General features: G+C 39.6%; 2 protein-coding genes and 1 pseudogene across 3 annotated transcripts; 2 read left to right on the forward strand and 1 right to left on the reverse strand.

Moving 5' to 3' along the window:
- Positions 1-4376: 4376 nt before the first annotated feature.
- On the forward strand, positions 4377-13210 carry LOC108696188 (annotated as a pseudogene).
- A 13865-nt stretch (positions 13211-27075) lies between these two features.
- LOC108696187 (interferon-induced protein with tetratricopeptide repeats 5) lies at positions 27076-32430 on the forward strand. Its single transcript, XM_041568749.1, has 2 exons — positions 27076-27206; positions 30659-32430. The coding sequence occupies exons 1-2, from the start codon at positions 27202-27204 to the stop codon at positions 32088-32090; spliced, it is 1437 nt and encodes a 478-aa protein (XP_041424683.1). The 5' UTR covers positions 27076-27201; the 3' UTR covers positions 32091-32430.
- A 2671-nt stretch (positions 32431-35101) lies between these two features.
- slc16a12.L (solute carrier family 16 member 12 L homeolog) lies at positions 35102-83390 on the reverse strand. Of its 2 annotated transcripts, none has more exons than XM_041568750.1 (7): positions 83227-83382; positions 52775-53051; positions 49847-49950; positions 49487-49630; positions 43425-44010; positions 38547-38806; positions 35102-35838 (listed from the first exon to the last, which is right to left on the reverse strand). In XM_041568750.1, the coding sequence occupies exons 2-7, from the start codon at positions 52882-52884 to the stop codon at positions 35621-35623; spliced, it is 1422 nt and encodes a 473-aa protein (XP_041424684.1). In that variant the 5' UTR covers positions 52885-53051; positions 83227-83382; the 3' UTR covers positions 35102-35620. The 2 variants fall into 2 exon arrangements, with proteins under 2 accessions (XP_041424684.1, XP_041424685.1); XM_041568751.1 differs by lacking the exon at positions 35102-35838 and adding an exon at positions 42662-42764 and having other exon boundaries at positions 38548-38806; positions 83227-83390.
- Positions 83391-115102: the final 31712 nt, after the last annotated feature.

The following is a 115102-nucleotide window of genomic DNA, read 5'->3' on the forward strand; positions in this document are numbered from 1 at the left end:
AAAAAATAAAAATGAAAAATAAATTATTTTGAATTTTTTGGACGTATTTTTTTACTCACTATCATGTTGAATTTTATTTTTTGGACTATAGAGTGGGGTTGGGACATCCACAGGGACATGACATATGCACTCATTTTATGCCAATGCCGATTTTATAAGGGATTGTTTAATTCAAAGGGTTCGTTTTTCACTCTGTTATGTTTGCACAATATATTTTTGTTTAGTTGTCATTTAAACAGCAACACTTTTTAAAGAAAAAAAAAGAAAAAAATTCATAAGGAAAAGAAAGAGAAAAAATAATCCAGATAATTATCCCAAAACAAACCAAAAGAGGTTTGTTCATACATATATATATATATATATATATATATATATATATATATATATATATATATATATATATATATATAATATCAAAACAGGGGGGTTGTGGGAGCACTCTAAAGGCTTTAAAGTATATATATATAAGTATAATAAATGCTATTGCATATGTACCCAAAACAGGGGTTATTTTGTTACAAAATTATGATCATAAAATTGATAAGCCACCATACCACGTCAAGGTAAACCCCGAATGGCGGTCCCTAACTTGTTTTATATTTTATGTGCATTTTAGCATTACCTGTAAACAATGTCCGTTGAACGCTGTTTTTTCACTGAGGGCTAAATCCTCCCCAGCCAGCAATCAGGCTTTTAAAGGAGAGATATTCCCAAAACAAACGCCCAATTTTAAAAGCATAGGATCACCACTAGTTTAAAGGGGGGTATGGGGTGCTACAACCACTGAAGCTATGCCACAGCTCCTGGCTAAATATACAATATCAAAACAGGGGGGTTGTGGGAGCACTCTAAAGGCTTTAAAGTATATATATATAAGTATAATAAATGCTATTGCATATGTACCCAAAACAGGGGTTATTTTGTTACAAAATTATGATCATAAAATTGATAAGCCACCATACCACGTCAAGGTAAACCCCGAATGGCGGTCCCTAACTTGTTTTATATTTTATGTGCATTTTAGCATTACCTGTAAACAATGTCCGTTGAACGCTGTTTTTTCACTGAGGGCTAAATCCTCCCCAGCCAGCAATCAGGCTTTTAAAGGAGAGATATTCCCAAAACAAACGCCCAATTTTAAAAGCATAGGATCACCACTAGTTTAAAGGGGGGTATGGGGTGCTACAACCACTGAAGCTATGCCACAGCTCCTGGCTAAATATACAATATCAAAACAGGGGGGTTGTGGGAGCACTCTAAAGGCTTTAAAGTATATATATATAAGTATAATAAATGCTATTGCATATGTACCCAAAACAGGGGTTATTTTGTTACAAAATTATGATCATAAAATTGATAAGCCACCATACCACGTCAAGGTAAACCCCGAATGGCGGTCCCTAACTTGTTTTATATTTTATGTGCATTTTAGCATTACCTGTAAACAATGTCCGTTGAACGCTGTTTTTTCACTGAGGGCTCCCACAACCCCCCTGTTTTGATATTGTATATTTAGCCAGGAGCTGTGGCATAGCTTCAGTGGTTGTAGCACCCCATACCCCCCCCCTTTAAACTAGTGGTGATCCTATGCTTTTAAAATTGGGCGTTTGTTTTGGGAATATCTCTCCTTTAAAAGCCTGATTGCTGGCTGGGGAGGATTTAGCCCTTAGTGAAAAAACAGCGTTCAACGGACATTGATTACAGGTAATGCTTAAATGCACATAAAATATAAAACAAGTTAGGGACCGCCATTCGGGGTTTACCTTGACGTGGTATGGTGGCTTATCAATTTTATGATCATAACTTTGTAACAAAATAACCCCTGTTTTGGGTACATATGCAATAGCATTTATTATACTTATATATATATATACTTTAAAGCCTTTAGAGTGCTCCCACAACCCCCCTGTTTTGATATTGTATATTTAGCCAGGAGCTGTGGCATAGCTTCAGTGGTTGTAGCACCCCATACCCCCCCCTTTAAACTAGTGGTGATCCTATGCTTTTAAAATTGGGCGTTTGTTTTGGGAATATCTCTCCTTTAAAAGCCTGATTGCTGGCTGGGGAGGATTTAGCCCTTAGTGAAAAAACAGCGTTCAATGGACATTGATTACAGGTAATGCTTAAATGCACATAAAATATAAAACAAGTTAGGGACCGCCATTCGGGGTTTACCTTGACGTGGTATGGTGGCTTATCAATTTTATGATCATAACTTTGTAACAAAATAACCCCTGTTTTGGGTACATATGCAATAGCATTTATTATACTTATATATATATATATACTTTAAAGCCTTTAGAGTGCTCCCACAACCCCCCTGTTTTGATATTGTATATTTAGCCAGGAGCTGTGGCATAGCTTCAGTGGTTGTAGCACCCCATACCCCCCCCCTTTAAACTAGTGGTGATCCTATGCTTTTAAAATTGGGCGTTTGTTTTGGGAATATCTCTCCTTTAAAAGCCTGATTGCTGGCTGGGGAGGATTTAGCCCTTAGTGAAAAAACAGCGTTCAATGGACATTGATTACAGGTAATGCTTAAATGCACATAAAATATAAAACAAGTTAGGGACCGCCATTCGGGGTTTACCTTGACGTGGTATGGTGGCTTATCAATTTTATGATCATAACTTTGTAACAAAATAACCCCTGTTTTGGGTACATATGCAATAGCATTTATTATACTTATATATATATATATATACTTTAAAGCCTTTAGAGTGCTCCCACAACCCCCCTGTTTTGATATTGTATATTTAGCCAGGAGCTGTGGCATAGCTTCAGTGGTTGTAGCACCCCATACCCCCCCCCTTTAAACTAGTGGTGATCCTATGCTTTTAAAATTGGGCGTTTGTTTTGGGAATATCTCTCCTTTAAAAGCCTGATTGCTGGCTGGGGAGGATTTAGCCCTTAGTGAAAAAACAGCGTTCAATGGACATTGATTACAGGTAATGCTTAAATGCACATAAAATATAAAACAAGTTAGGGACCGCCATTCGGGGTTTACCTTGACGTGGTATGGTGGCTTATCAATTTTATGATCATAACTTTGTAACAAAATAACCCCTGTTTTGGGTACATATGCAATAGCATTTATTATACTTATATATATATATACTTTAAAGCCTTTAGAGTGCTCCCACAACCCCCCTGTTTTGATATTGTATATTTAGCCAGGAGCTGTGGCATAGCTTCAGTGGTTGTAGCACCCCATACCCCCCCCTTTAAACTAGTGGTGATCCTATGCTTTTAAAATTGGGCGTTTGTTTTGGGAATATCTCTCCTTTAAAAGCCTGATTGCTGGCTGGGGAGGATTTAGCCCTTAGTGAAAAAACAGCGTTCAATGGACATTGATTACAGGTAATGCTTAAATGCACATAAAATATAAAACAAGTTAGGGACCGCCATTCGGGGTTTACCTTGACGTGGTATGGTGGCTTATCAATTTTATGATCATAACTTTGTAACAAAATAACCCCTGTTTTGGGTACATATGCAATAGCATTTATTATACTTATATATATATATACTTTAAAGCCTTTAGAGTGCTCCCACAACCCCCCTGTTTTGATATTGTATATTTAGCCAGGAGCTGTGGCATAGCTTCAGTGGTTGTAGCACCCCATACCCCCCCCCTTTAAACTAGTGGTGATCCTATGCTTTTAAAATTGGGCGTTTGTTTTGGGAATATCTCTCCTTTAAAAGCCTGATTGCTGGCTGGGGAGGATTTAGCCCTTAGTGAAAAAACAGCGTTCAATGGACATTGATTACAGGTAATGCTTAAATGCACATAAAATATAAAACAAGTTAGGGACCGCCATTCGGGGTTTACCTTGACGTGGTATGGTGGCTTATCAATTTTATGATCATAACTTTGTAACAAAATAACCCCTGTTTTGGGTACATATGCAATAGCATTTATTATACTTATATATATATATATACTTTAAAGCCTTTAGAGTGCTCCCACAACCCCCTGTTTTGATATTGTATATATATATATATATATATATCCAAAAGTAAGTGCCAGTAGTTAATTACATATATACTGTATATACTGTATCCAGTAAAGCCTGTGGGAAAATTTAAAGACATTGGGCCTCATTTATCAACAATGGGCAAATTTGCCCATAGGCAGTAACCTATAGTGAGTGGCCTTTCCCTTTTGGACATTCCTATAGGAGAAGACCTTCCTGTAGTTTGGAGCTTTCTGCATAAGGGGTTTCATGATAACATTAGTGATGGGCGAATTTGTCCCGTCTCGCCACGAATTTCGCAAATTTCCCATGAAATTCGCGAAACTGGCGAAGAAATTTGCAAAACTGCGATTTTGACGCCTGGCCCGGCCTGCACATCACTAGCTAGGATGTCCTCTCTATAAACAACAGCAGCAGTCAGTCACTATTCATTGCAAGAGACTCAGAAGCACAAGCAAACTGGTTTCTTAACAAGCAACACAAGACAAACAATGAGGTAAATATAGTCATAGTTTTGCAGTTTTAAATTTTTTAGGTGAAGCTTTCTGAGTGATATGAATTAAAGTAATTAAGTATTTCCCAGGGATTATTTTCAAACTGAAGTCAAATTATCTGAGCACTGGGAATCTAATTATCTACCTTGCAGGGACCAAAGTAACTTCAGTTTCCCTCTTTACCCCGTTTAGCGTTTAGTTTGTATGCTGTCCCTTTAAGCACATAATTAAACAGTACCTTGTACTTGATGGGAACTAAGCTGCACAAATCCATATTAGTGTAAAAATATTCTTATTGGGTTTATTTCATGTTTAGATTTTTTAGCAAAGTTAAGATATGGAGATCCAAATTATGGAAACCCCCCTTATCAGGAAAATCCCAGGTTCCAAGCATTTAATGTGACAGTATTTTCAGGCACCTTGTTGTATGTGGGTTTGGACTAACAGGGCTTGAAAAGAAAGTGAATCACAAATACGGTATGTGCAAGGCATTCTGGGAAACTGCAACTACATGTGACAGGGAGGAATGCAGATCCAGCATTGCATTGCACCTGCTTTGGTGGTTCCGTGCAGCCACTATTGGAAAGTGTGGGCTCCATTAACTTATCCATTCATTTATGGTGGAACACATCTAAAGGCCACAGAAGGGGAATGAATATTAACACACAAAATATAGTTACATAGTTACATAGTTAAATTGGGTTGAAAAAAAACAAAGTCCATCAAGTCCAACCCCTCCAAATGAAAACCCAGCATCCATACACACACCCCTCCATACTTTTAATTAAATTCTACATACCCATACCTATACTAACTATAGAGCTTAGTATCACAATAGCCTTTGATATTATGTCTGTCCAAAGTGGAATGTTTTGGGGGTCCCCAGCGGAATGGTTTGTGAGGGGTTTTTGAGGTGGGGGCCTTAGTATTATGTAGGCATTTAGTTTTAAATATGTTGTTAAACCCTATTATTCTCCATAATAAATTTAGACCCATTATAGTGCATAGATAAACCGGAGCAGAGTTGGCACTCACACGATAAAAGGGTTTGAATCTGCCTGGGTGCAGTGTCCATAATTAGTATCTATTTCACACAAGTAAGGTCCGCCCTCTCAGTTCTTAGAAAAAATAAAACTGTTTATTCACATGGATGACTAACGTTTTTTGAGAGTGCGGACCTTACTTGTGTGAAATAGATACTAATTATGGACTCTGCACCCAGGCAGATTCAAGTACATGGTTTGGTGGGAAAATTACCCATTTGGATTTGACGTATAAAATAAAAATACGTCCAAAAAATAAAAATGAAAAATAAATTATTTTGAATTTTTTGGACGTATTTTTTTACTCACTATCTTGTTGAATTTTATTTTTTGGACTACAGAGGGGGTTGGGACATCCACAGGGACATGACATATGCACTCATTTTATGCCAATGCCCATTTTATAAGGGATTGTTTAGTTCAAAGGGTTCGTTTTTCACTCTGTTATGTTTGCACAATATATTTTTGTTTAGTTGTCATTTAAACAGCAACACTTTTTACTATGAAGGTAGTGGTCGCAGTATTGTTAAAATTTTAATTAGTGCCACAATATTGATTTATATGCATGCCCCTGTATAGACGTTCATGCCTAAATATACGTATGGTATTTTCACCCAGTGCATAGCCCAGGCATTAACTCCCTAACTTGCGGACACCCACGTTAAGAGAGGAATAAAAATGTACTCGTTTTATAGAGGGGTGCATCTGACTTGAACTGATGGCTTTTCCACTTAAGTATAGTCTTAATGAATATAATTGTAAGTGAGGGAATTCCATGATAGACCTGTAATCTTATCTCAAAATGTGGATACTTTTGTAACACTTTGCAAACAGTAAACAGTGATAACGAGTAGCACTTTGTTACAAAGTATGGTGATTTTAACCATTTTAACTGTTAACAAAGTAGGGGATGTGTAATATAAATGTTTGTGATTGATAGATCTAGTATTGATAGAGTATATGGCTGTAAAGTGTATGTTAACTCTTACAGCATTTTGATGATGCTGTTGATATGTCAAATCCAAGTGGTTAATTTCCCACCAAACCATGTGCTTGGTGTTTGCAGCCATAAGGTTAAAGGGATACTGTCATGGGAAAAAAATTTTTTTTCAAAATGAATCAGTTAATAGTGCTGCTCCAGCAGAATTCTGCACTGAAATCCACTGAAAAACAGATTTTTTTATATTCAATTTTGAAATCTGACATGGGGCTAGACATATTGTCAATTTCCCAGCTGCCCCTGGTCATGTGACTTGTGCCTGCACTTTAGGAGAGAAATGCTTTCTGGCAGCCTGCTGTTTTTCCTTCTCAATGTAACTGAATGTGTCTCAGTGGGACATGGGTTTTTACTATTGAGTGTTGTTCTTAGATCTACCAGGCAGCTGTTATCTTGTGTTAGGGAACTGCTATCTGGTTACCTTCCCATTGTTCTTTTGTTTGGCTGCTGGGGGGGGAAAAGGGAGGGGGTGATATCACTCCAATTTGCAGTACAGCAGTGTCTTGCCCCATGTCAGATTTCAAAATTGAATATAAAAAAATCTGTTTGCTCTTTTGAGAAATGGATTTCAGTGCAGAATTCTGCTGGAGCAGCACTATTAACGGATTCATTTTGGAATTTTTTTTTTCCCCATGACAGTATCCCTTTAAGCATTTCCATTATGTTTGTTTGTACTTTGAGAAAGGCCTCGGAGGAGGCCCGAAACGTTAGTCATCCATGTGAATAAACATTTTTATTTTTTCTAAGACCTGAGAGTGCGGACCTTACTTGTGTGATATATATATATATATATATATATATATATATATATATATATATATATATATATATATATATATATATATATATATATATATATATATATATATATATATATATATATATATATATATATATATATATATATATATATATATATATACTGAGAAGAGCAGCACGCCAGTGCTCCGGCATCTGTGCTCATGCTGGTGGCGGTTGCTAGGACTGCGCAGTCACTCTGCAGATGGGCACTCGAACAGCGCGGCCTAGGGGCGCCCAAGATCGAAATCCGGCCCTGGGTAGAGAAGGTATGTTTGTGCATATAACTAGAATTCTCACTCTCGCATCCCTGTTTAAGGGAAAAATAGATTACATATAGGTATGGGACCTGTTATCCAGAATGCTAAAGACCTGGGGTTATTTGGTCCTTAGCAACCAGATTGTCGGCATTGCAAACTGGAGAGCTGCTGAATAAAAAGCCAAATAACTCAAAAACCTTCAATAATAAAAAAAATTAAAACCAAACGCAAATTATCTCAGTATATCACTCTCTACATCATACTAACAGTTATATCAAAGTGGAACAACCCCTTTAAATAAACACAATAGGATTGTCTTGCCTCCAATATGGATTCATTATTTCTTAATTAGGAATAAGTACAAGGTACTGTTTTATTATAAAGAAAAAATAATTCATTTTTTAAAATGTGAATTATTTAATGAAAAAAAGTGAATTATTTTAAAATAATGGAGATATTCTGAGCTTTATGGATAATGGATCCTTTACCCGTACTTTAGAAACAAAGGATTTTTTTCCTAGAGCTACAATGAATTCTTCAAGCACCATATTGGAAAATATTACCTAGGGGTAAATTTATCAAGGATTGAATTTCGAAGTTGAAAATACTTCAAAATTCGACCATCGAATTTAATTACTTCGACCATTGAATATCGAAGTCGAAGTTTTTTTTCATAGAATTTGGCCATTTGCGGTCGAAGAAGAATCGTTCGATCAAACGATAAAATCCTTTGAACCAAACGATTCCAAGGATTTCAGCGACCGATCGAATGATTTTTCTTCGACTTCCAAAAACTTAGAAAACTGCTGTAGAAGGTCCCCATAGGCTAACATAGCACTTTGGCAGGTTTAATTTGGCAAAGTATTGAAGTCAAAGTTTTTTTAAAGAGACAGCACTTCGATTATCGAATGGTCGAATATTCAAACTATTTTTACTTCGAATCGAAGTCGAAGTCATAGTATCCTATTCGATGGTCGAAGTATCCAAAAAATTACTTAGATTACGTCTGATCTACCAACTATTGAAGTTTATTATATAATTATTTACTATACATACAGGTTATTTTGTTGGGGGTCTCTGTCACTCATTTACTTGGTTTGATTTTAACATATGGTTTTCAATGTTTTACTATTTTGCATGTATTTTACCTTTTGGACAATAGATGGTGTTGATGCTCATTGTATAAAAAGAACATCTCGCTGCCATCTCGTTTAACCTATGATTAAGGGGTGTTCCCGAAACACGTTAGGCATCTGTTGCACAGCAGCCACCTGGCTTTTTTTAATGACTTAATAAACATTTGTTTTTATTTTATGAGATGGTGTGCCATTTAATTTGTTAGTTTTGAATTTTTGCAGCCTGAGGAGCTCTACATGGTTTTTAGCACACCAAACTCTATGTAGTCTCTCTGGGACAATTAACAAAGGAAACCTGGGTGAGTCTGCGTTCAGCTGTTGCTAACTATACACGGTTATACCACCACCCACCTTTGTTGGTTATTGTAACGAATCTTACTGTAATAAACATTATCTGAAAAGTAGATTTCAAGACTAGCAGAAAAAGTAACAATCGAGTAAAAAAACTGACCTCGACTGGCCCATCCCACATGCTAACTGACCTTATTAAAGAGTGTGAGATACAACTGTTATTTGCAACTAAAATAATTGTATTCTCCCAAAAAACACAAAATAACTAAAAAAACAAAAAAATAAAAGTAACTTTGTATCTTTTGCTGGTGTCTGTGCAGGATATCAAAGAGAAATGTAATATTAATAATAATTACATACCTCCCAATTTTCCCCTGAAAATGGGACACTTGGGAGGTATGCAATCCGCCACTGTGTACAACTATGCAAAAAAGACGATGGTCATTATGATGAGGTTCCCTAGTTTTAGTCCAAATTTCTGTTGGACTAATATCCCATTAAAAATAATGCTTCAGTTTGCCCTAACAGCAACAAACTTTGTAAATAAGTGTGGGGTGCTACACCTGCATTGGTGACAGGGGTACATATACACAACCATGTTTATAAATAATTTATGTACCTGCATTGTCAGGTTTTTGAATTCGGTTTTGATTTTGGGTTTCCCTTCACATGAAGACATTAATGTTAACTTAGTTTCATTTCTGCCTTCTTCCCTCCCAGAACTACATCATAGGATCTCCTCTTTATAAGGATCGGTAGCAGCAGTCACTTGCAAGAGATTCAGTAATACAAGCAGAGCAGCTTCTCTACAAACAGGAATAACACGAACAATGAGGCAAATATAGTTATAGTTATGCAGGTTCTACTGCTTTATTAGCAATCAGGGTATGTTCATAAATGTCATTTACCGTGTAATGCTCTGTCTTTTTTATTAGGGCTATAACTTCCCAATCCCCTGCTCTACCATACACTCACTTCTTTATTATTTATTTTTTACTTTTTATTGGAAAATTATAATGAAGCCATCTGGCTTATTTTCCTTAAAGGGATTCTGTCACAAGAAAACATACATTTTTATAAAATCCTGCATTGCATTTTTCAAAAGAGCAAACAATTTTTTATTTTTTTATTTTGGAATTTGACTTTGTGCTAGCCATGTTCTTGGTTTCCCAGGTGCCCTCAGCCATATGACTTGTGCTCTGATAAACTTTATAAACTTATTACAGCTGCACTGCAGGTTGGAGTGATATCACTGCCCATAACCTCCCCCCCTGCAGCTTATCAACAGAACAATGGGAAGGTAATCAGATAACAGCTCCCTGGCACCTGCATTGATAAAAATGCTCCCATCTAGTGGTAGATATTAGTGATGGGCGAATTTGCGCCGTTTCGCTTTGCCGAAAAATTCGCGAAATTCGCGAAACTGCGAAAAATTCGCGAAACGGCGCCGCCGTCTCGTTTTTTACGCCGGCGCCCGTTTTTGACAAGTTAGGCACCCTCAAGTGATTGTACATACTTACCTCACACCCTAGGCTGGAGCTCCTATCGGGTGTGAGGTAAGTATAAACAATCACTTTGGGGTGCCTAACTTTTGGCACCCCAAATTAAATGCCTTTCCTTCTCCTTTAAAAAAACCCATGAACAAAATACTTTATTAAATGATACCGACATGTTGTAAGCTTTTACTAAAAACATGTTTGTGTCACTTTAAAAAGCAAATAGTTTAACGGTAGAAATAACTGTTTAATTTAATATCCTTTTTTAATATGTCTTTAGTAGTGGGAGGATAGTACTGCCACAGATTTGTTCGGGAGAGGGGGTTGTGGTGGCCCAATTATATTTTTACACCTGAGCCCACCAGAACCTTAAAGCAACCCTGAGGGTAATTTGGGTTTGGTCTAAAATCCCCCAATTCTCATTGGTAGGTTTGATGTGGTGAGCTCTAATTCTGCAGGGGACCCCATGTGCTACCCGCCAGAGAGAGGCCCTTTTTCAATAAATATACTAAAATATCGCAAATACCAACTGTGTGCTTTATATTGTATTTACAGTGAGTCACAGGCTACACTGAAATCTCGCTTGGAAGAGCTCAAGTGTCACTTTACATGGGGGCTACAGGAAAAGGATGCTGATATTGAAGAACTGGAAGAAAGACTTAACAATCAACTGGAATATTTGAACGTGGATTCTAAAGGGAGGGTATATAACCTGCTGGCCTATGTAAAACATTTGAAAAATAATAATACAGAGGCTATTGTGAATCTCCAAAAAGCAGAGGCTATTCTTTGGGATTCTAAAGTAGTGGAGACTGACATGAAATATCTGATGACCTTCTCCAACTATGCATGGGTCTATTACTACCTTAATGATAGTGAAAGCTCCAAGCTCTATGTTGAGAAGATGAATACTATTTATATGCAATCAAAAGGGCTTGAAGATCTTGTGCAATCTGATACCTACGGAGAACAAGGATGGGCTCTGGTGAACTTCTGTGGCCAATACTATGAAAAAGCAAAAGACTGTTTTGAAGAGGCTCTGAAAGCGAATCCGGATGATCCTGAATGGAATACTGGACTGGCAACTGTAGTTTATCGGCTGGAGGAATTCCGAGGCAGAAACTGGCCATCTTTCAAAAGTTTTTCATTCCAGCTACTGGAAAGGGCAGTTAAGCTGAATCCAAAGGAATCTGTGATTAAGGCACTTTTTGCTTTGAAACTGCAGGAGTTAAAGAAACAAGAAGAGGCAATGAAGTATATTAAAGGAGAAGGAAAGGTAAATTTCATACACTACCTCCCTCTATAGTACTCGCATTGTTGTCCTTAATCGCTATATTTTCTCCTCAGCAATGCGCATACAAAAGCAGAAAATGATGGTTGATCTTCTGCTCTGCTGTAGAACTGTAGAACGCAGCGGCCATCTTGCTAAAGGATTTGAGACAGCAATGCGCATGCGTGAAAAAACTTCCCCTGAGCGCGTCACAAGACGTAGCAGCGCTCATTAGCAATAGCAGCACGAGCGCATCATCTGGGGAGAAAGGCTGCTCCTCTGACATGCGCATTAAACTATAATTGATCCCAACGCGCCTCAAGGCTGCCTCGGGCAGCAGGGAGGAAGCTGCTTTGAAAATTAGTGACGTCACCCGAGTCCACTGCTAGATTCTCTGCAGAGCGCTGTTCCTTCTTCGAGACACCACGGAGAAAGCATTAATTAAGCTTTGTAAGTTATGAATGCACCAGTCTTATTATAGAAAGCTACTTAAGTTTAACCTTTCCTTCTCCTTTAAGGATGCCCTAGAACTGACACCAGATCTTCCCTATGTGCTTCGCTATGTTGCCAAATTTTACAGACGAGCAGGAATGTTTGAGGAAGCTATTGCAGTCCTGAAGAAGGCTGTAAGCATAACTCCTACCTCTGGTTTTCTCCATCATCAGCTGGGACTGTGCTACAGACAAATGCTTAAACAAAGGAACAGAACAGGAAGGGGTGATAAAAGTGGTCAAGACACACAAAAAATAAAAGATCTAATGGAAAACTCAATATTTCACTTTGAAATGGTGCTAGAAGTGAAAAAGGCATTTCTACATGCGCATTTTGATTTAGCAGATATGTACGTCAGATCAAATCAATCTAAAAAAGCAGAGGAAACCTATAAAAAGGTCACAGAGCTAACAACCATTTCTGAATATGAGAAACAACAAGCCCACTTAGAGTATGGAACATTTCTGGAAAACTGCAAGAAATCTGAAGATGAATCTGTAGATCAGTACAAGGAAGGGCTGCGGATTTAAAAGAATGAATACAGACAACAGTGTGAGACGTCTCTGAGAAGGATAGCCAATCAGAGGTTAAAGAGAAACCCCAGTGATGCTTCAGGGCTTGCTTTGCTTCTGTTTATCAGTAAGGCAAACCAGGACTATGATCCATCCAATGAAGAATACTGAGCGTTCTCTTTGATCTGAAGTTAAAGTGAAGAAAATAATTTAAAATCACTGGCATTGTTACACATACTGTTCTAAATTCTGCAGTTGTACATATAGCATTATGATTTTAATAATTCACTTATGTCCTTTATAGTACTTTATAGGAGCCATTTGCTTTCTTGATTACTTATACTAGACTAGGAAATGTAATTACATGTTTCGAACCCCTTATCCAGAATTCTTGGGACCCAAGAATTTCCAAATGAGGTTTTTTTCTGTAATTTAGATCACCATGCCTCAAGTCTACTAAATAACATTTAAAAATGAAATAAACCCAACAGGATTCCTTTGGTATTAATGTGGATTCATGCAGCTTAGTTGGGATCAGGTACAAGGTTCTGTTTTATTATTACAGAGAAAAGGGAAATCATTTTTAAGAATTTGAATTATTTGCTGGATTTTATGGGAGACAGCCTTCCCATAATTTTAAACTTCCCGGATATTGGGTTTCTAAGTGAGAAAGTAATGCTTACATGATCAGAATTATTTTGCAAAGTGCCAGAATGCACAGAGATTTGGACAGACCCCTGAGAAACTGGTTAGGGCTCTTATAACCTGTATTATTGTTAATTGCTAGATTAATTTGTTTAATATCTGGGGATAATAAAGGTGGTTATGGTAAACAGGCAGTCCAGCCTCCAATAACAGTCCTGTACATTGTTATATAATTAAAGTGACCTGTCCTCCTACTTGTACAGAGAGGGCAGAAAGTCAGTAATATATTTGCACATAGAGATATTACACAGACATAGCAGCACTCCAATATAGATTAATATAACAATTATGTTTTAAAAAAAGGATTATATACATGTATGAACCTGTTTACATTTGTTTGATCAGATACACTGTGTTGGTGCAGTGTTTATTTATTAAATTGTCCTAATGAAGATGATATTTGTAAACTGAGCGAGAAGCAGAATTGTTGAAATCTGTCATTTCATTTCTGTGAAATTCTTCATTTGTGTTTAATAAATGATGTATACAAACATTTCCGACAAGACAGTCATTTTTAAACAACGCAAAAATCTACAGGCTGTTGATTATATTAGGGACATACTAGGGTTGCCACCTTTGTGCGGTTCAAGATCTGGCAGGGGGCAGGGCCATGACGTCACAGATGTCAGTGATGTTCTGGGCGGGGTGTGTACGGCACACAGCGGGGTTATGACATGGTGATCAGTGATTGGCTATTTTCCATGTCAATCAGGAGAGATCCTGCCTGATTTTCATTTTTCGGAAAGCCAGGCAGACTGTCTTGACCCGGGCAGTACTACTAAAAACCGAGCTGGCGGGGTCAAATCCAGACAGGTGACAACCCTACGACATACATTCATATCAGGTTACCGCAATTTGCCCTTGTATGTCTGATAAGGGAGTAGAGAAGAGAATGGTAATAGGGAGTTTTGAGAAAGGTCCACACAAATAGACTAAGCGCATAAAAAGGATTTTTCTGTGAATTTTCTCAGTGTTTACTTCAGTAAATCATGACCACAATGCAATACAAGTCATTCTCTCTGAATTTGTTTGCATGAATGGAGGTACTTCTGATGCGCAGCTTCAGTAATGGAATAAACCTGGGTATAAGTTGCTTTAGGCAGCTTAATTGTAGGGCTCCTTTAGGTCCATGTTCCCTCACACTGTTCATTAAAGGAGGCTCAACCAAGGCACTGTATGTACATTGTAAGAAGCATCAATTCATTCAAGAATCTTTCTTTAATTAGATGCATGTCTCACTATGCAACAACATTTTAGAATTGGGAGCACACCCTATGTATACAAGTTGCTTTACTTTCTAGTGGTGCAACTTCCTGGCATTGACATATTGCCATGTCACTCAATATAGTTCATGTAGATAAAGGGGAGCCCAGAACACACCAAGATTAACTGCTGTGTTGGCTTTATAGTACCATACCAAATGGAAACATTCCAATAGGCATGTCTCACGATGGCCACTCCCACCGGTAGTTTCTATAGATAATCAGTCCAAGTAGATGGGTAAAGAAACCAATCAGCGCAGGTGTACTGCTGCAAGGTGCTTTTATTGAATACACGACATGTTTCGAGCTTAAAAGCTCTTTATCAAGTGTGAAAAAATGCTCTGTGGTATACAATTAAATACAATTATAAAACTCCACCCCACACATACATTGGACAAACCAGCTACTGCTGGGAGGGTTTTACAGCCTAGCCAGTCGACAAAACTCCAGTCCATGTTCTCGTTAACACATCAACTTCCATATCAAAGTGTAATTGAATCCAACCACATTATACACCAAGGTGAATTGTGCACGGGTGTTTTCCCTTTAAAATCAAGTAACAAAAGTTAAAAACAGTTAAAAAAATTGAACACATGAACCTCAGCACTACCATAAAATGGTCTGCTCAAGAGTTAATTGCCCGAAACTACGTAACTAATTACTTTCCCTAAAGAGAGACTTTTAGTATCAAAATTGCTACATATGTTTCAAACCTACTGCTACAGTAATCTATAACAAAGTGTCTTGCTGCCAAAGCATCTTACCTAACTGTAGAATTCAGTTCATATTCAGGTAGCACTATCTGTCAAAAAAAGAAGATTTATTAAATTCACCCTACTATAGAAAACAGGCTATACTCCATTTGTCATTCAGACCTAACGGATCCAGCGCACACAGTTTCTTTATCCATATTGCTTCCCTTTGTAAAAGTAATTTCTTGATGTCTCCCCCCCTCCGTGGTCTCTGAATCACATCTAACACCAACCACTTCAGTTGTGACATACTATGTCTATTTTGATTAAAATGTCGAGACACAGGGGTGTCAGTGTATGTATTTGCCTTAAAGTTTTTAATATTCCCTCTATGTTCTTTTATTCTTTCTTTAATTGCTCTGCATGTCTGCCCAACATAGACTTTGCCACATGGGCATTTCAGCATGTACACTATTAAAGCCTTTAGTTGGATGTTGTACTACTCCCCCTTTAATAATCGAATGGCAACAGATGCAATTTAAACAAGGGAAAGTACCTATATTTGGAGAGCTCTTAAAAATCCTATCCATCCTTTTTACCTCCTTTGGTTCTGTGGGGCATAATATGTCTTTTAAAGTAGACCCTCTTTTGTAACTAAACAGTGGTGGTTCCGAACATTTTTTACCCAAATTTTTGTCATTCAGAAGTATTGGCCAAAACCTGTTGATAATACGTTCAATTGCCCTACTTTGTTTGGCATACTTACTTACAAAGGGGATCCTTGGCTGGGTACTTATCCCTTTTTCCTGTGGCCTCTGTGTAAGTAAAACCTCCCTAGATACTTTACTCACTTCATTAGCTGTATCTACCAGGGATTTTTCTTTATATCCTTTGGCTTTAAATCTGTCCACTAGGGTCCCTGCTGCCTCCCAATAACTTTCCTCACTTGAAGCAATCCTTCTAGCCCTTTGAAATTGACCTTTCGGAATCCCAGTGATACATCTTGGGTAATGAAAGCTGGTAGCTTTTAATAGATTATTTTTATCCGTAGGTTTCCTATACAGATCTGTAGTCAATGCACCATCCCCTATCCCTATTTTTACATCAAGAAAATTTATGCTGGTATTAGAGGTCTCTGTCGTAAACTTAATGGTTGGGTGTCCAATATTAGCCTCGGCTATCATTTCGTGGAAGAGGGAAACATCTCCTTTCCATATCACTAATATATCGTCCACATACCTTAAATACAGTTCGATATTAGCACTGTATTTATGTTTAAAAAACAAAGCTTTTTCCAGCATGTGGACGTATAAATTAGCGAAAGAAGGTGCCACCGCAGCACCCATTGACGTACCCTGGCTTCAAGTGAGGAAAGTTATTGGGAGGCAGCAGGGACCCTAGTGGACAGATTTAAAGCCAAAGGATATAAAGAAAAATCCCTGGTAGATACAGCTAATGAAGTGAGTAAAGTATCTAGGGAGGTTTTACTTACACAGAGGCCACAGGAAAAAGGGATAAGTACCCAGCCAAGGATCCCCTTTGTAAGTAAGTATGCCAAACAAAGTAGGGCAATTGATCGTATTATCAACAGGTTTTGGCCAATACTTCTGAATGACAAAAATTTGGGTAAAAAATGTTCGGAACCACCACTGTTTAGTTACAAAAGAGGGTCTACTTTAAAAGACATATTATGCCCCGCAGAACCAAAGGAGGTAAAAAGGATGGATAGGATTTTTAAGAGCTCTCCAAATATAGGTACTTTCCCTTGTTTAAATTGCATCTGTTGCCATTCGATTATTAAAGGGGGAGTAGTACAACATCCAACTAAAGGCTTTAATATTAAGTTACAACATTTTGCCACGTGTAACACAGAATGTGTAGTGTACATGCTGAAATGCCCATGTGGCAAAGTCTATGTTGGGCAGACATGCAGAGCAATTAAAGAAAGAATAAAAGAACATAGAGGGAATATTAAAAACTTTAAGGCAAATACATACACTGACACCCCTGTGTCTCGACATTTTAATCAAAATAGACATAGTATGTCACAACTGAAGTGGTTGGTGTTAGATGTGATTCAGAGACCACGGAGGGGGGAGACATCAAGAAATTACTTTTACAAAGGGAAGCAATATGGATAAAGAAACTGTGTGCGCTGGATCCGTTAGGTCTGAATGACAAATGGAGTATAGCCTGTTTTCTATAGTAGGGTGAATTTAATAAATCTTCTTTTTTTGACAGATAGTGCTACCTGAATATGAACTGAATTCTACAGTTAGGTAAGATGCTTTGGCAGCAAGACACTTTGTTATAGATTACTGTAGCAGTAGGTTTGAAACATATGTAGCAATTTTGATACTAAAAGTCTCTCTTTAGGGAAAGTAATTAGTTACGTAGTTTCGGGCAATTAACTCTTGAGCAGACCATTTTATGGTAGTGCTGAGGTTCATGTGTTCAATTTTTTTAACTGTTTTTAACTTTTGTTACTTGATTTTAAAGGGAAAACACCCGTGCACAATTCACCTTGGTGTATAATGTGGTTGGATTCAATTACACTTTGATATGGAAGTTGATGTGTTAACGAGAACATGGACTGGAGTTTTGTCGACTGGCTAGGCTGTAAAACCCTCCCAGCAGTAGCTGGTTTGTCCAATGTATGTGTGGGGTGGAGTTTTATAATTGTATTTAATTGTATACCACAGAGCATTTTTTCACACTTGATAAAGAGCTTTTAAGCTCGAAACATGTCGTGTATTCAATAAAAGCACCTTGCAGCAGTACACCTGCGCTGATTGGTTTCTTTACCCATCTACTTGGACTGATTGAATACGTTGTTTTGGATGGAAACAAGGGTTTGGAGACCAGAAATATACAACAAGGGTAAATATACCAGTTTATGTGACTTGAGTTTCTATAGATAGACAGTACCATGCCAGGATCAAAAAAGCCTTTATTGAAGCAAAAAGGGCTGTGATCTTAGCTTCCTCCCACTTGACCTGGGTATCGTCAAGTCTTGGACCCTCTTCCCAAAGACACCTCCCCTTTACTATTAGATAAACAACTGGACACTTCTTTAATGGATTGAAAAGGCCCCAGCCACTTTTATTTACACACAAGTTAACAATCACATATATTTAACATTTCAAACGTTAACATTATAACCAATGTTCAGCGGGATCCCCACCGCTAGCCGCTGAAGGCTGCTCCTATGGAGATCCCCTTGCTACTGGACATATCCACATCCTGAAGTTTGGCCCCTTGTTTTGACCTTCCCCTCTTAACCGTGGCCAATGACCACACCCCCTAGCCTCAGACCTATCAATCTTCTGCCACGGGCGTCCAGGATGAAGCCTCATCCTGGCGCGCCCCCCCCTCGCATGCGCAGGGCCCTTCCAATACCATCCGCTAGACCAAGGTTGAAAATGTCTGCTCCCACCAATGACAAATGCATCCCATCTCTACAATAGTAACCCGGCATACGGGATTCCAAAGCCTTATACCGTACCACTATTCCTCCAGAGTGCCTTATGAAAGCACTGAGCAGCTTGTTCAGCTTCTGTATACTTCACTCCATTGCCTCTCGGTCCCGTGCCCACCTCCAAACAAATCGACCTACCATCTCCGACCAGACTATCACCACCCCTTGAAAAAATGACCTAAGCTTATCCACATCTTGCTTCATTGCCCTCACCAAGTCTCTTTGAGACATGTCATTCCCCCCAGCATGAAGCACCAAGACGTCAGGATGTCCCTCTGCTGCTGACAAGCTAAATACCTTGTCCATCACTCAGGGCCACAACAAGCCACCAAATCCAAACCACCTGATGTTCACTTGGTCTTCCGGAAAGCCCAGTTTAATTACTCCTCTCCGAACTGCGGCTCTCTCCGCGGCCCTGCGGATGTACGAGTGCCCCAACAGCCATACCACTTTCTTGTGACCTTTTAAAGAAACAAACAACAGACCAACAACCAATATAACATGGCATAAACAGCTCCCCAACCCTCCGTATACAACTTGTACTCCCATTTTCCCTTTTTAAACCAAAGCAGGGTGTATGTAGCTCCTAAACCGCCTGGACTCCCAAAGTCCTATTTTTTTTATTGTCTCCTCCCCCAGGCCGGCCCTGGCCACCTCCGTAGCCGCCCCAATGCGGAATGAGTGTGTCCCATATTCTTCCGGAACCTTGCCCAACTTCACTAGGGCCTGCCTGAAAACTGTAAGAAACTGATACCTGGAAACGGTACACCGTCCTCATGCATCAGCAATGGCCCGTCCCTCTCTGGGCGCACCTTCAAGTAACCCTGAAGGCATCCCTGTGGGCAAATTGTCCCCCTCGTCCAACTCACCCAGCACAATTTGTTTGCCCTTGGCCCACTTGTCCGTTTTGGGCCGGCTTAGCCAAATCCGTACACCATGCTCCTCCACGGATATATCCCCAATGGCCAACCCCCCCCCGGCTTAGACCTACTTGGGCTCACCAGTTCACCTATTCTGAAAGCCCCGAAAAAGGCCAGTGTAAAGGCTGCTTGGAACATTGGAACAAACGTATCTCATATGGAGACTTACCGATTCCCTCTACCCTTTCCTGTATACCACCCAAAATTTCCACCGATACCGGCCTCCTGGCATCCTGCACCCTCGTCCCCTTTTTTTTTTACCCCTTTCAGTACCTGTCTCACCTCGAAAACTTTGGTGTAACCCTCCCAACCCCCGCAATTTGAACAGAAACGCAAAGGCCACCAATCCCCTCTCGAAACTCACCACCAACGTACTGTACCCATTTGCACTTTCCAAAAAACCCACCAGAGCAATGCCTCTCTTCTGTCCTTCGGTGAAAACGTCCCACCTGACCAGTCCGCTAAGCGGTCCCACTCCTCCCAACCTCTTTGGTAAGCCACCCATATGGCCTCTGACACCGATGTCCTCACCAGCCCACCAAGTCTCTTGTCCCAATTTGCCACAGACCAGCGAGCATGGGGGTCCCGACCCGATCCGCTCCCGGTGCCACCTGCCAAAAACGCTCCCACGGGAAGCGGGACAGTGCGTCAGCAATGACATTCAATTTCCTTGGACATGTATTGCCCTGAAACCCAAATTGATCTGCAGACAGCGTAGCACCAAGGCTCTCAATAATCTCACCACCTCCGGGGAGGTAGCAGACTGCCGATTGATTGCCGGGCTCCGAAGCCTCCTCCACCCCACGCATCCATGAACAGCTGTATATCCTCGCCTGAAACTTCCATCCCTTGTAAAAATACCTTGCCATTAAAATCTCGCAAAAACCGTGACCATACCTCCAAGTCCCCTTTGACCTCCTTGGGAACCCTGATGTGTTGATGTTGTTCCTTCACCCCTGACATGGCCAACCCGAGCCGACGGCAAAATATTCTCCCCATTGAAATCACCCGACAGGCAAAGTTGAGTTTACCCAAGAGTGATTATAACTCCTTCAACGTAGCTTTCTGCCGCCCCCTGAGCTGGTCAACTACCTGAGACAAATCCATTAATTTGTCCTCTGCTAGCCACGTCAATCCTGCCTCCGAATCTATTTCCAAGCCCCGAGTTGTTGGGCCAACCGTCTTGTCCAGGGCCAGCGGGACCCCGAAATCCCCCGCCACTTCTGCTCAGCATTTCCAGCATAAACGAGCAAAGTTCCGGGCTGATGTCATTGTCACTGATCCACCTTTTGGAAACGATAGGTTATGTATCAGCCGTAACTTTCCCGATTCCTTCTTGGGGACGACCCCAAATTCTCAAGCTGGGTAAAGGTGGTTCCAAAAAGGGGCCTGCCATCCGCCCGAGTTCCACCTCCGTGGCCAGCTTTTGACGGACTACCACGAGATTATGTTTTACTGATTTCAAACTGGCGTGTACCTCCCCTCCCTCCCGTGGCTTGAAGGAAACCTTCAAGGAAAACCCCTTCAGGAAACCTTCCTTTAAAAATTCTGCGTCTTTCCGCCTACCGTACGACCCTAACCAAGGAAGCATCGCGCTTAGCAGCACTGGCATCCTCCCCTTTTGCAGCATCTGTTCCCTTTGACCCCCCTTTTTCTTTCTTAAAACATCTGTTGTAGGGGTGGTTGGCACCGCATCTGGAGCATTCATGCTTAAATTTGCACAAGCTGCCCCATTTGCACTGCCCCTCGTTATACAGCCAGCAGAAACCCAGTTTGTGGTCCGCCGATGATGATCCTGACTGGTCCCCGCCGGCGGGCCGTGGAAAGGCGAAAACCTTCTGCTCTAACATCAGCTTCATCCACAGTGTCATATCTAGATGGTCCCATCTCATCCCTGGGTTTGCCGCTAAACGCTGCCTGAATTGCTCATCGTAGCGCCACCATGCCAAACCCAAATATATGCGTAAAGCCTCCCATATCCAGTTTAGATAGCAGAATAGAGCTGAACACTTTTCTGGCTGCTTTTCTCCGATGACCACTGCTAGTATGCAAAAGGCTCTGAGCCAATTACCAAAAGTTTTAGGAATTTTCTTTTGGCCCTTTCTTCCTCCTTTTTCTTCCCTTCCTTTTTCTGGTCCTCTTTTACCTCCACTACCTCCTCTAAGGGGAGCAGGGAAAATATTTCCACAAACTCCCCTTTCCATATTTTCTCTCTACTTTCATGCTTTAAATGCACCCCCAATGGGCCTGCGAAAGACACATAAGCGTTCTGCCTTGCGGACTCCGCCACTCCTCACATGATGGCCTCCTTTTCCTTCTCCCTGGCGGTCTCGGACCCTCCATTTGCCTCCCCCGTGCTTGTTCCCGGGACCTCTGCTGTGGCCGTCGCTCCGCAGGCCACCGGTTGCCCTACTGTCCAGACCTGGCCTCACCTCGGTTCCGTTCCCAGACTCTTCCTATCCCTTCTTGCTCCCCTCGCTTGTCCTCCCAACTGGCTAGGAAACTTTTCAGACCTTCCAAGAGGGTCCCCCCAGCCTTTTCCCCCATACCTGTTCCTGGCCATCCTTGGGCCGTGGGGGTTGCGAATGCCGGGACACCTCGGGGTACTGTCACCTCTGCTGCGCCGGCTGCCGCCTCCTGCACCAGTGAACTCTCCATCCTGTTGTCCCTCTGCTCAGTCCTCACTCCCTGGCCCTCTGTCCGTGTGTATTAGGGCTCCTCTCCGAATCCCAAGCCTGTGTGGAGAAGTACAGCGGTACAGATCTCCACTTTGTTCCATTCCTGCTCGCTGACGATCCCTGTGCCTGTTGTCTCCCCACCTCTGGGCTGCGCTGTCTCCCTGCCGACGGGCTCCGCCGACTTCTCCTGACGTTAGGAGATTCAGGGCTCAAACGCTCCGGTGTCCTTGTCCTCTGCGCGGGTCTCCTCACTGCCGTTTCACCCGACAGTGCTCTCCCTGCGTCGCCTCCGCCACCCGACAGCAGCTCCTGTTGCTCCTTCCTGAACCGCTCTGCGTCCTGCCCGGTGAGGGCCGCCCAAATGCCTTCCATCACCGCCTGCGCTGCCATTCTGTTCCTCCGCTCCTGATCATTGTACCTGCTCCTCAGTCAGTTCTTTTAAAATGGCGCTGACTCCTTTCCCGCTTCTGCCTTTTGCCTTCTCTGTTTTCCCGCCACCTCCATAAAACTACAGCCCCCACAATCCTTTGCGCTGCACTTCTGGGTTTCTCTTCCTCATCCGGTCATGGCCCTATCCCTCCAGCCTCTTAGACTTAAACTTAGACTTAGTAGGCAGAGCTGTAACCCCCCCCCCCGTCACTCTTAAGCATTCCCCACAATTTCTGCCAATTTTCCACGATTTCTGATCATTTGCAGGTAGAAATCCCATGTGCGCAAGTGCAGTGACATCGATGCATGATATCGATTGTTTGCAACAGTGCGCAGTGTATCTAATACGAATTTGCAATCACAAACAGTTTTTTGTGACAAAATATTTAACGAAACTCCAGAGCAGGTGTTAAAGGTTCACAACACGCAATTAATATTCTCAATGCAACAAAGGCCAAACTAAGAATATTACATTGTGACATGCACATTTTTTTTTGCAAAGTTTTGCACTTTGCAAATTTTATTACATATCCCCTTTGTTCTTTATTTTGTGCAGTCAAAACTAGCAAGATGAACTAGACAGGCAAGGTAGGTAACTGTAGAGGTAATGAATGTATACAGAACAGGCAGTTTGAGTAAGACAGGAACTGCTGGTTCATAACAGGCAATAAAGGCAAAGTCCAAGGCAAGGTGCCAAAAGGATAAATTAGAAACCATTTTCAAATGCAGGCACAAGTGAGGGCTGGCAGAGTACACAATACAAGAACAGGAAAACAGGCCAAATTCAAGCAACACGAATCCAGTTTGAATGGTGTTCAGGAACAGGGAAACAAGAATCTATGATAAGCCAGCAACATCGGACTGGGGGGCCCGAAGCCCACCAGGGCTGCTGCCTCGGGGACCCTCGCCCCTGCCGCAAAGCCCCCCCTGCCCCTTGTCCTGGCCGCAACCCCCTTCAGCACACCTACCTTCTATTTCTTGCAGGAGAGCAGAGGGCCAAGGAGGGAGGTCGGAACCTGCAGTAGCTACTTCTCACAGGGAACAGGTTTGTCCCGTCAGGGCCCACTATTTTTCTTCCCAGTCGGACCCTGTAAGCCAGTCATTGGTATAGGGCACAAACGCCAAATCGTCATGCCAAAGGCATTGCTAACACACCCTAATTAGTGGCAGTATTGGTGTACCATCAGCCCTGCACATTCAGCACAGCAAATGGCAACCCTCTTCCCAGAGGAGCCACTGACAAGCTGTGTGATATGTACTCAATCTGGCTGAGGAGCTGACCATCAATCAGAAAAGCTCAGGGGAGTAACTACAGGGGAGCAGTAGTGTGACCGGATAGGGTCTGCCAGAGACATTGCACACACTACAAAAAAATTCAAGGTGAGTCAGGGGAAGACTTGGGAGACTGGGGGAGGGCAGGTGCAGTTTTTGCACCCAGGCCCATGGTCTCCTTTTTACCCATTGATGGGACACATAGCCAGTCCATGGGATGCAGGGCCAGCCAGAAGCCCCTCTCAAAGGGATGCAGGACCAGACAGATACCCTATTTCCATGGGACGCAGGACGAAACAGAAGACCCATTCCTGAGGGCTCAGGACAAGGCAGAGAGGCGAGCAATGGAACAAGCTGAGAAGTCAGCACAGACACAGCACAGTACAGTTACAGGTTACATATCTCCCAACTGTCCCAATTTTTACAGGACAGTCCCAATTTTGACAGCTCAGCCTACAGTCCTGGATTTCTCTTTGGTCTCCTGCACTGAACAGTCAAAAAAAGATACATAAGTCTCTGAAACTAAATTAGATAAGAGCCTTTTGGCAAATAGCCTAGAATACAGTTGTAACTATTTCAGATGAGCAGGTCTCTTGGGAGAAATGAGACTTGCAACTTAAAGGTCAATTCACCTCCATTAGCAAAACTGTAATAACACATGGAACATTGCCCTAAAACCCCCAGAAATGTGTCCAAACTTTCCATAACCTGCCACATTTGGTCAAATGAGGGCGACATTTAGGGAGTGTGACCACAAATGGGCATGGTCAACATTTTTTTAAATTTTTCAAATGTTGGGAGGCATGAGGTTGGTGGGTGGCGCATTCATTTCCTACTTATTTTTTGCAATAGAAGCTTTGCTGATTTTCAAGAGCCTCCTTAATTTGAATATACAAACTTGTTGCATTGGTTAAATGCCAAAGGTTTGTGCCAAAGGCAGTGCTGACATCCTCCACTGTTTGCCAGTGTTGGAGATTATTTAACCCTTCTGTGTCCACACTAGTGCCAGTCTCCAGTCATAGAGATAGTGATGATTTCTAGCCTGTGTTAACTCACACAGGTCTCCCAATCTGTGATGGATGATAATATCTGTCTCTTTAAAGGAGAAGGAAACCCTTTCGGAGCAAAACCCCTCCCCCCCGTAGGCCCCACTCCCTCCTCCCCCACGACTTTCATCCCCCCCCGGGCAAATGGCCCTAACTTGTTAGTCACCCCTCCATGCAGGTCCTCTCTTGCCGATCGCTCTTCTTCCTGTATTTGGTGGCGCATGCGCAGTAGGAGGCATTTGCCGGTTGGATCTGTGGCACATGCGCCGAAAGTCATGAAGTTTCCAAAAAAAGAAATCGGAAACTTTGTGAAATTGAGGCGCATACACAGTAGATCCAAGCAAATGCCTCCTACTGTGCATGCGCCACCAAATACAGGAAGAAGAGCGATCGAAAGAAGATGGCGCCCGTGAACTCGGCAAGAGAGGACCTGCATGGAGGGGTGATTTGTTAGGGGCATTTGCCCTGGGGGGGGGGTAGGCCGGGGAGGAGGGGGGGGCCTACAGGGGGAGGGGTTTTGCGCTGAAAGGGTTTCCTTCTCCTTTAATGCAATTAGAAAATAGATCCTCAGATTTGCCCTTACGCCGCCAATCATTTGAAGCAACTGTTGGGATCTGTTATCCAGAATGCTTGGGTTTTCCGGATAGCAGATATTTCCATGATTTGGATATATTAGTTTGGATCAAGTACAAGGTACTGTTTTATTATTACAGAGAAAAAGGAAATCATTTAAAAAAAAATTGGATTATTTGGATAAAATGGAGAGATGACAAGTGATGGGCGAATTTATTTGCCAGGCGCAAATTCACTGTGGATTTACGCGATTCGCCGCCAGCTAATAAATTTGTGAAACTGCCATGAAAATTTGCCGCCCTCCGTTTTTTTAGACACCGACGCATTTTCACCATTTCTCACGAATTTCGCTGGAAATTTGCAAATTTTCCGGCAAAGCGAAACACCCCAAATTCGCCCATCACTAGAGATGCCCTTTCTGTAATTTAGTCAACTGCAAGAGGTCCTCTGCACTCAACCCATTATCAATATATTTAAGACAGCGACATTTTGTGCATACTGCTACTGAAAAATGCCTTACCCTTTAAACAAAACAGGGATTGTTTGTCCATATATTGCAATATATATAAGCTGGCCAACTACGTCAAAGTCATCCCATATCTGGCCAGTCCTACGCTTAATTTTCATCTGATTCATTAAGAATTCAATTGCTTAATTATACATTTTACAAAGGGACTAAGTTTTACCTGCAACTTACTTGCTGCTTTCAAAGTAAACCTCCATACTTGGCTGCCCTTTTATTAGACACCAGTGGGATCACCTGACTATAGCTTAATGAATCAGATGAAAATTAAGCGTAGGACTGGCCAGATATGGGATGACTTTGACGTAGTTGGCCAGCTTAAATATATTGCAATATATGGACAAACAATCCCTGTGTTGTTTAAAGGGTAAGGCATTTTTTAGTAGCAGTATGCACAAAATGTCGCTGTCTGAAATATATTGATAATGGGTTGAGTGCAGAGGACCTCTTGTAGTTGACTATATGTATTTTGTGGTCACACCCTCATTGCACCCCCGCCTAGTGGTTTTAAAAAATAGTGGTGAGCACAACTTTCCCTTGTGTCTTTCTGTAATTTAGAGCATTCTGCATAAGGGGTTTCAGGATAACAGATCCCATACATGTATAGGCTCAGCATATAAGAACGAATCTATGTCCCTGTATTCTCAGCTTTTCCTTTGGTTTCAGTTTACTTGAATTGCAGCTGCTGGTGTCTGCTGATTTAGTTTCGATTCTGTCTTGTTCCCTCCCTGAGCCACTATGCTAGAATCTCCTCTCTATAAACAACAGCAGCATCAGCAGCAGTCAGTCACTATTCATTGCAAGAGACTCAGAAGCACAAGCAAACTGGTTTCTTAACAAGCAACACAAGACAAACAATGAGGTAAATATAGTCATAGTTACGCAGTTTTAACTCTTTTTAGGTGAAGCTTTCTGAGTGATATGAATTACAGTTATTTAGGATTTCCCAGGGATTATTTTCAAACTGAAGTCAAATTATCTGAGCACTGGGAATCTAATTATCTGCCTTGCAGGGACCAAAGTAACTTCAGTTTCCCTCTTTGCCCTATTTAGTGTTCATTTTTATGCTGTCCCTTTAAGCACATAATACAACAGTACCTTGTACTTGATGGGAACTAAGCTGCACAAATCCACATTGGTGGCAAAATATTCTTATTTCATGTTTACATTTTTTAGCAGAATTAAATGGAGATCCAAATAATGGAAAACCCCCTTATCAGGTAAATCCCAGGTCCCAAACATTTAATGTGACTTTATTCTTTCCAATTGGACACAGCAAGCAGAATAACTGTAAATCAAACTCATTCGATTTATCGTAGGGAACATTTTGTCCCATGAGCTGAGGCTGTTGCAAAAGCCAAATGATTCTTAGATGATACATTTTGACCCTACAGTCCTTCGTTGTAGTTCAACAATGACTGATGAGAGATAAATATCCCTCTCTTAGTTAGTTCTACGCTATTGCATACAATAGACACATTCAACTCAAGAATGAATTCAAACGAGTACACGATTCAAGTGTTTTACCATCGACAGTATTTCCAGGCATTTTGTTGTAATGTGGGTTTGGACTAACTGGGCTTGAAAAGAATATGACTCACAGATATGTGCTGGGGAATTGATTCTGAAGTGCAGAGAATAGCAATAGACAGACCGATGCTGTTTTTAATAGAAATGACATGTACAAGCAACTTCACGGTGACTGAGAAATTGTAATCAATGTATATTGGAAAGTCGTTTATAATTACAGTTGCTTTCATGGTTTGATATTTTATTTATGGATTTATATCCAATTGATGTTATTTTTTTAAGTTAACAATTGTGCATGTAACGATCAGTGTATCTGCTCAGCAATATGTATTGCTTAGTAAGCGTTCAGTAGGAAACGGCGCCAATATACAATATGATATGTAGTTTCAGTAAGAGCCAATAATAGGCTTAAGCTGGCCATGGACGCAAAGATCTCATCGTACGAATCAAGGATTCGTACGATTTTCAGCACGTGTGTGAAGAGTCCCGACATTTTTCATCCGGCAGAGATCGGTCATTTGGTCGATCAGACAGGTTAGAAAATTTCTGTCGGCTGCCGATAATCTCTCTGCGTGTACAGGTATGGGATCTGTTATCCAGAATGCTCGGGACCTGGGGTTTTCCGGATAACGGATCTTTCCGTAATTTGGGTCTTCATGCCTTAAGTCTACTAGAAATTAATTTAAACATTAAATGAACCCAATAGGCTGGTTTTGCTTCCAATAAGGATTAATTATATCTTAGTTGGGATCAAGTACAAGCTACTGTTTTATTATTACAGAGAAAAATGAGTCTATGGGAGACAGCCATTCCGTAATTCGGAGCTTTCTGGATATCGGGTTTCCGGATAAGGGATCCTATACCTGTATTGCCAATCAAACGATTTTCAGTGGGAGACTGTCACTAGCTTTGTCTATCGTACGATTGCTGTCAGGGGCAGAACATCGGCTGATCTGTTCTTTTACTACTTTATTTGGTCGGAATGGTAAGACTCTGATCTGAATGGTTAGTGGCAGGTCGGGAGATGGGAAAGTCCAATCGTTCATTCAAAATTCGTACGGTCGGATCTTTGCGTCTCTGGCCAGCTTTAGATGTACATACACACATAACTGCAAATAAGAACTGGCTTTTACCATAGTAAACACAGTGAACCCTTGCGAGAGAATTACGTGTGTCAAGTGCTCTGTGAAGCATACAACCAGTGGAAGGATCAGAGCACAGGAGCTGTATGGGGCACATGTATGTTGTAAATCTCATCCTCTCAGTTTTGTATTCGTATCCACTGACACACAATGAGCCGATTTGTATGTATTATGCTTCCCAAGTTTGTCCACTTTATTTTAAAAGACAACAGCAGCTACTGATAAAAATAAATGTTAATATGATGGTGAACACATACAGTTGTTGTTGGTGTTCTTATGGTGTTAACAGATAACAACATTATGTTCTACAGAGATTATCCGCTGTTTACACTGTGCCTTTTCTCCTTTGAATGGCTGCCCCCATTGCTACACAGCAGCTTATTTATATAAACAATAGTAGTGGTTCTACAGCAAATTCAGCAGTTTTACCAGTGCAGGGCAACACTGTATTATATTTTCATTACTTTAAAGGAGAACAATACCCTAAAAATAAACAGCTAAAAATGCAATATTTTATGTAATGAACTTATTACACTAGCCAAAAGTTTCAGCTTGTCAATAGCAGCAATGATCCAGGACTTCAAACTCATCACAGGGAGTCACCATCTTGGAAAGTGTCAGTGGGCTCTGAGCAGCTGTTGAGAAGCTAAGCTTAGGGGTCGTTGCAAATTATCAAGCAGAAAATGAGGGTTGTCTATAATTTAAACTGATGCTAAAGGGCTGATTATTAGATTTGGATGCTGGTTGCACTGTTTTCTGTGCTGACCTCTAGTCAGTAGAGTACTGTATATTGTGAGTGGGTCCCTAAGCTCAGTAATTGACAGCAGCACAGATCATGTGCAGTGAATCAGCAGAAAAGAAGATGGGGAGCTACTGGGGCATTTTTGGAGGCACAGATCTTTACTGCTAAAGGGCCGTGGTTACCTTGGGCTGGTACAGAAGGCCAAAACATAATGTGCAACCTACTCCTTTACTTAAGCTGTTAATTTTATTTTTTGATGTTACTATTACTTTAAGACAACACCTAGGGTTGCCACTGTCTGGTTTTCACCCGAGAGCACATATTTTGGAATTCCTAATTTGGAAATCCAGCAGGACTTTTAATTAAATGGCACAGCAGCCAATCACAGATCACCATGCAGCAACCACCCCATGAAGGCAGCGACCCACCCCTGAGACATCACCCACCTCCCATTGTCATTGGGCCCATCCCCTGCCCAGACTCCCAAGCTGCAAAAGGTGGCAACCCTAGCCAGTAAAGTAAAAGCCTGTGTGGCAGGTTACTAGGGGTTGTAGAAAGCCTCCCCTGGTAACTTTAAGAGGCCAAATAAAGTTTTTCAAACTGGGAATTTATCTGTTCTAGTTGCTCTAACAAGGTGGCCCCATCCTTATAGCTGCATGCCATAAGCATGTGGCAAGAACAGGGTCTTGCATCCCCATCCAATCATGGTTTGCATGCTAAATAATGTGCAAGTTAGGGGTGTGCTAGGGGGCAGCCATGTTCTGCCAACCTCCCACCCCTCCTGAATGCAGTGCTTCTAAACACAGAGATGCCCTTTGTTTGTGTTTTCTTGCCCCTTGAACCATTTATGTTTAATGAGTATCTCAAATACTTACTGTGTGCTTTATATTGTATTTACAGTGAGTCACAGGCTACACTGAAATCTCAATTGGAAGAGCTGAAGTGCCACTTTACATGGGGGCTACAGGAAAAGTATGCTGATATTAAAGAAGTGGAAGAAAGACTTAATATTCAACTGAAATATTTAAACAAGGATCTTAAAGTGAGGGTATATAACCTGCTGGCCTATGTAAACCACTTGAATAAAGATTATAAAGAGGCTATTGTTAATCTCCAAAAAGCAGAGGCTATTCTTCAGGAATCTAAAGTATTGGAGACCGACATAAAATATCTGCTGACCTTCTCCAACTATGCGTGGGTCTATTACTATCTTAATGACACTGAAAGGTCCAAGCTCTTCATTGACAAGATAAATGCCATTTATACACAATCAAAAGGGCTCGAAGATCTTGTGCAATCTGAGACCAATGGAGAACAAGGATGGGCTCTGCTGAAATTTTGTAGCCAATACTATGAGAAAGCAAAAGACTGTTTTGAAGAGGCTCTTAAAGCAAATCCAGATGATCCTGAATGGAATAGTGGACTGGCAACTGTAGTTTGTCGGTTGGAGGAATTCCGAGGTAGAGACGGTTCCGATTTCAAAAGTTTGTCACTCCAAGTATTGCAACGAGCAGTTAAGCTGAATCCAAAGGACTCTGTAATTAAGGCACTTTTGGCTTTGAAACTACAGCAGTTAAAGAGACAACAAGAGGCAATGAAGTATATTAAGGATGCCCTAGAATTAACACCAGAACTTCCATATTTGCTTCGCTATGTTGCCAAATTTTACAGACGAGCAGGGATGTTTGAGGAAGCTATTGGAGTCCTGAAGAAGGCTGTAAGCTTAACTCCTACTTCTGGTTTTCTCCATCATCAGCTGGGACTGTGCTACAGACAAATGCTTATGCAAAAGAACAGAAGAGGTAATGGCAGAAGTCCAGATATGCAAAACATAAAGGATCTAATGGAAAAGGCCATATTTCACTTTGAAAAGGCGGTAGAAGAGAAAAAGTCATTTCTACATGCACATTTTGATTTAGCAGATATGTACGTCAGATCAAATCAACATAAAAAAGCAGAAGAAACCTATAAAAAGGCCACAGAGCTAACAACCACTCCTGAATGCGAGAAACAACAAGCCCATTTACATTATGGGGAATTTCTGGAAAAATGGAAGAAATCTGAAGACGAAGCTGTAGAACAGTACAAGAAAGGGCTGCGGATTCCTGTTCGGAATAAACACAGGGAAGAGTGTGAGGCGTCTCTGAGAAGCATAGCCAGACAGAGATTAGCGAGAAACCCCAGGGATGCTTCAGGGCTTGCTTTGCTGGGGTTCATCAGTAAGGAAAACCAGGATAAATCAAATGCAATGAAATTGTATGAAAAAGCTTTAAGCAATGATCCATCCAATGATGAATATCTGAGTGCTCTCTTTGATCTGAAGATGATGTGAAGAAGATTATTTGAAGATACCTGCAGTGCTACATGGACATATAACCATGAACTCATTTAGTTTTGGTCTGTACTTTACATATTAGCAGTTAGCTCAACATTTGCGCAGTTTACATATAAATAAACATAAATAACATGCAGAGTTGGGCCAAATAGTATGTGTGGCTATGACTGTACTACTGTACTATTTGTCCATCTGTCCAATTGCCCCTCACAGCACCCACACTGCCGACTGCTTCTCACTCCTCTGCCTGCTCTCCGCTCTCATATAAAAAAAAGTGCTTAATGATGTCATTTCAGTCACATGACTCACTTGAAGTTGTGTATTATAATAAATAACGCACCCCTGGATGTAAAATATGAAGATATTATACGGTTGTGGGACTCCTTGGTGACTTATAATATCCTTATATTTTACATTAGGGCAGTGATCCCAAACCAGTTGCAACATATTGCTCACCAACCCATTGGATGTTGCTTCCAGTGGCCTCAAAGCAGGTGCTTAATTTTAAGTTGCTGGCTTGGAGGCAAGTTTTGGTTGCATAAAAAACAGTTGTATTGCCAAATAGAGCTTTCTGTAGGCTGCCGGTCCACATAGGGGCTTCAAAATAGTCAATCACAGCCCTTTGTTGGCATTCTCAGGAACTATTTTCATGCTTATGTTGCTCCCCAGCCCTTCTTACATTTGAATGTGACTCATGGGTGAAAAAGGTTGGGGATCCCTGCATTAGGGGGTACATTATTCACTACATATATTTGTACAGAGCTGTAAAGTCACGTCTTTAAGAGTTTGGATTCGATTCCGCTAAGCAGTTAATGGTTTGGCTGAATCTGAATTCTTCAAAAAATTAGGGTTAGGCTGATTGGACCAATTCCTGAACCAAATCCTGTCTCCAGTGATCCTTATTTGGGTTTAATACTGTATACAATATATCCAGTCATTTCTGAAGAGGCCGTAAAACAACATTCTGCCTCAATGACATCCCCAACACTGCAGCACTCTCCCAGCAGTTCTATAAATATTATAATGCACTCCCTTATCTGCTCAGTAATAAGTAAAATAAATCAGTAAAAACCCCACTATTTTCTGTTTACTTAAGGTAAATATATCTTGTTATAGTTATGTTAACTCACTTCATAGTTAGTTCTGGAATGTTATATGATATATCACACTGTACTGGGAAATTACCTTATTAGTAGATGATGTTTGTGGAGGGAGAGCGGCTCCTGGGAAATCACTATTCCACCAATTAATTAATCCATATTGTATAATGACCACCGAAACTTTACTATGATGTGATTGTTAACTACGTTGTGTAACTCAAGCCTGTATAAATATCTTGTTGTAACCTCGGGAGCCTATCTCTTGTCAGCTCAATAAAGAACCTTATCAACTGGTGCTTAAAGTTCCTTAGGAATCAATTACAGATATAGGACCTGTTATCCAGAATGCTTGGGACCTGGGGATTTTCGGATAATGCATCATTCCGGATCTTTATAACTTAAGTCTACTAGAAAATAATGTAAACATTAAATAAACCTAATAGGCTGGTTTTGATTCCAATAAGGATTAATTATATCTTAGTTTGGCTCAAGAACAAGGTAAAGTTATTTTATTAGAGAAAAAGAAAATCATTTTTAAAAATGTGGATTATTTGGATAAAATGGAGACTATGGTAGATGGCCTTTCCATAATTCAGATCTTTCTGGATAACAGGTTTCCGTATAACGATCCTATTCCTCTCTGACTGAACCGTAGGTTTGACACCTTTTGTGAAAAATGTTACTGGCCGGTGGGGGGAGGGAACAATAGGGGGTGTTCTGTGATGCAAAAGGGGGAGGAACCACATATTGTGCCGCAAAAGGGGACGGAGCAACACACGCAATGGCAAGAAGGCTGAAAAAAAAGGTAAGTTCAGAGCGAATTGAGGGCGGGCCAAGGGCTTTTTTTAAGGGTAATACAAATTACCGGTAAATCTGTTATACCGGCCCCAGCAGGTGTTTTACCGGCTAGGCTGGTAAAATACTGTCCCGGTGGCAACCCTACTGAACCGTAACCTGTTCCTGGATCCCATTGCATGAACAAAAGGGTTGGACATTTTCTGAGTGGGATATCTAGGTAGGGGACCCAGCCTAAGATGGGATAGGCATGGATATCTTTGAATCTATAACACTGAACAGTGCAGGGCTCTATATAATAATATCACAAATAAGATTCCATATTTATAACACTGTTTCATATAAATAAAGCTTTTTCAAAAACAAAATATTTAAATAGTAGTATGTGCAACTGGATAATTCCAACTAAAAAAACTTGCAGTTTTAAGCAATAAAGTCTGCCCTTGGCTCATATTGGGCACTGTGCTCACACCACAACCATGGGCACACATCAGTCAGTGAATGGACAGACTCTTCTTCCTGTTACAGATAGAACCTGCATCCTTTCCTGTCACATGATCAGAGAGTAACACACACAACATTCCCAAATGGTGACTAAAGGTAAAAGACGTAAAAAGGTAATTTACTGATGTGTATGTGTATATGCCAACTTGGTAAAATTCTTAAATAAGTCCCTTATTATGATATAAATTACCTGTTGGTTAAAGGAGAACTAAAATCTAACTAAAGAAGTAGCTAGAAATGTTGGACATTATGTTTTGAGCTTCTGTACAAGCCCAAGGCAACCACAGCCCTTTAGCAGTAAAGATCTAGTGATTTTGAAAGAGAGAATTTTAATAAATATTCTAGGCAAAAGAAGACCCCATGGAGGCTAGTGCTAAGAAGGGTTGCCATATGGACTTGTGGAGCCCCATACACTTGCCTGGTCACAACCCTAACTGCCTAAGCCACACCCAATGTGCCCAAACCACACCCATTTGCAGTAAACTCCACCCCTTACATGGTTCTGTGGCAGTCCAGGCCCATGTGGTGCCTTTCACTGGTGATTTGATGGGAAGCTACAAAACAAAGAAGTATTAGGATGAGAAATAAAAGGACCATACATTGTGTAGCTTCATTGTTATCAATTTAATGGTTTTCTGATTGACATCCACTGACCCACCCCAAATCCATTCAAGTAAATGGCAATGCGTTCCAGTCCGGAATCAGGAAGACTCGATTAACCGATCACACACAGTGTCTTCTCCTCGCAATAATGTGCATTTAGCTTGATATTTAAGAAAAAATGTCCCAGATATGAAGCTGCACAGCTGCTTCTGGGTACTAGTTATACTAGTAAGGCACAAGGTATTCTCCTTGGTTGAGATTATCATTACAAAACCCTTTACTCATGTCCATCCATTGCATTATAACGAGCAGTCTCTGTGCAGTCGGTGTGCAACTCAAGCTTAATCCATTTTGGCAATTCCTCCGCAATGCCCACTTTGTGCAATTGTATGAAACCTTCCTTGATTAATATTGTCTTTTCCCAGTTATAAACGGTACCCACGGTAGATTCCTGCTGGTTTGTGATTGCATGAGAAAGTTGCTTAACAACGGCATATTTTGTTTGTTCTTGGCACAATTCATTACCTACACCTCTTTTTGGTTTATTGTGTTGACACAGGACACATCTCCATTAGTCCAGATTTCTTGCTTTATATCAGAAGTGGCCACAGCTACAGGCTGGGGTTTCTTCTTTATCCTTCTTATCATTTTAGCCAGACCCAAGAGAACAGCGCAGAATATCATGGAGAATCCACTAAGGAGGAATGCTGCTGTGTAGTCACCGGTCGTGTCCACCAGCCAACCTGAACAAGGAAAAAAATATCTTATATCAGCTTGACATTAAGTAATATTTTCCAAATATGGTGCTTGAAGAATTCATTGTAGCTCTTGGAAAAAACTCCTGGAAAACATCCTTTGTTTCTACAGTACAGGTATAGGGTCCATTATCCTGTTACCCAGAAAGCTCTGAATGAAACATTATCATGAAATAATTCAAATTTTTAAAAATGATTTAATTTACTTATTAACTAAGATATATATTAACTAAGATATAATTAATCCATATTGGAGGCAAAACAATCCTATTGTGTTTATTTAAATTATCCCTTTATCCGGAAAACCCCAGGTTTCAAGCAGTCTGGATAACAGGTACCATACCTGTATATTATGTACACGTATTTTCCCTTAAACAGATACATGAGTGTGAGAATCCTAGTTATATGCACAAACATACCTTCTCTGTCTTTCTCTCTCTTTAAATATATATGGTCGTGGATATATATATATATATATATATATATATATATATATATATGTATATATATATATATGTATACATATATATATATATATATAGTGAATAAAGTACCCCTTTTGTAAATCATAAGGATATTATAAATTACAGAGGAGTCTCGTGACCATATAAAAATACGTCAAGTTTTTAAAGGGAGTGCTGGTCTGAAGATAATTGATGTATACAAAATTACAGAGACAGAGAAATTCTGTTTGTGCATATAACTAGGATTCTCACACTATTATACTCACACTACTATTATGGCAGTATCCCTTTAAACATGTATTGTGTGTGTGTGTTGTTATTCGTTCCCCTTTGGTGGCCTTTAGATGTGTTCCACCGCAAATGAATGGATAAATTAAAGGGATCCTGTCATCGGAAAACATGTTTTTTTTTTTCAAAGCGCACCAGTTAATAGTGCTACTCCAGCAGAATTCTGCACTGAAATCCATTTCTCAAAACAGCAAACAGATTTTTTTATATTCAATTTTGAAATCTGACATGAGGCTAGACATTTTGTCAATTTCCCAGCTGCCCCTGGTCATGTGACTTGTGCCTGCACTTTAGGAGAGAAATGCTTTCTGGCAGGCTGCTGTTTTTCCTTCTCAATGTAACTGAATGTGTCTCAGTGAGACATGGGTTTTTACTATTGAGTGCTGTTCTTAGATCTTCTAGGCAGCTGTTATCTTGTGTTATGCTGGCCATAGATGCAAAGATCTGATCGCACGAATCACGGATTCATACGATTTTCGGAACGTGTATGGAGAGTCCCGACATTTTTCGTCCGGCGGCAATCGGTCGTTTGGTCGATCGGACAGGTTAGAAAATTTCTGTCGGCTGCCGATAATATCTCTGCGTGTATTGCCGATCGTACGATTTTCAGTGGGAGACTGTCACTAGCTTTGTCAGACATAGATATCGTATGATTGCTGTCAGGGGCAGAACATTGCTGATCTGTTCTTTTACTAATCGGACTGGTAAGACTTTGATCTGAATGGTTAGTGGCGGGTCGGGAGATGGGAAAGTCTGCATTTATGGCCAGCTTTAGGGAGCTGCTATCTGGTTACCTTCCCATTGTTCTTTTGTTTGGCTGCTGGGGGGGTGATATCACTCCAACTTGCAGTACAGCAGTAAAGAGTGATTGAAGTTTATCAGAGCACAAGTCACATGACTTGGGGCAGCTGGGAAATTGACAATATGTCTAGACCCATGTCAGATTTCAAAATTTAATATAAAAAAAATCTGTTTGCTCTTTTGAGAAATGGATTTCAGTGCAGAATTCTGCTGGAGCAGCACTATTAACTGATTCATTTTGAATTTTTTTTTTTTCCCAAGACAGTATCCCTTTAATGGAGCCTAAGCTTTCCAATAGTGGCTGCACAAAACCACCAAAGCAGGTGCAATGCAATGCTGGATCTCATGAGAAAATGTTTACCTTTGACGGATGACTTCAAGGAAACAAGGATAGGAGAATAGAAACATTCTATTATTAACTTTAATGCTAATGAAGACAAGACTCACATCTGTAGGGAAACAGTCTATAGAAAATAGGCTTGATGCTGCTAATTAGAGGTGGTCAGTACTGGATGAGGCTTTCCACCCCCTAGACGCTGCTGCACTGTGAGGCAAGATAGACCATAAAACTTCAAGCAATACAGGACTTACAGTAGGAGAGCCCACTACTTGCATTGTATATACTCAGTTTACTTTGCAGTTAACATTAATTCTCTATTTTTAGTAGGGATGCACCGAATCCACTATTTTGGATTCGGCCGAATCCTTTGTGAAAGATTTGGCCGAATACCGAACCGAACCCTAATTTGCATATGCATATGCAAATTAGGGGTGGGAAGGGGAAATTTTTATATTACTTCCTTGTTTTGTGACAAAAATTCACGCAATTTCCCTCCCCACCCCTAATTTGCATATTTGCAAATTAGGATTCAGATTCGGTTCGGCCGGTAAGAAGGATTCGGCCAAATCCGAATCCTGCTGAAAAAGCTAGAATCCTGGCCAAATGCCGAACTGAATCCTGGATTTGGTGCATCCCTCATTTTTTTGGTTTCTGAAATTGTAGCAGTTTTAGGTGGCTAATACCAGGCTTTTATTTTAGTGACAAGCTTGTTTGTGATATTGCCTACACAGTTAACAATTTATTTGCATCTATTATCTTATGCCAAGCTCAGCCGGCTACTAAGTGTGCATTAGAAAACCTACCTGCAATGGGCGGGCTCACCAAATATGGCACTGCGTGCAGGAAGAACACCACTCCCAGGGCGGAGGACAAATTGGAAGTTCCTACGACGTCTCCAGTAATGACAGGAATGAGAGCCACATAGGCCCCATCAAAGTATCCAAACATGACAGAGAAAGGCACCAGCAACTGGAAGCGTGTCAGGAAAGGAAGAAACAGGCAGCAGAGGCCATCCAGGCCCACGGCTATGAGGTAGCAGCAGTATCGATGCTTCTTTAGGAACCTGCGAAACATAAAGGAGGTCCTGGTGAATATTTTAGGTCATTGACAGTGTCAGACTGGGACACCAGGGGCCCACCAAGAAAATTTAGACCAGGGGCCCACACTCAGTACTATTATTCTTCCTCTCCTCACTCAACCTCTATTGTCCTAGTCTCTTTAGTTATTCATACTATAACCTATTATTCTATCTATTTAGCCTCTTTGTTCTCATAGAAATAGGGAATGGCCATGAAATGTTTAGCAGTATCCCGGAGGGCCAGTCCGACACTGGTCATTGATCAATAATTCCGATGCAATATGATCAAGTAGAGCCCATAAAATGCATTATATACTAAGTGTTTGTATATAATTAACCCTGATCTGTTGGATACTGCACTCCTACCATCTCCCTTGTGGTGGAATAAATAAATGAATATAACAACTACAGGGGGAACGTAAGAGAAAATAATAGTATTATTTAGTGGGTGCCCACTATTAGACTAAAATTGTAGGGTGGAAGTGGCATTGTGGGTAAAGACCATTGCATTTACATTAAGGGGGTTATTTATTAAACCTCAAATTTTTCTGAAAGGGATTTTTGTGGCAAAACTAGAGATGCACCGAATTCACTATTTTGGATTCGACCAACCCCCGAATTCTTTGTAAAAGATTCAGACGAATACCGAACCAAAGCCTAATTTGCATATGCAAATTAGGATTAGGTTCGGTATTCGTCTGATGCAAATTAGGGGTGGGAAGGTGGAAACATTTTTTACTTCCTTGATTTGTGACAAAAAGTCACGCAAATTCCCTCCATGTCCCTAATATGCTAATTAGGATTTGGATTCAGTTCGGCCAGCCAGAAGGATTCGGCCGAATCCGAATCATGCTGAAAAGGCCAAATCCTGAAAAAAAAATGTAGCACTTCAGGAAAATGGGATTTGGGTTTTCACTCTATTGTATTATTTTTCCGCAATCCGATTAATTTGGGTTATTTTATTAATAAATAAGGTCAAATCGAGCATGGGAGTTTGGTTGTGTTTTTTTTTTCAATAAAATATGAAATAAATCCGGATTTCAATAAATAAACCCCTGAAAGTTTTGCTTCCTTAACTGTGTCCGCTGGATGGACACAAGGATAATCTATGAATGTTCCACTAGAGGGCAATGTATCTTTACAAATTGCTATCAAACACTGTAGCAGTTCTCCTACAGTGTAACAAATAGAACGCTACTAATTCCTCTTAAAAATTAAACTCCAATTCTTCCAAACGTACAAAGATTATTTATTCAATTAAAACAAAAGAAAGGAAAAGAACCTTGTTTTTAGTTTGATGTTTTTTGAGGGTAAGGCTACACTGGGCGTTTTGGAGAGATTTGGTCGCCTGGCCACTAATCGCCTCGTCTTTGCGGCGACCAATCTCCCCAAATGCCTTCCCTCATTCTGCGCCGGCAAAAATGAATCTTTGCGTGTGATTAGCCCCGGCGTTTTTTTTTCATTTTAGCCAGCGCAGAGTGAGGGAAGGCGTTTGGGGAGATTGGTCGCCGCAAAGACGAGGCGATTAGTCGCCAGGCAACCAAATCTCCCCAAAACGCCCAGTGTGGCCTTAACCTGACAGGTCGCCACACCCGCTTGCAAACTCTCACTGGTAATTCTACGAAATCTTCCAAAGACCCGCTTGTCACCTCTACTTATTGCTTTGTCACTTCTCAGTAATTCTATGATTTCCTAGCTTTAAGACTCAATTTTAATAATTGAGTCTTAAAGAGTTTGCAAGCGGGTGTGGCGAACTGTTAAAAAACATCAAACTAAAAACAAGGTTCTGTTCCTCTCTTCCTTTCTTTTGTTGCAGTTCTCCTGCTGGATTGTGCTACATTGTTTCAAGAGTCAGAACCAGCAGTGCAGAGAAAAAGACAAATACTGCTGGCAAGTGCAATTAAATTGGACCTGTCACCCAGACACAAAAAAACTGTATAATAAAAGTCCTTTTCATATTAAACATTAAATCTAATTTCTATTTTTTATTAAGGCATTCATAGCTGTTGTAAGCTCATTTAAAAATCTCAGCTGTCAATCAAATATTGTCTGCCACTTTTTTGGGTGACGGGTCCCCTTTAAATGTATAAATAACTTTAAAACCACTGTTTTTTAAATTAATGTTATTGGAAAGTTAACGTTACATTTCATCGAAAGGAAATGTCCGGCAAAAAAATAGCTTTTTTGCATAATGCTAAACAAAATTCTAATTAACTTTCCTATATACAATAATTAAACAGATTCAGTGGTTTTAAATGTATTGTAAATGTATTTGCTATTGACGGCAGTGTCTGTCTGTCCCTTTCTGTTCTCTAAAACACTGTAGCACTACTACCGAGATTTCTGTTAAATTGAATAGAAACGCTGATGATGTAAACATATTTAAACTCAAGTAGCACAAGTGAGATCCCAAGTACTTGATTGCTACAGTATGTACATCTTGCAGATTATTACTACTATATGTTACAGTGAAAATAGTTCAGGGGTTAATATCAAGGGTTAATAAACCCTCGAATTCGACCCTTGAATTTAAATCCTTTGAATTCGAATATTGAATTCAAAGGATTTAGCGCAAATCCTACGATCGATCGGACGATAAAATCCTTTGAATCGAACGATTTTAAGCAATTGATCGAACGATTTTTCTTCGATCAAAAAAAGCTTAGAAAAGTGATGGGGAAGGTCCCCATAGGCTAACATTGTACCTCAGTAGGTTTAAACTACCGAAGTATGTAGTCGAAGTTTTTTTTAAAGAGACAGTACTTTGACTATCGAATGGTCGAACGATTTTTACTTCGAATCGAAGTCGAATGTCGTAGTAGGATATTCGATGGTCGAAGTACCCAAAAAAATACTTTGAAATTCAAAGTTTTTTTCATTCGAATCCTTCACTCGAGTAAATGTGCCCCCTACTGTGTACTGTGACAGTTTTATACTCTCTTTGCATTCCCTATTAGTAAATGACCCCCGTGCCACTGCCCAAAAGCAAATATTGTTTACAAGAAAGATTAGGTAAACAGGAACAGAATTACTGTATTTTTTTTTTAATTTTAGTTCCCAAAAAGCAGCAATGCAAAAGGGGATCAGTAGATGGCGCTATTTAGCCTATGTGCTGGGAATAATCTATATTTAGTTGATTCTATTTCAGTGTAGGGGTTGCCCAAATTATCGTTCAGCAGAAACATCCTGTTGCATAATTTATGTTCTAGAGGCCAAAGTGTTGTTTTTTGTATCATCTTTCAAATACCGTACATTTTGTCATTGAAAACACACATGAAAGGTGCACGCATGGGGAATTATGGCATGCTTATTTATATCTCCGTAGCTAGGGAAATCTTATTAGAAGTAAGGTAAATAATTCTAGTGTGACTACTGACACATTCTCTGTATTGTCTAAAGTGATGTTGCCTGATATCTCACATACTGACTGGGCATTTCCCCAAGCTGGCTATATGATTGAGTATATATCTCCTGGAGAAAGAGTACTGTTATGAGTACCCCAAATCACACACATCAAAAAATCCAACCTGCTTTCTTAACAGAAAAGATAATACAGGTATAGGATCAGTTATCTGGCAACCCATTATCCAGAAAGCTTTGAATTACAGGAACGCTGTTTCCCCTAGACTCCATTTTATCCAAATAATTCAAATTTTAAAATTATCCCCTTTTTTCTCAGTAGTAATAAAACAGTACCTTGTACCTGATAAAAACTAAGGTATAATGAATCCTTATTGGAGGCAAAACCAGCCTATTTAGTTTAGTTTAAGGAGAAGGAAAGTCCTGTTATACTTGGGGTGCCAAAAGTTAGACACCCCCAAGTGAATCGCATTTACTTACCTGAAACCCTAGTGCTCCTATCAGGAGTAATCTGCACCGCCCGGAGTTATTCCAGCGAGCACCACAGAGCAATCGTCTTTCTTCATCTCCTTTCTTCTCGCGTCTGCCCCGGGAAATTTGAAGATCTGATAAACTTCAATCACTCTTTACTGCTGTACTGCAAGTTGGAGTGATATCACCCCCTCCCTTCCCCCCCCCCAGCAGCCAAACAAAAGAACAATGGGAAGGTAACCAGATAGCAGCTCCCTAACACAAGATAACAGCTGCCTGGTAGATCTAAGAACAACACTCAATAGTAAAAACCCATGTCCCACTGAGACACATTCAGTTACATTGATATGGAAAAACAGCAGCCTGCCAGAAAGCATTTCTCTCCTAAAGTGCAGGCACAAGTCACATGACCAGGGGCAGCTGGGAAATTGACAAAATGTCTAGCCCCATGTCAGATTTCAAAATTGAATATAAAAAAATCTGTTTACTCTTTTGAGAAATAGATTTCAGTGCAGCACTATTAACTGATTCATTTTGAAAAAAAATGTTTTTCCCATGACAGTATCCCTTTAATATATCAAACCACAGAACTATCTTTCCGTAGGGATGTGACAGGGAGGAATGCTCCTACAGACTTATCACTGATTCCTCTTGAAGGACTTACGTTTCATGAATTTTCAATGAAGCAAATGGGTCAGATTTGCCCATCACTACTCGTAAGGACACACATAGAGAAGGTGCTTTATATTCCTCACTGCTCTTAAAACCTTACCTTCTATCAGTGACCCATCCAAAGGTGATGTTACCAACAATGTCTATGATTCCAAGAATGGACATCAGGAAGGCAGCCTCTTGGTGGCTAACTCCCATACTTAGAGCATAAGGCACAAGGTAGACGAAGGGAGGACTACATCCATAGGCCAGAAAAAGGAAAGACACTGCGAGAATGACGAACTTTGGTTTTAGTAAGAAACTGTATTCCTTTGTGGTGCAGTAGCAAAGTCTCTTATGAGAACAGTCCTGGCACAGAGGGGAGCATGAGGAATCCAGTTGAGTGCTCGTATTTGCCTCATTCTCCATCTGCTCTCCTTTGAGTGGATAACGTAAAGAGTCCTCCTTAAGGGTAATTGGCCGCATCAAAGCACCGCAAACGCAGAGGTTGGAAACAAATCCTCCAAGGATAAGTAAAGCCCCTCGCCAGGAAAACTGTTCAATGAGCAGCTGAACCACAGGGGCTAAAAAAAAGGTGCCAATGCCACTCCCAGACATTGCAATCCCATACGCTAAAGCTTTCCGTTTCTCAAAGTATTTGCCCACCATTGCAATGGCAGGGCTGTAACAAAGTGCAAATCCAAGGCCTAAAGAAATGAGAGAGAAAAAGTGATGATTTGAGTATGTACAGTGCATATAAATTAAACGGTGCTAGAACTGTGACATTATATCTTTAATTAGGGCACAACACAGACCATTTGTTAAAGGAACAGTAAAACCAAAAAAATTAAAGTGTTTGCAAGTAAAGAAAACATCATGTACTGTTGCCCTGCACTGGTAAAACTGGTGTGTTTGCTTCAGAAACACTACTATAGTTCATATAAACAAGCTGCTGTGTAGCAATGGCAGAAATTGAAAAAAGGTTATATGGCACAGGATAAATAGTAGATAACAGATAACACCATTATGTTCTACAGAGTTTATCTGCTATCTGCTGTGTAACCTGAGCCTTTTCCCCTTTGAATGGCTGCTCCCATTGCTACACAGCAGCTTATTTATATAAACATTAGTAGTGTTCCTGAAGCAAACACAGCAGTTTTACCAGTGCAGGGCAACAATGCATTATATTTTCATTACTTTAAAAATTTTTTTGATGTTACTGTTCCTTTAAAGCCATAGCTGACCGTCTATAAAAATCTGTATTATATTGCTATAAATAGGACATTCTTTATTCCTACTCATTGGAATTTAACTGATTTGCATCCAGCATTCATAAAATATTTATTTTATATAATTGTACAGGTGTTCTGTATTACGGCCATGATCCTTGTCCACAAGGGGATGCAACTGCCAACAATTATCAGAACTTCCCCAGGGTTGCACATTGAGTATCTTTAGCTAATACTTTCTAAATCAAGTCTACGCTGCAGGTAGGAATCTTCTTGTACTTGGACACAAGAGCAATAGTATTACACATGTCTAACTGTCTCTGATGAATGGACCAGCAGGGGATATATAATGTGACCTGAGAAGGTTCTTTATACCTCCTTATAAAAGATATGTTATAAGAGATATATTGGTTCCCAAATGGGTTGGCCACCCTAACCAGTGACAGGGAGCAATCAACCTGAAGGCTTTATAGTGAGATTTGGAATGAAAAACTATTTTCTCTCTAGATACACCTGAAGGCCAAGCCTGAATGTCAATTATTGAGAAATTTGCCATGGTATCTAGTAGAATTAAGTCAAAGGCAACTGGACATTTAGGGGCAGATTTATTAAGGGTCAAATTTCAAATACATGGGAGTTTTTTTAAAACTCCCATAAACTCCCATGAACTTGAAGTACAACCAATCGAAAATTATTAAAAAACAACAAATTTTATAAACTAAATTGAATGCAATCAACCCGAATACTCTAATCACATTCGAATGCGATTTTTAAAAACTCGATTCGAGTTTTATCTCAGAAAAAAACTCGAATGTCAGGAAGGCAGCAAACAATTCCAAATTGATCCCAGGACGTCTCCCTTGACTAAAACAGCAATTCGCAGGTTTTAGGTGGCGAATAGTCGAATACGATTTTTTAAAGGGCCAGAGAGTATGATAAAGCTCAAAAAATTAAATTAAAACTTTTTAAAAAACCTCTAATCCCTAGTCGCATTTCACAGTTTTGGCCATAAAAAACCTTGAAAATTTGAATTCGAACTTTCACTTCGACCCTTGATAAATCTGCCCATTAGAGTTTTTCTTGAAAACGTTTCACCACTCATCCGAGTGTCTTCTTCAGTTCAGTTGAAGTGGTAGGAAATTCCCCAGCATTTAAACTCTTTTCTAAACATTATTTAGGTCAGCAAGTTTCAGGATAGTTTAATGGAGCGCCCCTTAGTAAGTGAAGGATAGGAATAACTATAGAGCTAACGTTAGCTAAGACCCAAGTTGGAGAGGTGTGGATCCACCAGTATAGGGCCACCGTGACAGGTCAGAGCTAGCAAGGGCCGTAGCAACTGTTATTGGCTGGACTTTGTGTGTGTCAAATTGAGTTGGACAGGGGAAAAAGAGAACCTCTGAGGCTGTGTGAGTAATTGTGGAGTGTGGAGAAGCTATAAAGAACTAGGAATAAAAGTGTTCCTGAGCTCAATTATAAGAACTGTGTGGACCTTCCATGTATTCATGGAAGTCATGGAAGATACTTCTTATACGCACATGAACTCTGAGATCTGAGTTTATGTGATACCTTAATTGGATGGATACCTTAATTGGAGATGGATAATTCTAGCTTCTGACCTCTTCTTCTGAGAAGTTGCAAGCTTATCTCATAATAAGGGTATCCCATAAACTCTATACTGTTTCCTGTTGGTTAAATGGAACACATCTTCACCCATTCAGATCCCAACGCCCCTTCTACAACCTACAACCTACAACCCATGAAGATACACTTTGTTATGTTTATGTGTTGCCAAACATACCTTGCCACGCCTGCTCTGTGACTGCTCTACAGGTTCAGACAGATGTATTGTGTAAATTCTATACTCTTGATACTAGCATCAGTTCAAAGCATTTTTTTTAACCCATGATAATTTCCAGTTTTGGCCTAAAAACAACATTTTTCGGCTGACGTTTTAACGCTAGCTCTGTGTGCACCGGAACATCGATGAAAAGACAAACTGGAGACACTGAACCACTGAGTAAACATTAACTTCTTTGTTGATGCAGGTGCCTGCGATGCACATTTTTACTTTGTAAATGTTTGGCCAGCTTCCATGCAAAAACAATGTAACGCCAGATTATTAATACTATCCTCTAGGAGACCAAACACTAATCCTTAAATAGCAAGGCTGCACTAAATGAATAATGCTTGTTATTATACCCCTATCCATTTAGTTTGTGCAAATAATGGTCCTTATGCCAATTTAGAAAGCCCGTCAAATATAAAAAGCAATGAAGTTTGGTAGTGGAAACAATTGGCCAAAGAGTCATTATAGGGCTTGGAGAAAACAACAGGCAATCTCAATATTTAAGTATAAGGCATATGTAGTTTGACCTAAAAGCAAATAAGCCATAACTGTGTAAGTACTGAGATGTGCCCAAGTGGATAATTTGTCATTGTTGCCAGTGATTTATATACACTTCTTTCCTGACTGCTTCCAACCTTCTAAAACTATAGCAACTGGGTAGGTCTTTGAAACTGTACCTGTGCACATCAATATACTGAATATACTGAATATACAAAAGATTTATTATGCACTGAAAGCACAAATAAACTGGAAAGTACATCAAAAATAAAGAATTAAGGTGTTCCACCTGTCAAGAGTCATGATGATGGAAAGATCCCAAAGGTTATAATCTCAACAAGAGCCACGAAAAAATACTCAGTGGAAAAGCCAGAACACACCGGGCCTTGTGTTTCATTTGACATTATTTCCCACAATGCAGCTTTTTTTTCTAGCTGCAGCAGGTAACAGTTGCAGCCAAATAATGGGGAGCAAAATTTTGCTTCAGTTTATTAAATCAGCTTTGCGCAATATGTTGGTGCTCTAAAAATACATGATAATAATAAGAATAATAATTATAAATGGAGCACAATTGTACACAAGTTGTACAGGTATGGGACCTGTTATCCAGAATACTCGGGACCTTGGGTTTTTGTATAACAGATTTTCCCGTAATTTGGATATTCATACCTTATATCTACTAGAAAATAATTTAAGCATTAAAAGACTGGTAGCAACAAATTTTTTCAATACTCCATTACCCCCGAAATAGCTATAATGATAGGTATGGCTTACTTCCCCTTAGCTGTTTTCAAATCTTCTTTAACTGCACATAATGTTACAAGCACAACAATTGCTCCCTATAGAGCAATTATCCCCAACCAGTAGGTCGTGATAGGCATCACCAACCCCTTGGATTTTGCTCCCAGTGACCTCAAAGCAGGTGCTTATTATTGAATTCCAGGCTTGGAGGCAAGTTTTGGTTGTATAGAAACCAGACGAACTGCCAAACCATGTCTCCAGTAGGCTGCCAGTCCATATAGGGGCTACCTAATTGCCAAAGCCCTTATTTGGCATCCCCAGGAACTTTCATAATAACTATGTTGCTCCCTAAATTTTTTTTTACTTTTAAATGTGGCTCACAGGTAAAAAAAGATTGAGGAGCCCTGCTATAGAGGATACTCTTGTGCCCCTGCAACCAGTGTTGGACTAGACCACCGGGATACCAGGAAAACTCCCAGTGGGCCCAGGTGTCAGTGGGTCCTCATGCTGCTAAACATTTAGCCTATTTCTTGGCCATTCCCTATTTCTATGAGAACAAAGAGGTCAAATAGATGGAATAATAGATTATAGTATGTAAAGAAAAGAGACTAGGAGAATAGAGGTTGAGTGAGGAGAGGAAGAATAATAGTGGGCCCCTAGTCTAAGGTTTTTGGGTGGGCCTCTGATCTAAGGTTTTTTGGTGGGCCCCTAGTGTCCCAGTCCAACACTGCCTGCAACTTTCACCTTGGCTTAATCTTTGTTAATAGGTGTAACAGGCACACTGATGTTAGGTGCAACCACTTTATGGAGTTTTGGTTTACACAAACCTATTAATATTAAATGAAAAACACTGTATTCCATTTTCTAGAATAAATCTCTTCCCCATGTGACTTGTTTACTGGAGCTCCATGGTTCTCCAAAAGTACCATGGAGGAAATATGACAGAATCTCCCCTTTAAAGGGATCCTGTCATCGGAAAACATGTTTGTTTCAAAACGCATCAGTTAATAGTGCTACTCCAGCAGACTTCTGCACTGAAATCCATTTCTCAAAAGAGCAAACAGATTTTTTTATATTCAATTTTGAAATCTGACATGGGGCTAGACATTTTGTCAATTTCCCAGCTGCCCCTGGTCATGTGACTTGTGCCTGCACTTTAGAAGAGAAATGCTTTCTGGCAGGCTGCTGTTTTTCCTTCTCAATGTGACTAAAGGAGTCTCAGTGGGACATGGGTTTTTACAATTGAGTGCCTGTTTTCTACCAGGCAGCTGTTATCTTGTGTTAGGAAGCTGCTATCTGGTTACCTTCCCATTGTTCTTTTGTTTGGCTGCTGGGGGGAAAAGGGAGGGGGTGATATCACTCCAACTTGCAGTACAGCAGTAAAGAGTGATTGAAGTTTATCAGAGCACAAGTCGCATGACTTGGGGCAGCTGGGAAATCGACAATATGTCAAAAAAAATCTGTTTGCTCTTTTGAGAAATGGATTTCAGTGCAGAATTCTGCTGGAGCAGCACTATTAACTAATTCATTTTGATTTTTTTTTTCCCATGACAGTATCCCTTTAACAGAAAATATACTTGTGCAGGGTAGTTACATACTTAAAAATTTCTAAGGCACAGGGGGAACATTATGCATAGGTTTGCCTCACTTGACATACCCTAATCAGTTATCCTCTGCATAATGCTTCCTCACACAATCCTTCCTCAACTTTCTTTACCCAAACCTTAAATGCCTAAAGTGAGTCCGGACACTTGTTTCACCAGGTACAACCTATGGAAATCCCTGAAAGTAATGCACAAAATGGTCATGGGATATTTCAACTACAGTGCATAACTGTCTGGGACAGAAATGAGATTGAATGCAAATTACCTGTGAGCACACCTAGAGTGAGGTAGAGATACTCCAGGCTTGTGGCAAAAGAACTCAGAACTAGTCCAGTGGATGCGAGCACTCCTCCGAGTATGATGCCAACTTGACAGGAGAAATGATTACTCACGTAGCTTCCAATAGGAGCTGCAAAAAAATAAATATAGTATCTCTGACACGCATAATGAAACATCAGAAACCTTTTAATATATTTTGCTGAAATGTATAAAAGTACAGGTGTTGGCTGCCCTTTATCTTAATTCTGAATTGTGCTAATAGAGGTTATATACATTTTCCCTGCAAAGATAAATTATTTTAAAGTATAACTCTGTGGTTGGGCTTTTCGCTAAGAGGAACACTTACCACATAGCATAGTGGAGCAGTCGACAATGGAATGTATCCAAGCAGTCCTTGCATAGTCTTGAGCAAAGTATGACTGGAACTCTACAAAGAATATAGATATGCACCTAGAAAGACAATAAATCTGTTGTTTAGATGCTTATTCCATCATATTAAAGTGAATGTGATGTATACAAATGAATGAAAGCACAGTAACTCTTGCACTCCCTATTATTCAGAACTATCTGAAAATACTGTACACTGTTCCACTTTTGTGATACAAAATATCAAAAGGCGCTTGAGGTGATGCCTTTAATTGCTAACTGAATAGGAAAATGTCGCAGGTTTTAAGATGTTCCTCAGGGACTGACGTAATTCTGTGTTCCGAGAACATGAAGCACGTTGTTTTTCAGTTAACCATTACATGCACCGCAGTTTATTTCTGCTCCTTTTACTATTATTTGTGCAAGAGGAACAGTCAGTCTCTAACCAAAACAAAAAAAAGAAACATTATTTTACTTATGATATTCAGTATACCTTTGTGTAAACTAGATATCAACAATATGCTATAAAAATAAAGGATAATAAAATTAATTAACCCCCGATCAGCACTGCCTCCCCTTTCAAAATCAGTGGAATACTACTTTGGGACCTTCCCCCGTAGAAGCAAGTTGAGCTGTTGAGAATGAGAACAATAACAGGGTCAGCCTGCCTGGTCCAATATAGGGTCGCCAGTTTTATCAGTTGTTTAACATGGACAAAATGGTGATGTCAATGACTTTGGGGCAGGCACAAAAATTTTGATGTGGGGTTAAGGAAGGCAAAAAAATAAAATCCCATTTTTACTTTCTTTAATGAAAAAGAAACCTCTCTCCAATATACTTTAATTAAAAAATGTGTACCGTTTTTATAAGAAACCTGACTGTATGCAGTGAAATTCTCCCTTCATTTACTGATGTGGATAGGAATTGTCAGACGGTCCCTAACTGCTGAGCAGGGAAACAATCATACTTATGAACAGCAGGGGGAGCCCCCGCCTTACTTCCCAGCCATGCAGAACTCAAGCAGCTTTGTTTATGACAATCCCTAAGCAGCCCAGACCACAATGAGCATGTGCACAGTCTTAGTCTTGCAAAGATGTTTAACAAAGTTACAAGATGACAGCCCCCTGTGGCCAACTTTGAAAGCATAAATCATTTGTTTGATTAGGCTTGTGGTGCATTAAGTTCATGCTTATATTTAGTATACAAAATACAGAATTTCTAGGCTTATTATATTTTAGACTTTCCCTGTGCTTTAAGATATTGAGCTGTAACAAAGGATCAGTGGGGGGGGGGACAGGGGTTATGAATGAGTGGATTTCTGCGCAGTTGACAAAATGTTGAACTTGGGAGTCGCCTGAAAAACGAAGCTGTCCAGTTTATACAGGTGGCAACACTAGTCCCATTACATGACCACCTGCTGCTGGAGTGGAGCCTTGAAGTGTGCAGTGCTGGGAATAGTAACCTCAAGCAGTGCTCATGGTTTGACTGGCCAGCAACAGGCTACAGGTTTAATTCCCTGGTTGGTCCAAATGACTTTAGTCTGACACTGAGCAAGAGTAATCTGGAAATTTGGGGTAAATAGACCAATATATGTGCTAGAAACACACAGGTTCTCACCTGTGTTCCACCTACCACACATGTAGCAGTAGCAAGCACAGCTGTAATGCATATACAGAAGGTCCACTACTCTTTGCACTCTTTGTGAACTTTGCACCCTGTCCATGAATGATAGATGAGGCCTATAATAAATAAAACTTACGCAGCTGGTGCAGTAAAAATGTATGAAGGTTAGACTTTTACTCGGTTTATTAAACATTTATTCCTTCCTTCGCCATGTTTTTCCTATTTTCAATTGTTTCTGAGAGCTGAAATCGGCAAAGTTCCCACAATTTTTTTTCTTTTTCTTAGGATCACTTAACAGAAAACCCTGCATATAAAACCTGTGTTTTTTTTTAAGTGATCAGAGAATGTTATTGGCTAGCTAACACTGACCCAATGTCTACCGGGGATCGTTGTTCATGCTGCAAAAAGATACACTTTACATGTTACATATGTAATACTATTACAGGTATGGGATCAGTTATTCGGAAACCTGTTATCTAGAAAGCTCCAAATTACTGAAAGGCCTTCTCCCATAGACTCAATTTTATCCAAATAATCCAAATTAATTAAAAAATGATTTCCTTTTTTTTACTTTAATAAAACTGTACCTTGTACTTGATCCAACCTAAGATATAATTAATCCTTATTGGAAGCAAAATCAGCCTATTTGGTTTATTTAGGGGGTTATTTATCAAAGTCCGAATCGATCTCAATATTTTCTGCTACATAATCCGATCAAATCCGCTCGGGTTTTTTTACACGTATTTATTATTACATTTTCTTTGTGGGAAAACAAAAACAGATTTTCACGTTCTTTTCGTATTTTTCACCCAAAAACTCTGATTTTCAGCTTTTTGCCTGAGAACTTCGGGGTATTGCACGAAACCCAGCACATATCAAAAAATCATTGGGACTTCTACCATTTACTTAAATGCAACCTCTACAAGTCTGAGATGCCAGATTTTCAGATTCGGACTTCTCCATCCTCAGGGTTTAATAAATTCCGAAAAATGTTTAGTAAATAAAGCCCTTAATGTTTAAATGATTTTTTTTGTAGACTTAAGGTATGGAGATACAAATTACAGAAAGATCTGTTATCTGAAAAACCCAAGGTCCCGAGCATTCTGGATAACAGGTCCCATACCTGTACACTGTACGTTCTCTGTGTACATAGCCTAATGGATATAGACACATGGATCAATTGATAGATAAATAGAAGACAACAGATAGATAATAGACAGATAGATGATACATGATAGATAACATTACAGATAGATAATAGATGATACATAGTTAGATTATATACCTGGTAACTGCACGAGTACAAACAGTAACAAAAAAGCAGCCAATCACAATCATCCATCCCCAGCCTCCATCGGGTGGCAATTTGTGCAAACTTCGCTTCTCTTGTGTCATTCTTGGTTTTGGAAGCCTTTTTTCTACACCGAAGATGCCACCTCAAATGGGTACACGACTTGGAAGTGCTTTGCTCATATGTGATCACTTCCAAATGCAACAAGATATCCGGCGACATGCGGAATGTTCCACAATTGTTAGCTTATTTTAGAGATTTGTGTCATCATCTGAAAAAGAGAAATGAAATGTTTATCATATAATCATATAGTTAAATGTAGGCCCCGCTTCCGGAGGCATGTTGGTGCTGAGATGCAGAGCGCAGTGGGGCTGGATTGCTGTTAACTGTGGGGGGCTTAAAGGAGAGCTAAAGCCTAACTAAAGAAGTAGATTAGAAATGTTGTACATTTGGGGGCAGATTCACTAACTTCGAGTGAAGGATTCGAATGAAAAAAACTTCGAATTTCGAAGTATTTTTTGGGTACTTCGACCATCGAATTGGTTAAATTCGTTCGAATTCGATCGAAATCGAACGATTCGAAGTAAAAATCGTTCGACTATTCGACCATTCGATAGTCGAAGTACTTTCCCTTTAAAAAAAACTTCGACCCCCTACTTCGGCAGATAAAACCTACCGAAGTCAATGTTAGCCTATGGGGAAGGTCCCCATAGGCTTGCTAAACTTTTTTGGATCGAAGGATATTCATTCGATCGTTTGATTAAAATCCTTCGAATCGTTCGATTAGAAGGATTTAATCGTTCGATCGAACGAAAAATCCTTCGATCGTTCGATCGAACGTTTAGCGCTAAATCCTTCGACTTCGATATTCGAAGTCGAAGGATTTCAATTCGAGGGTCGAATTTCGAAGTATTTTTAACTTCGAAATTCGACCCTTAGTGAATCTGCCCCTATGTTTTGGCCTTCTGTACCAGCCCAACGCAAACACAGCCCTTTAGCAGTAAAGATCTGTGTCTCCAAAAATTCGCCAGTAGCCCCCCATCTTCTTTTCTGCTGACATGCTCTGTGCTGCTGTCACTTACTGAGCTTAGGGAATATACAGTACACATAGAATAAAAATGTCACACTATAAGGCTGCTTAGTAATTAATACAGATAATTACTACATAACAGCACAGAAACCAGTGCAATTAGCACCAGAATTTAATAATCAGCCCTGTAGCATCAGCTTATATTACAGGCCAACCTAATCTTCTGATTGATAATTTACGACAACCCAAGGGCGTAACTATAGAGGAAGCAGACCCTGCGGTTGCAGGGGGGCCCAGGAGTGTAGGGGGCCCAGTGAGACCCTAATTAATTAGCAATTTTAATATATCTTGGTAAAATAGGCCAACTTATAAATATTTTGGGGCCCTAAATTGAATCTGCTATGGGGCACAGTAACAACTAGTTACGCCACTGCGACAACCCCTAATCTTAGCTTCTCAACAGCTGCTCAGAGCCCACGGAGCATGTGAGTGTCGCAGGCACTTACCAAGATGGTGACCCCCTGTGACAAGTTTGATGTTCTGGATCATTTCTGCTGTTGTGAAGCTGAAACTTTAGGCAGGTGCAATAAGTGCAATATATACAATATGGCATTTTTAGCCATATTTATTTCAGCATCATATGTTTAATAAAATGGTACAATATGTATGCATCAAAACCCATGACAAAGTGATAAAAACCTTGGCCAAAAGTGCAGATAACAAAGTCCTTGGAAAGAAATGCACATAGAGCGAAATACTGCGTGAGGAGAAATAAAAAGGGAAAAGTGCTGAGTGTTTGGGAATTTGCTTCCACACACTCGCATGTTACAGACTTTGATCACTCACACGTATAAACACAGAAAAACAACTCTCACTTTTGTCTCTTCATCAAATAACTCAGCAGTCTGTCAGGTTCTACCGGCTAACATGCAAACATTTGACGCTTTCTGTTATGGAACATTTTTTAATAAAATGGCACCGTTTTTGATAAAGTAAACCCTCAGAAAATGTTTCTCTTAATGCTGATGTCACCTTCACAGCTGTCAGCATGTGAAAATAATTCCCATACTGTGTCTCATAAGACTTAGGGTAGGACTACACGGGCGGTTTTTGTGCTATCCGACGTCCAGCGCAAAAACGCAGGCGCCAAGTCGGATGCAACGAAAGTAAGGTAAGATATACAGATGTCGGAGCGTTGATCCGACGCAACACGACTGTCGGATGCAGACGCAGCGCACAGCGTCTGCATCCGACAGTCGTGTTGAGTCAGATCAACGATGTGACACCATCATTTGTATATCTTACCTTACTTTCGTCACATCCGACTTGATGCCTGCATTTTTGCGCAGCGCTCCGGATCGCATACACAATGCCCGTGTAGTCCTACCCTTACTCTGACTGTACATGACAGGCAAGAATATCACACAATTAAGGTGATGGTTTGTGTGGCGCTAAAGATAAGCCCCTGAAAAGTCCTTTGCACAATAATGAAATTGAATTTTACCAGAGGAAGTTTACTTCCATTCCAGTAAAAATTATTTTAGGGTAGCAACAAAGCACCCTGTGTGCCATCACTCTTAAAGGAATTGTTCAATGTAAAAATAAAAACTAGGTAAATAGATAGACTGTGCAAAATAAAAAATGTTTCTAATATAGTTAGTTAGACAATGTTATTACATTTGAATTGTTGACACACTCACAAAATTGCACTTGAACATCTGCACTGTGCTGGTAAATGAGCCCTATGAATGTGATCATCAGCATAAAGAGGTTACTAGATGACAAAAGAGTTGACGAGTTTGCTCTGTCTTTGTACCCTAACTGAGATTTCAGGTGGTGATTAACCCAAGAAAGGGTGCTTTTAGTTGTTACAGCCTAAGCAGGAGAGTGTTGCACAGTGTATACCAAGGGAGAATAGTGTCAGGTTCTGTGAGAGACTGGGACCTTCTCTTCCAGACACGTTGACTACATTTTTGCCTCATACCTGTCTGTACTTAGCTTTTATAATTGTCTGATCTGTGAAGTGGAGTGGGCTCTCTGTTAGTGAATTTGTTTTAGTGTTTATAATTAAAGGAATAGTTCAGTGTGAAAATAAAAACTGGGTAAATAGATAGGCTGTGCAAAATAAAAAATGTTTCTAATATAGTTAGTTAGACAAAAATGTAATGTATAAAGGCTGGCGTGACTGGATGTAACACTACTTCCTGCTTTGCAGCTCTTTTGGATTACACTGATTGGTTACCAGGCAGTAACCAATCAGTGACTTGGGGGCACATGGGTCATAACTGTTGCATTTGAATCTGAGCTGAATGCTGAGGATCAATTGCAAACTCACTGAACAGTTATGTCCCATGTGGCCCCCCTTAAAGTCGCTGACTAACTCAGAGTTAGAGAGCTGAAAAGCAGGAAGTTGGGTTCTGTTCTGTTATACATCTGCTCACTCCAGCCTTTATACATTACATTTTTTATTTTGAACAGCCTATCTATTTATCCAGTTTTTATTTTTACACTGAACTGTTCCTTCAGTGTTTTCTAAAAGAACTAAAGATAAAAGGGCTAATTTAGGTCCACAAGTGCAGTGAGCAAAATACAATTTATTTAAAACAATGCAAGGTTTTCAGCTCCATTGTGGTCACAAGGCAATTCACTTGACGTAATTATACTGCACCTACTGCAACTGCACCAGATTCTTCTAAATAACTGCAACTGCACATGCATTTCAATACAAATTGGATGTATCTAGGATCAATTCCAGGGTTTGTCGTGCAAGTGATGTCATTAGGCAGAAATGTGCTGCACCTATTGGCTCTATCCTTGAAGGGAATCCTGGAGCTGCATCCTGCTTAGGAGGAGGTGTAGATCCAGGGTTCCCCATGCATCAATAGGGGCAGCAGTGCCTGATTCAGAATGGAAGGCAGGACTGACTGAGCAGTGCAGAGTGCTACTATATGGAGTATACACGTACACTTCTAACAGAATCAAAGATGGAGAGCTCCTGTGCATAACTATGAAGGCCTGGATCATTACTGTTATATAGATGCTGAACCATTAGGCTTCTGCAGTACAGTTTTTTAAGGTTTTATTCTCCTTTAAGGACAGGTGGCAACTATTTCAACATTCATAGAGAAAAAGAAGAAAGATTGATCAATTCAAATTCCCTGGTCCCCTGTCACATAAGTAAGATGCATGTATTTACAAAGACAGGGTTTTTTTAGCTACAAAATTATGATCATAAAATCGATAAGCCATAGTTAGATAGTTAGGGACCGTCATATGGGTTTTACCTTGACTTGGTAAGGTGACATCAATTTTATGATCATAGTTTTGTAACTAACTTTGTAAATGCATGCATCTGCATAAATTACTTATGTGACAGGGGACCAGGGAATGTGCATTGATCAATCCCTCTTTGGCCAGATCAGTTGCACTTCCATTGTATTTTAGTATTTAGCCATGGAGTGCTCACACAACCTTTCATTTTTGTATTTGAACATTTAGTGACCCAAGAAGGGCTAGTGCACATGTGCAGTGAACATCATTCAGGACCCTCTCAATAGGCAATACTCAAAGACTCCCCCAAATGGGCACACTTGAAAATTCCCAATTCAGATAACCCACCAGCACACCCTGGCCTCTCATGTCAAGATTGGTCCAGGGCTCAGTAAAGAAGGGGATCAGCACCCTCAACAACACATGGTAAGAAGAAAATAACCGGCACTCGGGACTCTGTGCAAGCGGGCCAAGCCCTGCGTGTTTATTAACGTAACGTTTCGGGGGAGTATCCCTCGATCTAATGAAGGGGTACGCCACCGAAACATTACATTTAATAAACACGCAGGGCTTGGCCCGCTTGCATGGAGTTATTTTCTTCTTACCACACTTGAAAATTGACATCTGTGGAATCCTTGTACCATGGATATTGGCCGTTTCATCAATCAGGCAGATATTGAAAGCTTCAGTTGGGTAGCCTTGTTGATATAAAATCAAACTAACCATAAAGATAAAACAGTAGTGGCAAAGGATGTTGTCGCTGACTGGTTTACTACTGGCATTTTTACATAAGATAACATTTCCAAGAAAGTAATCTTCATGTTAATAATTTATCATTCTAGCAAACAACCCGTCTAAGACTTTTCATCATTTATGTGATATTATGGTGTGTTTGAATGTGTCTATGGTTGCCTTATGTTACCTACACTGGGCCATACTCCATTATCCGACCAAGGGCTGAAGGATACCATACCATAAGTGTACGACTTCCTTCTGCCGTTCCATATGCACCTTTCGTAGCGTACAGTCCTACTGGCGCTTCTGAAAAGCTTTCCAGTACAGCAGGTGAGGCTGGGGCAGGATTTCATTGTATAAACATTTAATTAAAAAAACATATAAAGATTCTGGGCAGGGCGCCTGGCTATGAAGGCCTGGAGTAACGCTGCACTGCCAATGCTTTAGGGTGCACAGCCAATGCTACAGGATGTTTTGTATTCCCTGCCGCTGCTCTAATCCTCCTCAGGGTTGACAGACCCTTAGTTTTAGGAACCATTACTGTAGGCCAGAAGTACATTTACAGTAAATTTTATCACACTGGGTGCTGTTTGCCTCAATTGATTGGACATTTTACTACAATTTATTCACACAAGCAAAACTCCCCAGTGGCACCACCCTGCAGGCCAGGACTGGCAATCTGTGGGATCTGGCAAATGCCAGAGGGGCTGCTGTAAAATGCCATAGAAAGTGACTGTTGAGTAGGCTGGAGGGGGCCGTATGGGCCTCTGTGTACTAGGAATGGCAGGGCCTATTTTGAATCCCAGTCCAGTCCTGCCACCCTGATAATGAGCAACTAAAGCTGATACAAAACCAAGTACAGTAGAACCCACTTCAAGGAAAAGTAAAGCTAAACTAATAATTTCCACCCTTTTCAATGGTGTTAGGCTTTTCTTCTAAAACTTGTTATAATTTAATTTATTGCACATTTATTGGTGCTGGAAGACAACAGAGACCAGTGTGCTTTGAGTAAGGCTTTCCATTTATAGCACCCATTACAGTAAACTACTAGTTATTTACTATAAGTTTCCTCTATAAGTTTCCTCGTATAAATCATGTACTGAAATAAAATAAGCACATTAATTGTTTTTTTCTTTGAAACGTGACCCCTTAATGTGTTAAGGGAAGGTTGCAGCAGTTAAACAGCACTGTATGAAATCTGCCATCATAAATAAAGTCAAGGCAATTGCCTAAAAGGAAATGTGTGTTTCCTCCGTTAAAGATTTGTGGACAACCATTTGTGGCTTGGGGGCATCCTGGCAACTGAATGTACCCTCCAGTTTGGAAAAATAAGCGGTGTGCCGCAAAGTGAAAGGTAACTGCTATTGTGTGATCAGAATCCTTGAGGCGCCAACAACTGGAAATCACTTTTAAGAGAAGCCCCCAGTTCAAGATATTAATTTGGTTAGAATCGTAAACAGTTTTATCTCCTCGAGATTTTAGGATAAATTGTTTTTTTTTAAAAAAAAAGTCAGAAAAACGTAACACAATTTATTAAAGGAAAACTATACCCCCAAAATGAACACTTAAGCAACAGATAGTTCATACCATATTAAGTGGCATAATAAAGAATCTTACCAAACTGGAATATATATTTAAGTAAATCTTGCCCTTTTATATCTCTTGCCTTGAGCCACCATTTTGTGATGGTCTGTGTGCTGCCTCAGAGATCACCTGACCAGAAATACTTCAACTTTAACTGTAACAGAAAGAAGTGTTGAAGCAAAAGACAAAACTCTGTCTGTTAATTGGCTCATGTGACCTAACATGTATGGTTTGTTGGTTTGTTTGTGAGTACAGTGAATCCTACGATTCCAGGGGGCGGCCCTTATTTTTTAAAATGGCAATTTTCTATTTAAGATTACCAAATGGCACATACTAATAGAAAAGTATATTATTATGAAAATGGTTTATTTACATGAATCAGGGTTTTACATATGAGCTGTTTTATGCAATATCTTTTTATAGAGACCTATATTGTTTGGGGGGTATAGTTTTCCTTTAAATGCAGAAAAATAGCCACTAAAATGCACTGAAATTTAAAGAAAACCCCATAAAAATGTTTTTTTTTGTATATATAAAGACACACACAATTGTATATATAAAGAGAGTGAGTTAATAATGTACTCCCCCCCATTTATTCTTATTTTTTTTAAGTATGAGGAGTGCTGTGGAAGAAAAGACATCACAAGTGGTGATTTCAATTGATGACGTCACCATGCGACATTTATAAGGATATCCTTTACAGGATATTTATGGCTTTCGTGTACAGGTAAGGGATCTTTTATCTGGAAACCATTTATCCAGAAAGCTCCGAATTACGGAAAGGCCATCTCCGATAGACTCCATTTTATCCAAATAATCCAAATGTTTAAAAATGATTGAATTTTCCTCTGTAATAATAAAACAGTAGCTTGTACTTGATCCAAACTGAGATATAATAAATCCTCATTGGAAGCAAAACCAGAATATTGGGTTTAATTAATGTTTACATGATTTTCTAGTAGACTTTAGGTATGGAGATCCAAATTATGGAAATATCCATTATCCAGACCATTCTGTGTAACAGATGCCATACCTGTATTATACTGTATATGTACACATATATACATATATACACACACCGAGACACACATAAATCTAATTGTGGGTTTTCCTTAATATATAGCGCTACTTATGCAGGCAGTGCTATAGAGCAGATGTCTTCAATTATCATGAATTTAGATTAAAGCACTCTTACCTGTCTAAATCCATGCTCCATCGCTGAAATCTTTGCAGAAAAGACACAGAGCATATTGTTTCCTAGTTTCCTGAGACCATAATCTCTTGTATTTAAACTTTGACCGAGTTTTGTAGGGGGGTTGGTGAGCTGCACCTACTGTGCACTTCCTAAAAGTCTAAGGTTCTCCGACTCCAGACTAAAGGCAAAAGACAGACGCTCAGCAAAGACTGCATGGTGGTACTGATGGGAGGTGCACACTAATTACTGTACTAAAGCATCTTACTGCATGTTAGATAAACTGCTCAGATTTGTTAGTCACAAAGACGTATATATTATTTTAGCAGCATTATTTCTGATCTTTCAGTAATTTGGATCTACTCTTCACCCCTTTAAGTCTACAGTCTTTCTTTCAGGATAATGGATCCCATACCTGTAATAATTATTACTTATATTGCTTATCCCAGTCCCATTCTAATACCACTTTTTTTCCAGGTGGTTCGAATCCAGATCCACAACATTAAGGGGCAGATTTATCAAGGGTCGAAGTGAAAATTCTAATTTCGAATTTTCGAGGTTTTTTAGTGGAATTCGACTAGGGAATAGTTAAAATTCGATTCGAGTTTTTAAAAAAATTCTAATTTGATTTTTGAAATTTATCATGTGCTGGCCCTTTCGAACTCAACTATTCGCCACATTAAACCTGCCGAATTGCTGTTTTAGCCTATAGGGGATGTCCTGGGATTAATTTGGAGTTGTTTGCAGCCTTCCTAAAAATCTGATTCCAATTTGATTCGAGTTTGCGAGTCAAACCCATTCACCCTAGTTTTAAAAATTATAATTTTTTGATTAATTTCGATTGGTAATTTCTGAAATTTCGAGTTCATGGGAGTTTATGGGAGATTTTACAAACTCCCATGAATTCTAAATTCGCCCTTTGTAAATCTGCCCCTAAGGAAATTCTAAAGTCTCCATATTCGATTCCTGTCCCTGTCCCTATTTCAACTCCAGTCAGATGATTCATGCAAATAATGAGTTGAGCACTCCAGAGGAGCAGACGTTCTGGTAAACAGATTATTCACAGTCTATATATATATACTATATATATACGGAAACTGACATACTGTAAACACAGAACTGCACACAGAACTAAAGGCAGACAAGTGTTGGTTTACATACAGTGCATCCTAACAATGTTACGTAATACATGACACAAGGTTTTTAGGCAGTAACTGAGATAATTTTTGGGGACTAGATCTAGAATATCAGTATAACATTAATGAAAATATCATCAGGATGTCTAAGGATTCTGCATTGTATTCGATTGCTTCCCAGTTGGTACCTTTGGTTTTGGGTGCTCTACAGGGATAGGGTGGGGAGGTTTCCATAGCAGGCTGTGAATTAGATGTTGGTGGCCATTATTAACACCAAGAACTGGCAGTGATGTCAGTTATACACAAATTTGCCGGGACAGGTATGGGACTAGGATTGCCATCTGTCCCTTTTTCCAAATCAGGGAAGCAAGATTCCCTACGATTGACACAGTGATCGGCCATTCGCCGATCGCCAAATCATAGCCCCGCCCCCTGATGTCATGACCAATCCCAGAAGCATCACAGCCCTGCCCCCATTTATTCATGGCTTCGCCCCCTGCCAGAGGTCCTGAGTTTAATTCTGGCTTGGGCATCATCTGGTTTACACCCACACTCCAAAAACAAAGATGCAGTTTATAAAATGAACCATAGTGTGTGTGAATGTGATAGGACCTTAGATTGTAAGATCCACTGCGGCAGAGACTGAATGTTGTATAATCTCTGTAAAGCACTGCAGAAATGTGTTGGTGCTGTTGTTGCTTTATAAATGCCAAGAAATAAATAAATATATAGTCTTGGAATGTCTCTAATTCGCACTCTCTCCACAGCTGAACCCCCTGGAATCACCCCCAATCCACCTACTCTGTGACATCACCACCCACTCTTGTGACACTGACATCACCCCATCCACTCTACTGATGATATGAAACCCCCACATAAGTGCAAACCTTAAAGGGATACTGTAATGGGAAAACATGTGTTTTTAATAAATAGTACTGCTCCAGCAGAATTCTGCACTGAAATAATTTTTTTTATATTTAATTTTGAAATCTGACATGGAGCTAGACATTTTGTCAGTTTCTCAGGAGCCCCCAGTCATGTGACTTGTTTTCTGATAAACTTCAGTCACTCTTTACTGCTGTACTGCAAATTTGAGTGATATCATCCCCCTCCCCCCCCAGCAGCCTAACAACAGAACAATGGGAAGGTAACCAGATAGCAGCTCCCTAACACAAGATAACAGCTGCCTGGTAGATCTAAGAACAGCACTCAATAGAAAAATCCAGGTCCCTCTGTGACACATTCAGTTACATTGCGTAGGAGAAACAACAGCCTGCCTGAAAGCAGTTCCATCCTGAAATGCTGGCTCTTTCTGAAACCACATGACAGGCAAAATGACCTAATATGGCTGCCTACACACCAATATTACAACTAAAAAAATACACTTATTAGTTCAGGAATTACATTTTATACGGTACAGTAAATTATTTGCAATGTAAATAGTGTAATTTAGGTATAAAAACTACACAATAAAATCAAAACAGAATCCCTTTAATTTCTTTCTGTAGTCCAAAAACTTTTTTGTAGAGTAATTGTCTCCTAAACAAGAACATGACCCAAGAACGTATATGTGACTGAGGTAGGGAAATAAGACCTCCTCTGGTGTAGAAAATAATATTGATAATTGATGGTACCCTGTAAATGAATTGGCACTATATGAAGAAAAGGTTTAATAAACAGAGGTCTCCGGTATCTCTCTATTGTCACATACCATAGGCCAAACCCTAACTCACTGGCTCCCACCGAACATTGGGTAAAACACATTGTTTGAATAGCTTCCAAGCATGGATCTATCATCCATAAAAATACTCAAAAAAGGTTGGCATTCCAGGGGGGTGATCAGGGGCATCCTGGCTGCACCTATCACCCCATGACCCTATGACCTTGCCCAAAATCCCCTGCCACGCTCCGGTGTTTGAATGATATGGTAGGCCTTTTCATGGCAATGCTATGCATTGCAATGGAAGGGCAAATTAGGTTTCTGGTTAAGTTACTGATTAAGTTACTGATTAAGTTACTGTCAGCAGAAGAAGGAACTGTGCTCAGCTGAGAGGGGCTTAAATCAGAGAAACTGCAGACAAATACTGGGGAGTTGACATGTCTGTAATATTAACCAACGTCTATCCAGTAAATCAGTAACTTTTCTTCACAAATAAAAAACAAAAAAAGACTTCTGTATAAATTTTATAATTAGTGAATTACAAAAAGCATGTGATTCTAATTGGAAACAGCCTTTGAAATGAAACCGTGAATTTCCCATGGCATGTTTCAGCATGTGATGTTAAAAATATGTATTTTCCAGTTATCACACATTGCAGATCTAAAGCATGCTTATTTTGGGTTTGGTTTGGGCTTTGGGTTTTTTTGCATTACGAAAGGGATAACAACACTGTGGGAAAACACATATTTATTGAATCCTTGGCTTTGTTTCCTTATCATTATGATCCACCAGTCGCCTGATGGCAAAAGTAACATCAAAAGGAGCTGTCGTATTTATTGTTATAATAGCCCAAAATGGGAATGCAAATTCATGGGGCAGGACGTGCCAGGGCTTAAATATTCTGAAGATATTTCTGCCAGCTCCTTATTGCCTTGGTCAAGTCTCTATGAAAAATACATAGCAACGTGGCAAAATGAACTGCAGTACAATATACCATAACAATATGCAGTTCACATTGATCTCTGCTTACTGAATTTCCAGGTTCCTCCCCTTGGCAGAGCCAGAGTACATTGACAAAACACTACCCCAGGCACAGAGTACATACATTTCATTACAAAACGTGGCACATTAGAAGCAAATGCTTTTTGGTGTTTGTTGAATTTGCACCTTCCCATGTTAATTACTATCCATGGAGATAATGTTTTGTGGCATAATCTCCAAGGAATACCTGAACCATATTGTGTCCTGGAGCTAAAAACCCTGGAAACCAAGGGAAACCACGGGATGACAAACAAACATTTGACTTTCAGTTCAACACACAGTACATTATAACAATAACTTGATAACTAAAATTGCTTACATTTTATAGTAAAATAATTAAATACGTATCTCCAAAGTAAAAAATAATCGCCTGTTAAGCTAATCGTGGCTGTAGGTACCCTACAGCAGGGGTGGCCAGACTTTGTTACACTGGGATCTGCTCTCGACGCCTGGCCCCCATCAAGAGATCTACCTTGATAACGCGCAGTGAAATCTTTTTGACCACGCCCATTTTTGTGGCTGCACCCCCTAATTACCATGTTCATTTTACAAAATTTGGTAGGATATGAAAGTTTGCACACACTCCCTTCCCCTCCGTGCTTGCTGCTCTCAGCTCTCTCCCTTTCTTCGTGCAGCGCTTGTCTCCCTTCCCTCCGTGCTGTGCTTGTCACCCTTCCCTCTATGCTGTGCTTGTCTCCCTTCCCTTCGTGCCGTGCTTGTCTCCCTTCCCTCCATGCTGTGCTTGTCTCCCTTTCCTCTGTGCTGTGCTTGTCTCCCTTTTCTTCGAGCTGTTCTTGTGTTCTCGCCCTCCCTCCATGCTGTGCCACTCTTGTCTCCCCGCCCTTCCTCCCTCCCCTTCGTGCCGCTCTGCTCCTCTCTTCATCGAAGCCAGACCGCCTGCCCTCCCTCACTCACTGCCAATGCCGGGCCCTAGATCACTGTCTACCAGGAACATTACTGCGATCTACTGGTAGACCTCGATCAACGTCCTGGGCACCCCTGCCCTACAGTCATCAACTTCTGGGTATATTTGGGAGAAATACTTTAAATTATGCCATGTAACAAGGGAAGTTTGCTTGGAAGGTAAACAAGCCTTGCAAATCCGCATGCAAAACAAACCTTTAGAATTGGGCTAAAACAGAGGGTTATGACCACCTCTAGGCCAATAGCAAGTGGAGAATGTTTCTGGAATTTATTTACCAAACCTTCATAAATCATTCCTACCATATTCAACAGATTTTCTTGTGAAACCCCAAAAAGCACTGTAGTATTTTCAGAATTATACCATGCATTTTACGTTTTGCTCTTTGGGAAGGCCAGGGAGAACTTTCAAGCACATTAGTGCAGCAGTGGATAAGGCAGGACAACCACCTGATATCCACTTAGTGTGACTTTGGCCCTATAGTCCTCTTAATTAAGTAGGTTTAGTTTGTTATGAATGAAAGTTGTGTTAACTTGCAGTAATATCACACGGCCAAAACTCTCAAAACTGGTCAACACTGGCCCCTATTAGCAAGCATGGACTGGCCTGACGGAGTACAAGAGGCTCTCCCAGTTGGCCCCAGCAAAGGGCAATTACCAGCAACCCTTTCCTTCTCCTACCATAGGTCTATATTCGCTACATTTAGGGAGTTATTTATCAACGTTCATATTTTTTTCAAAAAATTTTTCACATTTTTTTTCAAATTTTAAAATCATGAATTTGAAAAATGGTTTAAAAAAACGGTATTGCTCTTGTAAACCCCCTAAAAATGATAAAAAAAAACGATTTGTTTGTTCCTTTTTTTTTCAAAATTTTTTATATTTAGATTTTTAATAAATAAGAAGACATTTCAGTTTATTTAAACTGTGAGTTTATTCAAAGTAGAGAAAACCTCTAAAATTACACAGATCAGAATTCTGATAAATAAGCCTCTAAGATTTTGTAAGCGGGCCCTGAATGTCAGGTTTTCTGGTGGGCCCCTAAGAGGCCAGGTCCAACCTTCTCTATGGGAATCTCAAAACAAGTCTCATCAAGTCTCTACCAACAAAACGAACAGCAGTTTATTTTTATTTAAGCACAAAAATACTGCTGTGTATGTAGCACATTCTGGATAAACATACCATCACCTTCTAACCTAAACACACTATAAGCTTGAAGGTTTAGTTAATCATCTTAGTTTGTACTGCCTGTTAATCATAGACTTTATTATATACATATGCTATATTTCATATACACAACATAATTTTTTTAATGTTACATCTATATACTTTTTATATCTATTTTTATATCTATTTATATGTTATTTAGCCACTCTAACAAACATCATACTGCAAATGTGTAGCTTTTATTAAACTGCAAATGTGGCCTGTATCATTTATAGTACATCATAACAAATAATATGCTTTTCAGTAGCAGTATGGGATCTCATATCCAGAAACCTGACATCCAGAGTACATTGAATTAGGGGAAGGCATTTTGCCATAGAACCTATTTTAAGAAAATAGTGTAAATGATTTAAAATTATTTCCTTTTTCTCTTTAATAATAAACCAGCACCTTGTACTGCACAAAACCATACTGGCAGCAAAACAAATCTACTGGAGGTTTATTTAGGGGCAGATTTATCAAGAGTCTAATTGAAAAAGTAAAAAAATTCGAATTTCGAGCTATTTTTGTGTACTTCGACTAGGGAATAGTCCAAATTAGATTAGAATTTGAAGAAAATTTGAAAATTCGAATATCGAAATGTATCATGTAATGTCTCTTTAAAAATCGACTTCGAACAGTCATCATCTAAAATCTGCTGAATTGCGGTTTTAGCCTATGGGGGACCTCCTAGAACCTATTTGGAGTCAATTGGTGGACTTTTAAAAGACTTCGAATCGAATTTGATTGAATTCGATCTTACTTCGAATCGAACGATCAAATACAGCCTATTCACCTGCAAAAAAAAACTTTGATTTTTTTAATAAATTTCGGTTGGTCTTTTTTATTCGAATTTCAAAGTTATGGGAGTTCAAAAAAACCTAGAATTTCAACCCTTGATAAATCTGCCCCTTAATGTTGAAATTATTTTTTTTACAGACTTTAAGGTATGAAGATCGAAATTAAAGAAAAATCTCTTATGTGAAAATCTCCAGGTCCCAAGTATTTTGGATAGTAGATCCCACACCTATGTTTCCTAAAAGGTAGCCCAATTGAAGGAGAAAACCAAAAACAACACACGGGATAAGAAAAATGGTAAACAAAGATACATTTTTGAATGAAGCATAACTATACAGCTAAAGAAGATAACATAACAGGCACTACATTTTTTTTTTAAGTCTTCACTTGACATTTATTACATTGTGATATTTTTAAGGTGGTATATTTTTATGACACAACTGCATGGGATCTTAAAATACTTTCCAGTTCGCAATAGCTACATTAATGCGGCACAAAGGAATGTTTTTTTCGATTGTGCATATTTTTTCATTAGCACCCTTTATTACAGTCGCCCCTTACTGCTAAGTTTCGTTATCCAAATGCTACAACATGTGCCAAGACCACATGCCTATCCAACATGTCATTCCAAAAACAATGATATTAACGTGGACCTGTTATCCAGACATAAAAAGCTGTATACTAAGGGGCACATTTACTATTGGTCGAATATCGAGGGTTAATTAACGCTCGATATTCGACCCTCGAAGTTAAATCCTTCGACTTCGAATATCGAAGTCGAAGGATTTAGCGCAATTCGTTCAATCGAACGATCAAAGGAATAATCATTCGATTGAACGATTAAATCCTTCGAATCGAACGATTGGAAGGATTTTAATCCATCGATCGAACGATTTTCCTTCAATCCCAAATTGGCTAGAAATGGGGACCTTCTCCATAGGCTAACATTGATGCTCGGTAGGTTTTAGGTGGCGAAGTAAGTGGTCGAAGTTTTTTTTTAAGAGACAGTACTTCGACTATCGAATGGTCGAATAGTCAAACGATTTTTAGTTCGAATCGTTCGATTTGAAGTCAAAGTCGTAGTCGAAGGTCGAAGTTGCCAATTCGATGGTCGAAGTAGCCAAAAAAATACTTTGAAATTCGAAGTATTTTTTATTCTAATCCTTCACTCGAGCTAAGTAAATGTGCCCCTTAATGTCCTTTTCAAATTAAATATGAAACCCAAATAATTTTTTTTTATTATTTAAGCATTCATAGCTGTTGTAAACTTGTTTAAAAATCTCAGCTGTCAATCAAATATTGCCTGCCCCGCCTCTGTGCCTTAGGCATAGAGGCGGGGCAGGCAATTACTTTCACTTTCCATTCAGCACTTACTAGATGTCACTGCTCTCCCCACATTCCCCCTCTCTCTTTGCCATTTAATTATGTAACCAGTGCATGGGGATGGACATCAGGTCCCCAGTTCTGGTGCACAAACAAGATTCTGAGATGATGCAAGGCTTGCCTTATTAACAGTTTCCACAAAATGGCTCCTGCCTGCTTGCTATAATTATTAATTCCCAGACGAAAGGAAACAAGATTCAAATAATTTTTACAGTGTAATTAATGTTAATGTTGCTTGACTAACATGATGAAATAGGATTTGGAATTATTTTTTTGGGGAAAAGGGTCCCCTTTAATATGAAGTTTGTCCTCTCTTTGCTGCTAAAACATCCTTTACCCTCTAGTCTTCTGGGAAAGCTTTCCACTAGATGTTGGAATGTTGTTGGTGGGATTTGCTCGACTCATATGTAGGAGGCTGGGCACTGATGTTTGGGATCAGGCCCGACTCACATTGATATTCCAGTTCATCCTACAGCTGTCCCTTTTGGTGTGGAGTTCAGGTCTCTGTGCAGGACAGTCAAAAGTCTTCCACTCCCATCTCCCATTCTGTATAGACCTTATTTTGCGGACAGGATTATTATTCTGATAAAAGTATAATAATAAAGTAGGAAGCACAGAATTGTCAAGCATTTTATGACGTAGTGGCATCTGTGTTGCCAATAATACGTGTGACTTAAAGGACCAGTTAAAACTTTCTTAACCCCTATCCCAATATAACTAACATGCTCCAGTATCTAGGAGTTAAAAAGTTACTTTTCTTTCTTCTTACTGTTTATATGACATGTTCCTCTCCATGTTTAGTCCCATCCTTCACTTCCAGAAGTGATGTCATATTACATTTTTGGATTGTCATGGCTCACAGGCATACTAAAATGACTTTTATTGAATTTTCTGTCAATTCAATATAAGATTTCAGTTTACTAAAAAACAGACAGTATTATTTACGCGTGTATGCCCCTGCTGGATGTGGGGTATAAAAATAATTACACATAAAAATAAGGTAAGAAGATATTTATCTATATACCATTTTATACAATCACATAACCCTTTGTGTAGAACTACACGGAAGACTTCCATGTGTTTTCAGCGGATCCGTCGCACTGCGCCAAAATGCAGGCGTCCAGTCGGATGCGACGGAAAATAAGGTAAGAAATACAAATGTCGGATCTTGTCGCGGCGTTCATCTGACACGACACAGACGCTGCATCCTACTTGACGCCTTCGTTTTGGTGCAGCGCGTCGGATATACCCTTAGGGATAATGTTGGCTATGCTTGATATATCCTTTCTTTAACAAATGAAAATGCAGTTTTACTGTATCAGGGCTCTACCAATGACTGTCCCTTTTTGAAGGTAAAACAGTAATGCTATTGTCATGTTTATTGTACATTTGCTTAAATGCATGGCGATTCTATTCATTACTGTGCATTGGAATGGTGAAAATATTATGAAAGACAAATGATATTACTGTTGTAGATCTTTTCTTTGCTTCTATTAATGTGTGTCTAACACTGTTTAATCCACATAATGCTCTTTATTTCCTTCAACAACCCATATATAATGTGATAATCCTCTCACAATGGGATATATTGTGCATGTTGCCTAGCCTAGCCTAAGTAGGGGCACGGTCTGATGCCACTGAGGAATATAACCTGTGAGTTTAGTAAGTCTTTAAAGTGACAGCACCTTAATACAACTTATTAACACCAATAAGCATTAATACTGGCATTTATAACTGCAATATGCCAATACAGATCCATTATCCGGAAACCCGTTATTCAGAAAGCTCAGAATTACGGAAGGGCCATCTTCCATAGATTCCATTTTATGCAAACAATCCAAGTTGAATTTTGAAAAATGATTACCTTTTTCTTTGTAATAATAAAACAGTACCTTGTACTTGATCCCAACTAAATTATAATTAAACATCATTGGAAACCAGATTATTGGGTTTATTTAACGTGTATGTGATTTTCTAGTAGACTTAAGATAAGAAGATTCAAATTATGGAAAGATACGTTATTGGGAAACACCCAGGTCCTGAGCATTCTGGATAACAGGTCCCATATCAAATACATGTGGAAAATCAAAATGCAAAGAAATAAATCCTGCCAGGAAAGATGATTTGTACTGATATATTTGCAAAGTATTTTTTTTTTCTCTGTGGTAATAAAACAGTGGAGGCAAAGCAATCTTATTGGGTTTAGTTAGTTTAAATTATTTCAATTGATCCGAATTCCAGGTAGACCCCTAAAGCAGGCCATAGACGCAAAGATCCGATCGTACGAATCAACGTACGATCGGAATTCCCCATCTCTCGACCAACCACTAACCATTCCAATCAAATAAAGTACAAAAGAACAGATCAGGCGATGTTCTGCCCCTGACAGCTATCATACGAAAGTTATGTGCGACCAAAGCTAGTGACAGTCTCCCTCTGAAAATTGTACGATCTGCAATACAAGCAGAGATATTACCCGCAGCCGACAGAAATCTTTTAACCTGTCCGATCTCCGCCGGATGAAAAATGTCGGGACTCTCCACCCACGGTCCGAAAATCGTACGAATCCTCGATTCGTACAATCAGATCTTTGTGTCTATGGCCAGCATTATATATGGAAAAAACTAAGTCCCAAGCATTAGCGATAACATGTTCCATCCCTGTATATATCGTTAACTGTATCTGATGTAAAAGAGGTTACAAACTGGAACACAGTAGTTTACCCCAGTCAACAAACTTTTTCAAACAATGGTTTTCTAAAAGGCACACCAGCATATGAATTTGACTTGCATAACCTATGATTTAATTGTGTCTAACACTCTCCTGTCCCTGCTGAGATGAAAGCAAGACTTGTGTCTTCTTGGCATTTATAGGAATAAGCCACATGTTTCTGTTCTTTTGTTCTGCTTGAGCAATGCCACCTTTAAGGCCAAAGTAAACATTGCCCTCTGTTTATTTCCTGTCCTTTATCTGTTTTTTCCGAAAGACCATGGAGAAGAGAAGCCTAGAGTTCCACTACCTGCTGAAGCAACAGTCCTTGCCATCAAAATACTGCCTTCATAAAGATTACATAGCTGCAAACAGAGAACTACCCAAAAACAATGCCACTTAATTCAACCCCATACACAGTTGCTGTGGCCATTGTCTCCTTTCCACCAAACTAATCCCATTTTGCAGGTCTATTCCCTCTGCACATGTACATTTATTTCACTGAAAAATTAGTTGTGCCAATTACCTAAAATGGCTCCTCTCGCTTATTCATAGGGTGCTATGTGTCCAGCGGCACCAGATACGTGCAAACAATGATTTCGCATGCAGATGGATAAAGACTGGAAAAAATTCCCTTCTGTGTCAGAGAAGTTTGTGAAGGGCCATCATTAAGACAATATTATGGGGGTTAGTTATTAAGCTTCGGGTTGTGTTTTCCACGATCAGAAGTCACATTTTTGTGTTAAAAAAAACCTCTAAATATTCAAGTTTTTTTTTAAAAACTAAAATTTTTCGAGATTTATTATACCCCGACTCTGGAAATAGTTTGAATCCAAAAATACACCATCTAAAACGTGTCAGGGTCATATAGAAGTCAATGGTAGAGGTCCCTCAAACCATTTGAAGATTCGGGATTCTGCCAGGATTCGGCCTTTTTCAGAAGGATTCAGATTCAGCCAAACCGAATCCTAATTTGCATGTGTAAGTAAAAAATGTTTTCCCCTTCCCAGATAATATTCATATGCAAATTTTTATTTACTATTTGACCCTTAATAAATCTGCCCATATAAGACCCCAAATTCCAATTAAAATTAAAAAAAAGCTAAAATTTGTCGTTTAAATTTACCAACTTTTTTACCAAATTTTGTCGATCCTGGTAAAGTGCCATCTGAGGTGGATGCTCAACTTACTTTATGCCAAAAAAATTGTGTATGTGAATATTGAAAATGAAAATCCATAAGCTGGGCAAAGTGGAAGAACTGTAAATTAAGACAGAAGCAATTCAACTAACACAAAATTTAGGCCTTTAAAGAATCACCTATACATTGGTCAATGTAAAAAACTGGACGCATGGCTGCATTGGCATAGTGATACAGGCATAGACAACTAGATTAGGGTCTGTTGTAGCCTCCAAATTGTTGTTGTAGACTGGCATGTAGCACATACCATATATGGCTATAGATCTGAATATTTACTACTTGTTCAGGCTGAGGCTCTGAGGCCACCAGCAAAACCCACCTAAAATATTCTCACAAGTATTTTTTGGTTGAAATTATATTTGCAATACTTCTCCAAGTTTGAAAAGGAAATTTCTCTGAAAAATGTTGTGCTATTCTTAAGATCATAATTTCAACCAAATGCTGGGCCAATAAAAGTGTGGCATTTAGCCTACAGAAGTCCATCTGTGCATTCCACATTCATGGAAGACTACAAATACATTTTGCCAGTTTAGAAAGCAATTGTTTAAAGAGCCAATTAAGGCATGTCTATGAAATAGTGGGCAATGTAACAAACATGCCTGACAATATTAAAATGAATGTTTCCAGTAAGAACAGCTTGTTTTGAGGTTTTTCATTTATGAGGTCACTCTTAAAGGGAACCCATCACCCAAAAAAAATATTCAAAATCTTATTTTATCACATTAGTCAAGCAAAATGAACTTTACTTACATAATATAAATTATTTGAATCTGGTTTCCTTCAGACTGGGAATTCATAAATTATAGCAAGCAGGCAGGAACCATTTTGTGGACACTGTTATTAATACAAGCCTTGCATCATCTCAGAATCTTGTTTGTGCACCAGAATGGGGGACCTGATGTCCATCCCCATGCCCTGGCTACACAATAAAATGGTGAAGAGAATGGGGGAATGTGGGGAGAGCAGTGACATCTAGAAAGTGCTACATGGAAAGTGAAAGTAATTGTCTGCCCCGCCTCTATGCCTAAGGCATACAGGAGGGGCAGACAATATTTGATTGACAGCTGAGATGTTTAAATGCACTTACAACAGCTATGAATGCTTTAATAAAAAATATAAATTGGATTTCATGTTTAATTTGAAAAGGAGTTTTATTATACAGCTTTTTGTGTCTGGGTAACAGGTCCACTTTAATAAAAAACTCCACGTGTGCGAGGGAGGTTGGTGCTTAGGTTTCATCAAGCAAGTAGGGGAATGTTTAGCCCAGTGGGATGTTTTGGGATCATGTACTGGTGACTCTGGGTCAGAGGCATGAGGACTCAGAACTTTTAGGTGTATAGAGTAAAAGTCAAATGAAATACAATATTGCCTAAGTTATAGATTAACATTCTACATGAAATCGTATTAATTTAAGTGATTTGGGACACAAAGTGAAAATGTACTCTCCACGTTAGGGGAATCAGCCCCCTCTCACACCAGTAAGATAACTAATGTTCAGTGGAGGCATAGCATCGGGTATGCCGTCTCAGGCAGTAGCAGATGTGCCAAGGGCATTAAAAATGAATTTAGCACTGAATTTACACTGCTGTAAGTTCTAGGGCTATTAATCATGAAGCTGACACAGAATCTATATGATGGTGAGTGTTGGGGCCATTTAACATGAATTTGGTGAAGCACATTTGTGGGTTCTGGGCCACTACATGTATACTGCGATGGGTCTCACTTACTGATGGGGCTAAGTTCAAAGAATCGGTGCATTGCTTTGTTACAAAATCCCAGTATATTTGTGCAATCTTATAGGAATTGTTCAGTGTAAAAATAAAAACTGGGTAAATAGATAGGCTGTGCAAAATAAAAAATGTTTCTAATATAGTTAGTTAGCCAAAAATGTAATGTATAAAGGCTGGAGTGACTGGATGTGAAACATAATAACCAGAACACTACTTCCTGCTTTTGACTCTCTTGGTTTCTATTTAGCTGCTGCTAACGATCAATTGAACAGTTATGTCCCAATGTGGCCCCCCTCCAAGTCGCTGCCTAGCTCAGAGTTATAGAGCTGAAAAGCAGGAAGTAGTGTACTGGCTATTATTTTACACATCCAGTCACTCCAGTCTTTATACATTACATTTTTTCTTTTGCATAGCCTATCTATTTACACTGTACAAGTACATTAGAGGACATTATAGACATTTACCAATAAAGTGGATCACCGTACCAGAGGCCACCCCTTCAGACTAGAAGAAAAGAACTTTCATTTGAAGCAACGTAGGTGGTTCTTCACAGTCAGAACAGTGAGGTTGTGGAATGCACTGCCGGGTGATGTGATGGCTGATTCTGTTAATGCTTTTAAGAGGGACTTGGATGATTTCTTGGACAGACATAATATTAAAGATTATTGTGATACTAAACTCTATAGTTAGTATAGATATGGTTATATATAGTTTATATGAAAGTAGACAGGGGTGTGTGTATGGATGCTGGGTTTTCATTTGGAGGGGTTGAACTTGAAGGACTTTGTCTTTTTTCAACCCGATTTAACTATGTAACTATGTAACTATATTTACCCAGTTTTCATTTTTACACTGAACTGTACCTTTAACAACTGCAGCAGCACCATGACATTATCACTGTATTAGGCTAATTTAAAAAGTGCAGGTACCCTAACTTGTTCATCATTAGAAGAGCAAGTTAGGGAGCATCTGCAGAAGCAGACCACCCACAATAAGGACACGGTTGCATTGCACTCACTGGAGCTACACTCTGAACCTTGCTCCAGATTTCTCTGCACCAGATGCAAAGTGCAGAGAGAAGCACTGTTCTTGCTGCAAGTCTGAATTAAATGAGCATTAAGGGGGATCGAGTTTGCCCCCTTGGTGCTCCTGCACTTGCAGCAGAGGCAGTAGTAAATGAGTCTCTATGTGCCATCTGTCTCAGTACCTGGATTCGCATTTCAAACATAATAGGCCTCATTTACTGCTTCTCCTGACACAAGCACTAAGTAGTGAGTTCACTCACATAGGACTTGTGGCAGGATCAGTACTGTACACCTATGCAGGGCCGTGCCAAGGTACCGGAGGGCCCAAGGCAGAGTCCACTCATCACCCCACTCGATCCCCTGGTTACCTGCAGCAGGCACGAGAGGCAGGAGCACAAAAGAACCTTCTCTTTATGAGTTAGGAACTAGGGGCAACCAGGTAGAAGAGGTAAGTGGCTGCTGAGCCTTCACCTTTGTGCCCTACGCCTAGTTCCGGCCCTGGACCTGTGTGCATCGCCCTGCCCATCCATGAAGATGTGGAATTCTCTCCCTGAATCAGCCGTACAGGCTGATACATTAGATAGCTTTAAAGGAAAAGTAAACCGTAAAAATGAATAGGACTAAAAATGCCATGTTTTATATACTGAACTTATTGCACCAGCCTAAAGTTTCAGCTTGTAAATAGTAGAAATGATCCAGGAGCTGTCACAGGAGGTCACCATCTTGGAAAGTGTCTGCGACACTCACATGCTCAGTGGGCTCTGAGCAGCTGTTCAGAAGCTAAGCTTAGGGGTCGTCACAAATTATCAAGCAGAAAATGAGGTTGGTCTGTAATATAAGCTAATGCTACAAGGCTGATTATTAAATTGTGATGCTAATTGTACGGTTCTGTGCTGCCATGTAGTAATTATCCATATTAATTACTAATCAACCTTATATTGTGACATTTCTATTCTATGTGTACTGTATATTGTGAGTTGGTACCTAAGCTCAGTAAGTGACAGCAGAACAGAGCATGTGCAGTGAATCAGCAGAAAAGAAGATGGGGAGCTACTGGGGCATCTTTGGAGACACAGATCTTTGCTACTAAAGGGCTCTGGTTGCCTGGGCTGGTACAGAAGCCCAAAACATAATGTACAACCTTTCTAGCCTACTTCTTAGGTTTAATTGTCCTTGTCCTTTAGGAAGGGATTGGATGGCTTTTTAGCAAGGGAGGGAATACAGGTTATGGAAGATAGCTCATAGCATAAGTTGATCCAGGAAGTCAGGAAGGAATTTTTGCCCAATCAGAGGCAAATTGTAGAAACTTCAATTGGTTTGCCTTCCTCTGTACCAACTAGCAGTTGGGCAGGATAAAATAGCGTTAAAAGATTGAACTTGATGGATGTGTTTTTTTTTCAACCTAATGTATGTATTATGAATACAGTGCTGCAATCATGGGGGAAAAGTAAGTCTTTGCACTAAATTATGAGCACAAATGTCAAAAAACTATGGAGTTTTGTGCCCATTTTTGACCCTTTGACCTTGCACTATACTGCAGTTTGTAAGTGAACCTTACTGTCTTCCTACACAGTACATAGGAAGATATCATCCTCAGCAGCAGCATTAACTGGAGCATGGAGGCACAAAATGAACTAGCAGGTGTGTATTCCCCACAGTCCTCTAACCTGCTTGTGCAAACAAATCCCAGATTACTACCGGTGAAGGAAAAAAAGGGAAGGTGCAGATGATCCCTGTTCTTCCACACTGACTTATTCTCAGCAGAAAGGGAGTGATATTCCCATGACAGGAGGGAAATAGATAGGCACATCTGTAACAAGCAATGACCTCAATTGTTCAAGCTGAAAAGGCAGTCAGGTTTTTTTTTCCTTTTTTACACATTTCACGGTGCTACAATCTTTTAATCAATCTTTTATTTATTTTTATTTGTTTTGCTTTTCATGGTTTTACTCACCTGTGCCTTATATAAACCATTTTCTTGTTCCTATTACGTTGCTAGGGTTGCCACCTTTTCTGGAAAAAAAATACCAGCCTTCCTATATATTTATCTTTTTTCCCTATTAATAATATTAGGATAAATAATCATTTTTACCGGCCAGGCCGGTAAAATACCGGCCAGGTGGCAACCCTATGCATTGCATCTTCCAAGTATTTGTATAGCATTCAGATTGCTTTTTAATCATACTGTCCCTTTAACAGCCTGCTGTGTTAAAAAGAACATTATGGTTTGGATGAGATCATGTTGATATGACCTGGATGCTGCTTAGGAGACACCAGGGGTTTTCTTTACTAATGCCTGAGTCTCTAAAACAATGAGCTCTTAGCATTGACTTAGTAATGTATATAAATATATACATTATATATACAGGTATGGGATCCGTTATACGGAAACCCATTATCCAGAAAGCTCTGAAATACGGAGAGGTCTCATAGACTCCATTATAATCAACTAATAATAATCATTTTTTTTAAATGATTTCCCTTTTTCTCTGTAATATAATAAAACATTAGCTTTTACCTGATCCAAATGACGCTATTATTAATCCTTATTGGAAGAAAAAAATCAACTTTTTTGTTTATTTAACGTTACATGATTTTCTAGTTGGCTACGGTATGAAGATCAAAATTACGGAAAGATCCATTATCCAGGTCCTGAGCATTCTGGATAACAGGTCCCACACCTGTAAATATTCTAACAGGCAGGTTATTGTCTAGGGGCAGACTGTTTTCTGGGGTCTACCAGTGCATTGATGTTACTTTTTATTCACTGCCTAGTTGCTAGGGGGAATGGGACTTTAGCTAAAAGATTGCTGCAAAAATTTCAGACTGGAGAGCTGCTGAATAAAAAGCTAAACAGTTTTTTAAAAAGTCACACAAAAATTAAAGACCAATTGCAAATTGTAGTACAGGTATGGGATCTGTTATCCGGAAACTCAATATCTGGAAAGCTCAGAATTACGGAAATTCCTTCTCCAGTAGACTCCATTCCTTTTTCCTTATGATAATAAAACAGTAGCTTGTACATAATCCAAACTAAAATATAATTAATCCTTATCGGAAGCAAAGCCAGCCTATAGGGTTGATTTAATGTTTACATGATTTTCTAATAGACTTAAGGTATGAAAATGAAATTATGGAAAGATCAGTTATGCGGATAACAAGTCCCATGGTAAATCATACTAAAGTCAATGTAAAGGTGAGCTACCCCTTTAAATGTTAGGGTGGTTTCATTAGCCACCCAAGATAAAGTCCCCTTTGAGACATCTCACCTTGTGACATGGCTGCGTCAGCACTAGGCAAGGAAAGACTTTGACATTCCTGATAGATGTTTAGCCTTATGGTTAATGCTTGAACAGAGCAAGCAAGAATACTGTACCTTAATTTCTCCCAATAATGAGGATTCAACAGCTGTTTGATCCCTATAGTTAATGCTTGAACAGATTAAGCAAGCATGCCTTAATTTTTCCCAATAATGAGGATTACTCATAGACTTACATTCTGATGAACATTTATAGCGAAATCAAGTCAATATAAGTTCCTTTAAATGTGCTGCAAAACATCTCAAGTGGCTCCCTTGGGTGTGCCTAGAGTCTGGAATTTTAAACATGAAGCAAATTAGAAAGAGTAAGTCTTATGTAGAAAGTCAATAGGTGTCTTTGTGAGCCGGCCGTATAATCCCCTAGCTAATGACACAACATCTACATTTGCTTTCCTTTTTTTTTATTTCTCTTCTGCATATGCCCCTTTGCGTGACATTCAATTCCATATTTATGAAACATTTATAGCTTGTTAAAAAGTATGATTTTCATCACTCAACCCCCCCCCCAAGCTTCTAGGCATTGCCCTCCTCCCCAATTCATCCCCGCATAGCCATAGACGCAAAGATCCGATCGTACGAATCAACGTACGATCGGACTTTCCCATCTCCCGACCCTCCACTAACCATTCAGATCAAAGTCTTTACCATTCCGATCAAATAAGAACAGATCACCCAATGCTCTGCCCCTGACAGCAATCGTACGATACTTATGTCTCACAACACTAGTGACAGTCTCCCACTGAAAACCGTACGATCGGCAATACACGCAGAGATATTATCGGCAGGCGACAGAAATTTTCTAACCTGTCTGATCGACCAAACGATTGATCTCCGACGGACGAAAAATGTCGGGACTCTCCACACACGGTCCGAAAATCGTACGAATCCACGATTCGTACGATCGGATCTTTCCGTCTATGGCCAGCTTTAGTGTAAAAAAAATCCCCTTTAAAAAATTGGCAACCCTTAAACGCAGAGAAGCTCAGCGGAGCTCCTGGTCGCCATCTGAACGCTGATGTCGCAGGCTTTGTGGCAGTGAAAAGACCCCTAAGACTACGCGAAGATCCTCAAGATGACGACCGTGAACTCTGCTGCTCTCCTTTAAAGGAGAATTCAACCCGTTATAAAAAAAACTCTCCCCCCTACCCTGGGTAGACCCCCCTCTCTCTCTCCTCCTCCCCCCCCCAGACAAATGGCCCTATTTTTTTACTCACCCGTCCGTGCAGATTCTGGCCTCGGAGTTCACAGGAGCCATCTTCTTCGGAAATTTCGGCGTATGCGCAGTTGGAGTAAATCTCCAGTCCCGTACCACTGCGGAAATTTACGTGACTTTCGGCACATGCGCAGTTGTTCGGGGCCAGAAATTTACTCCAACTGCGCATGTCCCGAAAATGCCATCAAGACACGAACATAGCTGCCGTGAACTCTGAGGCCAGAACGGAGGGGTGAGTAAAAAATTAGGGGCATTTGCCAAGGGGGACACGTTGGCTGGGGGGAGGAGGGAGGGGGGTCTACTCGGGGTAGGGGGAGGGGTTTTTTTTATTACGGGTTGAATTCTCCTTTAAAGGATCACTAGTACCAGGAAATGAAAATGTCCTCAAATCTTTTACACAAAACCTTCACTTGGTTTGTGCTTAAAGGGCAAGTCAACCCCAAAATAAAAATGTGCCTAATAAAAGACATTATTCTAAGCAACTTTGCAATATTCATACATTAAATATGTTCTATGTTTTTTACATTATTTGCATATATATTTTTATTGAAAGCAGTGTTAGTCTGTCCCTTTCTATTCTCTGCCCTGATGGCTCAGACTGTTGATACAATGTAAGACAAGCAGCTGATTAACAGACCTGACTTTGCTGGGGAACTAAGACTTTTGCAACATTGTTTAAAAAGTAACAACCAGGAGTTAGGCAAATACTGCTTTCAATAACAATCGTTTTTACAAATAACTTTAAAAGCACTGAAAATGTTTAAATATTGGAAAGTTGCTTAGAATTAATTTGCTTTTAAAACGCAAAATTTTGTTTTGGAGTTGACTTGCCCTTTAATGGCACCATATCTTGAAAGCATTATTTAATATAAATATATTGATCAGACCACAGTAGCCTCTATTCCCTGCTTCAGAAGCCAGAGAGGGAATGGAGAGAGGGACTTGAAGGGGTGGAGTGATGACAATTAGGGGGCTTATAGTTTTTGAATTATTTGCCTTCTTCTTCTGGCTCTTTCCAGCTTTCAAATGAGGGTCATTGACCCTATCTAAAAACAAATGCTTTGCAAATCTACAGATTTATAGTTATTGTTACATTTTATTGCTTTCTTTATCTTTCTATTCAGGCCCTCTCCTATGCATAGTCCAGTTGCTTATTCAAAGCAATGCATGGTTGTTAGGGTAATTTGGACCCTAGCAACCAAATTGCTAAAACTGCTGAATCAAAAGTTAAATAAATCGAAAATCACAAATCATAAAAAATGAACACCAAATGCAAATTGTTTTAGAATATCACTCTCTAGATCATAATAACAGTTAATTAAAAAGTGAACATTACAGATGTAATGGAAACGCCTTATAAATCTCATTGGGTAACACATGCTCAGTAACTGAAGAGAAGACAATCTATATTTAAAACACAGAAAAAATGTTTATATAGATATATATTTGTAAATGCAGGACATTTTTTCCATATATTAGTTACCACCTTTTCCTATATTTAGCGTTGTACTATATGGATAAGTCATTTAGCTGTATTTTTATCACAACAGAAAATAAACTTAGGGTGAGGTCAGTCCGACAAATCTCTAAACTGAAAATAAACAATGGATCTCTGAGCCCTTGCTACACCTTTTCTGTAGCCTCAGTAAACAAACAAGTGTAGGAATAACCCTCAGTTATGGAATCATGGGTAAGGACATGACAATATCTTCTCGTTCATTCATAACATATCCTGGAGGATAATAATAATACAGTTAATGGAATTAATTGGGAAGTGCTGCTAGGCCCTTGCCTTTTCCCATGAAATGTATTAGACCTCCGAGTCATCCTCACAAAGGCCTGTCTATACATGCACAGAATTAACTTGCCCCTCAGTAGCCCAACAGGTTCTCCATGCCTTGAGGCTTGATCAGCCCTTTACTGTCAACATATGCAAATCAAGGCATTTCAGGATACCAGTCCCCACTCATGTCCTTATAGTAAATCCAGAATAATTGCCGGCAGTTACTTTCTGATAAGTTTACTAACGTGGAAACTCCTTGGCAACCTAACATTATGATTTCTTTCAATTCACAGAAGCAAATGGAGCAAGCTTGTATCGTGTAGATGCTGGATATTCAGAGAATAGACATTTAAAAAATCACCCCTGCTTCAGCGATGAGGCAGTACATATTTACATTTCAAAGAGGATTAAAGCAGTTGCCGGAGGCATGGCAACCTTCTTTTTTGAAGGAAAGTTGAGATTGAAATTGAAAAAAAAAAACAACTGGTATGTCTCAGCTTGTCCATACCCGAGCTTCAGTCTTGTTGTTAGCTATTACAGGTATGGGACCTGTTATCCAGAATGGACATTTTCAAATAAGGGGGAATTTCAAAATTTGAATCTAAATACCCAAAATCTACTTATGAGGTCATTTAAACCCAATAGGGTTGTTTTGTCTCATAAAGGGACTAACGTAACACCTATTGTAAGGAGCCCTATAACCATATAAAAGTGTTTTTTATCCAGATCATGGAAGTCATGGAGGTGCAGGCAGTACATTTTCTTTTACAATACATAAGTCATGTGATGCAAGTGATGTCAAATAGACAAATACAAGACGTCCGCTGCACTAAGCACATTATCTAGGACATTTAGACATTTTGTACCTTAAGCTACTAAAAAATGAGTTACCGTTTAAACAAAACAGGGATTGTTTTTTCCATACATTGCAATATATTTAAGATGGCCAACTATGTTAAAGTCATCCCTGGTCTGGCCAGTCCTACACTATCTGATTCACTAAGAATTTTACTGCTTCCGTATACATTTTACAAATTTTACCTGCGACTTACTTGCTTTCAAGGTTAAAACTCCCAAACTTGGTTGCCCTTTAATTGGCCACCGCTGGGGGTCACCTGACTATAGCTGGAAAGGGTGCAAGTGATGTCACTAAGCCCTGATTATAACTGATGACATCATGAAGCACCTTTTATATGTGACATCACTAAGCACTGATTATAAATGGTGACACCTGTCACAAGGGTGTATTAGGGAGATTGTCTAAATGTACAAAAGCATACATTTCCTCTATAAATATAATGCTCAACTTGCCATGAATCCCAAAATAGTAATGTAAGCAGTGAGTGGACACAGGAACCAGTGTTGCCACACATATGCTTGTTGCACATAACACATCAATAATACATCAGCTGCCTGCCCTGTTCCCAAGGAAGCCCACACTACATATTCCAAGCATGCAGATTACAGAAATCCTTCTCATAACTTTTGCAGATTACAGACAGATCTACTTACCATAGGTTGTGCTTGGCAAAACAACCGCCCAAGTGCCACAGGTCCACCTTATTATCTCATCCCGCTCAGGTAGACAGAGAGTTGCCCGATCTCTAACATGACTGCTCTCCATCAGATGTTTTGTCACATTTTATCTGAACTCAGGTGTCAGCAGCTTCCAGTCTTCTGGCTGATCCCGCCCACAAGCCGGCTCGACCAATGCTAAGCGACAGCAAACTGGCCAATCAGGTTAACTTTGCTCCCCCGTGCGTTGTGCTTGAGCAGTGTCTTTCACTCCTCATGTTGTGTACAGTTCCTCCCCTCCCCTCACAGACTGCAACTTGATATGTAGGAACCAGTTGTCTGTCTGACTGGGCTGCTCTGCTGAATAGAATCTTTAAATAAACATTGAACCTGTGTAGAATTTATTGGTGTTTAAAAATGCCACATAGACAATACATAGAGATATTGCTGCATGCTTCATTTATTTCTCTGCTGTATGTAATGTGTTTGTGTTGGGATACGAAATGCCTGTTTTACAGGGTTTAAGTCCAGGGCAAAAAATGATCAGCTGGGACACAGTTGTTTTTGTTGTCAACAAGAGTTTGCTGCTAGCCTGCTACTGGGGGAGATTAGTTGCCCAGTGACAAATCTCTTCTTCGGCGACTAATTTCCCCTAATTGCCTTCCCGGGAAGGCAATAGCATGAGGCAACTTTGGGCGACTTCTGGAAAACAAAGTGCTCCGAGTTCCATCCTGCCGCGAAGAGGAGGCGATTTGTCGCTGGGCGACTAATCTCCCCCAGTAGCAGTGTGCAGGGCCGGAACTAGGGGTAGGTAGGGTAGGCACAGTGTCGGACTGGGACACCAGGGGCCCACCAAAATCCTCAGACCAGGGGCCCACTCTCAGTACTATTATTCTTCCTCTACTCACTCAACCTCTATTCCCCTAGTCTATTTTCTTTACATAATAAAATCTATTATTCCATCTATTTAGCCTCTTTCTTATAGAAATAGGGAATGGCCATGACATAGGCCAAATGTTTAGCAGCATGAGGGCCCACTGACACCTAGGCCCACCGGGAGTTTTCCTGGTATCCTGGTGGGCCAGTATGACACTGGGTAAGGTACAAAGCAAGAGGGGGCACCAGGCATGCACCTTCTTTGCCCCTTACCCCTAGTCCAGTACCATCTGGTGCTCTGGCCGGCGCTCGCTTCCTTGTTGGGCATGCACACACACCCTATTCACGTGCGTGCCCTTTCCACGCATGCACGGTTTTCCGTGCGCGAGTTTTCGCGAATGTGCGTGTTTTTGCATGTGCATGTGTGCCACTGCCCTAAGGAGCAAAAGGAGAGGTCCATAAATTTATTCTGGGAATTGTAAACAACAGGCTGTTAAAAATATAAACTATACTATATGTATATGTTAAGTATGATAAAAAAAAAGACTTTTGCCCCATTCTAAGGCTGGTCATAGACATGCAGATATATCTATATGTCTGATGAACGCCTGTTTGTTGCAATCTCCTGACCTACCACTGACCATTCAGATTAAATAAAGTAGTACAAAGAACAAATCAGAAGACGTTCTGGCCATTGATTTAAAGACAGCAATCGTACAAAACTTATGTACAGCAACTAGTGACATTGATATTGTCAGATAGGCAATACATGCAGAGATATTTATCATTAGCCGACAGAAATCTTTTAAAGCTGGCCATAGATGCAAAGACACAAATCTTCGTTTTGTGTGATTTTCAGACGTGTGTGGATCATCCTGATTTTTTTTGTGCCATGGCGATTGGTCCTTTAGTCAATAGGACAGGTTAGAAGATTTCTGTTGGTTAACAATATCTCTGCATGTATTGCCTGTCTGACAATATTAGTGGGTGTTAGGTCTGGACTGAGAATCAAAATAGGCCCTGGCATTTCATGTACACAGAGGCCCAAAAAGTCCCCACCAGCCCACTAAATACTGACTTTTATAGCACCTTATAGCAGCCCCTCTGGCATTTGCCAAAACCCACAGATTGCCAGTCCGGGCCTGGGTGACTGTCAGGGTCGGACTCAGGGGCGTAACTATAGAGGAAGCAGACCCTGTGGCTGCAGGGGGGCCCAGGAGGTATAGGGGCCCCATGAGGCCCTAATTCATATACAATTTCAATAAATATTGGAGAAACAACCTCTAAACATTTTGGGGGCCTGAAAAATAATTTGCTGTGGGGCCCAGTAATATCTAGTTACGCCACTGGTCGGACTGGCCCGGCGGGACACCGGGAAAAAACCCAGTGGGCCCCGAGCCTTAATAGTCCCCGGGCCCCGCCGCGCCAGACCGCTCTCCTGTTTGCATTCTAAAAAAAAAGTTATTTTAGGCACAGCACCATATGTGCATGCGTATGGCACCATTCACACAGGCGCCATTAAGGAGGAGCGCCGAGGGGTGCCTTCACGCAGGCATGCCATGCGCGCTAGGCAAGTCATGGTAGGAGGGTGGGGGGTCAGTAGTTCCGTTTGGCCCCGGGCCCCCCAGTCCGAACCTCGTGACCGTCACTACTATTTCTCGGATGTAACTTTCATACGATTAAGGTCTATGAAGTAATGGCCAGAACATCGTCTGATTGCTTCTTTTACTACTTTATTTAATCTGAATTGTTAGTGGTAGGTCGGGAGATTGCAACACATGATCTTTCGTCTATGGCCCGACTTGATGACCGATCGCCATGGCACAAAAATGTTGGAACGATCCACACACGGTTCAAAATAGCACCAAATGAAGATTCATATTATTTTTCTTTGTGTCTGTGGCTAGCTTAAGGCTGGTGGTCCAGGGAAAATGATGGACACATGTTTTCATATTTCTAGGATCTAAAATGGGGGTTATGTAATACCAAAGGCAAAGTTTACTGTTGAGTAACCAATAGCAACCAATAAGCTGTTTGCTTTTATTAACCTAACTGCGCTAAACCAGCAAAATCTAACTGCTGATTGGCTGGTACCAATGTTTCCTCTAAGCTGTGCGCTCATGTGCAAGCACACATATTTTGAGGCCAGCACACACAACAAATTCAGAGCTGTCAACTCCCCCGATTTTATCGGGAGTTACCAGATTTTAGGCTATGTTCCCCGGGCTCCGTGCATTCCGATTTCTGACAATTTCTGATGATTTTGCATGATTTGCAGGCAGAAATTCCGATGTCCACATGCACAGACCATTTCAGTGACGTCAGCAGAGCATGCACATTGCTGTTTCTGTGGCTTCAAGAGAGGTCCTGCGCATGCGTGTGACGTCACTTCCGTATACATCACTACAGGTTACGTCACAAACCTGGAGATTTTCAGCGGTAAGCTGGTGCATGCATGAATCCCCCGGTGAGCAATGTTTCAAAGTTGATAGCACTGCAAATTGTGGTGTGCACAAAGAATTTTGTGTGAAAATGTGCATTGTTGACTTATTTGCACACATAGCTAAGAAGAAATTAGAAGGAATATTGGTTGGTACAAGTCTCTGCATAAACTCCTCAGGTGAAACTGCAGAGCTATGTGCAGTGTCGGACTGGGACACTAGGCGACCATCCAAAAACTTTAGACCAGGGGCCCACCATAAAACCTTAGACCAGGGGCCCACTCTCAGTACTAATAGTCATCTCCTCAATCAACCTCTATTCTCCTAGTTTGTTTTCTTTACATACTATAATCTATTATTCCATCTATTTAGCCTCTTTGTTCTCATAGAATAGGGAATGGCCATGAAATAGGCCAAAAGTTTAGCAGCATGAGGGCCCACTGACACCTGGGCCCACCGTGAGTTTTCCTGATCTCCCGGTGGGCCAGTCCGACACTGGCTATGTGGCATATATGGTCAAATTAATATCTGTTGCTGCCCTAAGCATGCTCTTTAATCAGCCCCCTCTCCTACCTGATTGGAGATTAGCAATAGTGATTGATTGGTACCAACCTTTGTCTCAGCCCCATCAGTTCAGTCAACAGATTAGTCATAAGTGTCCAGTGGCAGAAGCTACTTCCTATCCAAAAATAGTGATAATGGTAAGCATGGGAGATATTTAATTATACTAAAAGATTCCCGCATATAATCATGGCTCAAAGTATTGGGCAGTACCCCATCAACACACCCATAGCCTGCCTCTTCTCAACCTGGACCCTAGGACTCTAGGACAGTGATCCCCAACCAGTAGCTCGTGAGCAACATGTTGCTCCCAGAGGCCTCAAAGCAGGAGCTTATTTTTGAATTCAAGGCTTGGAGGCAAGTTTTGGTGCATAAAAACCAGGTGCAGTGCCAAACAGAGCCTCATGTAGGTTGACAATCCACATAAGGGCTACAAAATGGCCAATCACAGCCCTTATTTGGCAGCCCAGGAACATTTTTTACTTCTTTTACTTCTGAATGTTGCTCACGGGTTCTAAAGGTTGGGGATCCCTGCTCTAGGACCTACTCCCAACATGCCCTATCTAATCCGAACATTATTGAGAAACTGTCTGTTCTGGCTAAAATTTGTCTGCATATTAATAACCCCTGTGATGTGTTTAGGTCTTGTTATCTGGATATGAGAGGGATCTACCTGGCAGGATGCTGTTTGCTTGAGATACAGTAGTAAGAGGTGTGGCCCCAGCTGTAATAACCTGTACGGGTGTAAACTAGTAATTATGATGTGACATAAAGGATAAAATGACCACCATTGGTGCATAAAAGGCAGGGCTGGAGTTAATTTCTTAGATCCTCTTCAGAGAAGGATTGTGTCTAAAGCCTGGGACAATGAAGCAACTCAAGGGTCCAAGTCAATGCTAGGGACCATTTTAGCGAGGGCAGTGTCAGATTCTAAGCAGAGATGCTCTAGCAAAAAAAAACTGAAAATTTGGCGCAAATTTATTCACTATTTACGAGATTGGACTGTTTTACATGTGCAGTTCCTGTTTGGTTTGTACAAAGAGCCTTATCTATCTGCCTTGAGACCAAATCATCAAGGTACATGGTAAAATGCCTATTTTATTATTAAGCAATAGATCTTTATAACTATTTTTATGCATATTTACCATATATCAGATCTCTCTATTTTAATACAAATGCATAAACTATAATGTCCCTTGAAAGAAAAAAATTACATTAAAGCTTCCCTTATATTATGGTGAAAATCATCAGTGTTTATATGTAAAGTAATATATCGACATAAAAAGAAATGTTTAGTTTGCCATTTGAGTGCATGCATTACATGTATGTGTATTACAAATTAAAAGGATACTGTCATGGGAAAAAAAAAATCAAAATGAATCAGTTAATAGTGCTGCGCCAGCAGAATTCTACACTGAAATCCATTTCTCAAAAGAGCAAACAGATTTTTTTATATTCAATTTTGAAATCTGACATGGGGCTAGACATTGACAACATTGTCAATTTCCCAGCGGCCCCAAGTCATGTGACTTGTGCTCTGATAAACTTCAATCACTCTTTACTGCTGTACTGCAAGTTGGAGTGATATCATCCCCCTCCCTTTTTCCCCCCAGCAGCCAAACAAAAGAACAATGGGAAGGTAACCAGATAACAGCTCCCTAACACAAGATAAAGCTGCTTGGTAGATCTAAGAACAACACTCAATAGTAAAAACCCATGTCCCACTGAGACACATTCAGTTACATTGAGAAGGAAAAACAGCAGCCTGCCAGAAAGCATTTCTCTCCTAAAGTGCAGGCACAAGTCACATGACTGGGGGCAGCTGGGAAATTGACAATATGTCTAGCCCCATGTCAGATTTCAAAATTGAATATAAAAAAATCTGTTTGCTGTTTTGAGAAATGGATTCCAGTGCAGAATTCTGCTGGAGCAGCACTATTAACTGATGTGTTTTGAAAAAAAACATGTTTTCCGATGACAGGATCCCTTTAAATATCTATTACAAGATACCTAGCGGTACCCACAGTCCAAAGTTAGTCAGGCTGTATGAGTCACCCCTAACTGATAGCAATCTCCCAGCAGCAGAACAAATGACAACCCTGTAAATGCTGGTTGCTAGCAGTAATCCCCTTATCTTATCTTCCCTGCAGGCTTAGGGCAAGGGCATAAGGAAAGATTTCCAGCCACTGCCGTTAAAGTCAATGGAAGGGTTTTGCAAAACGATGTGACTTGTTTTTTCCTTTGACTTTAGTGGTAATCACTTGAACCCTACCAGTGCACTTGCTGATTAGTCAGTTATAACATGGAAACACTCATGTTTCAGGTACAAACACTTGGGGGCCCCACCACCCCAATGGCTATATAATCTACCTTTTTTTCACTTCCTGATCTCAGGTATAATTTCTGCTCATTCAAGTATATGTGGTCCATCTAAGGAGTTTTTTCCTAAAATCCAAATTTATCTCATTTTTTTATTAAACAAAGCTCGACCAAACTCCCATCCACGATTTGACCTTATTTATCAATAAAATAACTGAAAAAAGTTGGGATGGGAAAACTAAAATCATACAAATTTTTTGGACTTTATCCCTGAATCACTCAATTTTTTCTGGTTATCGCCCTAAAGGCCTGAATCTTTCAGATTATCGGCTAAACCCAACGCAGACCACAATATCTTCAAATTGGGATAAGGACATCTGTCATTGACTTATACATGACCTCAACAGGTTTGAGATGGCTCGGATTCTGACTTTTTGCAGCTTCAGGGGATAATATATCTTGAAAAATTTGAGGGTTTCTTTCCATGAAAAATGTTAGTTTTTGCTCCAAAAACCCCAACCAGTAAACTAAGTTTTAGTAAATAACCCCCAGGGAGGCATATTTATCAAGGGTCGAATTTCGAATTCATGTTTTTAAAACTTCCATAAGCTCCCATAAATTCGATCAATCAAAATGTATTGGCAATATCAAATTGTTTTAAACTTGGATGAATTTAAACAACCTGAAAACTCGAATTGAATTCTAATTGAATTCGATAAAACTCGATTCAAGTTTTTTCTCTGAAAAAAACTTAGAATGTCAGGAAGGCTGCATACATCTCCAAATTGATCCCGTGATCCTATTAACTTAAACAGTAATTCGGCAGGTTTTATGTGGCGAATAGTCGAATTCAAATTCTTAAAGGGCCAGAGTATGATAAATCTCGAAAATTAAATTCGATTTTGTTTTAAAAAAAACTTGAATTGAATTTGAATAACTCCCTAGTCGATTTCAAGAGTTTTGACCATATAAAATATTTTTGAAAATTTGAATTCGAATTTTCAATTCAGATCTGCCCCAGTGTCAAAGAAAACCTGTATTGTGCCCACCTAGGGCAGTGGAAAATATCTGGGAACAGGTTAAATCTGAAGATATACATCTTTTTTTTGTTAAAAAGATGTATATCTGGCTGGGCAAAAAGGTAGAAATAATTGTCAATGACATGTGCCTAGCATATCAGCACCCCCAGTGTTTGAGTGTTTTTTTGTTCTTCAAAAAGGCTAAATTGACAACTATTGTCAGCCTGTGAAGGGACAGCTTTACTGGCACATACATGGTTAAACAGTTGTGCAGAAAGATACAGTAGGTGTGTTGAGTTTGAACAGAATCATTGAGCTAGCTTGGCTTTCAAACTATTCAGTTGCCTGCCCCTGCCCCTGGCACTTACACAATGCTCTGAATCCCCTAAGCAGGAAACACGCCCATATTGTAAAATTCCTCCGAAGTCATGCCTTACATAAATAAACAGATTCCAAAAGGAGAAGCTGTGCTTATAACCTTTGTCATAAAACTGGTCATACACATGGTTACAGTTTAGCCTGGCCCAAGTAGATACAATAGGAGCCTCTGCAGAGGAACTAACCATAGTTCAACCGAACAGTACCTAGCTATAGTATCTATAAAGGAATCAATGATTTTGGCCCTATACACTAGCCAGTACACTGCCAACTTGGGCAGGAGCAACTGACTTGGGAGTCAATATCAGTTAGCATATGGCCAGCTTTAATCTAAACTGTGTGTGTGTTGAGGCTTGCCCCACAATTTTAATTTTGGGACATGCCTCTTCATCTGACAAATTAGATAGTAAGGCAGTGAGGGTAACAATGTAACATCATTTAATTCATTTACATAATGAAAAATAAATGAACATACAATACTATAATTGTAATCCAGCATAAGCGTGTAATGTCCAAAGCCCATTCAGCATTCTACAGTATATGTGCTAAAAAAAGATACTTGAAACATTTGTGCTCCTGTGTCTGCTGGAGGTCACAGAAAACTCTTAAAATTTCTGCTTATCTTTACACCTTTAGGATCGGGTTTGTGTATCTTGGGGGACAATTGTGGCAATTATGGAAATGTATTGGTGAGCCTATTAAGAGATTATTAAGAACAGTAGGTAGCTGTTTGACTGGAGGGATCAATTCTGTCAGAGGTAAATACACATAGATTTCTATGTTCAGATTTTAGAAATAATATTGATTATTGATTAAAAAAAACTGCATAAGTCAATTTCAAACATTTTAAGGCTGTAAAGCAATTCACAGGATCTGGACTCACTATAGATATTTGAAAGTGATCATGAAATACAATGACATTGTTACAATCATGACCATTACGCATGTTATTTATATAGTAGGTCTGGCATATTATGCCAGAAGTTACTTAAAAATTGTGGCTAGAAATATAGATGAAAAGTGACATAATACAACCAAATCAACTATGATATCAACAGTTACATTGGTTTAAAAAAAACATAAGGGCCCTGCATACAATGGTCTGCATATCTTGGGGACCCAACTCATTATGCTGCATTTGAATTTGGGATGCAACAAAACTTTTTATAGGCCACTGTCCCATTCAGGAGATTGGATTTGAAACTTCAGGCTTCCACCACAATGACCCACCATTCTCTCTGATTTCAGCATTTCATAGGGTAAGACCAAATGCAACAGCAATTCAAAGGTGTTGAGTTTCATTCTGCTATCTGTTCAACACAATGACATGCCTCCCATCTGGCCAATCAGACTACATCATTCCATAATTTAAGAGAACAATTTAGCAGATCATTGTAGGCATGGGTAAAACATGCACCTATGAGGGTACAAAGATGCTTAGCTTCAATTTGTCACCTGTTTGTTGCAAAAGTAACATGTCTGCCATCTGACCAATGAAACAGGCATTACATAGTGTTATAGAAATACCCAGCATATTGTTGCAGAGGAGAAACCATATACATAAAGTTATCTAAGGTGCTGAGTTGGTTATGCAGTGTACTTTACTGGGTTTACCAGCCAATGCTGAATAAAGACCCACTTACCTGTCTAATGACTAATGCATTTCTAAAGAGAGGTTAAAAGGGAGATATAAAACATATTTCAACTTTAGTGCCTAAAGTAACCCTATTTCCAACACAACATATGTAAAGGGGATTAAAATCCATTTGAACATTTAAAAGCAATTTTTCCAATTATATAACAAGAAGAAGAGTGTCTATTTTGTGATGTTCTATTTTCACCCTTTCTTAAATTTGCCATTCAGTTCCCTTTTACTTATCTAAAATAATTTAGTATACTCATATTTTGGCTCTCTGCTTCCTGTGTGTGGGAAACTGCTGGAATAATAAGAGCCTTCTGGATTATACTTTCGGAAAGATTTTGTTTAATTTGGAACAGACTAGACTTGCAGCCTGCCTCCATTTGATAGGAGATAGTATTGGAAAATATTAATTCACGTATTTAGAAATTTATCAGACAGGGAAATCACGGAACCAGAGAAAGAAGTCTTAGCCAAGGGACTAAACTTTGCTCTGGCCCCACAGTATGTCCCTGTGGTAGGTCTTATCACAGTCACATAATCTTTTATCCACAATAACACCTTCTGAAAAAACATCCAGTTGAAAGTATCGGCGGCCCTAGCTAATGCTAAAGCTCCATCATACAATTTAAGTTTATAGGAGAGGAGGGTTCTGACATTGCTGGGCAAGGTCTCAATTGTCACCATCTTGCCAGTCGATAAAGGGAAATGTACAGTAGTTCTGACTGAAACAAGACACCACCCTCAGCAGCAGAACAAAGCTGAAGCCAGAACAAGTTTGTTCTTTACTGGACCTATGCCTTAATACCACTTACTTCAAGCAAAAGGCAGTCTTTCACAGACAAAAACATGACTGTGCCATGGGTTCGCCTGTGTCTACAATCGTAGCGAACGTAAGAAAAAGAAAGCCATGACTATCTTCAAGGGAACAGCACCAATTCATTGGTTCAGATGTGTGGATTACACCTGGGTCAGAATTAAAGCACATGAGGTTACAGCTTTCACTCAAAACATAAACTCCATGAAAATATGGACAAAAACATCAAGAACCTTGATATTGAAGTATACAGGAAATCCACTCACAACGATCAGTATTTTTTGTTTGATTCATATCACCGTCTGGAACATAAACTGGGGCTTATGTTGTAATACCAACATCTGACAGCGCTGAGAACTTGTGGATACTCAGACTGGGCCTTGATCAAAACAAAATCTAAGCCAATCAAAAAGATTGAATCAAGAAATAGAGGGGAGGAGCGTAGCAAGTGAAGTTACATAGTCATCCCATATGTGGCAGAACATTGGAAAAACTTTTCAAGAAACATCACATTCCTGTGTATTTCAAACCTAGCAACACCCTAAGACAGAAGTTGGTGCATCCTAAAGACCCAACACCAAAGCACATGAAGAGCAATGTGGAACCTTTATTGACTTTAATGAATATTGACTTGGGGTCTTAGTTTGGATACCTGCATTTAATTTTCTGGCTGGCTTGTGCTAAATTGATTAAAACTAAAGGTCTGATTGGCTGCTACTTGTAGCTTCCCTGTGCACCTATATTAGTAAATCACACTCGCCAGGAGCTTTAACATTGTCAGACCTAGCATTCACACATTTTGACAGCTCCTGAGTTTGATTCACCATCCACCAAATTCTTGGGACTTCATCTTTAGTCTCCTGTCTTGAACTAAGCCTTCCCCGATACAAACTACATTGATGCATTTAATCAGTATAGCTGTGCCACTTCTACTAGGCTTTGAGGCCAGGAGCATTTGGGGGTCAGGAACATGGCCTCATTGAATTTCACAGTTCATGGATTAATGACCTATTCAAACAACAACAACAAAAACATTTATTTTCCTTTGGCTGCATTGTACCTTTACAGACTTTGATCATGATATGCTCTACTGGAAAACATTTAAAACAACCCCCTTAATCCATCACTGTTTCCTGTTGAGATATATGGGATACACACTGCCTAAGGCATATGTGGTGACAAAAGACAGAGCACCATTCATAAACAATAAAGCAAGCATTTCTGAGCAGTGTTTTGCCTGTGTCTTTCTTAGGCAGTGCATTTCCTATATACGTCTGTCAAAACATCCCATGTGCCATAGATCATAGACCCAACTACAGCTATAATCATCCACCAGATGTTAGGTCAGTTATGTAAAAAGAAATACACAAGCAATGCAAGACGTTTTATACAAGTGCAAGTACAGTCACATTTCAGCAGCAAACCAGTGTGCCATTGTGGGTTATGATGGTTACTTTATCTAGAAGCCTAGGCAGGCAAAAGTAAATTTAATCAACCAGGGGGTAAACTGCTGGGGTCCTAGGCTGAATTTTAGTCAGGCCACAGGAGGATACATTTTCCCTCTATAATGGTGCGGGTTCTTCTCCAAATCTCCACACTCCAAAAATATACTGGAAGATGAACTGGCTCCTGACAAGACTACTGTATGTTATGTGTAAATTTGAAGGCGACCTTAGATTGTCGCAGGGACTGATATAAATTATGAGTAATCTCTGTAAAGTGCTTATTATAGAAATTTTGTATAGAATATTTTGTCTCTATATACAGTAAATAAATGGTAATAGTAATACCCTACACCTTACAAATGATCCAGAATGTATCCCACAGCCTCCCTGCTTTAATGGGAAAAGTGCAGGCAAGTTATATCTATGTTTAATATATAGTGCTAATGTATTTAACAATTCTGGACAAATGTACCATCAAATGTATAAACATGCTCCATACATGTTTCATACATACATACATACATACTGTTATGGCATAATTGTGATACTACATATATTTATAGCAGCCAGGTTCACATTAGCTAGACAGGGAATTTTGAAAGGAACCACCAGACCTTGCTGAGGTTATTAGTGGAGTTAATAGCACGTCTACTGCAGGTGGACTTGCCTATAGAATGACCCAAAAAAAAGGGGTTTTGATACTGACCTATGCTCAGTAGTAGCTCTGGGTGAATAAGAAAGTGTTAAATTGCTAAGTTAATGCAGCAATGGCCAGGGAGAGTTGCTGTATTGTTTTCCTTGCTCTGAATTGTTTTGATTCAGTTGATCCAATCTTGGGTACATGAACTGGCAGAATCTTACTTTGCGCATATGGATCATATAAAGACGGGAAGCTCATGAGAAATCATTGAAATACTCAATGTACTGTGTTTTTTGAAGAGGATCTTTGTTGAATTTCAGCACCATTGCTAATTTGATCCAACAGGCTCTTAGATCAGAGAACATTTTATTTGCTCAAGTCTGTATGCTCTGAGGGATTTCAAAACATTAAAAACATATGAACTAAAATGACTCCTTAACCAGCTGATTATAAAAAAAACTGCAATAATACCATAATAGTAAAACCTGATATAGCCTCTAACAGGAAAAGTAGAGGAACAGCAGAAGCAATTCAGTGTGATGTTTGTTACTAAAGAATTTTTTCTGATAATGCCCTTTTTTAATAGTAGTTGTGTATATATATATATGCAACTTTATTTAAAGTAAACAATACCCCCAGTATACTAGCAAACTTAAATTTACTGAGGTGTAATAAATCATACCAAATATGTAAACTCAATGATGAATAGTGAATTTGGGTGAGATGAATGTCATTTGGAAGGAAATTAAAATTAAAAATTCAATATGTGGAAGATTTTTGGACATCTTTAATAACACACCGGTTCCAGTGTCTTTCTTTAATATTATTAACAGGAGCCTGGCACAAATAAACCATGTCTAAAAAAAAATTGTAGATTGGGACTTCCACATTTATCTGTACTATTTAGCTGCCCAACTCTACTACGTCTGTGGGTGGTTTAATTTGAAACCATATAATTCTGATACTACTCTACATGCAGTGACCTTTGCCTTCATTGTGGAAGAGGATGAAATGTCATTTTACTATAGTTTGAGGAAGATAAAAGAGAATAAAGAAATTGATGCAAAAATAAGGAACATTTAGCAGATTCAAACCTGAACTGATATGATTCAGACCAGAGATTGAATAACTGCTTATTTCTATAATTATGTGATACAAGCAGGGCCACTCCTGCCATGAGGGAAGGTGAGCTTGCTTCAGGTATCAGTGAGTGGCTAGTTACCAAGGCGGCAAAAAGCCACCTCTGGCATCTTTAAGAGCCAAATTTTTAAACTGGAATTTAGCCTCTGCTAGAGCAGCAAGCGCAATAGCACTTGGAGCTGGATTCAAGGAAATTAAAGATCCTAGCAATATATAATGTAATATAGCAGAACAGGGCCATCATCAGTGGGGCACAGGGGGTACTGCTGTACTGCTGAAGGGGGCCCACCTGTGCTGCACATTTCAAAATAGCTGGGCCCCCCTTGACAGCCCCGAAGCTGTACTGCCTCTCCTAAAGCCCCCGGAAGTGCCGAACAGCCGAAGTCCCGAAGCAACAAAAACACCCGAAGTCACGAAAACATCCGAAATTGAAGTCTTGAAGCGGCGAAAAGACCCAAAGTCACGAAAACAGACGAAATTGAAGTCCTGAAGTGGCAAAAAGCCCCAAAGTCACTAAAAGAGGTGAAGTTGAAGTCCTGAAGCCACAAATTCAACTCTACTGAACACTGATGTGTGTTTTTTTATTGTTTTAATTAATGTGTTATTTTAATAATCTATAGTCCCCTGCCAGCAATGTTTTGTTAAAAAAATGTTCTCTGGGGCCCCGATTTTTTTTTAACTTGTAAGGGGAGCCCTGGCACCAAAGTTTTTTTTAAAAAAAAAAAACTTTTATGGGGGGCCACAGTTTTTTTAACTTATAAGGGGTCCCTGACTATCAATAGCTTTTTATAACTTGTATGTGTGTGGGGGGTTACCTTTTTTTAGCGCTGATGTCTTTGTGGTCTTTTTGCCCAGGGGGCACTAAAAATGTTGTTGTACGGGGCCTGTGATTTCTAATGGCAGCCCTGTAATAGAAATTACTGAAACAAGGGACTACAAAAACTGAAGAAGGGGGAAGTTGAACTGGAAGGGCTTGATACAGGGTTAAGTTGTATGGGGGCATAAAGAAAACGCTAGAGGGAAAAGAAAGTGTGGGTGGCTTTGTTACAAATGGAAAATGAACAGATATCACAGATGGAAAATTAATTATTTAATTTTATTACAAGAGTGGAACTGTCAAATTAATGTTGGTATAATAGTTGAACAAATTGGTTCCAAAGAACCAATTCGGAATCCTACAGTCATGTTGATTGTTTTGTGATCATACTGACACTAGTGCGAATGGGATTGGAACTTTCGAAATTCACTGGGCAGGGACTGGTCTTTGTAAATGTATCTGCACTATATAAATAGAACACGATAATAATTTTTTTAAATTAGAGCTGCTTATTCCTTATCTTATGAGCGGTCATAAATCTGTGCATTGTTTTGACTTAAACTAGCAAATTAGTACAGCAAAATTAATTCTAATCTGAGATCATAGTAAGCAAACCATTGCGATACAGTGCTACTTTCTCGTGATGTTAAAAACTTTGGGCGTTACTAAACTCAATTGTATCTCATATTTTTATTGAACCAAGTTTGACCAAACTCCCATCCACAATTGTATCTTATTTATCAATAACATACCTTTTAAAAGTCAGGTCGGGAAAAAACTCCAGAGAAAAAACACATTAATGGTGTCGGGGTGTGTGTTTTTCCCTATGCTTCTGAGGAAGTGGCAAGACGCCACAAAACGCGTCAAGTGTGGGGTAGAAGTCATATCCACATATCCAATGTACTGATGATTTTAAGGATTTCCAATAAAGTTTTATTCTTCATAACCACCGTGTGCTTCATATCACTACTGATGATTATATATCTTACACGTCTGGATCCGGGGACGCCATTTATGTTGCAGCACTGGTGTTGCTATGGACCCGTAGGACAGAAGTGGGTGAGTGCTTGCAATTTGAGTTTCTACAATTGAAGGGACATCTGACTTCTACATGACCTTGGCAGGTTTGAGAGAGCATATTTTTGGATTCAGACTTTTTGCAGCTTCAGGTTATAATAAATCTCAAAAAATTTGAGTTTTTCCCCAAAATAACTTGACCAGGAGAAATTGAGGTTTAGTAAATAACCCCTAGTGTTTTGAGCTCTAAACATTTTGTAATCAAAGTCAAGCATACCCTGCTGAGTATTTTGCTTGCCCTTTAAATAATTATATCATGTGAAGCCTTTGACTGGGCTATAAAAGCCTTAATGCAATGTATTGTTCCTGTCAGGGATCTCTGCTAATTGTGAATACCCTGCAATATTTTTCTTTTTCATGCTCACTTTAACCACTAAGCACATGGAAATGTCATTACATGCACCAATGCACACACACCATGACCAATATCTGCTGGACAACTGCTCCTATCTACTTTTATTTTAAGACAAGCTTTGCTATTTTAAAAAATAACAAAATGTTACAATTAAACAATGTGACAAACCCCATATGTAATACAAGGTACCCAATATGATAGTTGGTTTTGAACAGATGATGAACAAATGCTACCTGCATTAGCTGGTTGCTATAGGTTATAAGAACTTTGAACCTTACATGACCATCTGTTGTATATATAATTTTGTATAGTACTGTTTATTCCTTCTTTACTGGTGTTAGAGCACATATGTGTATTTCTGTACAGAGTATAGTAATTGTAACCCCTGTCTGCAGTCATACCCAGAAAAGTCTAAGAAGAATTGCAATTCTAATGCTAAGAAAAATTGCATATGGTTTCTCTAATTGTATCAAATATGGGGTGTAATACTACAGATATGGGATCCATTATCCGGAAACTCTTTATCCATGAAGCTCTGAGTTACAGAAAGGCCATTTCTCATAATGACTCCATTTTAATCAAATAATGCAAAGTTTTAAAAATATTTTTTAAAGATCATTTCCTTTTCTCTGTAATAATAAAACTGTACCATGTACGTTTTCCCACCTAAGATATAATTAATCCTTATTGGGGGCAAAACAAGCTTGCTGGGTTTAATTAATGGTCAAATGATTTTTGACTTAGGGGTCAAGGAAAAAAAACTCAAAAACAATTTTTAGAGATTTATTATATCCTAAAGCTGCTAAAAAAGATATCCCTTATACAATTTAAAGATATTGTGATTTGAGCTGGTTTTTGTATAATAAACCGAAAAAGGTGGTGTGCTTTTAGGTGACAACGTGAAAAAATCGTACATTTTGGACGTCAAACTTTATGATTATATATATTATTATTATTATATTATTATATATATTTGATTCTAATTGTTGTCAAGACATTTTCAAGCTAAAAAAAATTAGATGGATTCAAGTTTTAGTAAAAACCCCCTTTAAGGGTTGAAGATCCAAATTATGGAAAGATCCCTCATGCTGTAAACCAAAGGTCTCAAGCATTTTACATAATATGTCCCATATTTGAATTATTTTTAGGCCTCCTGCTTCTGGCTGGTAGAGCACATGTTACATTTTACTCACAGTCACAGTTGTGCTTTACTGTAGTTCAAATCATCATGTATTTTCCCACAATTGCTACATTGCACAATGCAACATTTCTTGCATGCAAATTCCAGCACCAGTGCGGCAAGTTGCATTTGATGCAACTTTGACCAATGCACCAAAAAACACACTAATAATTTTACATAAATCATGTGCAAAGCACAGTCAGCATTTGCATTGTACTGCTTTTTATCTGAAATGTTTGCATTCCCCATTGCAGTTCCCTTTTGTAGCCCATCATTTCTGGTGCTGTAAATTCTGGAACCTGTATATTATGTTTACAGTTTTATAAATTTGCTATAGATCTTATCTGGAGCACACAATGGGTTTCAGTGCAGCAGGGGAAATACCAGGCTTTAAAATGCAAAGATTAATAAGAAAAATGGAAAAACAACTGTGACAGAAGTAGCTCTATATTATTGTTTGAAATTTCATTTAGTTTACTTTTTATAAATACCATATCCATATTTATTATTTTCAGTATGTATAATTTTAAATGTTATTTTGTTATTTTAAAAGGAAGTTTTGGTGAAATTGAACAGCCTAATCAATGTTTCAATAGGTCTGACATTAAGATCTTAAGAAGATTATATCACAGACTGCCTTCGGGTCCCGTTACTGCCAGGCAGCTGCACCCTCTCAGCAAATTGCTTTCATTGATACCTGGATTTTCCATTTAAAATCTAAAAATTAAATTCTCAGCACATGAGGAAAAAGGGTTAGATGCTACAGAAGGAAACAGTGAGCTTAAATTTACGTAAATAAATACAAAAATGCACTTAGTTCTTTGGTAACCATGGCGAAGAGAACAATGGGTTTTCCTATATATTTGCAGTTGAGAGTAATTACTGTAATTATCAGGTTTTACCAGTTAGGGAAAGGTGACAGCATCATCTTGCATTTGTAGAATTTAACAAAGGATTCGGGAACAGGTGTTCTGCTTCCTGTTTCCGGCTTCTGTGGTCTCCAGGGACAAGGGAATACATACAGTAATTGCCTTGCACATTAAGTGCTGTACTTTATTGGTAAATGGAAAATATATCATATTTACAGTTATTACATTAATCATTATATAGTCTTACACAAAGAAGCTGAGACATGAGCTCTCACCAAGAATGAAACCAAGGTCTCCCTGAGCCTTGTGTCCATTTATATGCAGAGCTTACATTTCCTTTCCTATAAATATTTAGTTATATGAGGCTAAAGCAATGCGTATCTTGTCGGCGCTGTATAAATAAATAAATGATGATGATGATATATTATTATGTTAAATAGTGGAGCAAGGGGTTATCCTACTTATCAGAATGGAGCAGAAGATAAGAATGGGATAAGAAAATAGAAGATGAAGTAGGTAACAGAAGTGGGAATAGAGGGGAAAAGAAGGAGGGATTCGATTACAGAAAAAAGAATGTGAACGGAGACAGAAAAATGAAATATTTTTTGTAGGTTTCCTGTTACCTCTTGGAAGCAGTAAATCCCTTGTGCAGGACTTTGCCTCCTTGTAAATTATCTCAAAATGAATCCAATCACTGGACAAATACGGTTGGTTCTTTGTTCTGTTCAACATCAAATTATATACTGGGGCTTTCACACAAGTGTATTGTAAGGATTATTTTGTTCTTAGTTTTTGTATTTGCCATGCACCTGGTCTTTTGTGAGCAAACTGTCAATGAACAGCAGTATTTATTGAGACCCGACACCTGTGTTTTGCCAATGGTTAGTGCCTGGTACATGTGTTAGTTCACTGGCTGCCCCTGTTCAATCCAGCCAAACAATTCCAGAGTTACAAAGAGGGATCTAGGCAGAAAAGTTAGGACTGAGCCCAGCCCAAAATTATACTGGGTCCAGCTGAAACAACTTCATGCAGGATATTTATATATAGTAAAGGCAGGAAAGGTGGAAACAAAACAAATCTATTTTTAAAACTTAAAAAAAATTGTAAATATAAAATAAAAATCAATTTGAAAAACATACTTTTTACTTTTATACATATCATTAGGTCTGCCTGCATGTTGCATTCGACATCAACAACTATTTTATGTCCACCCTGGATACTATTTACTGTTAGTTTAAGCCATATACCCAACCACAAGAAAGCGATTTATCAGCTTCTACTCACATATTAAAAAAAATTTTCTCTCCACACAATGGGTAATACTGTCATGCAATACTTCAAAGTAAATAGAAGATAAAACAATCTTATAAACCAGGCATGTTGTCCCTTTAAGGCCTTCCTGCTGATAAGGCCAGTTTTCGTCTTTAGAAGCTAATGAATGCTACAGATAAATGAAAGAAAGGAGCTATGTGATTGTTATTATTGGCTGTGCAATGTTATTTCTAAAGGCACACAATCCGTTATGTTTTCACAGGTGCTATTGCTATCCACTAGTAAACCTTTACTGGAAATTGACTACTCCTCTGTTAAAACTAAACTGTACCATAATAGGCTTCTCTGTGTTTTTGCCTACTGGATTTATTTAAATAGTAAAGTCAATTGACATGATGCAATTTCACCTCCTGCTAAGGTTGACTTTGTGATATGGAAGAGGTGGCTAGTTCTTGTACGAACACAGATGCTACATAAATGTCTACCCCACTTTACTTTCTCGCCTTTATTCAGACCCAGGGGCGTAAAGGGCATTAATGAGTAATTTTAGGTATTTTGTATATGTTAGCAGGACAGTGTATGGGAGTCAGGGGAAGACTTTGACAAAAACATTCCAGATGATTTCAAAGAGATTAACCAGCGTAATAAGATCTGAGTGTGACATTGGGCAATGGGAAGGAACAGCCCCTATTCATGAACAGCAAACAGTGGCCATATTGGGGGGTCATGAGGGTCAAAGAGCTCCAGAAAGAGGTAAACAGAAAGAAAGAGGTAAAAAGAAATGTCTAGAGACAGAGAACTGTACAGGATGGCACCCAACTGAGAGATACCTGCAAGGAATAAGCATTGTAGCTATGGACAGATGCCTATTATTGAAGGTTGGTTAGGGCTAAAATGTTGTACAGATATGGAACCTGTTATCCAGAATGCTTGGGACCTGGGGTTTTTCCGGATAAGGGATCTTTCTGTAATTTACTAGAAAATAATGTAAACAATAAATAAACCCAATAAGATTATTTTGCCTGCAAGAAAGACTAATTATACCTAACCTGGGACTGTGTACACAGTGCTGTTTTATTATTATATTGAAAAAGAAAATTAAAACTTTGCATTATTTGATTAAAATGGAGTCTATAAGAAATGGCCTTCCTGTAATTCGGAGCTTTCTGGTAATGGATTCCCAGACAACAGATCCCTTACCTGTACTGTATGTAAAAATACCAGAATGGAGAATGCTCTGTAATGTAGCCTTGACCTGACGAGGCATTTCCATTGTGTGGTTGCTGGCTGCAGAACTACATAGGTCCACTGTTCTGAATAATGTACATATATGCGAATGACCATCGCAAGATTTCAACACCCCTAGGCTGCTCTTACTCCCTGCCCCCTCAATGCTTGCACATTAGCACCCACTCACACTCCATCCCCACTCATACCCCTACTCCTTCACCTGGTGCCTTTCACTGAACGCCACCACTGGTGACTAAATTGGTGGGAGATATAAGCAAATGTCAAATTCTCTGGCCTAGTCCCCAGTTCAGATGCAGCCAGCACGGGGTCCCAAGATCTTTGCTGCCCTAGGCCTAAGCCATTGTGGCTTGCCCACAAATCCGGGCCTGCCTATGGGCCAGTCTCTTACATATCCTAGCTTTAGAATATGGCTGGTTAGGCTTCTAGTGTACTTATACCAGAAGGATGCCAGCAGAACTAACTTCCAGTTCTCTTGCTTTCTCTCTCCCAACAGAGATTCCATAAATCAAGTTCTGATGCAACTAGCTTTTTAGCCCTTAGACTTTAACTCCAACATACGTGTGTCTTTTAATCTTGCAACTATTTCCCCACTACAATTCCTTTAGCAGCTTCTTTATCTATACTGATCCCTGGAATTTGTCTCAGTGCAACTATCTTTTGCTGAGCTAAGTAAGAGTTCCATTCTGCTCTGTGTCTTTATTGGAGAGCAGCCTGCAGATACAAATACCCAGTAAGTATTTAACTGTATAACCCAATTCTTCCTTCCCTACAATTCCTAAATGAAATTGTAGGTGAATATCCTTTAGCCATTCTCCAGTTAGTTGCAGTCATGGACTGTATGATGCAGACAGTGTAGAGAGTGCACAGCAGAATCTCCAGTTATTTTTAAACAGCAAACAGCAAGTTACTGGGAAAGTAAGTTAATAAACAGCCAAAGACCCACAAGTTATATAGATATTTAAGTCAGAATAATACACTAGTCCATTAAGTTCAACCCATCAAAGATAAAAAGAAAGGGAAAAATAACTTCTTGAACACATATGACGAGAAAATATCCTTCCTTTAAAGGGTCTTTAACTTCATTTCTTATTTTCTTCTTGAATTATTCTAGTGACAATAAATATAGATTGATAGATAGTTAGATAAATAGATACATAGATGATAGATAGATAGATAGATAGATAGATAGATAGATAGATAGATAGATAGATACATAGATGATAGATAGATAGATAGATTATAGATAGATTTATTTCAGTACCCCTGTTCTAAAGAAGCAGGACTACAACCACCCTTTCAGTGGCATATACCTACGTAGTACACAATCGGGCTTATTATATATTTCTAAACACATGGCAAATTTTACACCTGACAGATACCTATCACAACCAGTCAGTTAATATCTTTTGGAAACATCTGATTGGATGTCACTGGTTACTGCCAAGGCACAAATTTGTCAAATGTTTATAAATGACCCCAATGAGACAAGAGTCCCTCACCAAGCATGGACGCTTCTGTCCTATTTTCTATAAACACGTAGCAGGCCAGGTAGTGTAAATGAATTCCTCATCCTAGAAAATACAGTGGCATAATTACCCCAATAGGGCCCACCAGAGTCACTGCTGTGAGCTACAAAGAATAACAAAGGAAAAATCATGTGTGTGAAGCATGTCCCGGCAGGGGCAGGTTAAAGTTTTTGCACCCAGGCCATGGTCCACAAGTTACACCACTGAGAAAATAAATACAAATACAAAAAGTTTTAGTGGATCATGTAACAAAAATGACATCACTACTCACCGTTTATAACTGATTACATCTATACTCGCCGTTTATAAGGATATCATTTACAAGATATTCATGGCTTTTGTGTATTATATATATATAACGACTCAATGGTTTTCATTCCTCCATCAAATTTTCCAGAATTTGTGATCATAAAGAAGTGTCATTTTTGGATATTCTAATTTATAGGGAGAGAGGTTTACAAACTAAATTATACTCTAAGCCCACTGACCGAAACCAGATACTCCACTTTGCAAGCAATCACCCCTTACACACTAAACAGTCAATCCCTATTAGTCAATTCACTCGGGTGCGTAGACTAGTAAGTGATCCTATGACGAGAGATTTTCAAACTAAACAAATGAGAACTAAATTTAAACAGAGGGGATATCCATCTAGGGTATTAGACAGGGCAGAAAAAATCATTGATCACAGAAAGGTTAAGAAAACAAAGGGGTCTAGGATCACCTTTGTGACCCAATATGGACCATTGAGCAAGCAGGTCAATACCATTCTACGTAAACATTGGTACATACTACGTAGGGCATACCCTATGGTGGGAGAATTTGCTTCCCCTCCACTGATATCATACAAAAAGGGCACCACTATTGGATCTAAAGTATCTAGATCCCTAGTTCAAAAGGGAGATACTCAAGGTAATACATTTCTAGGTGCCAGAAATACGGGTATGTACCAATGTTTAAATTGTATACAATGTAAATATGTGATAAAGGGAAAAACTTTTGTACATCCAAGCACTGGCGAGACTATACAAATTAGGGGATATCATACCTGTTTGTCCCAATATGTGGTATATGCTATCGTGTGCCCATGTGGCAAGATTTATGTTGGGGAAACTGTTCAGAAAGTTAAGTCACGGATTTCGCAACATAAATCTACCATTAAATCAGGAAATTTGGCGTTGCCACTTTCTAGACATTTTAAGGAATTTGGCCATACGGTCGACCAGTTACGATTCATGGTGTTGGAAACTGTACCTCCACTTAAGAGAGGAGGTGATCGGGAACTGAGATTAAAACAAAGGGAAGTTTGGTGGATCAATAAATTAAATTCACTCCACCCACATGGTCTTAATAGAGACTATGATTTATATCTGTTTCTTTGATAATTGAAGGATATCAGAAAAGATGTGTTTACATTTTATGCAGGTTACAGGGTGGAATCCCTATAGAGAGTATGAACAAGAATGCACTATGTCACTTCCCCTGCTGGACTATAAAGGACGCTATGGACTTTGTATGCACTTTTACACCATTGTTTCACATGGCTTGAGAAAGAACCTTTTCGGCTCGAAACGTCGCTTCTATGTATGTGCACATATATGGTGATGTAACTGTTTTACTATTTAATACAAAATATTGAGCATTTATGGCGAGTGCTGTTTCTTTATCGAACTATATATATTATGGAGGACTGACCGGAGACCTCATGGGACGTGCACCGCAAAGATACTGCAAAGCGTGAGTGCTGTTACTAGCATTTGTATTATATATATATATATATATATATATATATATATATATATATAATATATATATATATATATATATACTTAAAAGAGAACAAAACCCTAAAAACCAATATTGGTGGAAATGCTGTATTTTATATAATAAACAAACTGCACCAGCTTAAAGTTTCAGAATCTCTATAACAGTAATAATTAAGGCTTTCAATTCAGCCTTTTTATAGTATATTTTGAGTTGGTCCCTAAGCTCAGGTAACTGATAGCAGGACAGAGCATTGTCTGTGAATCAGCAGAAGAAAATGGGGTAACTACTGGGTGAATCGCTGGATTCACAGATCTCCACTGCTTAAGGACTGTGGTTACCTTGGGCTGGTACTAAGGTTGCCCCTTTTTTTGGAAAAAAATACCGGCCTGTATATTTATCTGTTTTCCCTATTAATAATATTGGGATCAACCAACATCAATACCGGCAAGGTGGCAACCCTAGCTGATACAGAACCTAAAAACAATGTTCAGTATTTCTAGCCTAATTCTTTGTTAAGCTTTAGTTCTCCTTTAAGGGCATGGTTTCAAGAGCATGAGGGGAGGGAAATAATTGGGCTGCACTGGCACAGTGGGTTTTGCCAGACAGTGGATAGAAGCAGTGGGAATGTAAATTGGGCAGTCTGCTGCAGAACATACTGTATATGCCTATTTGTTTCCATATCAGTAGACATGTTTATGGGCTTTGGTCACATATCGAGACATTTGGGACCCTTTATTCAGATGTTATGAAAACCATTTCAATACATAATGATCAAAGTAATATCTACAATTAGATGCCTTGTTCAATAAACTAGCCAGAGAATATATCTGGGAAATTATATAGTTGTATTAGCTGCCCCTTGTAAGAACACATTGTTTTCAAGTGTCATGATCTAATCTTGTTTAGGAAGCCTAGGCAAACCAATGTAAACAATAGTTATCTACTGGGAAAGGCATGTTTGTCCCTGACTCCTAATAATTACTTGGGACACCTGGACTTCTCATCTGTCAGATATTCATTAGTCCTTCTGCTCTTTAGTCGCACTCAGTCATTGTGCCCCTGTTGACTTATTTGTTGTACAAAGTACCAGAACCCTTGAACTAATAAATACCCTCAGCTGCTTGGATTGATTTGGTCCCCCCTATCTATAACTGAAATGCACATCTGGAATGATTGAGCCAAATATATATCAGATTGCCAGCTTTTTGGCCCCTTTTATGGAGGAAAAACAATCTGTTTCTGGTGTTTTTTCACATAATCAACCCAGGCTTACAATTCAGTTTTTCAGGAACCACATTTATGTGTGTATAGAGTTTGCAGCCAGTTCTACTGCAATTGTTCCTTGGATGATCGGTGCATTGGACTGATGCAAGTCAACAGTCTGGGTAATGTTGCTCGTAACTGGCTAGAGACTGGAGTTTATATTGGGCCTGTGTGAGGCTGTTTAGGGTCTGTGTAATAAAAGAGGTTTACATGTTCTACAGGTATGACATCCGTTATCCGGAAACCCACTATCCAGAAAGATTCAAATTAAGTGAAGGTCATCTCCCATTGACACATATTTTTATTAAATAATTCAAATCTTTAAAAATGATTTGCTTTTTCTCTATAATAATAAAATAGTATCTTGTACTTGATCCCAACTAACGTATAAATAATCCTTGTTGGAGGCAAAACAATGAATTTTTTAGAAGATGTAAGGTATGGAGATCCAAATTACAGAAAGATCCCTTATCCAGAAAACCCCAAGTCCTGAGTATCTTGGCTAACAGGTGCCATACTATGAAAAGGAATTTGGATCCAATCTATTTTCCCCGTAAAGGAGAAGGAAAGCTCCAAGGCAGTTTAGTGCCAACAGATTAGCCACAATAGTGCAAGCTAGAACGCTATATTTATTCTGCAGAATGCTTTACCATTCCTTGAGTAAACAGCTCTAGACACTGGGCGTCATTTATCAACACTGGGCAAATTTGCCTATGGGCAGTAACCCATGGCAGCCAATGAAATTGCTGCATTCATTGTTCTACTTGCAGCTGGCTTTAAAAAGCTATTCACTGATTGGTTGCTATGGGTAACTGCCCATGGGCAAATTTGCCCAGTGTTGATAAATGAGCCCCACTGTCTCTGTTTGTTTAGGATAGAAGCTGCCACATAAGCTTGGTGTGACATCACTACCTGCCTGAGTCTCTCCCTGCTCACTTACAGCTCTGAGCTTAGATTATAGCAGGGATGGGAGGAGGGAGGGGGAGAGGAGCAAACTGAGCATGCTCAAGCCCTGCCCTGGAGGTTTATGCTGAAAACAGGAAGTCTGATACAGAAGCCCATGTGTACACTATAAAAGGAAAGAAATGCTGTATTTCTTTTGACAGAGGACTCAGAGAAGCATTACTTTGAGGGTTTACTGGTGTATTTATATAGATCTTTCTGATAAAGCTTATTTCAGCTAAGCCTTTCCTTCTCCTTTAAAGAAAACATTAGTTTGTAACAAATGGTACTCACAGACAATAGATTAGTGTGTGGTTCTGTTGTATATACTTGCCTAGGAAGTATAATATAGTTTGAAAGAGATAAGACATTGCCTGCTTCCATAGTCAGGTGCTGTGGAAGAACATTTTGGCTGGGTGGCCTCATGGCTGCCTGTCCCAATCCCCATCAGCTTTTGGAGCCAGGGTGGAAAGCTCTGGTGGGACCACAGTCCCCTGTTTCTGAAACATATGCCCCTAGAAACTAAATTCTTAGTTATCAAAATCCTATTTTATCACATTAATCAAATAAAATGAACTTTAATTACACTATATCAATTATTTGAATCTTGTTTCCTTCAGTCTGGGAATTCATAATTATAGCTAGCAGGCAGGAGCCATTTTGTGGACACTGTTATTAAGGCAAGCCTGGCGTCATCTCAGAATCTTGTTTGTGAACCCTGATGGGGGATCCGAAATCCATCCACATGCCCGTGCTACACAATTAAACAGTGAAGAGTACGGGGTAATGTGGGGAGAGCAGTGACATCTAGGAAGTGCTGAATAGAAAGTGAAAGTAATTGTCTGCCCCGCCTCTATGCCTAAGGCATAGAGGAGGTGCAGACACTATTTGATTGACAGCTGAGATATTTAAATGAGCTTACAACAGCTATGAATGCTTTAATACATACTAGAAATTGCTTTTTATGTTTAATTTGAAAGGGACTTTTATTATACAGATTTTTGTGTCTGGGTGACAGGTCCACTTTAAGCAGACATCCTTACAAGCCATATTTACCTTTTACAATAACACACCCTTTCAGAAACATCCAGGTTAAAGAGAAGTTATTTTAAACCAAATGATCATTTGGTCACTAATAGGTGTTTGTTTTTGCAAGTGTATATTAATCATTTCATGCAATATGTCAAGTTTCAACAGACAGACACATTCAATCATTTGTGTGTAGAGATCTCTGAAACTTGCTCCATGGCACCACACAGCGGACATTTGTAAAATTCAGGACTTGTCCAAGAAGCAGCAGCTGGCTAATGCTAGCACTTTGAAATCAAGAACTATGTGAACCAGTCAGCCCTATGGAAATACTTTTAATTTAAAAATCAGGGATGTGATTATGTATCAGCACTCACTAATGTCTCAGTTTCACTCCAACTGTGAAACACTGGGAAAAAAATAAAATCATAACTGGATCAGACTATGTGGTGTCCAGCTTCCCAGCTTGTTGTTCAAGTGACATCCAAGAATTAGCACAGTGGGGAAGAAGGGGTGCTCCACCTCCTGGACAAGAAAGAGCATTGCAACTGTAAGCAAACTAGAACTAGGTGCTGCTCTTTACCCAGACACTCGGAAACATAACAATTAACTATGTGTCTAATGGATAGATTAGATCAATGCTAGATAGATAGATAGATAGATAGATAGATAGGTAGTGCACTGGAGTGCATAGATGTTCCTCAATCTCCTGTTACTTACATCATATTCTGTGAGTGAAAAAAGCATCAAAGTTCAAAAAACGCTGACAACTTTTCCTTTTTTTTCTTATAATTATTTTTTTGGAGTAACCGGTTTCCCCCATACATTTTCTAACATATGAAACATTAACTATACAGTGGGCTCATGTGTAGGGCATTATAACAACTCGTCTTTATTAAGGTTCCCTGGACTTGTGTAATTAACAGTGGAAATATTAATGCATTTGCTGCAACATAACATAAACACATAAACACGTCCATTCAACGTTAGATTTCCCGCTGTATGCAAATGAACCTGAGCCCAAGACCTCTAGCGAAGTTGCGCTAGGCAGAAATGAACGCTATCGCATCTTCGCTTTGAATTGCTCACAGTGCCGAAGTAACGCTACCGAAAAGTCGCCAGCATTATGCGCCCACAACGAAACTCCGCATTTTAGTGAATTAGCGTTGTCTGAGCAAATTTTCGTCTGGCAAAGTGTAGCGATAGGTGTGAAGCGGTCGCTGGCGACTTTTCACCGGTTAGTGAATCTGCCCCATAGATAGATAGATAAATGATAGATAGTTAGATAGTAGAAGAAGAGTTTATATGTAAACAATATTAAAGGAGAAATTTTGTGATAAAAAGGAAAATAATATGTATTATGTAGCCATTATGACAACAGATTACCCTGTGACAATATTCTTGGTTTTGTATTAAAGTTGGGTGTACAAGTTCATGCCGCTTAGCTGCCTGTGATTTTGTGACCTGATCTTTCTGATAGAATGGGATGGCCACACTGACTAGATCATTTAAATGGCTTCACAGCACCAGTGAGACTAATAGTAAGATGATTTCATATGTAGATGCAGGGGCGTAAATACAGAGGAAGCAGACCCTGCGGCTGCAGGGGGGCCCAGGAGGTACAGGGGGCCCCATGAGGCTCTCATTGATGAGCAATTTGAACATATATTGGTAAAACAGGACAAACACTGGATATGTTGGGGGCCCTAAAATGAATTTGCTGTGGGGCCCAGCAACATCTAGTTACGCCACTGATGTTACAGAGAAAGACAGGTACATACCCAGGTAGAAAAAGCAGTATATAGAAGACAGGTATGGAATCCCTAATCCAGAAAGTTTAGAGTTAACGAAAGGACAACTCCCACAGACTTCATCTTAAGGAAATAATTCTGATTTTTAATTGTGATTTCCTCTTAATACCTTGTACTTGACCCTAACTAAGCAGCCATATTGGTGACATAATTATTTTGGGGTTATTTAATATTTAATTTTTTTTAGCAGACTTAAGGTATGGTGATTATGGTGACCAAATTATGGTATTATACCCCTGTAACGTAAGGTTTCCCAAAATCCAGAAATAACCCCAAGATCTTGGTCACAGTTCACACTTCTGCCTATAACCGGCGCCTTTTGATTTGAGGGGAGCCCACCACTATTCAGATGCCGCCAGGTCTTAAAGTGAGAAGACCAAGGGGAGAGTTCTGGGCAGACAAGGGAACTGAATGTGTATGGAAAAAAAGGACAGACAACAAGAAGTGTAGTTGGGGGTTAGGCCAGGTATACATTGTATCATGTATATAATAATAATAGGGAGATGAGCCATCGTGCAACTGCCGCCTCACCTTAGTTAAACTAAATGCGTGAACACCTTTGATCAGTATCTTTATTATATCTATGTTTGTTACCAACATCACGACACCAACCTGTATCAGTTAAATTAGTGTTAGATAAGATTTATGGGATGTTAAGTACAATGTACAGTGAGCTGCAATACACACAACCCCTTGCATGAATTTGAGTCTTGGCTTGGGGAGCACTACCTACTGCTCAGCGCGATTCTAATGTATGCGCCGCCTGAGGGGGCTCCTGCAATGCCGCCCCCCCTTGCCAGCTTACCTGTCGGGAGGGGAGGCAGGAACACTAATGCTTTTTGCCGCCCCTGGAAACCTCTCCAGCATTGCCACCTGAGGCTAGTTTCTCAACTCGCCTCATTGGCGGCGCGGCCTGCTACTGCTATATTATTGTAAAGGTATTGTGTAGTCAGGACAAGCAATAGAAGAAATAGCAAGGGACAGAAATTGCTTCAAATTAAAATTAGTGCCCACCTCAAGGTGGTTGTATTGGTATGAGATCTGCTCGTTTGGCGGCATCGCAAACAAGCGGATCTTTCTGTGTATGGCCACCTTAATGGTTTTGTGTTTTGTATCTGCAGGACAGAAATCTAAAGAATATGAATATAAATTGTACAATTATGTGCCCTTTATTTTATTATGTCTTTTGTAATATGCCATTACGTTACCTTCTTCTAAGAAGCATTCCCAGGGGTTGTAGGGTTGCCTGCGGCTCCAAGCACTCTGGATTGTAGGATGATGGCAGCCAATAAACACCTAGACCAGCAGCGTAACTATAGAGGCAGGGGACCAGGTGAAAAATGGGGTCTGGAGCACTGGTCGGCTTCCTCTATAGCTTGACAATTCCACTTCACAAGTAACTTCATATTTAAATTTTCTCGTGTGGGTGCACAACCTGAGGTAGAGTCCTGCGCGTGTCCATTTTTTGGGACCCGTACCCGCAACCGGCAATCTGCAACCCGGACCCGCATTCTTACCCGCTTGGACCCACTACCCGACCCGCAAGTACCTTATCCGCAACCCGGACCCGCAACCCAATGACCATCAAGAATCAGGAAGTGCTGTCATTGTAAACCGGAAGTGACATCATCGGAAGTAGACGTGATCAGAAAAAAAGAGTAACAATCGTTATTGAGAAGACCTGCGGCGCGACCCGCAAACCCACAGAACTGCCGACCCGTGTCTATACCCGCACCGGGAACTTCTATCTGCAACCCGCAGGTTTTTATGGGTAACCCACGGGCCATGTCCCGGGCCCCTTCTAAGGCTTTTTTTTTGGGGGCGGCACTGCCCGCTTTTTATGCTACTGACCTAGGTAGACCTGAGAAGGAATTACAGCCTATATATGCCTGTATGAATGTAGGGCTGTGATTGGCGACCCCCCGTCCCCTGACACTCTAATGACTCATTTGAAACACAGACCAAAGAGTTCTATTGGGAGCTCCAATAAAGTGGCATTATAAAAGACAATGATCATTTTTAGCCCAGAGTGAAAACATATTGTATTCATTATTGCCTACAAGACTAGGGGGAATTTTGAACTGCCTTCCCGTTGGCTAGAATGTAAATTGCTGACGGAATGGCTTAGGGTGCTTTGTTTTCCAAAGTTGCCCGAAGTTGCCTCACGAAGCACTCCGAGTGCCATCCCGCCGGCGATTTCGATTCTAGCCGGCAGGGAAGGCAGTTCGGGGAGATTAGTCGCCCGAAGAAGACTCAATTTGTCGCCGAGCAACTAATCTCCCCAAATCTGTATACTAGGGGGTCTATTTAATGATTCTCATGGCAAAAAATCATGATCATAGATCGTAGAAAAAAAAAGCAGACAAGTTTCTCTGACTTTCATATACAGTATATATTTCACAATAAGAGAAAACAGTCATATTTCACTTGTATTCTTTTTTTAATTTCAAGCAGAGACAAAATTTGTTGGCAAATACTAAATGGTAGCAAGGCCAAAATGACAAGTGTACTATACAAATATGTACAAGAAGATAATATATTTGAGCAAATGCTCCATCGTATATTCTGAATTATGTTACAGAAAAGAAATCACCATAAATTGATCTATAATCTAAAAAAATATTTTTAGAAATTATCATAAATAAAAACCTTGGGATTAAAAAAAAACATTTTAGGTAATTTACAAAGATAAAATGATAACCACCATTATTGATCTGTTTACCATAAATCATATTTTTATATAGTGGAAAGGTTAATGCCTGCGAGAGCGCAACCAAAAGTGGAATATTTTTTGATTTCAGCGGTGTCAGCTATGATTCAAGGAAATTAAATTTCAAGTCATCACAAAGGGAAATTCGTATTGCAAATAAATCATATTACCACGAAGACTAAGAAGCCGTAATGTGCAGCGATGATAGAAAAAAAATAGCATAAGAAAACGTCTGCGCAGAAGTGTCTGTTCTTCATTAAGGGGAAAAATCCTTAAGAAAGTTAAAAATACTTTTTTTAAAAAAAAAAAAAATATATAAACTGAAAGTATTGTACAATGATTTATAAAACACATTCAAGAAATGTAATACATTATTGGCTACAGAAGAAGTTGAATGTCTCCTTATAAGGTACATTAGGGTTTCGCTGTTGTTTTTATGAAACAGTACGGACAATCGATGAATATATATATATTGTATTAACAAATACAAACATTTTGATTACACATCCTATAAAGAGGGGCACTGATACTCACACACTTACAGTATGTTACACAGATTGAATTACTATAATTGTCTCCACTATAATTGGATAACAGAATTACCAAGGATTGTCATCCATGTTTCCAACCCCTGCACTAATCTTGGACGACAATCTGACAATATTTCCCTTTTCCCGGGTTCTACCTACCTCCTTTTTCTGTAATAATAAGCTACCTGAATTTATATTG

Source organism: Xenopus laevis, chromosome 7L (genome assembly GCF_017654675.1).
Source record: "Xenopus laevis strain J_2021 chromosome 7L, Xenopus_laevis_v10.1, whole genome shotgun sequence".
Lineage (NCBI taxonomy): Eukaryota > Metazoa > Chordata > Amphibia > Anura > Pipidae > Xenopus > Xenopus laevis.

Excerpts from the sequence above, each read along its gene's own strand:
- slc16a12.L (XM_041568750.1), bottom strand. The coding sequence starts at position 52,884 with ATGACACAAGAGAAGCGAAGTTTGCACAAATTGCCACCCGATGGAGGC. Across the intron at positions 49,951-52,774 it reads TGTACTCGTGCAGTTACCAG|GTGCATATCTATATTCTTTG; the intron begins GTATATAATCTA and ends TTGTCTTTCTAG. Across the intron at positions 44,011-49,486 it reads CACTCTAGGTGTGCTCACAG|GCCTTGGATTTGCACTTTGT; the intron begins GTAATTTGCATT and ends TCATTTCTTTAG.